The 142554-nt window shown below is 52.9% G+C and overlaps 1 protein-coding gene across 1 annotated transcript; it reads right to left on the minus strand.

The window, feature by feature from the left end:
- Positions 1–5004: 5004 nt before the first annotated feature.
- On the minus strand, positions 5005–119896 carry ARHGEF25 (Rho guanine nucleotide exchange factor 25). Its single transcript, XM_048487628.1, has 14 exons — positions 119747–119896; positions 112047–112212; positions 52974–53284; positions 43825–43902; positions 41058–41185; positions 39956–40022; positions 29647–29750; positions 29203–29272; positions 27079–27168; positions 24781–24924; positions 11602–11941; positions 8645–8865; positions 6774–6878; positions 5005–5494 (listed from the first exon to the last, which is right to left on the minus strand). Exons 1-14 carry the CDS (start codon positions 119840–119842, stop codon positions 5384–5386), a joined length of 2031 nt encoding a protein of 676 aa, XP_048343585.1. The 5' UTR covers positions 119843–119896; the 3' UTR covers positions 5005–5383.
- Positions 119897–142554: the final 22658 nt, after the last annotated feature.

Below are 142554 nucleotides of genomic sequence, written 5' to 3' on the forward strand. Positions count from 1 at the left end.
GCCGCTTTCTTTGCAGATTGTTTATTCACGGAGTCCTGCCGCCGCTGTTAGAGTGTTCGGTTCCTCGCCATCGCTGCCCTCCCACCCCTGGAGGTCGGAGGACAGTGTGGGCGGGGCTAACGTTTCCCAGCAGGCTTGCACGCACGCAGGGACACCGTGAGGCGGAGACGGGAGACAGCGTTTTCCCAGTGGCGCTGTTCCGCACCGGCTGCCGCTGGAAGACGCTTCCCAACAACAAACCCTTTAAAGGGTTGTTGTTTAGAGCCAGGGCGCTCCGAGGCCGCCTCTGGGAGGGAGGGAAGCGATCCAGGTTCCGCCGCTGCGTGCTTAATGCATGCCAGCGGCGCCTGTGCTAACGGGCGGGGCCTGGGCTGCAATGCTACCGCCATCCCCCCAGGCCATCAGCACTGGCCGTGCGGAAACAGCCAGAGGTTAGGGAACAAGCCCTTTTCTCCCTTTTCTCTGAAGCACCTGAAAGGAACCAGAGATTTATTATACAGCACTGCCTTCGGGCGCCATCCCTCTCAGCCTTTGTTAGAGAGAGACACAGACATTGCTGAAGCAGCTGAAGCTGGAATCAGTAGAGGCACTAACATGACTATCAGTATTAGCCATATTCAAAGTAGGAATGGCATGGTTTTTGAAAACTTCCATGGTCGGAGGGGAAAATGCACAATTTTGAAGAAAACAATAACTCACAGAGATGTGAGGTGATGAAAATCAGCAGAGTTGAAGCAAGAATTTATTGAAAAGGCAAAGCCCTTCTCAACTGTTGGGGTAGAAGAGAAAAAAATTCACAATTTTGTAAAAAAAAATACCTCACAAGGCCTGAGGCTTGGTGTGAGGTAAAGAATCAGCAGAGCTGAAGCAAGAATTTGTTGAAAAGGGCCAAGCCCTTCTCTTTATGGTCAAAGAGGAAAAAAATCACAATTTTGGCAAAAAAAAATACCCCAAAGGTAAAGAATCAGCAAAGCTGAAGAAGCAAGGGCAGAGCCCTTCTTGAAAAGGGCAGAGTCCTTCTTGCCTTCCTTGTTCAAAGAGGGAAAAAAATACAATTTTGACAAAAAAACTTGAAGAATGAACGTGTATTCTGTGTATTCCCAGATTTTTGGTTTCTCTCTTGAATGTTTCTGTCCTGTCCTAAGCTATGCTGAGGAGTAGATCTGCAGACAGGAGATGGTATTGGGAAAGAAATACAAAGTTCATCTTCATGGGTATTCTGTGCAGCCCCACATTGGGATTGAGGTTGCACAGGACTGCCACAGAAAGATTTACAAGCTTTCTGTCTGCTCTAAGAACATAAGAACATGCCAGCTGGATCAGACCAAAGTCCATCTAGTCCAGCTCTCTGCTACTCGCAGTGGCCCACCAGGTGCCTTGGGGAGCTCACATGTAGGATGTGAACGCAATGGCCTTCTGCGGCTGTTGCTCCCGATCACCTGGTCTGTTGAGGCATTTGCAATCTCAGATCAAGGAGGATCAAGATTGGTAGCCATAAATTGACTTCTCCTCCATAAATCTGTCCAAGCCCCTTTTAAAGCTATCCAGGCCATCACCACCTCCTGTGGCAGCATATTCCAAACACCAATCACACGTTGCATGAAGAAGTGTTTCCTTTTATTAGTTCTAACTCTGCAGCACTGAAAAGCATTTACTCCCCCTCCACGCCCCTTGGGACAGAGAATTCAGAAGACTAGGTATTACCCAGCTTGCCTTCCACTGATTCTTTACTTTGCATAACACCTTCATTTACCCCCTGGGGGGTGGTCGAATGGGCTGTCAAGTCATAGCTGACTTATGAACCTGTAGGGTTTTCAAGGCAAGAGATTCTTGGAGGTGGTTTGCTATTGACTGCCTCCATGTGCTCTGGGAGAGTTCTTGGAGGACTGTGACCAGCCCAAGGACACGCGGCAGGCTTCATGTGGAGGAGTGGGGAACTGAACCGGGTTCTCCAGATTAAAGTCCACTGCTCTTAAGTGCTACACCACACCACGCTGGCTTTCTAAACATTACTCCTGGCTGTAGCTACCGTGTTTCCCCGAATATAAGACAGTGTCTTATATTAATTTTTGCTCCCCAAGATGCTCTATGTCTAATTTTCAGGGGATGTCTTATTTTTCCTGTGTTCTGTTTGTCGGGCATGCTTCCAAACAAAAACTTTGCTATGTCTTACTTTCGGGGGATGCCTTATATTTCGCACTTCAGCAAAACCTCTACTATGTCTTATTTTTCGGGGATGTCTTATATTAGGGGAAACAGGGTATATAAGGAACACTGTGTTTTTCTTTTGCTTTCCTCCAGTGTCATCTGTTTAAGTGCCAGAGAGGCATTTAATGAAGTCTGTCTTTCATATTCACAGGAAGAAAACCCCTTTTCCCCCCTCTGCTTTGTCTCAGCTGCTTGAAATCATGCGCAACCTAAACAAATCCACCATTTTCCATTTTAAGACCGCAACTACAAACTATGGTGTTTGCCAACATGTCTTGACAACAACTTATGTTTTCTCTCTCCCGCAAAAAAAAAAAACCCTGAACATCCAACCTGAAAAAAGAGTTCTAGACAATTACAGCACTTGGGTGCCGTTTTCTGATAGGTCAGTTGCTCCCAATGAAAGGCATTGTGTTGCTTTGCTTTTGGGGATTATTGTCTCTGAATCAATGCCGCTACTTGCAGTCAACCTAGGTTTGAAAGAACAATTCCAGACTTCAGAGCTGATCATTCAGAACATCCTTTGTTTCTCACAGGAGACTTCAGGCTTTGTAAAGCACAAGGGATCAACATTTAAGGACATCCAGAAGAATCTCTGTTAAAACCAGCCGGTGGCTTTGATGTGCAAAAGAGGCGGGCTTCACTTATTTGCATTTCCTTCCACCTGTTCAGCATTGTTAACAAAAAGAGAGAGGAGCGAAACCCATCAAAGACCAGTCAAGGCTAGTCAAGACCAAATCCTTTAAAGGAAGGGTTGCTCTCTGCCCCAATGTTAACTGGTAGATCCTAGGAATCTCCAAAGAAGTCCTTCATCTGGCAAATAACGCTGTACTAGTGGGGGCAGAACTGGACAAGAACAGCCATCGGGCTTTAGGGATGAAGAGAGGAATAAGAGTGTGGACATAAGGCATGCAGGCCTCTGTTTCCTTTGCATGTTTGCCTACAGCACACGCAAGCGTGTGAGCTGATCTGTCCGACAGTCTACAATCCAGTGTACATTTTTTTTAAAGCTACAGCATAAAACCTGAAAGCTGTAAGGCAGTTCCTGAAGTGAGCAAGGGGAACCTTTTGGGCCAACCCAAACTTCCACCATCCACCTTTCCAAGACTTTTGGCCAACCATGGTGGGAAAAGTCTGCTCTGGCTATGGTCTGCTCTGGCTATGGTCTGCTCTGCTCTGGTAATTTGGGACCATGACATACTGGCTATGGTCCCAAATTACTTCGAAACTGTGTTGTTCGTGTATGCAGAGGGAAATATTTCCTTACTTAACCTGTTCGTGCTATGCAGTACAATTTACAATAAGCTGGGTCTCCCAGACACAACTCACTTTTCTGGCAACATGCATAGCAGCTGCTGGCAGCTCCATTCTGAAAGCCCAGAGGGGCCCGATTTTGTTCAGTACGATAAATGCCTGTGCTATTTTCTTAACCAAAATGGCTCCAATATGAGTGACTTGCCCCATGCAGCATCCAGCATGTATGTGAAGTGGGCTGAAATCTTTGTTATTATTCAACTTGGGGATGGTAGAAGAAAAGGCATCAGAGATAAGTGGGGAGGAAGAAGAAGAAGATGATGATGATTTTGGATTTATACCCCACTTTTCTCTCCTGTAAGGAGACTCAAGGCGGCTTACAAGCTCCTTTCCCTTCCTCTCCCTACAACAGACACCTTGTGAGGTAGGTGGGGAGTTCCCAAGAACTGTGATTAGTCCAAGGTCACCCAGCAGGAATAAAGGAGTGCAGAAATACATCTGGTTCACCAGATAAGCCTCTGCCACTCAGGCGGAGGAGTGGGGAATCAAACCTGGTTCTGCAGATTAGAATCCACCTGCTCTTAACCACTATACCATGCTGGGTAGAGGAGACATATGCACCAACTGATCAAAAATAAATGCGTTGAATCCAGCCAGCTTTTTCTCTCAACCTTGCTCAGCTTTGTTTCTTACTGCAACCCTCATCTCAAACAGCATATGTACATGCAGGTCCAATAAGTCCCAGCATAACCTATTGGGCTTTTCAAAGGGGACTCTTCTTTTCACTTTCATCAGCAGAAAAGCTGCTTGGAGTCCACCCAATACTTTAAAAAAGAGCTTGAATAACCAAGGAAGATGGTGGGAGTTGTGCAAAGAAGAGGAGAGGAAATGCATCCATAGTCCCAAAGGGTCATCCCAATAGAAAGTACCATCAGGTCACAGTTGACATATGGCAACCCCATAGAGTTTTCAAGACAGAGACCTTCTCAGGTTATTTGCCATTGCTTGTCCCCATGTGGCCTGAGAGAGTTCTGAGAACACTGTGACTAATCCGAAGTTACCCAATGGGGGAGTGGGGAACAGAACCCAGTTCTACAGATGGAACTGCTCTTAACCACAATTACCACACTGGTTCTCATCTGGCTCTCATCTGGAGAGCTGGGTTCCATTCCCCACTCCTCAACATGAAGCCTGCTGGGGGATTTGGGGCCAAAGTTCTCTCAACTCTCTCAACCCACATGGAGACAGCCAATGGCAAACCACCTTCGAAAGTCTCTTGTCTTAAAAATCTTATGGGGTTGCTGAGACTTGACTGCACTTTCCGCAACCCTCACTGCCATGAGGGAAACATATAACAAATAATATGTGTATTATGAGCTAGAAACTGATGTGCTAACCCAGATAGTTAAAGGGGATGTAGTATGTAGCACCAAAACCAAGAGTTGGAATAATTGATCCAGCAATATAAAATAGAGTCTCCTGCGCAATTCCCAGCTGCATCAGCGTCCCTGAATGGTGTCGATCCCTGGAGTGACAGTCTCATTTGTTTTAACTAAAATCTTTATTATTACAACCAACAAAATAAAATTCTCATTTCATATGATCCAACCCCATCCTCCAAGAGCCCTGACTCGCAGCCCCAAGAACCCAGCATGCATATACAGGGGTCTGAAGGCCAGAGAAGAGCCCCCTGCTGCATTCTCTAGTCCCAGTGTGGGGGCCCTGCACTTCATATAGGGAGGGAATGTCTAGGCCAACAGAGCAAGGCTGGAAGGCAGCAAAAGATCCTTTTCTGGGGGCTGCTGCTGCTGCTGTGTCTCTTTCTACCTCCCAGAGGGAGGAAGGGAGACCGAGGAAAGCAGAGCCGGTTCAGTCCTCACAATCCCCCAAACCCAGCAGGGGTTGAGCCATAGTCCCAAAGTCACAGCTCGTCTTCATCGAGCTTGGCAAGCCGGGCACTGCCTTGAGGGAAACGAATGTCCAAGAAATCAGGGTCGGGAAGCAGGAGTCTCGCATCGTCATCACTTGGGGCCTGAGAGAGACAGAGAAACAAAATCAGCTTTGGCAAGCTCTCCTCACAACCCTGCCAACAACTCCCTGTAATTGTACCTGTGAAAGGTAACGTTTGCCATCGAGTTGCCATTGCCGTGGCGACTCCACAAAGTTCCGCCGTATGGGGTTTTCAAGACAGGAAATGAGCCCAGGTCGTTTGCTGTCGCCGCCCTCTGCCTTTGACTTGGGTTCAGTTCCCCGCTCCTCCACATGGAGCCTGCTAGGTGATCTTGGGCCAGTCACAGTTCACTCAGAACTCTCTCAGTCCATGCAGAGGCAGGCAATGGCAAACCATCTCTGAACATCTCTTGCTTTGAAAACCCTCTGGGGTCACCATTGACAGCACTTTCTTCCCCCACCAGTAACCCTAAGAACCACTGGCTTCCTTGGGGGTCTCCCCCATCCAGCTGCTAGCCATGTTCAACCCTGCTTATCTTCCAAGCTCTGACAAGATCAGGCTAGTCTGGGCGACTAGCTAACAAAATTCATTGTGTTACAGTCTATATCACAAAGTATCATGAAAGCAAGCCTGGGAGAGCCACGCTTGTTTCAGTAAAACGTGGGTTCTTTTCTCCAATAACTCCAACCAGCTGAGGTCTCAACGATTTTTATTGAAAAACAGAAATCAAAGAAATAAAACATGATTGCAGTTAAGGGATTGCTTAGGTGGTTATGTCCCTTTTGGTTCTTTGTCCCCGTTCCGGGAACCCATGGCCCAGAGATGCTTCCCTGACCACGTCTCAAGATGGAATTCAAAAACCTTTGTTTTCCCCTTCTCAGGAAAACTCTGTTCAGGCCATGAGGTAACTTAGGCCTTTGAAGTTTCATCCTAGCACCTCTGCATAGTTTCCTGTCCTCCCTCCAGGAGATCAAAAGGCAAAGATGCTTTTCACAGTCATATGTGACTTCCCTTTACTGTAGCGATAGCATCTTCCATGACACAAAGTGATCAAAGTTCTGCATCAAAAGCAGTGCATTCTGCAACCTGCATCGGTTATGCCAATGAATCCTGTAAGAACTGCCTTGCAAGGTCAGAGCAAAGTATATCATGCCCAGCCTTCCATTTCCAACAAAGACCAGCTTAGAAGGGCCTGTGCTTATTTGATACTGGAGATGGTCTTGGTGGAAGATGTTGGTGGAAGAGGGAGGTCAGGCTAGCATAGCACTGAGTCACTAAACAGAATGTCCAAAGTACAAGGATAAATCCCAGCCTTCCCTCTGGTTCATGGGACCATTGCACCAGGCCTAACTAAACTTACCATGTGCAGTAACTCTTGCTGGGGGTCACTGGGGGGCAGTGATTCAGCGCCATCCGAAGGTATGTGAACTCGGGCAGATCCTGGAGAGCTTTGGCTGTCAGCTGGCTGCAGGGAGAAAGGCAAAGAGAGAATAATTTGGGAAGAGGGATGCCCATAATGGGGGGAAAAAGTGCAAATGGTGTTTGAAAGGCATGCTCAAGTTGCCACTGCAAGGTATGGGAAAACACTCCTTCCAAAGGTAAATACATTTTCCTCAAGATACACTGCTGTGCAGAAAGCGAGTCACACAAATCTCCTGCTCAGATGTCACAGGCATTCCAATTCTCCAGTTGACAATTTGATCTGGCAGAAGACACGTTTTATGGGTTCATCGTATGATTGTGTCTGATGCCCCACAAAAGCAACATGGTTTGCCACACCCCCCAGCACCTGTAGAGATCAGCATGGCCAAATGACCCTTTATACATCGTTTCAGAATAGAAGCTCTGGCAGGGGCGTAACGAGGCAGCCCTGGGCAAACTGTAGCCCTGGGCAAAACCTGAGTTGGATGCCCCCCCACCCCCCCATGGGCAGCCACTCCACTACAACCAAATTTATTTTGCACCAGGACATTGGTGCCTGCAGGGGGCACAGTTTTTAGACTAGCAGCACCAAATTTTTAGTGTATCATCAGGAGACTGTCCTTATGCTACCCCCAAAGTTTGGTGAGGTTTGGTTCAGGGAGTCCAAAGTTATGGACTCCCAAAGGGGGTGCCCCAATCCCCCATTGTTTCCAATGGGAGCTAATAGGAGATGGGGGCTACAGTTTTGAGGGTCCATAACTTTGGTGCCGCTAGCCTAAAAACTGCGCCCCCTGCAGGCCAAAAATGGAAAACCACTAAAAATACCCAAAAACGAACCCAGCATTTTGATGCCCCCCACAAGGTGATGCCCTGGGCAGCTGCCCACCTTGCCCAATGGGCATTATGCCAGTGAGCTCTGGCTTCCAGTGCCAACAGAACTGGCACAAAACACACACACACCCTCTGCTAGCACCTGTATTGTTGGTAGAACGGGTGGGCAAACCCGCAAAGACCCTCACCTGTGGCTCTCAGACCACACCCAACCCTCCAAATTTGGAAAGGACAGCCAGGACAGAGGAACATGAGAAAGATCTGCCATCTTGGAGCCAAAGGATCTCTGGCTCCAGCATAAATTATTTTTATTCAGCCCTTAAGAACATAAGAAGAGCTTGCTGAATCAGACCAGTGGGCCACCAGAGACAGCTTCCTGTCTCACACAGCGGCCAACCAGGTCCAGTGAAGGTCCAAGAACAGGGCATAAAAGCCAAGACTTTCCCCTAATGTTGCTTCCAGGCACTAGGATTCAGAGGTTGACTGCCTCTGAAAGGGGAGGTTCCCTTTTGTCACCATCGCTAGTAGCCATGGCATAGATAGACCTACCTTTACAAATCTGCCTGGTTCCCTTTAAAGCTGTGTGTGTCTGTGGCAGTCACTGCATCCTCTGGCAATGAATTCTATGTTATTGTCGAAGGCTTTCGTGGCCAGAATCACTAGGGCGATATGGGTTTTCCGGGTTGTATGGCCGTGTTCCAGTAGCATTTTCTCCTGATGTTTCCTCCTGACATTTCTCCTCTGAAGATGCCAGCCACAGATGCAGGCGAAAGGTCAGGAGAAAAGGCTACTGGAACACGGCCATACAACCCGGAAAACCCACAACACCCTAATTCTATGTTAGCTAAACGTTTGAGTTCAGCTAGCAGAAGTACCAACATGAATTCCCACCTAATACATACAAAAGTGGCATTTCAGCCTAGCCTCACAAATGCCCAAATGCAACTGAAAACATGCATTATGATTTTTAGAACTTACCCTGACGTAGGGAGGATGCTCAGCTTCGGGCGCACCAGGCAGGTAAAGGGAAAGGAGGGAGGCATCGTAGGTTTGAAGGCTGGGTCCCTTATTCTGGTCCAAGGAGGCTGAGGAGTGGGGCCGGGCAGATCCACCAGGCAAGGATGGGAGTGGACTTCCTGTCCTTCCTAAGCTGTGAGTTTTACTCTCTCGGCGCTGGTACTCTATGGGTGACTGCAGTGCTGGGGGTGGATGACAGTAAAAGCCAATAAAATGCAGGACCAAAGGAGAGTAACACGCAATAGTGTGAGTTGCAAGATAGAAGTTGTGTTGGGGGGTCACTTAGATTGACAGCGAGCTCCCCGTGAATGTGGGGCTGATGATTTGAACAAAGAAAGGCAGAAGGGAGCTTTGAGCATTTCTTCCTGCACCATTCTCCTCTTCTGAATCTCCCTTGCCCTTTCTGTAAAGTTAGTTAGTTAGCTTGTTTGTTTGTTTATTTATTTATTATCGGTTTTATATACTGCCCCTTCCTCGAAGGGCTCTGGGCGGTGTACAACATAAATTAAAACAACACTGATGGAGCATAAAAACGAATGCAATCACATATAATGGAAGCTCCAGTAAACATAACATCAAAACCCCAGAATAATAACAGCGTGCCATGCAAAAATGTTAGCGTCCAGCTTTAAAACCAACAAAAGGAGCAGCAGTGGCGTAGGAGGTTAAGAGCTCGTGTATCTAATCTGGAGGAACCGGGTTTGATTCCCAGCTCTGCCGCCTGAGCTGTGGAGGCTTATCTGGGGAAATTCAGATTAGCCTGTACACTCCCACACACGCCAGCTGGGTGACCTTGGGCTAGTCACAGCTTCTCGGAGCTCTCTCAGCCCCACCTACCTCACAGGGTGTTTGTTGTGAGGGGGGAAGGGCAAGGAGATTGTAAACCCCTTTGAGTCTCCTGCAGGAGAGAAAGGGGGGATATAAATCCAAACTCTCTCTCTCTCTAAAATCTTCATTAAAACCCTCCCAGAAAAGGAAGGGGAGCGAGGGGCCCCATAGATGTAAAGGGGCCCAGGAGGTAAAGGAGAACAAGGGCGCACATCAGCGGGGTCAGCCTTCAAAAAAAAAAAAAAAAAAACCTGGTGGAACAACTCGGTCTTACAGGCCCTGCGAAACTTACCAAGATCCCACAGGGCCTGGACAGTTGGCAGTAGAGTGTTCCACCAAGTGGAGGCCAGCTGCATCATCGAGGGGCCGGGGACGACCAACAAATGGGCCTCTGCCAAACGCAGAGGCTGTGCAGGGACATATGGGGTTGCTATATAAGGCACATGGGGAAGGGGGGGACATATATTTCTGTCCCTCTCCTGTGGAACTAATAGAAATTGGGATGGTTCCCAGTTTACAGTGCAATCCTAAACAGAATCATGTCCTTCTAAGCCAGGGGTCTGCAATCTGCGGCTCTCCAGATGTTCATGGACTACAATTCCCATCAGCCCCTGCCAGCATGGCTGATGGGATTTGTAGTCCATGAACATCTGGAGAGCCACAGCCTGCAGACCCCTGTTCTAAGCCCATTGACTTCACTAGATTTAGAAAGGTGTAAATCTGCTTAAGATGGCCCAGTTAGAAAAGGGAAATGGGTCATGAGGGAAGGGTTAAATATCCCCCTCACCCAGGGAACAGCAGTGGCGTAGTGGTTAAGAGCAGGTGCATTCTAATCTGGAGGAACCGGGTTTGATTCCCAGCTCTGCCGCCTGAGCTGTGGAGGCTTATCTGGGGAATTCAGATTAGCCTGTGCACTCCCACACACGCCAACTGGGTGACCTTGGGCTAGTCACAGCTTCTCGGAGCTCTCTCAGCCTCACCTACCTCACAGGGTGTTTGTTGTGAGGGGGGAAGGGCAAGGAGATTGTAAACCCCTTTGAGTCTCCTGCAGGAGGGAAAGGGGGGATAGAAATCCAAACTCCTCTTCTTCTTCCCTAGAGAGTACCAGTTCCATGAAGCAGCTTTGGGGTTAAAATGGAAAGTGGGGCATCCAAGATCAAGTTTTGTGTCACGTCGAGTTAAAACTTTCACGTGCAGTAAGAAAAAGACTCCAATGACCAAGGACTCATTCACACATGCGCACAGTCAACATAAATGTAGAAGAAGAAAAGTTGGTTTTAGACCATGCTTTTTTCTACTGTAAGAAGTCTCAAAGCGGCTTACAATCACAATCCCCGCCTCTCCCCACAATAGGCCCAATTGTGAGGTCAGTGGAGTCGAGAGAATTCTAAGAGAATCAAATTGCTGGGAATGAATTGGGGTGCCTATTAAAAGAGAGGAAGGGGAGGAAATGTGGCCATTCTCTCTCCCCCCCCCCCCCCCCTCTTCTTTTCCCAGCACTTGAAGAAGGAAGAATACTGCTTCTTCTCCCAGTTCAGGAGTTTGATACGCTCCTGATCCCCTTTCAGGGCACAGCGCAGAGTTTGCAGAGCCCTGCTCTAATACAAATCACTTCCTCCAAATATTCTATTCAGCTGTCTTCCTCAATGAGACAGCTACGGGTTTCCAAGCTCTCACAAAGCATTGCAGGAATATCCCAGCATCCTTTGTCACTGGACCAAAACAGGAACTAGGAAAACGAAGGAAGAGATATTGAGATATTTCTTCCCCCATGAAGCCAAGCCTGGCCTGACCTGGAAAGCCCAAGCTAGCCCAATCTAATCAGATCTCAGAAGTTAAGCAGAGTCGGCCCCAATTAGAATTTGGACCGGCGACCACAAAGGAAGTCCTGGGTTCCTATGCAAAGGCTGGAGATGTCAAACCACCTCTGTTCCTCTCTTGCCTAGAAAACCTTGCAGGGTCACCATAGGTCAGCTGCGACTTGATGGCGCTCGCCACTACCATGAGGTCTGGGTGTAATGTGACGGTTGACAGAGACAGCGAGTAGCGTGAAGTAGCCCTGGTCGGCCAAAGCTGGTAAGCCACCTTACCGTTGAGGAAGTCACGTTGGGTCTCCAAGATGAGGTTGACGTCAGCCACCCAAGCCTGGGCAATCTCTGGTGTTGCTGCCTGCAGTACATAACGGATGGTGCCCCGTTCTGCACCACGAGAAATCAGTGCAAATTTGCAAGGATCGCTGTCCACACTAGGCTCCAAGCCCAAACAGCTTACCTGGAGCAGAGATGAATAGCATGTAGGGGTAAATGCACCAGTGAAAGAAAATATACATTTAGCCTCGTGTGGCCCCTCATCAGGAAAAGGGGCCAGAGAAACACCACCTTTTAAAGCAAGAAAAATATGATTACTACCGTTGCGAAATGGTGATATTAATAAAGGTGTCGTGCGGTTGAACAGTTAAGCACAAGGATGAACTTGCAAATCATCCACCCCCATGCCCAAAATGGGGCTGAATGCTTCCACATACTCCTTTCCTTGAAGTTCTAGAACAGGGGTAGGGAACCTGCGGCTCTCCAGATGTTCAGGAACTACAATTCCCATCAGCCTCTGTCAGCATGGCCAATTGGCCATGCTGGTAGGGGCTGATGGGAATTGTAGTTCCTGTGGGGGGGGGTGGGGGGGGGGGGGGGTGGGGGGGGGGGGGGGTGGGGGGGGGGGGGGGTGGGGGGGGGGGGGGGTGGGGGGGGGGGGGGGTGGGGGGGGGGGGGGGTGGGGGGGGGGGGGGGTGGGGGGGGGGGGGGGTGGGGGGGGGGGGGGGTGGGGGGGGGGGGGGGTGGGGGGGGGGGGGGGTGGGGGGGGGGGGGGGTGGGGGGGGGGGGGGGTGGGGGGGGGGGGGGGTGGGGGGGGGGGGGGGTGGGGGGGGGGGGGGGTGGGGGGGGGGGGGGGTGGGGGGGGGGGGGGGTGGGGGGGGGGGGGGGTGGGGGGGGGGGGGGGTGGGGGGGGGGGGGGGTGGGGGGGGGGGGGGGTGGGGGGGGGGGGGGGTGGGGGGGGGGGGGGGTGGGGGGGGGGGGGGGTGGGGGGGGGGGGGGGTGGGGGGGGGGGGGGGTGGGGGGGGGGGGGGGTGGGGGGGGGGGGGGGTGGGGGGGGGGGGGGGTGGGGGGGGGGGGGGGTGGGGGGGGGGGGGGGTGGGGGGGGGGGGGGGTGGGGGGGGGGGGGGGTGGGGGGGGGGGGGGGTGGGGGGGGGGGGGGGTGGGGGGGGGGGGGGGTGGGGGGGGGGGGGGGTGGGGGGGGGGGGGGGTGGGGGGGGGGGGGGGTGGGGGGGGGGGGGGGTGGGGGGGGGGGGGGGTGGGGGGGGGGGGGGGTGGGGGGGGGGGGGGGTGGGGGGGGGGGGGGGTGGGGGGGGGGGGGGGTGGGGGGGGGGGGGGGTGGGGGGGGGGGGGGGTGGGGGGGGGGGGGGGTGGGGGGGGGGGGGGGTGGGGGGGGGGGGGGGTGGGGGGGGGGGGGGGTGGGGGGGGGGGGGGGTGGGGGGGGGGGGGGGTGGGGGGGGGGGGGGGTGGGGGGGGGGGGGGGTGGGGGGGGGGGGGGGTGGGGGGGGGGGGGGGTGGGGGGGGGGGGGGGTGGGGGGGGGGGGGGGTGGGGGGGGGGGGGGGTGGGGGGGGGGGGGGGTGGGGGGGGGGGGGGGTGGGGGGGGGGGGGGGTGGGGGGGGGGGGGGGTGGGGGGGGGGGGGGGTGGGGGGGGGGGGGGGTGGGGGGGGGGGGGGGTGGGGGGGGGGGGGGGTGGGGGGGGGGGGGGGTGGGGGGGGGGGGGGGTGGGGGGGGGGGGGGGTGGGGGGGGGGGGGGGTGGGGGGGGGGGGGGGTGGGGGGGGGGGGGGGTGGGGGGGGGGGGGGGTGGGGGGGGGGGGGGGTGGGGGGGGGGGGGGGTGGGGGGGGGGGGGGGTGGGGGGGGGGGGGGGTGGGGGGGGGGGGGGGTGGGGGGGGGGGGGGGTGGGGGGGGGGGGGGGTGGGGGGGGGGGGGGGTGGGGGGGGGGGGGGGTGGGGGGGGGGGGGGGTGGGGGGGGGGGGGGGTGGGGGGGGGGGGGGGTGGGGGGGGGGGGGGGTGGGGGGGGGGGGGGGTGGGGGGGGGGGGGGGTGGGGGGGGGGGGGGGTGGGGGGGGGGGGGGGTGGGGGGGGGGGGGGGTGGGGGGGGGGGGGGGTGGGGGGGGGGGGGGGTGGGGGGGGGGGGGGGTGGGGGGGGGGGGGGGTGGGGGGGGGGGGGGGTGGGGGGGGGGGGGGGTGGGGGGGGGGGGGGGTGGGGGGGGGGGGGGGTGGGGGGGGGGGGGGGTGGGGGGGGGGGGGGGTGGGGGGGGGGGGGGGTGGGGGGGGGGGGGGGTGGGGGGGGGGGGGGGTGGGGGGGGGGGGGGGTGGGGGGGGGGGGGGGTGGGGGGGGGGGGGGGTGGGGGGGGGGGGGGGTGGGGGGGGGGGGGGGTGGGGGGGGGGGGGGGTGGGGGGGGGGGGGGGTGGGGGGGGGGGGGGGTGGGGGGGGGGGGGGGTGGGGGGGGGGGGGGGTGGGGGGGGGGGGGGGTGGGGGGGGGGGGGGGTGGGGGGGGGGGGGGGTGGGGGGGGGGGGGGGTGGGGGGGGGGGGGGGTGGGGGGGGGGGGGGGTGGGGGGGGGGGGGGGTGGGGGGGGGGGGGGGTGGGGGGGGGGGGGGGTGGGGGGGGGGGGGGGTGGGGGGGGGGGGGGGTGGGGGGGGGGGGGGGTGGGGGGGGGGGGGGGTGGGGGGGGGGGGGGGTGGGGGGGGGGGGGGGTGGGGGGGGGGGGGGGTGGGGGGGGGGGGGGGTGGGGGGGGGGGGGGGTGGGGGGGGGGGGGGGTGGGGGGGGGGGGGGGTGGGGGGGGGGGGGGGTGGGGGGGGGGGGGGGTGGGGGGGGGGGGGGGTGGGGGGGGGGGGGGGTGGGGGGGGGGGGGGGTGGGGGGGGGGGGGGGTGGGGGGGGGGGGGGGTGGGGGGGGGGGGGGGTGGGGGGGGGGGGGGGTGGGGGGGGGGGGGGGTGGGGGGGGGGGGGGGTGGGGGGGGGGGGGGGTGGGGGGGGGGGGGGGTGGGGGGGGGGGGGGGTGGGGGGGGGGGGGGGTGGGGGGGGGGGGGGGTGGGGGGGGGGGGGGGTGGGGGGGGGGGGGGGTGGGGGGGGGGGGGGGTGGGGGGGGGGGGGGGTGGGGGGGGGGGGGGGTGGGGGGGGGGGGGGGTGGGGGGGGGGGGGGGTGGGGGGGGGGGGGGGTGGGGGGGGGGGGGGGTGGGGGGGGGGGGGGGTGGGGGGGGGGGGGGGTGGGGGGGGGGGGGGGTGGGGGGGGGGGGGGGTGGGGGGGGGGGGGGGTGGGGGGGGGGGGGGGTGGGGGGGGGGGGGGGTGGGGGGGGGGGGGGGTGGGGGGGGGGGGGGGTGGGGGGGGGGGGGGGTGGGGGGGGGGGGGGGTGGGGGGGGGGGGGGGTGGGGGGGGGGGGGGGTGGGGGGGGGGGGGGGTGGGGGGGGGGGGGGGTGGGGGGGGGGGGGGGTGGGGGGGGGGGGGGGTGGGGGGGGGGGGGGGTGGGGGGGGGGGGGGGTGGGGGGGGGGGGGGGTGGGGGGGGGGGGGGGTGGGGGGGGGGGGGGGTGGGGGGGGGGGGGGGTGGGGGGGGGGGGGGGTGGGGGGGGGGGGGGGTGGGGGGGGGGGGGGGTGGGGGGGGGGGGGGGTGGGGGGGGGGGGGGGTGGGGGGGGGGGGGGGTGGGGGGGGGGGGGGGTGGGGGGGGGGGGGGGTGGGGGGGGGGGGGGGTGGGGGGGGGGGGGGGTGGGGGGGGGGGGGGGTGGGGGGGGGGGGGGGTGGGGGGGGGGGGGGGTGGGGGGGGGGGGGGGTGGGGGGGGGGGGGGGTGGGGGGGGGGGGGGGTGGGGGGGGGGGGGGGTGGGGGGGGGGGGGGGTGGGGGGGGGGGGGGGTGGGGGGGGGGGGGGGTGGGGGGGGGGGGGGGTGGGGGGGGGGGGGGGTGGGGGGGGGGGGGGGTGGGGGGGGGGGGGGGTGGGGGGGGGGGGGGGTGGGGGGGGGGGGGGGTGGGGGGGGGGGGGGGTGGGGGGGGGGGGGGGTGGGGGGGGGGGGGGGTGGGGGGGGGGGGGGGTGGGGGGGGGGGGGGGTGGGGGGGGGGGGGGGTGGGGGGGGGGGGGGGTGGGGGGGGGGGGGGGTGGGGGGGGGGGGGGGTGGGGGGGGGGGGGGGTGGGGGGGGGGGGGGGTGGGGGGGGGGGGGGGTGGGGGGGGGGGGGGGTGGGGGGGGGGGGGGGTGGGGGGGGGGGGGGGTGGGGGGGGGGGGGGGTGGGGGGGGGGGGGGGTGGGGGGGGGGGGGGGTGGGGGGGGGGGGGGGTGGGGGGGGGGGGGGGTGGGGGGGGGGGGGGGTGGGGGGGGGGGGGGGTGGGGGGGGGGGGGGGTGGGGGGGGGGGGGGGTGGGGGGGGGGGGGGGTGGGGGGGGGGGGGGGTGGGGGGGGGGGGGGGTGGGGGGGGGGGGGGGTGGGGGGGGGGGGGGGTGGGGGGGGGGGGGGGTGGGGGGGGGGGGGGGTGGGGGGGGGGGGGGGTGGGGGGGGGGGGGGGTGGGGGGGGGGGGGGGTGGGGGGGGGGGGGGGTGGGGGGGGGGGGGGGTGGGGGGGGGGGGGGGTGGGGGGGGGGGGGGGTGGGGGGGGGGGGGGGTGGGGGGGGGGGGGGGTGGGGGGGGGGGGGGGTGGGGGGGGGGGGGGGTGGGGGGGGGGGGGGGTGGGGGGGGGGGGGGGTGGGGGGGGGGGGGGGTGGGGGGGGGGGGGGGTGGGGGGGGGGGGGGGTGGGGGGGGGGGGGGGTGGGGGGGGGGGGGGGTGGGGGGGGGGGGGGGTGGGGGGGGGGGGGGGTGGGGGGGGGGGGGGGTGGGGGGGGGGGGGGGTGGGGGGGGGGGGGGGTGGGGGGGGGGGGGGGTGGGGGGGGGGGGGGGTGGGGGGGGGGGGGGGTGGGGGGGGGGGGGGGTGGGGGGGGGGGGGGGTGGGGGGGGGGGGGGGTGGGGGGGGGGGGGGGTGGGGGGGGGGGGGGGTGGGGGGGGGGGGGGGTGGGGGGGGGGGGGGGTGGGGGGGGGGGGGGGTGGGGGGGGGGGGGGGTGGGGGGGGGGGGGGGTGGGGGGGGGGGGGGGTGGGGGGGGGGGGGGGTGGGGGGGGGGGGGGGTGGGGGGGGGGGGGGGTGGGGGGGGGGGGGGGTGGGGGGGGGGGGGGGTGGGGGGGGGGGGGGGTGGGGGGGGGGGGGGGTGGGGGGGGGGGGGGGTGGGGGGGGGGGGGGGTGGGGGGGGGGGGGGGTGGGGGGGGGGGGGGGTGGGGGGGGGGGGGGGTGGGGGGGGGGGGGGGTGGGGGGGGGGGGGGGTGGGGGGGGGGGGGGGTGGGGGGGGGGGGGGGTGGGGGGGGGGGGGGGTGGGGGGGGGGGGGGGTGGGGGGGGGGGGGGGTGGGGGGGGGGGGGGGTGGGGGGGGGGGGGGGTGGGGGGGGGGGGGGGTGGGGGGGGGGGGGGGTGGGGGGGGGGGGGGGTGGGGGGGGGGGGGGGTGGGGGGGGGGGGGGGTGGGGGGGGGGGGGGGTGGGGGGGGGGGGGGGTGGGGGGGGGGGGGGGTGGGGGGGGGGGGGGGTGGGGGGGGGGGGGGGTGGGGGGGGGGGGGGGTGGGGGGGGGGGGGGGTGGGGGGGGGGGGGGGTGGGGGGGGGGGGGGGTGGGGGGGGGGGGGGGTGGGGGGGGGGGGGGGTGGGGGGGGGGGGGGGTGGGGGGGGGGGGGGGTGGGGGGGGGGGGGGGTGGGGGGGGGGGGGGGTGGGGGGGGGGGGGGGTGGGGGGGGGGGGGGGTGGGGGGGGGGGGGGGTGGGGGGGGGGGGGGGTGGGGGGGGGGGGGGGTGGGGGGGGGGGGGGGTGGGGGGGGGGGGGGGTGGGGGGGGGGGGGGGTGGGGGGGGGGGGGGGTGGGGGGGGGGGGGGGTGGGGGGGGGGGGGGGTGGGGGGGGGGGGGGGTGGGGGGGGGGGGGGGTGGGGGGGGGGGGGGGTGGGGGGGGGGGGGGGTGGGGGGGGGGGGGGGTGGGGGGGGGGGGGGGTGGGGGGGGGGGGGGGTGGGGGGGGGGGGGGGTGGGGGGGGGGGGGGGTGGGGGGGGGGGGGGGTGGGGGGGGGGGGGGGTGGGGGGGGGGGGGGGTGGGGGGGGGGGGGGGTGGGGGGGGGGGGGGGTGGGGGGGGGGGGGGGTGGGGGGGGGGGGGGGTGGGGGGGGGGGGGGGTGGGGGGGGGGGGGGGTGGGGGGGGGGGGGGGTGGGGGGGGGGGGGGGTGGGGGGGGGGGGGGGTGGGGGGGGGGGGGGGTGGGGGGGGGGGGGGGTGGGGGGGGGGGGGGGTGGGGGGGGGGGGGGGTGGGGGGGGGGGGGGGTGGGGGGGGGGGGGGGTGGGGGGGGGGGGGGGTGGGGGGGGGGGGGGGTGGGGGGGGGGGGGGGTGGGGGGGGGGGGGGGTGGGGGGGGGGGGGGGTGGGGGGGGGGGGGGGTGGGGGGGGGGGGGGGTGGGGGGGGGGGGGGGTGGGGGGGGGGGGGGGTGGGGGGGGGGGGGGGTGGGGGGGGGGGGGGGTGGGGGGGGGGGGGGGTGGGGGGGGGGGGGGGTGGGGGGGGGGGGGGGTGGGGGGGGGGGGGGGTGGGGGGGGGGGGGGGTGGGGGGGGGGGGGGGTGGGGGGGGGGGGGGGTGGGGGGGGGGGGGGGTGGGGGGGGGGGGGGGTGGGGGGGGGGGGGGGTGGGGGGGGGGGGGGGTGGGGGGGGGGGGGGGTGGGGGGGGGGGGGGGTGGGGGGGGGGGGGGGTGGGGGGGGGGGGGGGTGGGGGGGGGGGGGGGTGGGGGGGGGGGGGGGTGGGGGGGGGGGGGGGTGGGGGGGGGGGGGGGTGGGGGGGGGGGGGGGTGGGGGGGGGGGGGGGTGGGGGGGGGGGGGGGTGGGGGGGGGGGGGGGTGGGGGGGGGGGGGGGTGGGGGGGGGGGGGGGTGGGGGGGGGGGGGGGTGGGGGGGGGGGGGGGTGGGGGGGGGGGGGGGTGGGGGGGGGGGGGGGTGGGGGGGGGGGGGGGTGGGGGGGGGGGGGGGTGGGGGGGGGGGGGGGTGGGGGGGGGGGGGGGTGGGGGGGGGGGGGGGTGGGGGGGGGGGGGGGTGGGGGGGGGGGGGGGTGGGGGGGGGGGGGGGTGGGGGGGGGGGGGGGTGGGGGGGGGGGGGGGTGGGGGGGGGGGGGGGTGGGGGGGGGGGGGGGTGGGGGGGGGGGGGGGTGGGGGGGGGGGGGGGTGGGGGGGGGGGGGGGTGGGGGGGGGGGGGGGTGGGGGGGGGGGGGGGTGGGGGGGGGGGGGGGTGGGGGGGGGGGGGGGTGGGGGGGGGGGGGGGTGGGGGGGGGGGGGGGTGGGGGGGGGGGGGGGTGGGGGGGGGGGGGGGTGGGGGGGGGGGGGGGTGGGGGGGGGGGGGGGTGGGGGGGGGGGGGGGTGGGGGGGGGGGGGGGTGGGGGGGGGGGGGGGTGGGGGGGGGGGGGGGTGGGGGGGGGGGGGGGTGGGGGGGGGGGGGGGTGGGGGGGGGGGGGGGTGGGGGGGGGGGGGGGTGGGGGGGGGGGGGGGTGGGGGGGGGGGGGGGTGGGGGGGGGGGGGGGTGGGGGGGGGGGGGGGTGGGGGGGGGGGGGGGTGGGGGGGGGGGGGGGTGGGGGGGGGGGGGGGTGGGGGGGGGGGGGGGTGGGGGGGGGGGGGGGTGGGGGGGGGGGGGGGTGGGGGGGGGGGGGGGTGGGGGGGGGGGGGGGTGGGGGGGGGGGGGGGTGGGGGGGGGGGGGGGTGGGGGGGGGGGGGGGTGGGGGGGGGGGGGGGTGGGGGGGGGGGGGGGTGGGGGGGGGGGGGGGTGGGGGGGGGGGGGGGTGGGGGGGGGGGGGGGTGGGGGGGGGGGGGGGTGGGGGGGGGGGGGGGTGGGGGGGGGGGGGGGTGGGGGGGGGGGGGGGTGGGGGGGGGGGGGGGTGGGGGGGGGGGGGGGTGGGGGGGGGGGGGGGTGGGGGGGGGGGGGGGTGGGGGGGGGGGGGGGTGGGGGGGGGGGGGGGTGGGGGGGGGGGGGGGTGGGGGGGGGGGGGGGTGGGGGGGGGGGGGGGTGGGGGGGGGGGGGGGTGGGGGGGGGGGGGGGTGGGGGGGGGGGGGGGTGGGGGGGGGGGGGGGTGGGGGGGGGGGGGGGTGGGGGGGGGGGGGGGTGGGGGGGGGGGGGGGTGGGGGGGGGGGGGGGTGGGGGGGGGGGGGGGTGGGGGGGGGGGGGGGTGGGGGGGGGGGGGGGTGGGGGGGGGGGGGGGTGGGGGGGGGGGGGGGTGGGGGGGGGGGGGGGTGGGGGGGGGGGGGGGTGGGGGGGGGGGGGGGTGGGGGGGGGGGGGGGTGGGGGGGGGGGGGGGTGGGGGGGGGGGGGGGTGGGGGGGGGGGGGGGTGGGGGGGGGGGGGGGTGGGGGGGGGGGGGGGTGGGGGGGGGGGGGGGTGGGGGGGGGGGGGGGTGGGGGGGGGGGGGGGTGGGGGGGGGGGGGGGTGGGGGGGGGGGGGGGTGGGGGGGGGGGGGGGTGGGGGGGGGGGGGGGTGGGGGGGGGGGGGGGTGGGGGGGGGGGGGGGTGGGGGGGGGGGGGGGTGGGGGGGGGGGGGGGTGGGGGGGGGGGGGGGTGGGGGGGGGGGGGGGTGGGGGGGGGGGGGGGTGGGGGGGGGGGGGGGTGGGGGGGGGGGGGGGTGGGGGGGGGGGGGGGTGGGGGGGGGGGGGGGTGGGGGGGGGGGGGGGTGGGGGGGGGGGGGGGTGGGGGGGGGGGGGGGTGGGGGGGGGGGGGGGTGGGGGGGGGGGGGGGTGGGGGGGGGGGGGGGTGGGGGGGGGGGGGGGTGGGGGGGGGGGGGGGTGGGGGGGGGGGGGGGTGGGGGGGGGGGGGGGTGGGGGGGGGGGGGGGTGGGGGGGGGGGGGGGTGGGGGGGGGGGGGGGTGGGGGGGGGGGGGGGTGGGGGGGGGGGGGGGTGGGGGGGGGGGGGGGTGGGGGGGGGGGGGGGTGGGGGGGGGGGGGGGTGGGGGGGGGGGGGGGTGGGGGGGGGGGGGGGTGGGGGGGGGGGGGGGTGGGGGGGGGGGGGGGTGGGGGGGGGGGGGGGTGGGGGGGGGGGGGGGTGGGGGGGGGGGGGGGTGGGGGGGGGGGGGGGTGGGGGGGGGGGGGGGTGGGGGGGGGGGGGGGTGGGGGGGGGGGGGGGTGGGGGGGGGGGGGGGTGGGGGGGGGGGGGGGTGGGGGGGGGGGGGGGTGGGGGGGGGGGGGGGTGGGGGGGGGGGGGGGTGGGGGGGGGGGGGGGTGGGGGGGGGGGGGGGTGGGGGGGGGGGGGGGTGGGGGGGGGGGGGGGTGGGGGGGGGGGGGGGTGGGGGGGGGGGGGGGTGGGGGGGGGGGGGGGTGGGGGGGGGGGGGGGTGGGGGGGGGGGGGGGTGGGGGGGGGGGGGGGTGGGGGGGGGGGGGGGTGGGGGGGGGGGGGGGTGGGGGGGGGGGGGGGTGGGGGGGGGGGGGGGTGGGGGGGGGGGGGGGTGGGGGGGGGGGGGGGTGGGGGGGGGGGGGGGTGGGGGGGGGGGGGGGTGGGGGGGGGGGGGGGTGGGGGGGGGGGGGGGTGGGGGGGGGGGGGGGTGGGGGGGGGGGGGGGTGGGGGGGGGGGGGGGTGGGGGGGGGGGGGGGTGGGGGGGGGGGGGGGTGGGGGGGGGGGGGGGTGGGGGGGGGGGGGGGTGGGGGGGGGGGGGGGTGGGGGGGGGGGGGGGTGGGGGGGGGGGGGGGTGGGGGGGGGGGGGGGTGGGGGGGGGGGGGGGTGGGGGGGGGGGGGGGTGGGGGGGGGGGGGGGTGGGGGGGGGGGGGGGTGGGGGGGGGGGGGGGTGGGGGGGGGGGGGGGTGGGGGGGGGGGGGGGTGGGGGGGGGGGGGGGTGGGGGGGGGGGGGGGTGGGGGGGGGGGGGGGTGGGGGGGGGGGGGGGTGGGGGGGGGGGGGGGTGGGGGGGGGGGGGGGTGGGGGGGGGGGGGGGTGGGGGGGGGGGGGGGTGGGGGGGGGGGGGGGTGGGGGGGGGGGGGGGTGGGGGGGGGGGGGGGTGGGGGGGGGGGGGGGTGGGGGGGGGGGGGGGTGGGGGGGGGGGGGGGTGGGGGGGGGGGGGGGTGGGGGGGGGGGGGGGTGGGGGGGGGGGGGGGTGGGGGGGGGGGGGGGTGGGGGGGGGGGGGGGTGGGGGGGGGGGGGGGTGGGGGGGGGGGGGGGTGGGGGGGGGGGGGGGTGGGGGGGGGGGGGGGTGGGGGGGGGGGGGGGTGGGGGGGGGGGGGGGTGGGGGGGGGGGGGGGTGGGGGGGGGGGGGGGTGGGGGGGGGGGGGGGTGGGGGGGGGGGGGGGTGGGGGGGGGGGGGGGTGGGGGGGGGGGGGGGTGGGGGGGGGGGGGGGTGGGGGGGGGGGGGGGTGGGGGGGTGGGGGGGGGGGGGGGGGGGGGGGTGGGGGGGGGGGGGGGTGGGGGGGGGGGGGGGGGGGGGGGGGGGGGGCGGGGAGGGGGGGGGGGGGGTGGGGGGGGGGGGGGGGGGGGGTGGGGGGGGGTGGGGGGGGGGGGGGGGGGGGGGGGGGGGGGGTGGGGGGGGGGAGGGGGGGGGGGGGGGGGTGGGGGGGGGGGGGGGGGGGGGGGGGGGGGGGGTGGGGGAGGGGGGGGTGGGGGAGCCAGCATGGCCAATTGGCCATGCTGGCAGGGGCTGATGGGAATTGTAGTCCATAACATCTGGAGTGCCAAAGGTTCGCCACCACTGGCCTATACTATAGCCCCGTGATGGCGAACCTATGGCACGGGTGCCAGAGATGGCACTTGGAGCCCTCTCTGTGGGCACACACACACAGAGTTCGTCATGAAGGGGGCGGAAAATCACCCCCCCACACACACACACATATCTAGGCTGGCCTGGGCCACTGAGCATGACATGTGCGCATCGTGGTGAGCAGGGAAGACTGGCAGGCCTGGTGCCTGTGCTCCGGGTGGCTTCTGCCCGAGGGTGTGTGTGTGCAGAGGAGGCAGAGATGCTAGAGAGGCACAGAGCGGTGCATGCAGGACTTGCTGGAAGCTAGAGCAGGCTGGCCCCTGTTCGAGCGGGTGGGGCAGAGGAAGAGGGAGCCAACCGGTTTTTTCTAAACTAAAACCTCAGCATTCAGGTTAAATTGCCGGGTTGGCACTTTGCGATAAATAACTGGGGTTTGGGTTGCAATTTGGGCACTCGGTCTCAAAAAGGTTCGCCATCACTGCTATAGCCTCAGGATTCTTCCAGCTCATTGTTTTGCAAGTGTAGATAAGGCCTTATTTTGGTTCAACAGCACAAGGGAGCCAGGACTAGCTTCAGCTCCCTGTTGCCGGTGTGTGTCTGTGTATACACATTCACACACACTTAAATATGAATACTTCATGCATTTTATTTTTTAAAAAGTTTTATTGCAGTACAATAATTTTAAAAAGAGGGACCAGCAGAGGCAATACCTAGGGAAAATGTAACCTGATTAAAATCGAAGTTCCCCCACCACCGCCACATGGGCGGTCGCCCTTCCCCACCATGACCAGACAACTTTTTCCGGACCAGGTCATGAAGTCAGTGTATGGACCTGGGGGGAAGGAGGAAGGCGGGCGATTTTTCTGCCCCCACGTGACTAAATGGCCACACCAGAGATATGTTTTAAAAATATAATGGCATTTCAACAGTGCAATCCTAAACATATTTATATACCCTTTCTTAGAAGCCAGCTGAACTCGATAGGTTTAGAAGGGCTTAACTTCTAAGAATTGTGTAGTATACTGGCTGGGTTGACTATGGTTGCCAACCTACATGTAGGGTGTGGAGTTGTCCCAGAATCACAGCTGATCTCCAGACTACAGAGATCAGCTCCCTTAGAGAAAATGGCGGCTTGGTAGGGTGGGCTCTGGAGCATCACGTGCCTGCTGAGGACTCACTCTCACACTCTCACACTCTCTCTCTCTCCCCTCTCTCCCTCTCTCTCTCCCTCTCTCTCCCCCTCTCTCCCCCCTCTCTTCTTCTCTCTCTTCTTCTCTCTCTCCCTCTCTCTCTCTCTCCCCCTCTCTCCCCCTCTCTCTCCCTCTCTCTCTCTCCCCCTCTCTCCCTCTCTCTCTCCCTCTCTCTCTCCCTCTCTCTCTCCCCCTCTCTCCCCCCTCTCTCCCCCTCTCTCCCCCTCTCTCTTCCTCTCTCTCTTCCTTCTCTCTCCCTCTCTCTCCCCCTCTCTCCCCCTCTCTCCCCACCTCTCTCTCCCTCTCTCTCTCCCTCTCTCTCTTCCTCTCTCTCTCCCTCCCCCTCTCCCCCCCTCTCCCCCCCTCTTTCCCTCTCCCCTCCCCCCCCAGGCTTTGCCCAAAGTCACAGGAATTTCCCAACCTAGCACTAGCAACCCTAGGATACAATTCTGATCACGATGATATTCAATGGTTGTCCTGTCCAAACAGGAGCCATCTCACAAAAGGTGCCCAGGTCTTCTGCTTTCACATGCCACAAGTGGGGAAAGACGGGTCAAAAGAAGGGAACAAAGAGTGGTGTGCCTGGTGGCGCGCGCCTGTAATCCCAGTTGCTGGGGAAAATGCGGCCGGCGGATGGTGTGAGCTTAGGAGTTCTGGGTGCAGCAGGCTATGCCGATTGGGTGTCTGCACTAAGTTTGGCATCAACATGCTGAGCCGCAGGGAGCTGCAGCCTGCCAGGTTGCCCAGGGAAGGGTGAACAGGCCCAGGTTGGAGGCTCCCGTGCTGATCAGTAGTGGGATCACGCCTGTGAATGGCCACTGCTGTGTGACCTGGGCATGACAGCGAGACACAGGCTCTATCTCAAAAAAAGAAGGGAACAAAGAAGAGAAAAGAAAGAGGGTAGATGGATGGGGAAGAGCAGTCGTTCTAGTCAAGGACCTGAAGGACAAATGCCTTGTGGGTGAACAAGCAAGTCACAGCTTAAATGTGTCGGGCATCACAGCTGCCATGGTTAAACGTGTACTTCTATTGGCAAGCACACATTTGATGCTTTCTAATGGGTGCGACAGGAGCCCTTCAAATTTGCTACACCTTCAGGTAACTACCATCCCTATCCATTAGGTGGCGACAGAGGGCCGCCAGTGGGCACAGCCATTCCTTTTGTGCGATTTCGGTGGTTTGGCCACCCTTTTTAGACAATATAGAAATAGATGAAGAACATAGACGCTGCCCTCTCTACCCCCACAAAACACCTCCCCAACTCCTGCTTGAACTTCTCTTTTGCAGCTGTGCCACGAAATGATTGCTATATGTCTCTACGTACCTTAACCTTGGAAAGCGCTGCTCCCACCCCTCCCTTGTCCCTGTTTAGCACCTTGAGAAGCAGCTGGTATTTCATGATCCGCTGTACCGGCTTGATGAGCAGGTCATTGAGTTGCAGACGGTGTCCCAGTTCTTGCTTCAGTTCCTGGAAAAGAGAGAACAAATGATACAGCACAAATGGTGCTGGTGATAAAACCATCTGACCTTTAAAGCTCTCGCCCATTCTGCAGGGAATTTCTAACTTGCCTCCTACAGCAGAGCCAGAATCCTTTCCTGTGATTTCCAGGATCTTTGTAAGACTCTAAGAAAAGCTAGCTTACAGCTCATGGGCTCATGCCACACAGGGCCAAGGCCACACAGGAGTTCTGATGAACAAGTGTCTTGCAGTGTCAAAGGCTAACTAATTTTTATGCCACCACAAGCTTCTGTGGAATCCGTGGACTGAAGACTGACGTTTGAGCCGCGAAGTCCCTGGTTCAAATTTTACCACTATCTGTGACAAACTATCTGACATGGTAAACTGTCTGACAAAAGGAGCTTTGACTCTCAAAAGCTTATACCCCCAAAATCTTGCTGGTCTCTAAAGTGCTACTGGACTCAGATCTACTACTGCAGACTCTTGAAACCACTCCCTCCTATTACCACCATTACCTTATCTACAGAAGGAATTACCATAGCAAGATTTTACAATTAAACAGCTGAGCTACATTAAAATTCGGAGAAAGATCAATAACAGCCAATGGAAGAGAGACTAGGAGGGAAGGCAGTATGGTATAGGCTGCTTTGTCGGATCTCAGAAGATAAGCAGGAAGGAAGACCACCAAATAATACTCTACAGAAGAAGGCAATGGCAAACCACCTCTGCTTCTCACTTGCCATGAAAGCCCCTTGCCAGCTGCGACCTGACGGCACTTCACACACACGCATAAGAAAGACTATTTGTGTACCTGAAACTAGCCATCTTCAATTACTGCTAACTAGATGCTGCTTAGCCAACCCACATATTACAAAGTTCCTGGAGCCCAAACCCTGGTTGATGCCAGGCCCTTTATTATTACAAAGTGGCACCCATGAGGCCCAACAATGAGTAGCTGACCCCAAACACTGGAGCACTACAGCAAAGAGAAGTTTTACTGCACTGGCATAAATTTGCACATGGCTGACATTTAGGGCCTTTCCCCACTTACCTTAAGCCCCGCGCTACTCGAGGAGAGTAGCGCGGGGTCCCTCGGCACTCCCCACTGAGAGGGGCGTGACAAGCATAGCCCTTGGCAGCTGCTGCTGTCATTGCCCCTCAGCCCGAGGGAGCATTCCCACAGCTCTTTCAAAGGGCGCATGCTGGTGACCCCATGCAGTAGCGCGGGGTCGTAAGGAGACTCTCAGTGCGCGCCAGGGGATGCCAGCAGCTGGGAATTCAATGCGCGCAGCAACCCTTGGAAAAGTGTAAGTGGGGAAAGGGCCATAGATTAATGGCAACTATTCACTTCAATCATTTCCCTTTTCTGGAAAGCATCTCTAAGAAGCAAAAAACCTTTACCTGCTATTCGCTTTGAAGACTGTTGCAACATTTCAACTATCCTTCCAACAGATCTTAACTCAAAGTTATGTTTTAAAGAGCAGTATTAGGTTCTGTATTGATCCACATTTAGCTCTAGAACATAGGTGTGAAACTCGCGGCCCTCCAGATGTTATGGACTACAGTTCCCATCATTCCCTGCCAGCATCATGCTAGCAGGGGCTGCTGGGAACTGTAGTCCACAACATCTGGAGGGCCACGAGTTTGACACCTGTGCTCTAGAACCATAGATTGCAGATCCCTGATGAGGACCAGGGGCGTACCACCCAGGGGGACATATGGGGTCAAATCTCCCCAGGCTGTGGCCATTTAGCCACATGGGAGGAGTGGAAAATTGCCCCCCCCCACATCCCTCCTCCTTCCCCCCAGGGTCCATATACTGACCTCAAGGCTTGGTGCAAACAAAGTTGTTTGGTCATGGTGGGGGAGGGTGGCCGCCCATATGGGGGTGGGGGTGGAAAACTCAGATTTTGCACCAGTCTACATTTTTCCTTTGATGTCAGGCCAGACTGACCCTTCTGCCCTGTTCTCCACACAGTGGGAGCTGCAGGGTGAGTGAACATAAGGCATCCTGGGGATTAGGCACCCTAGGAGTTCAGCCACACCAACTCAGAAAGGGCTGTAGGAGATAGAGGCGGAGAAGTGTCAGAGGAGGAAAGAGATGTTGCGAAAGTTCTGCAGGAAGGAAAGAACAAAGCTCAGCAGAGCTGCGCAGCCTCTTACCTCAAAGTAGGTATCGATGAACTCGGAGACAATATGCTCAGATTTGGGTTTGTTCTGACAGTAAACAACATACATGTGCAAACGGCGCTCCTGCAACATGACAGGAATACAGTTCAGAGGAATGCTCATAGACAATGCACTCAGGGGTTAAACATAAGAACATAAGAAAGAGCCTGCTGGATCAGACCAGCTACTTGCAGTGGCCCACCAGGTGCCTTTGGGAGCTCACATGCGGGAGGTGAAAGCAATGGCCTTCTGCTGCTGCTGCTGCTGCTCCTGAGCACCTGGTCTGCTGAGGCATTTGCAATCTCAGATCAAGGAGGATCAAGATTGGTACCCATACATCGACTTCTCCATAAATCTGTCCAAGCCCCTTTTAAAGCTTTCCAGGTCAGTGGCCATCATCACCTCCTGTGGCAGCAGATTCCAAACACCAATCACGTCTTGTGTGAAGAAGTGTTTCCTTTTATTAGTCCTAATTCTCCCCGCCCCAGCACTTTCAATGTATGCCCCCTGGTTCTAGTATTGTGAGAGTTCTAGTATTGTGAGACAGGGGGGCTTTCCCCACTACAGAAGGGAGCTAAGGTCGACTCGGTTCCCTTCAGTGGAGAGCGATTCCAGGCTGTCCCCACAGCAACTGAGTTGGCTCCCTGGAACTGAGCTAAGTGGGCAGGATCATCTTGGTGCCTGTTTCGCTCCTCGATTGTGATTGGCGCTTGTGTTACGGCGGGAAATGGAAGCGTTCTTTTTTTTTACAGTTTTTACAGTTGACAGTTTACAGTTACATGCACTTTCTGCCCGCCACAACTCTCCCGTTCTGCGCATGCCACAAAAGCAGCTCGTGATTGGTTGAACGGATGAGGTGTCGTTTCGATGCTTCCCCACTTCGAAGCTTCGAAGTGGTATCGACCTTGTTCCGGCAGAAAAGTGTAGTTCATAACTGCGACAAGGATGTCGCAGTTCTGGGGGCGGGGGGGGGACTGAGACAAAACAATGTTGAGCTCGGTGGCAGTGGGGATTCACTGAGGGAGAAGTTCCAAGTCCTGGTTTAGCGCTGAACTATCTTAAACAAGATGTTAACTCTGAAGATCACCTCTTCACATGGACTGGGCAAGTTTGTACCAAGGGACAGAAATTGCAGGAAAAAAATGCCACAGCAACTGCAAACGCTGAGTGAGTTTTTTAACTCACAATTTTTCTGGGTACATTTTTTTAATGAGGGTGAAACTTATGTCTGATAAGTGGGCCAGATGTGAAAGGCAACAGATCTGCCTTACAATTTGTTCCCAGCATCTAGTAGTATTCAAGGGCAAGATGTCTTGGAACATGGAGGTTCCTTTAGAACAGGGGTAGGGAACCTGCGGCTCTCCAGATGTTCAGGAACTACAATTCCCATCAGCCCCTACCAGCATGGCCAATTGGCCATGCTGACAGAGGCTGATGGGAATTGTAGTTCCTGAACATCTGGAGAGCCGCAGGTTCCCTACCCCTGCTTTAGAAGAAGAAGAGTTTGGATTTACCCTGTTTCCCTGAAAATAAGACCTACCACCAAAATAAGCCCTAGCATGATTGTTCGGGATTTTTGGAGGATGCTTGAAATTTATGCCCCACTCCAAAAATAAGCCCTAGTTACAGATTCCCCAACGCAGCTGATCTGGTCACGTGGGGGGCACCAAATCATGGAAAAACATAAGCCATCCCCTGAAAATAAGCCCTAACGCATCTTTTGGAGCAAAAATTAATATAAGACCCTGTCTTATTTTTGGGGAAACAGGGTATACCCCCCTTTCTCTCCTGTAAGGAGACTCAAGGGGGCTTCCAAAGTTCTTTCCCATCTCCCCCCTCCCCACAACAAACACCTTGTAAGGTGGGTGTGGCTGAGAGAGCTCCAAAGAACTGTAACTAGCCCAAGGTCACCCAGCTGACATGTGTTGGAGTACACAAGCTAATCTGGTTCATCAGATAAGCCTCCACAGCTCAAGTGGCAGAGCAGGGAATCAAACCCGGCTCTCCAGATTAGAATGCAACTGCTCTTCACCATTACACCACACTGGCTCTCTTTAGCCATCCTGGGCCAGCTTGGCAGCTTCCCCACCCTCTATTGAGCTGTGACAAAGGACTCACGTGCTTTATGAAAAGCTCAGCCAGTAGATCAGGGTCCTCCAGGCACTTCTCTAGCTGTTTGAGGAAGTAACTGGAAGGCAAGGACAGAAGGGAACAGAAGTAGTGTGAGATCCACAGGACAAGTTCTCTTGCTCTCCTGCCTGTACTTTATCCCAGGGTGGCCCAACTCCAAATGCTTCCCAGAGACGGCTTAAACATACTCTCATTTCTCCCAGGACTGGACAACAGTGAGGCAGAAGGGGAACACTGATTCTCCACTGATTTCCTGGATGGAGCCCCTCAGCTGGTCACTTTCACCCTGCTCATTTCACAGGGTCAGCTAATCCAAAAAGGTTTATCATCAAACCGCCCCCACCGAAAGAAGCCTTCCCCATAAGGACCCCATCCCAGGTCCTCAGAAACACGACAAGCCCTGCACCCAGGCGTGGGTGCTCACCCACTCACTCTTTGTGCCAGTCGTAGATCTGGTGGATATTCCCAAAGATTATCTTGTCCTTGCCCTTCATGCCCTCGGGGATGCCACGGGCCTTCATGGTCGCCATGTAGCCCTGTAGAAGTCAAAAGAGTTGACTATGGAAGCCGGGGTGCTTCCTCTTTCTGCCCTCAGACGCACCAAGAGGGAATGAGTTGGGGAGTGAATTAAGAGAACTGCTGGCAATTCCAGATTCTGGACAGGGTCGCTGAGCAGAGGGAGAAGTATGACAGAGGGACGGGAGCTCAGTAGGATGTAGTTCAGAGGGTGTCCAACTCTGGTGCTTCAGATGTTAATGAACTACACTAAAAAAATAAAAAAAAATTTTTTTTTAAACCTTTTTTTAAAAAGAGTTAAACGGGCTCTAATTACCCTAATAAAAGGAGGCTGGTTTCAAGCCCAGCAATAAAATTGTTAAAAGTTAAAAAAATACTAAAGCTAAACTAAATTAAAAGCCAACAATGGCTGAAATAATAGGTTTAAAAGTTTAGAAGCAAACTCAAATAACGCGAGGAGCCAGTAAATGGCGCCTTTGGCATGTTGCCATTAAGCATGAATGATAAAACAATTTTAGATTAAAAGAAGAGCTAGTAGATAAAAAGTGAGTGAGGTAAAATAACTTTGGAAAGCATGTAAAAGAAATGCGGAGAACTCGTCAGGGAAGCGACCCGCCGCGGAGCTTTGGCAGACGGAACCTAATGAACTACAATTCCCATCAGCCACTGCTGGCATGATGGGACTGATGGGAATTATAGTCCATTAACATCTGAAGCGCCATTGGCCATGCCAGCAGGGGCTGATGGGAATTGTAATCCATTAACATCTGAAGCGCCATTGGCCATGCCAGCAGGGGCTGATGGGAATTGTAATCCATTAACATCTGAAGCGCCAGAGTTGGACACCCCTGATGTAGTTGGAGTGAAACAGTATACTCATTCATCACGACTTTACCCATGGCTTTCAAACTGTATTTGGCTGTTCAGAAGCCAATGAGGGTTCCTTGGTGTGATACTTCCCTCACTGGGTCCCTCACTGAAGTGTCATCTGTTTCCCTGCCTCTCTTCATTAGCACTAACTGCGCTGCCATTAGCATCCCACTGAATCCGCATTTAGTTAAACCTAAGGCCGATTAGTATGAGCACTACCCCTGACACCTTTCACCTTTGGTTTCAGAAGAATTTTTCAGGGAGGCTGCGGAGGGCTCAGAGTGTGTAACATAGAATGAATAAGAACAAACTTCAGTTCAATACACAGAAAATCCTAACCTTTCCTAACCACTTTACAAAAAACCCAACTAAGGAAGCCAGCCTCCAGGTGGGGCTTGGGGATTACAGCTCGTCTCCAAACCACAAAGATCAGTTTACCTGGAGAAAATGGATGCTTCGGAGGATGGGCTCTGTGGCATTGTATCCCACTGAGGTTTCTTGTCCTCCCCAGGCTCCACCCCCAAAATTCCAGGAGTTTCCCAACCTGGATCAGGGAACCCTTTCCCCCATCCCCTACCTGTGGCCAGGAGGGGAACTGGCAGCCCGAAGCCTAGCTCTACCTGTCATTTTTTCTTATCCTCTCTCCTCTCTCCATTCATCCATCTCTCCCCAATCAGAACACTTTGCTCTCTCTCTCTCTCTCTCTCTCTCTCTCTCTCTCTCTCTCTCACTCACTCACTTTTGTTCTTTCTCCCATCCCCTTTCATTCTGTCACTTATAGAGCAAAATGCAGAGTTATTTGATGGGCAGAGGCCCTTTCCCCACTTTCCTTAAGCCCCGCGCTACTCTCCTCAAGTAGCGCGGGGTCCAGCTCCCTTCCCCACTTCAGGGGCGGCGAGTACGCAGCCGCCCCGACGCTGCCTCTCTCCCACCCCCTCGACGCACGGAATTCCTGGCGCCTTTTGAAATGGCGCCTTTTGATGACCCCGCACAGAGCGCGGGGTCATGGGGAAGCCAGGGCGCACGCCAGGAATTGCGCGCACCGGGAATTGCCCGCAGCAAACCTCGGGCAAAGGTGAGTGGGGAAAGGGCCTTAGACTGGAGCACAGGTGTCAAACTCACGGCCCTCCAGATGTTATGGACTACAGTTCCCATCATCCCCTGCCAGCATGATGCTGGCAGGGGATGACGGAAACTGTAGTCCATAACATCTGGAGGGCCACGAATTTGACACCTATGGACTGGAGTAACCGCATAGGATTGATCTGTAATTAGCTACTTCAATCTTCTTCACAGACACATACTTTCCACGCCTCCCAGCCAACACACTTACCTATCTACCTATCAAGAGCCACATACCGCAACGACAACCTTATGAAATGATCTACCAACCTTATATACACTGCATCACACCCAGCTAGTACAGCCAAGCTTTCTGCCCTTCGTTCGCTATCTCTCTCTCAAATGCACAGCTGCGTGGGACCTTCTGGGCATGCCATGCATTCACAGCCCATTCAGGAGGATGAGGAAGTGCACCCCAGGTGAACTGAGATGTAGAGCACCCTCTGCATGATGCATGAGGTTAATTGACAGATGCGGAAAAGTTTCCCTGAAGATAGAAAACTGCTGAGCTGTAGAGCCAAAAACTGCTGAGCTGTAGAGCCAAAAAAGAGGTGCTTGCATGACAAGCCATATAAATCCAAAATACGGCACTAAAGAAATCCAGATCTTACATCCAGAATGTGTTCCAGTGGTGGCACTTCCAGTGGTTCCATCTATGGCACTCCAGACGTTCATGGACTACAATTCCTATCAACCCCTGCCAGCATGGCCAATTGGGAATTGTAGTCCATGAACATCTGGAGTGCCATAGATTTGCCACCACGGTGTTATGCAAAGCCAATTTAAAATGAGCTTCACTTGCATGCTTCATATTGATACCCCCCCCCCAAGTATTGCAGGGCTGTAGCTAAATATGGGGGGGGGGGCAGGAAGAGAGAAAAAACTGGGTCCCCTGGGGATATTCTAAGCCCCTTTGTTGAATTTTCAGAAGCATTAAAAAAAGACAAAAGAAAAAAACTCAAGTCCCTGATCGTTTTACTTCCTATTGATCCGGTTTTATGTAATATTAGGAGAGGCATGCTGGCAGGTATTTTCACCATTTCTTTAAGAAGACGTATACCTGCTCCCACCTCACAGTAATGACCCGTTATATTTCCTTCCATCGCTCTTGTATCGATCCATGAAGCAGGCAGCATTTCATTGCTAAAAAAAACAACCCCATTGTGGCTGCCTTTATTTCACAAACTAGGAGAGTGAGCATTGATGTTTGTTGACTCTGTAACAAACCGGTGAGGGAATGCAATTTTCTAGCTCGAAAATGTAGCGGTGGGCGCTCTGCAATCATTTTGGCCATTTCACTAAAATAAAATTGCATTAAGTAACTTGTGGGGTGTGCAGGGGCTCACGGGGACATGTGGGGTCATGTGTCCCCAGGCTCATGCCAGCTGGACAGGTGGGGGCAGAGAATCATCTCGCAGCCCCGGCCTGCCTCCCCTCAGCCCCGGCCTGCCACTCCCTCAGCCAGCGGAGCCTCCAGCTGAAGGAGCAGCCTGGCAGAGCCAGGCCAAGGGGCAGCCCATAACAGGCAAGTAAAGTAAGTGGGGCGGGGGTGAGGGGCGCCCAGAGCAGGTGTTGCCCCAGGCACCATTTTCCCTCCCCCCCCACGCCTCTGGGAGTGGTGGCGAACCTTTGGCACTCCAGATGTTATGGACTACAATTCCCACCAGCTCCTACAATTGGCCATGCTGGCAGGGGCTGATGGGAATTGTAGTCCATAACATCTGGAGTGCCAAAGGTTCCCTACCACGGCCTAGGCTATATATTTATTTACGCTTACGATACCCCGGCCTGCAGTGTCCATCTTTCAATATCAACATCACAGCATTTCCGGCTATGGGCCTGCGGCATTGGGGATCCTCCTCATTTTGTAATGGCTTGGCAGCATGTATTGCGACAATCAGAAAAAGCCGAAAGCTGTCCCAAAGCCTTGATTTTGGATCAAAAAGTACACTTGAAATGTGAAAATACAGTAAGGGGCGCTTAAGGGACCGTTTGAAACATATAAATACGCAATTGCAGATGCTCCAAGTATAACACAGATTAGAAGAGGTACAAACATGCTCAGCGGTCAGCCAATGGAGTTAAACAACAGAGGCGAGAAAGCTATAAAAGGCAAGATGACTTTCATTATTATTATTTTTTTAAAAGGCAGAAGCCTTGCCCAAGTGAAAAAAGTACAAATTCTGGCAAACCAAATATAGACCGACAATATGGCAAGGCATTGAGGAATCTGAAGTGCAGACTGCTCCAGATCTGTTTTGCTTTTCTTTTTTAAAGTAACAACCCTTCTTAAAAGTTACTTTTCCAATTAAAAGTGGGGCCGTTACACGAGAAAGGCAGACAGAAGAGCTGTTAAGGGAGACAGGGAAACTGAACTGGTAGGGTAAGCTGACCATCCGTCCCGCTTTTGGCGGGACATTCACGCCTTGAAAGAACTTGTCCCGCGTCCCGCAAGTTTTCCCCAATGTCCCGGGTTTTGGAAGGCTGCCGCACTGCCTTCTGGGGCGCAAGGCAGTGCGGCAGCCTCCTGCGCGGCCACAGGAGCGCACTGCCTTCTGGGGCGCTGCTGTTTCCCGCCCTGTCACAGAGGCATGGCCTTCTGGGGCGCTGCCGTTTCCAGCCCTGTGACAGGGTGGGAAACGGCAGCGCCCCAGAAGGCAGTGCGCCCCGTGTGTGCGTGCGAGTGTGTGTGGCTGCACGAGTGTGTGTGCGCGAGTGTGTGTGGCTCCGTGTGTGTGTGCGAGTGTGTGTGGCTGCGCGAGTGTGTGCGCGCGAGTGTGTGGGGCTCCGTGTGTGCGCGCGAGTGTGCGCTCTGTGTGTCTGTGCGAGTGTGTGTGGCTGCGCGAGTGCGTGTGTGTGTGCGCGCGAGCACGGGGGGCTGCCCGCCCGTCCCGGTTCTTGAAGGTGACCATCTGGTCACCTTATGGTAGGGGCTGTTTGAAGGTGCAGGAGACGTCGGTACCTATGCCTAAATCAGCGTGATTTAATAACAGAAAAGGAGTGCAGGCCTCCAAGCCTGGCGGCATTCACCCAGAAGTTTTGAAAGGACAGGCGAGGGCTGCAGAGCTGAAATATATAAGGTCCCTGCAGTTCGCTTCTTTTCCAGACAGCTTGGCAAGAGGCCGGCATCACACTCATGTTTTTTAAAAAGGCGTGGAGGCAGAGGTGGGATCCAGCAGGTTCTCACCAGTTCCCGAGAGTGGGTTACTAATTATTTGTGTGAGCTGAAAGGGGGTTACTAATTGGGTCCGCTTTCCCGTCTCCACGCCCTCGCCTCCCCGAGAGGCATCCTGCCTTTGAACATGAAGGTTCCATATAGCACTTGCGACTAATAATGTAACTCCCTGAACTGGGTTAATCCCTTTCAGGTACTGCAATTCATGGATTCTCAGCCTTTCGTACCTTTTATCTCACCAGTCTCTATCAAAGAACCTGTGTGTTTCACCATTGCTGTGTTCAGATTTGTGAGTTGGGGCATTTTCTATAATGTGATGATGATTTAGAAATGACCTGGTGCAAAAAATTGGGGGGGGGGTCGTGGTGGGGTGGCTGCCCATGGGGGGGCACCAACTCAGGTTTTGCCCAGGGCTCAGGTTTGCCTAGGTACGCCTCTGCCCCCTTTGCTGAGGGGGGCTGGCGAGGGAACCTGTTACTAAAATTTTGGGATCCCACCACTGCGTGGAGGGTAGGGGGAGATCCAGGAAATTACAAGCCCTGTTTCCAGGTGGCTGGAAAGCAATATTAAGGCTACAATGGTGAAATATGTAGAATGACAATCCTTGCTGAGGAGGAATTTGCCAAGGGAAGTTTTATCTCACCAACCTTTTAGAGTTCTGTGAGGTATAGATGCCTCAGTGGACACTGTATACTCGGCTTTTTAAAAAGCATGTAGCAAAGTCCCTCACCAAAAAGTAATTTAACAATCACTGGATGAGAGAGAAGAGGTTTTTTTGGATATATATCCCCCCTTTCTCTCCTGCAGGAGACTCAAAGGGGCTGACAATCTCCTTGCCCTTCCCTCTCCCCCACAACAAACACCCTGTGAGGTGGGTGGGGCTGAGAGAGCTCCGAAAAGCTGTGACTAGCCCAAGGTCACCCAGCTGGCATGTGTGGGAGTGCACAGGCTAATCTGAATTCCCCAGATAAGCCTCCACAACTCAAACGGCAGAGCTGGGAATCAAACCCGGTTCCTCCAGATTCAGAGTGCACCTGCTCTTAGCCACTACGCCACTGCTGCTCCAAGAGAATACATTCACTAAGGGATTGGTTAGGAGACAGGGAGTAGAGGGAACGGGTATCCAAACAGTTTTCACAGTGGAAGGAAATAAACCACAGAGCTTCCCAGAGATGGAACTCTGTGCCCTTCGACTTGTTCATAAATGACATGGCATCACAGGTGAATGCCGAAGTGGCAGAGATAGCAGATAACATTAAATTATTCAGGACAGGGAAAATCTCAAGCAGACTGTGGAAAATGCCACAGCATGTGTAACCCCCATGCCCAGAATGGGTTGAACCAGTAAGGGGGTGGAGACTCAGAGCAGCAGAAAGGCTGCAGAGCTCTTTGGAGAAGACAAGGCTACCAGACTCGGACCTTGGTTGTATAAGCCCTTGACACCTTGTTAAGGTAAACTGCAATATTGTTGGGAACTACTGGGAAGGTAGTTTATTTTTGCTATGTTGTAAATGTTGGAGTTTATTGTTTCAGGGTTTCTTTTTGTGGTTGTAATGGGTGAGAGTTCTCCTGGAAACCTTCATCATGTTGCATCCTGTTCATCAAGCCCTTGGAGTCTTCAGGAGCCAACCCACTTGCAAAGAAGAATTGGACTTGGCAGTATCAGTAGACTGTAACTAGAAGGACTTGAAATGCAACCTGAACAGGACCTTGAATTGTAATGTTAAATGTTGATGTTTAATGTTATTTGTAAGAGAAGTAAACTGTTTTGTTTAAATTTGGTTCTTTGCAACTCCTTCCAAGTACTGCCCCACAGAACCCACAAGCTGAGGTTACACATGCATCTCAGCAACAAAATGACAGATGCAGTTCATTAAGGCTAATTGTAAAAGTGACACACGTCGGGACAGGAAACTTAAACTCACATATACATAGATGAGGTCTAAACTGACTGAAATAATTCAGGACAGTGGCCTTGGAGTCATAAAACAGTCCGGTTATCCTCAACCACAGGCAGGGCTTTTTTTTGCCCCTGGCCCCAGCCTGGTGGAATCAGTGGCATAGCTAGCACGGGGCAGGGGGTTGCGCGTTGCACCGGGCCCACTCCTGGGGGGCAGCAAAAATGTATTTTTGATATTTTTAGTGTTTTTACTTTGTCGGCCAGCAGGGAGTGCAGTTTTTAGGATAGCAGCACCACAATTTCAGGATTTCGTCTGGCAACACTCCTGATGATACCAACCAAGTTTGGTGAAGTTTGGTTCAGGGGGTCCAAAGTTATGGACCCCCAAAGAAGGTGCCCCATCCCCCATTGTTTCCAATGGGAGCTAATAGTAGATGGGGCTACCTTTTGATGGTCCATAACTTTGGACCCCCTGAACCAAACTTCACAAAACCTGGAAAGTATCATCAGGAGAGTCTCCTAAAGATACCCTGAAATTTTGATACTGCTAGCCTAAAAACTGCGCCCCCTGAAGGCCGAAAACTGAAAAAGCACTAAAAAATACAAAAAACACAAACGAACATGGGGGGCAGCAAACTCCGATTTTGCAACGGGCTCCATTTCCCCTAGCTACGCCTCTGGGTGGAATTCTCTGTCGAACGAGACCAGCGCCATGCAGGATCTAGCTCAGTTCCACAGGGCCTGCGATATGGAGCTGTTCCACCAAGCCTATGTTTGAAGGCCGCAACGGTCTTTCCATCTTAAGCTGGTCTCTTCTTTTTCAGCCTGTTTCCATTTTTTTCAGTCTCGTTTGTTTGCGTCGCTTCTCGTCTGCTGTTTTTTGTTCTGCTCTGGTTTCGATGGCGGTTGATTAGTGGTGATTTTGGAAGCAATGCTGTCATCCCAACCCTTGTCAAAATGTATTTAGAAGACTGGCATTTTATCAGTTCTTTAAGACATTGTTTTAATTGTTTATTTATGGTTGTTCATTCGTGGAGACAGCGGTGTACAAGCCAAATAAATAATAATAATAATAATTAAAATAAATGAACAGGGCTAATTCAGTATTTAGAAATTATTAGGAAAAGGACTAACCCTATAGATGTCCATTGAGGTCCGGCCAACATTTATTTATAATACGTTATACTTCTGGAAACAGCTGCCGGATCTCAGCGAGGAATATCAGAGGCCCTGAGACAGAAAGGGGCATGTGTGGGATTTGAAGCACCATCCTTACAGGGAAGGACACACAGTTTAAACCTCATCTATGTGTACGTGTACCCTATCGTTCCTTGGGAGATTTTTCTTTAGGAAAAAAAAGATCACTTAAAAGACAACAAGCCTGAGGTTTATAAAACTATGGTTCGGAAAGAATGAAATGGGGGGAAATCATTCTCAAGACACCAGAACTTGAGGTCATCCAATAAAATTGATTGACAGCAAGTCTGCTATAAAAAAGGGGGGGAAATGTTTCTTAGTGCATAATTAGCTTGTGGAACTCATTGCCATGGGATGGGGTGGCGGCTGCTAGCTTTTAAAAACCCTCGGGACATATGTGCCTATTGTACATGTAAACAAGATGGTTACGGGAAAACACTGGATGGACATTAGTGCAGCCTTTTGACTTGAGGAGGTTTATGATGGTGTCTGATAGCCACTGGAAGAAACGACAATGCAGGGCTAGCTAGGCCCTTCATCTGATCCAGCCAAGCAAATCTGTAAGGTTTTTATATTCTTTTGAGGGTCACTCCCCACTCACCATAAGCCGCGGGGTCACCTCTGTAAAAGACGCGGGGATCCCGGACGTTCCCCACATCACCGGCGCTCACTGCGCAGCTGCCTGGAATTTGCCGCTCTCCCACCGCCTTGCCGCACGGCAAATTAGGTCCTCTACGAAGAGGAACATTTTCAAAAACCCCGCGGCAAGGAGGTGGAAGAGCAGCAAAGACTCCTCCAGTGAACTGACAGAAAAGAAATCCCTCTTTGCCTCCATCTTGTCTCAGGCTGGTGCAGGAGCGCTCGGAGGGGCTGAACGGCAGCTCGGCGGGGGGCCGCCTCTCACAGCTCTCGTCGCTGAACCAGGCGGCTGCCTACTCGTCGGCGCCACCACTGTGCCACACGTGGCGGCGGCGGCGGCGGCAGCAGCTCGGGGGCCCTCCTCCTGCACACAGCCAGGCAGGCCGTGCCTTCCTTCCGTCCCTCCTCTTCCTTCCCCAGCCTGCCCCAGTGCACATTTTTCACTGGCAACGAGGAAGGTGGAAGGAGGTCTGGGGAGCGCTTCTCCCTCGGCGCCAGTTCCTCTTGCCTAAGCCAGGGAGCGAGTGGGAAACAAATGTCTCCGTGGTCAAAAGCCACGGAGGCTTTTCCAGGCGGGGGCGCTGCGGGGTTGCACAGTAAGAGGTGAGTGGGGAGTGGCCCTGAGTGGCATCAAGGACAAATAGGAATATAATGTCATGGAAAATGTGGGGAAGGGGAATGTACCCACATAAAGCAAAGATATTCTTTTGTTTGGAAACTGGAACCTTCTGCACGCATTGCGACAAGCATGTTTTTAATAGGTGCAAGGACTAGAAATATGGTTTTAATTTTTTAAAAAAAAAACACCCTGAAACATATTAGAGGACTCCCAATTGCATTCTTAACCAAGCTTCCATACAGAATTTCACAAATATGGGAACCAAACCAACTATGCTGCCCTGCTGAGAACTGTGCTTTAGGATGGCAGCGTATGTAAAGGAGCAAAGACGGGAACTTTGGGGCCCAGAAGAGGCAAGGCAGGAAGCACAACCAATTCTCACACCACTCTTGCTTCTCCCAAAAAACGCACAGTATCATGGAAATAGCTGCCAAAGAAAAAGACAGGTAGACGCGGCCAATGCCAGTCAAGGTCATTCAGTTACCTGTGGTGCATGGACACTTGAAGGGCCAGCTGAATGGACGGCTAACCCTTCCCCTCTCCTTGTGTTCAGCACTATGCACGTTCGGAAGCATGGGGATGCATGAGTAAGCAATGCGCCCTCGCTGGAAGAAATGGCAAATTTCTCACACTCACAATAATTTACAGCCAGCCCTGACAGGGTAAGGGGAATCAATGTCTAAAATGAAGAGGGTGTTGGCACCTCCACAATCTGACCCAGGTCCTCCACGTACATCTTCTCAGTCTCAATCAACTCCCTGAGAACAAACCTGCAGACAAGAGGAAGTAGCAGTGTCTGAGGGGAAGGTACTGGCCTTGAATATCCCTGCTCCTCCTCCTGTTTTCTTCCCATCAACCTGTTCAACACACTCCATGCCCAACTACAGATACATTCTTCTCAAAGGAAACCTTTTGTATGGTCCCATGCCTGGAGGATTCGTATATTTCAGATGGATGAGGTACCCCCATGGGTGGCTATTAGGTTGCCAGCCTCAAGTTGGGCCTGAAGACCTTCTGGAGTCACACATTATCTCCAGACAACAAAGATCAATTCCCCTGCTTTCAATGGCGGACAATATGCGGACAATATGCCCTCCTCTCCCCTCCCGCTCCCCAAGATCTAACCCCAAATCTCCAGGAATTTCCTGACCCAAAGATGGCAACCCCAGTAGCTATAGTACAACCCCATCACACTCAAGACACATACATGCATTTTTTAAAAAATGCATGAACATGTAGTAGAGAGAAAGGGCCAATCTTGGTTTCCCACAGTATGTACACAGAACAAAAAAAGTGTCCCAATGTTACAGGGCACATATACAGGGTATATATGTCTGTGCACAGGACCTGCTTAGTTGTACGAATGCCAACCTCCAGGTGGGGGATGGAGATCTCCCAGAATTACAAATGATCTCCAGACTACACAAACCATTGATTGACTGATAGATTGATTGAAAACTATTTATGTTTTTCTCCTGGAGAAAATGGCTGCTTTGGAAGGTGGGTTGCATACAATTATACCCTGCCAAGGTTCTTCCTCTCTCTAGTCCCCTCCCACTCAGGCTCCGCCCGTGAGATCTCTAGGAATTTCCAAACCTGGCGGTAGCAGCCTTACTGAGTTGTAATGTGTGAAGCCCCCCAGATCAGACTGGACCTTTGCCAGTTCAGAGCAAAACTGAGCAAAAACCCAGCACCACTGAGCAAAAGGTTCTGAGGCAGAAGGGGCTGTATTTCTCCCTACTATCCCAACCCTCCCGCCCTCTCCTGTCAAGCCCGCAAGCCAGGCACCAAGGGAAATCACTTACATACTCTTTTCTAAGGCACTTCGCCTCTCCTCCTCTTCCTGTTCCTCAGAGGCGAGGGGCTGCAGAGGGGTTTCTGAGGGGGGTTCCAGGCTTTGGCAGTCGCTGGGGAGGGGAGAGGGGTCAGGGACCTGCAGTGAGGGAAAGGAAAAAAACCCTTGCATCAGGCTTGGAACAATCAACAGCAGGTGGTAAAGAAGGGTGACGAAAGGGAAGCAGGGCCCTTGTGCTTGGCTGAAGGAGGGCTGAATAGGACCTCATGCTTTCCCCCAGATTCTCAAAGACCAGGAGAGGGAAAAGAACAGATTTCAGATCCAGTCACTCCAGTAGACATCTTGCTCTTGAAATTGTCTCCCAAAGAACAGACTGAAACAGACTGTGTCGAATGCTGTGGTGAGCTCTAAAAGCACCGAGCAGTGCCGACCTGCCTCAGTCTAGCTGTCGACATAGTGTGTTTCGTTAACTACTGTGAAACCTGCCCTGACCTGGATAGCTGAGGCTAGCCTGATCTTGACAGAACTCAAAAGATAAGCAGAGTTGGCCCTGGTTAGTACTTGGATGAAAAACCACTAAGGAATACCAGGGTTGCTATGCAGAGGAAAGCAATGGCAAACCACCTCTGATGCAGAGGAAAGCAATGGCAAACCACCTCTAATACTCTCTTGCCTTGAAAACCCTTGAAAAACCCATAAATTGAATGCAACTTGACGGCACTTTACACACACATTGTTAAAACTAATTTCCTGTAGACTGCCTTTAAAAAAAGTTGTTTATTTAGAGTATTTTTATGCCACTGTTCTATTGTAAATAATAGGGCAACTATGCATGTCATAGCCACGTTGGGAAAAATACTCAAATTAACTACAGCTAATTTATCTACAGAAATTTTTCTCTCTTTCTCACAATACCAGAACCAGGGGGCATACATTGAAAATGCTGGGGGGAAGAATTAGGACTAATAAAAGGAAACACTTCTTCACGCAACGTGTGATTGGTGTTTGGAATATGCTGCCACAGGAGGTGGTGATGGCCACTAACCTGGATAGCTTTAAAAAGGGCTTGGACAGATTTATGGAGGAGAAGTCAATTTATGGCTACCAATCTTGATCCTCTTTGATCTGAGATTGCAAATGCCTTAGCAGTCCAGGTGCTCTCGGAAGCAACAGCCGCAGAAGGCCATTGCTTTCACATCCTGCATGTGAGCTCCCAAAGGCACCTGGTGGGCCACTGCGAGTAGCAGAGAGCTGGACTAAATGGACTCTGGTCAGATCCAGCTGGCTTGTTCTTATGTTCTTATGGAGGTATAAAAAAAATCATGAGATATCTCTTGGTAACCCTTACATTAATTTCAAAATTGTAAAAACAACCTCCATAGTGTTCATCTCTATTAGAAATCTTCTGTTTCTGAATCATAACAAATTAGTCAATTTTATTAACTTTGCCATGTTAAAAAAAAATCAGGTTCTTTTAGAGCATCTGGTATTTTCCATTTTATCGCTAGCTATATTTTTCGCTGGCATTTAGATGCATAGCACCAGTTTAACATCTCCCTTGAACTGTTGTTTTTAAAACCTAATTTCGAGAGACCCTTTTTTTCAGTTTCAAACATATTTACATGCTAAGTCTTGCTAATAAAATTTAGAGACATTAAATATTGATGAGGTTAAGTGCCTCCAGCTCATCACAATCAAAGTGTTTAATATTCGAGGCTGGACTGCAAGTATTTAATTTTCAAAGCTCATAATTTACAGCCTATTTTTCTGAGTACAACTAAAACCAACAGCATTTGTAAATGGGTATGTTGTCAAAAAGAAGTGTAAAGGATTTGCTTAAATTAATTTCAACTCATCTTTGGAGATGGGATGAGGTCTATTATTACGTTAGAGCTAGAATGGCCGAATGAATTAGAATCTGGGATATCTACATCCGGATCCTCACTTTGCCATAGAGCACAGGTGTCAAACTCGCAGCCCTCCAGATGTTATGGACTGCGGTCCCCATCATCCCCTGCCATCATGATGCTGGCAGGGGATGATGGGTACTGTAGTCCATAAATGGGTGACCAGGCATGCCAACCTCCCAGTGGGACTGGGGATCCCTGGAAGCCATAGCTCATTTCCAGACTCCAGATCAGCTCCCCTGGAGAAAATGGATGCTTTGGAGGAGACTCTGTGCCATTGTGCTCCACTGAGCCCCCTGTCCTCCCCAGGCCACACCCCCACATCTCCAAGCCATCCCCATCCCACATCTAGCGACCCTACCTCCCACCTCTTGCTGACAGAAGAGACCTGGCAACCTATGAGAACAGTCATACACTTTTAGTTTAACATACTTCATAGGATCCTTGTAAAGATAAAATAGAGAAGCAGGGAATGTTGTAAGCCACTTTGGGTCCTCGTTAGGGGGTAAAGTGGCATATAAATGAAATAAATCAATACCGGTGAATAGATATAATTTGAAAAAGTATCCCACTGCTGCCACCATGCGGAGAGAAGCAAAGAAAGACCAAGAGCCTTTCTGGAGTAAAGTGTGATATGTCCAGATTCAAAGAAAGTCCCTCTTTGCTATCTGCTCCCCCTTCCTCCAGGAATCAGAAACCTCAATTGAGCTACTCTGCAAAAAAACTGCCCACCATGCTAGTTCTACCCTGCAAAAAAGCATGCTAATACCTGTTCTAGGTCTTCCTGAGGTATCAGAGGGCCATTTTGCCCCAGGGAGGAGAGAGGTAAGAGGCACATTCCACACACAAGGCATACACACAACAGCTCACCTGGGTGTGTTTCTCTGCACCATCCCCTTCCAGTAAGCTGGAGAGAAGCGAAAGATCCGGGAGGTGAGAGTTGCCATCCTGGAACACAAGATAAAAGTGTTACGGCAACAGCAGATTCACCTCCTGGACTACAGGAAGCCCTCAGACCATTCTCTAAGTATTTCCAAACTTCCCTGAGGGCAGCATCTTGCCGCCACCACCAGCTGCTGCGATGCCATCTGTGTCCTCTTTTGTATAGGCAGTGCCTTCTCTGGTTAGCTTTCACACCCTGCAAAGTTACGCTATTTCAACAAGCATTTGGGTTCATTTCTGATGACGCTACTGTTTTCGTCCAGAGTTCAATCAGCTTTTGTTGAGCTTGTTTATTATGGGGAACAGCTGCAGCATTTTACTACCCTCTTTCAGAGTTGCTTTTTCTGTCGTATTTTTTATGTGCTTTGATTGCAAGCTGCTTCCAGCAAACAGCTAACCATCTCTGGAAAGCAAAGCAATGACAAAATGAAATAAATTTCAGCTACCCGGGGTAATCATTTGGTATTTCACTTGTCCATACTATACCTGGTACAAATTCCATACTATACCTGGTTCAAACTCCATTAGTTCCTGCCCGGCTGCTTCATCTCAAGGTCTATCTAACTGCCCTTTTTAAAAATGCCCACGCTACTTCCACAAAGGGTGATTCTGAAGCAAACCAGAGGCACGGGGAAATGAAAGCGAGCCATTTGTCTGCTCATAATCTCACCTCTTTTCCCCCACAGGGGTTCAAGTGTGTCTGCAAGGCTAGATACATATATTTAGAACACTGGAGGTGGGGAATAGAAGGACTTGGTGAAAGTGATTTGAAGAAATGGAAGAGGAATAGGCGTAGCATCAATGACACACAGCAGTGTCTTTACTGTGCCATGTTTACAGGGGTGCAAAACTCGTTACGGATGACCTCACCCACCACATTGTGCCACTGTATTTATTTTTTGCTGTTGGGATCAGGGCTGGCTTTGTTGAGCAAGCAGGTCAGGCATAGGGGGATGAATTTGCTAAATTAAATTGGAGGCCAGGGGCATGTGTTATTCTAGTTTTATGCTCCTTTCCACACCCTGCATTAAAACCCTGCCTGAATATAAAGTCATTACCTTGCACATAAAATCATTACTCATGAATGGTAGCCCAGTCAGTAGACATAGTAGGCTGGGAGACCAGCAGGATGGAGACTTACCAAATAAGCATCCTGTAATGCCACTTCCGGCTGTACAACCAGAAGGGATGTTGCTGCATCATGGGATACTCTAGGATTTCTCCAAAACTCCATGGTTAAAGCCATAGACCAGGGGTAGGGAACCTGCGGCTCTCCAGATGTTCAGGAACTACAATTCCCATCAGCCCCTGTCAGCATGGCCAATTGTAGCCATGAACATCTGACGAAACTGATAATAATTCCTAATGAGCTCTAAGGTCTACATCACTTTGGGTGAGTCCTAGAGCATGCTGCAATGTGGTGACATCACCTCCGGTTCTGCAGGCAGAAGTGATGTCATGGAGTCTATAAAAATGGCCACTGGAATTTTGTTGCGCACATTTACGTACAATGTTTATTAGATGGTAAAGGTGGAACAAGGTCAGGCTGACCAGACGTCCCGCTTTTGGCGGGACAGTCCCGTCTTCAAACAATTTGTCCCACGTCCCGCAGGTTATTTCAATTGTCCCGATTGTCCTGGGGAGGCATGAGCGGTGCGGCAGCCTCAGCCAGCGTGTGCGGCGCTTGATACCGCGAGCTACTGGGGCTTGCCATTTTCCGCCTGAAGCGGCAAGCCCCAGAACCCGTCTTGTCAATGTATCCCTACCCCCGTCTCGGTTCACAAAGGTGACCATCTGGTCACCTTAAACAAGGTGTTTGAGGAAAGCACAAGGTTTCAACCCTGTGTTTCCTATGTAAAGCTAATGCATGGCACTTGCAAAGGAGAAGTCGTTCATGTGAGGACATCTAACATCCCCTCAATCTATTAGCTCTTGAAAACACACCAGTCACTCATGAATTTTTTTTTCTCTGTAGCCATGTTTCAAAACAGGAAATGAGTTCAACGGAGGGAAGGACAACACGGGGGAGTATCACATGGTAGGTGCCTATCATTCCTTTAGGCACCAACTCAAAACATTTCTGTGCCCCTAGACTTTTAACTTGGGGATTTTCTTATTTGCCAGCTGTTTCACTGTTTGCTTTCTAGCCTGTGAGCTTTTTTATCATTGGCCCTTTCCCCACTTACCGTTTGCTGCGCGCTACTGCCCCCAAATAGCGCGTGGTCCAGCGGTGCTCACCACGAGTCGGCCGAGCAGGCGCATGACGCGGCAGCCCGACTCTAGCGGCTCCAACGTCCTTCAGCGTGGCGTCATTTTCTGACAGCTGGAAAGAACGGCACCTTCTGACTGCCTCAGCTGCAGAAGCGGCAGTTAATTTCACGACCCGCACCGAGTAATGGCTCGTGCTAAGGGGTAAGCGCGCTGCGCTTCAGAAAATACGTGAAGTGGGGAAAGGCCCAGTATCATTTTAACTTGCTCGAGGTGTGTTTTATACTGTTTTTGACAGGTTATGTTTAACAGCTTTGACTGGTTATGAATGACTGTTTTATCATTTTGGTTGTAACCTGTCTTGAGCAGGTCTCTATAGGTGGTAGATAAATCCTCTAAAATCACTTAGGTTCCTGGAAGCCTCTCCCTGCATCTTCACTGCTGTGATTTCAGCAAACATCAGCTTGAAGCATGTCAGTTCTAGCCTGCTCCTATCCAGCTTTAAGGATAACTATATTTAGTCTGCCTATTCCAGCTTTCTGTAAAAACCCACATTTGAGAAACGCAAATCCTATCATCAGAGCAGTGTGATGTAAAATATGACTTTGTTGCTAACCAGGAGGTATATTTCCCTCCCATTCTGCTCAATCTCCTGAACAGGCTTTAAAGAGTCAGTGCAATGCAGTGGTTTGACTGTCAGACGAAATTTTGCAAGCCCCAGGTTTAAATCCACAATATGCCACAGGAGCTTGCTGAGTAACCTTGGGCCAGTCACATAATCTGAGCCTAACCCAACACACAAGGTTGCAAGAGGAGAACAATGTGAGCTGCTTTGAATCCCCTTTGGAGAGCAGGGCGGAGTGTAAATGAATTAAATAAATAAAAATAATTGCCTTGATTAAATACAATTGCGTAATTAGGTTGGGTCTATCCAGCGTGGTGTAGTGGTTAAGAGCTGGTGCACTCTAATCTGGAGAACCAGGTTTGATTCCCCGCTCTGCCACTTGAGCTGTGGAGGCTTATCTGGTGAACTAGACTAGCTTGTGGACTTCCAGCACATGCCAGGTGGGTGACCTTGGGCTAGTCCCAGTTCTTTGGAACAGGGTGTTTGTTGTGAAAGGAGTTTGTAAGCCCCTTTGAGTCCCCTTACAGGAGAGAAAGGGGGGGGGATATAAATCTAATTCTTCTTCATCATCATCCTGGTGCAAATTTTTAAGCATCCTGACTACTTTTTGAAAGCAAAAGTCAGTGCCAAACTGAGGTCACACTGGCCAGATTCAATCTAATGCCTTCTATGCTGCTCTATGGCAGATATCAACAAATTGATAAACAGAGGAGGCTATGTCCATGCAATATGGGTCAGGTGGAGACACTCGATCATACCCTCTTTCATTGTGTAAGGTTTGCAAAAATCAGAATGTCACAATCTGCACTTATCCCATTTCTGTATAACAATCTAACTGATGCTCTTAAGATACCTATGCTTTTGAACAACATGGATCCCACAGTGTGTGAGAATGTAGCAAAATTTCTGCTAACAATAATAGACGTAGAGATCTAGATGAATACCAACCAATGTCTATGTATTATGACCACATATAGCCAGCAGTAATTTTTCTAGCTTCTGTCAGTATCCGATGACGTTTAAGTGAGTTAACTTAGCTGAAGGAATGTCCTATAGTTACAGAAGGACCATGTATATATTTTAGTATTTAGTATTTTAGTACCAGTGTCTACAATTGTGAGCAATAATGGGCAAATTTTGTATGCTGATTTTGTATGTTTATTTTATGCCAATAAAGGCTTGTGACCTGGCCAAACTGAGGTATGTGTATACATCTGCTGGTGCATTTACACATGAGTGAGTGAACCAGGAACTGGATAGCCACAGGGTACAGCTAGACTTCCTTTTCACTTTTCTTTTTGTTTTGCAAAAGTCAAAATTGACAGGAGCAAATTGGTTTGGCATTTAAAAACCATACAGGCACAGTGGACATTTGAGACAGGGAACATGCATTCCCTCTGGAACCTTCTGCCGCAAACAAATGCTTCACAGTAAAAGCACGCCCTGGATAAACAGCTGCTTCCCCTTCTAGAGACTATCAGAGAAAACCCACATTGTTTATTGCAGCATGGGGCAGAACCCCAGGCAACATGGAGAGGGAACAAAAACATAGTTTTGATTGTCTTCGATGCAGATCAGAGAATGGACTCGCTTCATGCCAGGCCTCCCTTCCTCCTCCTCCCCCCCCCTCCCCGGGCATTAATCCCAGTGCCCAGCTTCATGGCTCCCAGCCTCACATATAAGCCCCACTAATTCCTCTAAAATGATGAGGCACCACTTTCATGCCAACAAAATACCGGACGCTGTAGTGAACACACAGCTGTCCCTGTTCAGAGCACTTGTGATCTGCTTGAGATGTCTGAGGGACAAGAAATGGGTGGGAACAAATATTTCTGGAGAGCCAGATTTGTCATTTTTTTATTCTACAGCAGCAGTGTGTAGCCAAATGTGGCTCAGTGCAGAACCAAATACCAGAGGCACATCTACCCTGTTTCCCCGAATATAAGACATCCCCCCAAAATAAGACGTAGTCGAGGTTTTGCTGAAGTGCGAAATATAAGGCATCCCCCGAAAGTAAGACGTAGCAAAGTTTTTGTTTGGAAGCATGCCCGACGAACAGAACACAGAAAAATAAGACATCCCCTGAAAATAAGACATAGCGCATCTTTGGGAGCAAAAATTAATATAAGACACTGTCTTATTTTCGGGGAAACACGGTAGGGAAAATGTTGCCCGGTGCAAAACCTGAGTCCTCCCACCTTCCCATCTGGGCAGCCACCTTCCCCCACCATGACCAAACAATGTTTTTTTGCACTAGGTCTTGAAGTCAGTGTATGGGCCCAGGGGGAAGGAGGAGAGGCAGGGGCAGAGCAAGGGGGAACTGCGTCCTGCGCCCCTGCCACGCGTCCCCGAAACACCCCAGAACGCCCCCACCACATCCCCGGAGGGTCGCATGCCCAGTGCATTGCGCCCTCCCTCGCCCCCTTGATGCTACGCTACTGAGGACGGGTGTGGGGGCAATTTTCTGCCCCCACGTGACTAAATGGCCACAGTCCCTGCCAAATACAGATCTTCAAAAAAGAAAATCCAGTATTTCACGTAAGATATATTGGAGGCGCAGGTACAAAGTGAGAATAACCAATATGGGAGCCAGGTGGCAGGCAAAGGTTTTTATGGGACTAGCGGGCTTCTTACAGATGCTTTACAGCAGGGACCCCCAAAGCTGTACTTGTGGGCATCACGGTGCCTGCAGACACCTTTTCTGGAGCCCACCAAGTGTTTTTAAGAAGTGGGCGGGGCTTTTACCCAGCAAGGCTTCTTCTGGAGATATGATTGGCTGTGCAGATTTTTTTTTCAAATGTTGCTTTGGCAGCAATTGCCACCCTAGCATAAAGATCTACACTGTGTCATTTTATGGCTGGCTCTGCCTCCTGCAGCAGCCATCGTTGTGGCAGACATTTTGTAGTGCGCCCACCATGTCAAATGTGCCCTCAGGCTCAAAAGAGTTGGGGACCCCTGCTTTAAAGGTACTGAACCATGGGGTGACATTACCCCACAATGTTTACTGGGCAGACTGTTTACGGAGTGGTTTGCCATTTCCTTCCCCAATCATCTACACCAGTGATGGCGAACCTTTTCGAGACCGAGTGCCCAAATTGCAACCCAAAACCCACTTATTTATCGCAAAATGCCAACCCGGCAATTTAACCTGAATGCTGAGGCTTTAGTTTAGAAAAAACTGGTTGGCTCCCTCTTCCTCAGCCCCACCCGCTCAAGCAGGGGCCAGCCTGCTCAAGCCTCCAGCAAGTCCTGTGCACACCGCTCTGTGCCTCTCTAGCATCTCTGCCTCCTCTGCGCCCCCCCCCCCCCGGCAGCAGCCACCCGAGCACAGGCACCGGGCCCGCCAGCCAAGTCCTCCCTGCTCACTGCGGTGCGCGCACATTGTGCTCAGTAGCCCAGGCCAGCCTAGATGTGTATGTGTGTGTGTGTGGGGGGGGTGATTTTCTGCCCCCCACATGACGAACTCTGTGTGTGAGTGCCCACAGAGAGGGCTCCGAGTGCCACCTCTGTCACCCGTGCCATAGGTTCGCCATCACTGGCCTACACTTTACCCCCACCATGCTGGGTACTCATTTTACCGACTTCAGGAGGATGGAAGGCTAAGTCAACCTTTAGCTGGCTACCAGAAACCGAAATCCCATGCTTTACGGAAAGGAAAATGATAAAGATGAAATGTTGCCAGTGATCCAAATGTGAATCATGTGCATGTTTATGCCACAGCACTACAACAATTATGCAGGGTGCTCCTGTGTCTGTTTAGTATTCACTGTGAGACTTCGTGGGTGTTACTTCCTAATGAAGGACTTGCAAGAACTAATGTTTGAGCAGTTAAACCTTTATGAATTATCAACCTGTCGCTTGCCAGCGATGTTAATCTGCATGGGTTTAGTTAAACAAATGGGTTTTCATAAACCAGATTTTTGTTGATCTCTCGGTCTGAATTTTGACGTCATTTGGATCTTTAATTATAAAAATGCTACTCATCCCAAGCTAGATTTTATCCGGTTTCTAGGATGCCATTATGAATCTACTGGATTCTTGGGCAAGTTGGTTTGAATCCAAACTTACTGAAATTCAGGGGGCTTCCAACAGTTGTGAAGGCTTCAATGAGACTTCCTGCCACACATGGGAAGAGCCCTACACATGGGTAATGTTTATGGGTGGCCCTTTCATGTTTCAGACCATGTATGATCAAGCCTGCTCCTAGAGCATCTGTGGCCTTCTTTTTGCTATCAAGTTACAGCTGACATGCTGATCTCATAGGTTTTTCAAGGTAAGAGATGTCTGGAGGTGATTTTCCACTGCCTGCCTCCACGTTACAACTCTGGTGGTTGTCCATCCAACTCCTAACCAGAGCAACCCTGCCTAGCTTTTGAGATCTGATGAGTTCAGGCTAGCTTGGGGCTATCCAGGTCCAGGCAAAGCTTTGTGGCAGAGGTGGGGTTCAGCCCTGTGCTCCTGGAGAGACTGGAGATTTAATCTAGGACCTCAACCTTCTAGACCATCCTACCATATTTACCTATGGCCTACAAATGGTTAAATCCTAGGCAGGGTTACTGCAGTTTAAGTGCACTAAAATTGGGGACATACTGCAACGATGAAGGATTCCAAACGTGTTCTGGAAACCTCTCTTGACCTTGTAGGTCTTGGAGCACTGTTTTTGGTCTCGGTGGAGTAACTGCGTAGGAGTACAGTGTCAAACAAGCTTTCCAGAATGTGCTAAAATCACACAGGATTCCTGCATGTTCTCAATCTAGAATTCTAGATCCATATAATAAAATTCAGCAGCCTTTCTGCAGAAGAATGATAATGAAGGACAAGGATCAACATAGGTCAGGAACTGCAGGACAGAATCATTAGCTTAGTGCGGTTAAGGAAATCTAAGATAGCTCTGATAGGGCATTTGTGACCTATTGGAGTGAAGGAACAATACAGGCAGCATCTTTGCAACAACCATGATATTGCAGAGGGGAGCTTTTCCCCTTCAACAGGGGACTTTGATCAGTCACTGTTTCTTAACCTAACCTACTTTGCACGGTTGTTGTGAGGACAGATGAAGGGTGGGGGAGAAAACAACCATGTATGCCACCCTGAGCAACTTGAAAGAATCACAGGGTAAAACAGGATGGATGGATGGATGGATGGATGGATGGATGGATGGATGGATGGATGGATGGATGGATGGATGGATGGATGGATGGATGGATGGATGGATGGATGGATGGATGGATGGATGGATGGGTGGGTGGGTGGGTGGGTGGGTGTGTGGGTGGGTGGACAAACAAATAGAATTTGGAAAGGATGCTAGAACAGTGGTGGCGAGCCTTTGGCACTCCAGATGTTATGGACTACAATTCCCATCAGCCCCTGCCAATTGGGAATTGTAGTCCATAACATCTGGAGTGCCAATGGTTTGCCGCCACGGTGCTAGATGGTGCAGTGATTCATCCCATGATATTTCCTTTGGGAAGATGTGATGGAGGAGTTTCACTCACATTCAGAATTTCCATATCTGCTAGGTTTATGTCTTAGAAATAAATTTGGTCAGTCTGAGGGTCAGTGGGTCTTTTCCTGCAACATGAGGTTTGGCTCACTCGCCTGAATTATTTGTAGCCATTTGATCTGTAAACATCTGTCAATCATGTGCCAGCTTTCTGCTTGTGGCAAAGTGCAACAGGTCAGTAGTTGGCTAGCTCTGTTTTGTGGCTGGAGGTGTGGAAAAGCCTGTTCTTTTAGTCCCCTGCAATTCTGCCTCATCAGCTCTGGAAAGCTAAGTAGGTTGGCCCTGGTGGACACTCAGATAGGAAATCACCAAGGAAGTTAAAGGGCCTTTCCCCACTTACCGTAAGCCCCGCGCTACTTGAGGAGAGTAGCACGGGGTTCCTCCTCCCTCCCCACGGCAGGGGCGGCCACAGCGCAGCCGCCCCGACGCTGACGCTGTCGCGCCCCCTTAGCCTTGCTTGACATCCCAGGCAGCTCTTCGAGCAGCCTTTGGCGACCAGCACAGGCCTTGAGGGGTCGTGGGGACGCCTGGGCGCACGCCTGGGATGCCGCGCGCTGCATAGGGGGGATGGAAGGGAGTGGGGAAAGGCCCAGAGTTGCTATGTGGAGGCAGGCAAGTTAGGGTTGCTGTGCAGAGGCCACCTCTGTCCAACCCTTGCATTGAAAACACTGTTGGGTCACCATTAGTCAGTTGCGACTTAACAGCATTTTCCACCATCAAGTGTGCCACTTTTTCTCTCACCGTGCCAATTGGCTCCCGTGGGACAGCAAAGGGCCCCTCCACTTGGCCCAGCAAGCCCAAGTCGATGCTCTTGCGATCCTCCTGACGCCCATGCCGCCGCATCCGGCCTTCTGCTTTCCTGAGTGGGCGGTCGCCCCGAGGTAGCCCACCGGCACTTAGCTTGCGCACGGGGTTGGTCAGCCATTTCTTGAGAGTGCTGACTGAATGGCGAGAGCCGGGGGAACTGGGAGCGGAACTACTGGATGCTTGAGGCTGGATCGAGGCCACTGAGGCAGAGATGCTGCCATCGCTGCCTGCGATGGAGTAAGGATCTGGAAGGAGAAGACAGGCACGGCAGTGAGCACGTGGGCAGATATTGGAATGACATTCAAGATAAGCATGGCTACAGAAGCAGTAGGTCAAAGTTTAATTTCTAGCAAGGGAAGAAGAACCTGTTCTCCAGCTCACAGAAAATTGCTCCTTTTGATTGGAAATCCATTCCTCTTATTTCAGTCTGTGAACGTAAGTAAGAGCCACTCAAGGGTGAGGAAGAAGGCATTCTGAACATGTTCAAGGGTGTTAGGAACCCAGGCCATAGCACAGAGCACATTCTTTGTTCAAATTAAATCCTCAGCATCTCCCTGTAAGTGAATCTCAAGCTGCCCAAGGTAGTGAAAGATTTACACCTCAGACTTTGAACCGTCTGTGAAGGTAAATGCCCATGGTGGTGAAAGATTTACACCTCAGACTTTGAAGGTAAATAGGACTGTGCTCAAAGCAAGTATGATTCAGAATTTTGTTGTCTTGCCTTCCCAGTTATTTTCTCCACTCCACAATATAGAAATATACCTATTGAGAAGGTCATTTTGATTAAAATTGTCGACTCGGCAGAAGTTCTCTCAGTTCACCACTGCACCCAGGCAGTATCCCTTATGGCTCTCATCCTAGGCTGTCATACAGTCCCCCTCTCCTTGTTTTACAAGATTAGATCTCACTTTCATCAATGAAACAGTGTCACCCTGCCTTCAAACCATTCTCTGTCTGGTCTTGTGAACCAGTCCCAAGTACATACACATGCGAGAATCAAATAGATGCAGTAGGTACAGATGTAGATGTAGATATGCAAGTGGGCACACAGAAGTAGGTCTGTGCAAATCCCAGGTTGGTTCAGTACAGGTTGCAAGCGGAGGAGAGGAAAGAGCAGCCACGGTCCCAGATATGAGCACTACAACAATAGCCTAGTGAGTGCCTAGCAGGAGGAAATAATGTGATGCAGTGGCATGGCACCTGCTCCTGAAATAACTGTGCCTGCGTCAGGAGCCTGGGATGTATCAAGCCAACGCCAAAGGCACCTGACCCCACCTTGGAAAATGACAAGACAATGTGAAGGATGTTGCTATGGATCATTTTCAAGGTGTTGGTGTTGACCTTTAAGGTCTTACGCGGCCTGGGACCATCGTATCATCGAGACCGCATCACCCCATATGTCCCTGTACGGCCTCTCCGTTCGGCTGAGGCCAATCTACTGGTGGTTCCTGGCCCCTCAATGATGCGGCTGGCCTCCACGCGGGCCAGGGCCTTTACGGCTCTGGCCCCGGCCTGGTGGAACACTCTCCCTCCGGCTGTCCAGGCCCTGCGGGACCTTGGTGAGTTCCGCAGGGCCTGTAAGACGGAGCTGTTCCGCCGGGCCTTTGGAGGTACCGGCCGCTGATGTGGTGCCCCCCCTGTCTGGCTCCTTGTTTGGTCCTCGTCTGACCCTGACATCTGGGTCACTGGTCATCTACCGAGGCCCCCATGCCTCCCTCTGGGGGGGGGAGGGAATTTTGAAATTAGGATGTTGGACCCACTCTTATTTCATTTTCCTGATAATTATTAATTACTGCTGCTTTTAATGTTTTAACTATTCTGTACTGTTGCTTTTGTTTGTTGTGCACCGGCCAGAGCCCTTCGGGGATGGGGCGGTATAAAAGCCTCAGAAATAAATAAATAAATAAATGGCAACTGGCCAGCACAACAGCATCTCGGGCCTAGTTAGGGGGAAAAGCCATTTGAACCCACAAAGCATGTACCTTTCCCACCAGCTCTGATCCTCTACAGTCCTGGAAAACTAGAAGATCAGGAAGAAGGCTAAAACCTCTCCCATCACATCTAGTGTTTTATACAGAGGGAATTCTTTTTGTACAGAAGAACATTTGATCTTGTGAGTTCCCACAAGCTCTCAGAAGTGGTAGAGCACGAGGTAGATGTGCCGTCTCATTGAGAGTTTTCTACGGGGACAGAATGTATTTGTACAGAGGAACATTTGATCTCGTGAGTTCCCACCTGCTAAGTGAAGTACTAGAGGCCAAAGATAGTTGTACTACCTCAGTGAGAAGAAGTAAGCCCCAGTTTCTTATATTGGTAATATACAACAACCTCCAATTTGGGGGGCGTTAAAGAAAAGTCCAAAAAGGGCAACCTAGTCTAAGACTGTCAGGCAGGAGATATGTGGACTGACATGTGCGGCCCAGCAAACCAAAAGCACATTTAAGTTCCTCTTCCCCCAAGTCACTGCTAAACACAATAAGCATCCCATTTTGGTGTTCACTTGAGGCATCTGGGAGAGACAGCAATTAAATCCACAGTCCCACATTGGCTCATACAAGTCTGGTGACATCAGACAACCGCAACATCTGAAGTCGATCAGTTTGTGTGAACAAGCCATCGGAAAAATCTAACACAGAGAGAATCCTCACGGCCTCAAGTCACCATGCTTTCCCATGAAATATGTTCAGACATTCAGTGGCCAGTCATCCAGTTCAGAAAACCCAAGTGATTTAGGCCCTTTCCCCACTCACCTTTGCCCGAGGGTTGCTGCGGGCAATTCCCGGTGCACGCAATTCCTGGCGCGCGCCCTGGCTTCCCCACGACCCCGCACTCTGCGCGGGGTCGTCAAAAGGCGCCATTTCAAAAGGCGCCAGGAATTCCGCGCGTCGAGGGGGCGGGAGAGAGGCAGCGTCGGGACGGCTACGTTCTCTCCGCCCCTGAAGTGGGGAAGGCAGCTGGACCCCGTGCTACTTGAGGAGAGTAGTGTGGGGCTTAAGGAAAGTGGGGAAAGGGCCCCTGATGCATGTTTAAATGTTACAAGTTTATTTATGCCCGAGTCTTTGCCTTCAAATGCAATGAGGGTGGCCGGAGGGTGGCTGTCTACAAAGGGCCAAAAAGAGGGGGAACAAATTGCACGTGCTAATTTACATTCATTTGTGCAGATGCATACATAATTCATAGATTCAAATTGAAATGCAACTCACCATAGTCCTAATTTTATCTGCTTGTTGCTTTCTCTTATGACTCCTCCTGAGTCTCCCCAACCACCTTGGTTGGCCAGAGCAATCCTTATTCCATATGCATTTAGTTCTGGCTACCTGTGGCTGCTCAGGAATCAAGCCTTCTCAACCACTTTGACCAATTTCATGGGAGAAAAGCAGAACATGGGCATTTCTGAGAACATCTGGCCATCCAGATGAAGATTATGTTTTCACAGTAAACATCCTGAAACAATTACCGTATATACTCATGTATATGTCAAATTTTTCAGCACATTTTTAATGCTGAAAAAGCTCCCCTCGACTTATATGCGGGTCATTAAAATTTTGTGTGTGTTTTTACTTTGCTGGCCAGCAGGGGGCGCAATTTTATGCTAGAGGCACCACAATTTCAGGGTACTCTCAGAAGACTCTCCTGATGATACCAGCCAAGTTTGGTAACTTTTGATTCAGGGGGTCCAAAGTTATGGACCCCCAAAGGAGGTGCCCCCATTCCCCATTGTTTTCAATGGGAGCTATTAGTAGATGGGGCTACCCTTTTGAGGGTCCATAACTTTGGACCCTCTGAACCAAACTTCACCACACCTGGCTGGTCTCATCAGGAGGGAGTCTCTTACTCGATACCAACCAGGTTTGGTGAAGTTTGGGCCAGGGGATCCAAAGTTATTGACCCCCAAAGGGGATGCCCCATCCCCCATTGTTTACAATGGAATCTAATAGTGGAATTTTTTCATTTCTGATGTATCCCTCTTAAAATCTAGGATTGGGTTACATTTGGTACACAGATGATGATGAGGAATCCAGTTTTGAAGGATTTTAACTCTTGTGTTTTAGCTTGGTTGCTGGTTGAGCTAAGGTTTTTGTACTTTTAAAGTTATTGTTGATACCATATTGTTCTTGTTGACCCTCTTTTCCACTTACAGAGCCAGTTTACTGTTTTTCTTTGAAATAAATATTCAAAAACATTTAACCTACTGATGCCTCAATTGATGCTGCATTTCCCACCCTCGACTTATACGCGAGTCAATAAGTTTTCCCAGTTTTTTGTGGTAAAATTAGGTGCCTCGACTTATATGCGGGTCAACTTATACACAAGTATATATGGTACCTTTGTTCCTCAATACTACACAGGAGCTATGCTATATAGTTCAGTCCTATTATTTATTAACAGTTTCACAGCTGAAAGGCCATCTGAGTTCAATTCACCCTAATCCTAGTGTCAAAGAGGGAGCCATGCTGGTCTGCAGTAGGTTAGCAAGATTCGAGTCCAATAGCACTTTAAAGGGCAACCAAATGTCCAGGGTATAAGCTTTTGAGTATAAAAGCTCTGGTGAAGGGAACTTTGGGCGTTTTCCCACTTACCTTTGCTGCCCTTTGCTGCGCCGTTTCGAGGAGTGCAAGTGATGCCGTGCGCTGAGGGGGCGCGACATTGGCAGCGTCGGGGTGGCTGCGCTGTCGCCGCCCCTGTAGTGGGGAGTGCCGGGGGACCCCACGCTACTTGAGGAGAGTAGCGCGGGGCTTAAGGTAAGTGGGGAAAGGGCCTTTGACTCTCAAAAGCTTGTACCCTGGAAATCTCCTTTGTCTTTAAGAAGCTATTGGACTAGAATCTTGCTCTAGTCCTAGTATGACATTTTATACTATACAGCACTAGTGAATTTTGCCGCCTGCCTACATCTGCCAAAATGAAAGGGGGGGGGGTCACCAAGGCTACAGTGTGTGGCTAGTAAGTACAGCTTGCTGTAGTTGCCTTGCCCTCTCCAATATCTTTGTGCGGTGGTGGTGGAAAGTGTCATCGAGTCACAACTGACTTATGGCAACCCCATAGGACTTTCAAAATAAAAGACATTTGAAGGCGGTTTGCCATTGCCTCCCTCTGCGTGGGCTGAGAGAGTTCTGAAAGAGCTGTGACTGGACCACGGTCACCTGACAGGTTTTATATGGAGGAGTGGGGAATCGAACCTGGCTCTCCAGATTAGATACACTACGCTGGCTCTCCAATACATTTGTACTCACTTCTAATGAACAGCCTGAGAACTGGATACTTGGGAGCAACCCAAAAGACCCACACAAGTTATTCCAGTTGTACCAAGACCCTGTGCCACAAAAACAGGCCCTTCCTGTGCTTAGCACAAACCACGTTAATCTCCCCTGCTCCCTCCCTCCCTCTTCGATGGGTGACGGGGCAACAGCCTAAGATTGGCGGAGGCAGAATGTGCACGGCACGTTCCTTGGCAGAGCCTGTGTAGCTCTGTGACTGCGCCTTCCACCATCTGTTTTCCAGGAGTCCAATGTGCTGGTGGGTGGAGCCATGTGGGGAAAGCTGAAACTCAGATCTCGGGAAGCAGAGAGGACCTTACACATTTTTTCCTTATTTATCCTTTTCTTGGACTTTTCTAGAACAGTAGTTCTCAGAATAGTAATATACCAACCAGCAAGCAAAAACTTCAGCACTCTTGGTTTCAGAATATTGAGAACTATGTTCTTTCAAGGGCTTCATTGGAACCCGGAACTCACCCTGGCAGGGCTCCAGAGCCAGTTTGTTGATGCCAAGATTCATCTGAGCACATGGAAGGGACCTGTCACTGCTCCTCTCTCCCCAAAAAATAATAGATAGTCCTTGCACAACTTTGACTGGACACCAGTTCCAAAGCCAAGCAGAACTGAGCAGCTGGCTGCTCTGTTTTTAGAGCGTGTGCAATAATACCTTTTATTCAGATGCACCAAAATAACACCACATATTCTGCAAACTTCTGAGAACTCTTCGCCAGGCTGGATGTTAAAAGCCAAACACAGGGGACAGGGGAGAGACAAACACATAGTTCACGCCACGGCATTCAACTAGAAGAAGAAGAAGAAGAAGAGTTTGGATTTATATCCCCCCTTTCTCTCCTGCAGGAGACTCAAAGGGGCTGACAATCTCCTTGCCCTTCCCCCCTCACAACAAACACCCTGTGAGGTAGGTGGGGCTGAGAGAGCTCCAAGAAGCTGTGACTAGCCCAAGGTCACCCAGCTGGCGTGTGTGGGAGTGCACAGGCTAATCTGAATTCCCCAGATAAGCCTCCACAGCTCAGGTGGCAGAGCTGGGAATCAAACCCGGTTCCTCCAGATTAGATACACAAGCTCTTAACCTCCTACGCCACTGCTGCTCCTCGATCTCAGTTGACTTAAATGGGCAAAAGGTGTCCTTAGCTGGAATCAAACTGCACTCTAGCACGTTGGGAAGAAACACAAAATGGAAGCTGTCCAGTTGAAAATATAGAAACCAGCAGTTGATCAAATGCTTCTCGGATGTCAAACGGGTTCCTGAGAACTCAACAGCTCGCACAATGTGTTGTGTTGTTTGGGTTGGTCTCAGAGCCAAACTTCAAGGTGACATTTTCTCACAAGTCATGTCAGGGCTTCCCGGACCAGACTCTCATTCCCTGCAGTTAGACTGTAGCCGTGGGGAACTAGTTTCACAAGTACCACAAAGCCAGATTTAGATGAGGACCATGGTGCTGGGAGCCTCCCCCCTCACATTTTCCTGACCCAAACAGGTAGGGGGGGGGTGTTACTTGCCCTGTTGGTAGGATGCAGTTAACAAGGTCCATTAAAAAAAAGTCACATCCATTTTGAGCCTTAACAAGAGATATTACATGAATATTGTTTTTGCATTTTGCTTCAAACCAATATAGCTAGCAACTTTTTTGCACATGGTATAGTGGTTAGAGCATAGGTGTCAAACTCGCGGCCCTCCAGTTGTTATGGACTACAGTTCCCATCATCCCCTGCCAGCATGATGTTGGCAGGGGATGATGGGAAGTGTAGTCCATAACATCTGGAGGGCCGCAAGTTTGACACCTGTGGGTTAGAGTATCGAAAGCACCAAGGGAACCAGGGCTCCAATCCCCACTCAAGCCATTGAGCTCACTGACTTGGGCCAGTCACACACAAACTATTTCAGCCTAAACTACCTCACAGGGTCGTTAGGATACAATGATGACAATCACGTGCCTCCATCACCTACAGAGAAGAATAGCAAGGTAACAATGTAGCACAGAGATAGGGAAAAAAATAACTCCCAGGCCTAATTGTGTGTGACAAAAGACCACTAGATGAAAATATCTAACAAAATTTATAAACACTACAGAGCAGGGCTCCCCAGCGGGGTGTCCACGAGTGCCCCACTGACACTTTTTCTAGTGTCTGTCAAGTGTTTTTAGGAAGTGGATGGGGCCAGGTAGGGCTTTTGCCCATGAAAGCTTCTGATTGACTACTGGAGATGAGATTGGCTGTGTAGATATTTGAAAATGTTGCTTCGGCAACAGCTGCCACCACAGCACACGGATCTGCACTGTGTTACTGAGGTCTAGCTGTGGCAATCAATTTGTGGTTGGCTCCACCTTCTGTGGCAGCCATTTTGTTGCTGTGCCCACCATGCCTTGTTAGAATTCAAGCTATCCCATAGCTCAGAAAGGTTCTCCTACTATGGACAGCAGCCTATTTGAAGTTTGACGTGCCTCACAGTTCTGCAACCTGCCTTGCACTGCACAGTGAAGGAGGAGATTGTTAAGCAGCTAGAAGGGCTGAGTAGCAAATAGGGTTGCCAACCTCCAGATGGTGACTGGAGACCTCCTGGGATTACAATCAATCTCCAAGCAACAGAGATCATATCTCCTGGGGAAAATAGGAAGGTTGACTCTATGGTTTGGAAGGTGAACTCTATGGTTTTATCCCCCAATTAGGTCCATACCCACCCCAAACCCTGCCCTCCTCAAGCTCTACCCCCCTACTCCACCACCACCCCAAAATCTCCATGTATTTCCCAACCCAGAGCTGACAACCCTAGTAGGGGGAGAATAATAAAAAAAATATAGCATTAAAGCACTCATATTTTAAAAAGTATCCAGCATGTGGCCGGTGGATCACAAACTGTACAGGCCTGAATGAAGGCATCTGACATAAAATATAATCATGGAAATCTTAATGGTTAGGCGCTTGGCCCAGCTGCTTTCATTTTGATGACTGGGATGTGCTTTTCAGGCACTCCAGGTCCAGATTTGTGGGGCTATCCAGCCTGTGCAGGTGCCCATAGCTGATAGGGACAGATCCTAGCTGTGTAATTTACATCTGCTTCCAATTTTATCACACACCCCCCCCCCAAAAAAACCTGAGACACCTTCATGTTACGGTATTTATGGTCACCGCCTTTTTATGGACAAAGACCCCTCTACCTTTAACACCAGCCACAGCAATTCAAAGGCAAAGCTTTTCCTGTTTATATACTTCAGTTGTGGGGGGGAAAGGGGACATCTAAGGATCTTTGACTGACCGGTATCTGACAAAGGCACAAAAAACCCTCTGTCCACAAAATTCAACGTAACATTACAGTCTCCACTAGGAAGACCAGATTAGGGAAACATGCCACCTTTTTTCCTGATCAGTTTCTACACCCCCTCCCTCTGTAAAGGTACAGCAACAAGCCAAATGCAGATTTCTCCAGATCCCATACCAACAAAGAACGTGTCCCTGCTCACAAAAAGCCATTGAAACAATCGAGCACATCCTCCTAGATTGCGAACTATATACTTCATCCAGAAGACAATATATAGACCCACACACTGAGAACTATGCCTACTCACCAGACAAGGTCAAATCCTTCTTTCTGCTTTGTGATCAGTCTCCTCAGAGATCCCTAGACGTTGCCAAATTCCTGGCGCTGGCACAGCAGATTCGCCACAGACTTTAGTTTATTTATTTATGGTTTTAACTGCAGGAAATGTCTGAACCTACTTATTTTAACTTGATTTTCCTCAACCTCCCTGTTGTATTTTAAACTTATGCCAATAAAAAGGTTGATGATGATGATGATGATGAAGCCAAATGCACACAGTAGGAGAAGGGGTTGTGTCCCTAACCACCAACGTCTGGACAAAAGTTCTGGCCCATCCATTGTTGATGTGGGAATGCAATGTTCAGGAACGAGAGACAATCATTTCACAGAAAGGACATCTGGTAATGTGAGTGTGGGGGTGTCCAGCCAGCTCATCAGTCCCCGATCGCTGCAAACATGATGAGTAAGACCTCAACAATATGAGACTGTTATCTTCAATCTCTGGACTTCAAAGCCAAAATGGTCCACTTCTTTTTATGGTATTCGCCTTTGGGTATGTGAAGCATTAACAGCAGACACAGTTACTTTTTCAAAAGCACAAAAATCCTCCCTTCCCTATAAGCATAAAGCCCGACAATTTAGGGGCTTTATCCCGTTAGATGTTCTCCTACGCAAACCCCACTGAAATGAAGAACGGGGAGAATTTTCGGGCGATTGTGCTTCGCCAACTCTCTCTTAGCTATTTGCTCTGATTCATTATTTGTTCTGTTGCCCGATGTATAGATAGACACTGGAAACAGTTCCCTGCAGCGGAGAGGGTACAACCATGCTTCCTTTGTGTTCATGGCGTGGACTGTTTTACTGATCAATTACTTCCAGCCCCACCAAAGGGGGGAGGCAAATTCTCTTATGGGAGTGGCGCATGGCCGTTCTGGTATTTGTCTTTCCTGGGGCACTTACCCCAGCGGAGGGGCGAAACTGCCAACGTGTGGCGGCGGCTGCCCTCCCCAGCCATGGGACACGTCACAAGACGTTGCAACCAGAGATGGGATCCAGAAGGTTCTCACCAGTTCCCGAGAGTGGGTTACTAATTATTGGTGTGTGCCGAGAGGGGGTTACTCATTGGGTCCGCTTTTCCGTTAGAAATCCCATTAGGTCCAAAAATCATCAAGTCCTGTTGTTTCCTATGTGGCTGGTTAGCGAAGGTAGATAATTCTCCCTGTTGGGCAGTTTTAAAAACATGTTTTAGAAATATGGTAAAGTTCCTTGTTTAAGGAAAGTCTCCTCCTTTTGATTTCTAGAAACAAAATTAAGTATTTGAAAGTATGAAGTATTTGACAGGCAGTCAATTAGAGGAGAAGTAGTTCTTTCTGTTGGCAGTAGACGATAGGACTTGCTTAGATGAGTTTAAATTATGGACAGAAAGATACCAGCTGGAAATTAGGAACTTTTTTTTACAGTAAGAGTTTTTTTACAGTAACAGAGAAATGATTAATGCCCCGCCCCCAGAATGCCCAGCCACGCCCCCGTCATGCCCCGCCCAGCCCCATTGGCATTACGCCACTGTTTGAATCCCACCACCATGGGAACCTGTTACTAAAATTTTTGGATCCCACCACTGGCTGCAACAGTGTCCCTATGCCACCGCCAGCACAGCGGGGGCAGTCCAGGGGCATGGTTGGGGGAGGAGCTTTGTTGGCCATTCGCCACCTTATGTTGGCAGTGGTTTGTTTACGCTTAAGCTGCCAAAAAGGCAGTGTAAGTCTATACAGCTCCATAGTGATTTCTCAGTGGCAGGGAGGCTTTGTCTCTGTGGAAGCCTCCCCAAGCCACCGGGAAGCCCCTCTGGGAGCGGTGGAGCAGGGCAGCTGTGGATGGGGCTGTATTTAGGTCAGAGGTTCCCAAGCTTTTTGTGGGCATCTTTGGGATTTTGAAAGGGGATGGTGGGTGCCACCCCAAAATGGCTTCAAACGGTAACCTCACGAGGCAGAGCTAGGGATGCCAGGCTCCAGGTGGGACTCGGGGATCCTCCAGAATTAACAGCTCAACTCCAGACTACAGAGATCCGTTTCCCTGGAGAAAATGGATGCTTTGGAGGGTGGAATCCCATAGAGGTCCCTGTCCTCCGAGGCACCATCCCCAAATCTCTGTGAGTTTCTCAGCCTGGATCTGACAACATCCCCCACCAGTGGCCACGAGGAATTTAGCAACCCTTGGCAGAGCCTCATACTTTTGGAGAAGAACGAAATTCTGAAGGGGGAATGAAACCACACTCTGACTAAAGAAAGCACAGTTGCTTACCAATCCTCTGCATCCTCAAGTAAATGGGGGAAGACATTAACACGTTCTGCCTTACAATGGGCCCGCACCTTTTCTGAACAGCCTGGTGGGAAGCTAGAGAAGTAGTGGTAGCTGCCCACTGGCGTAATGCCCATTGGGCAAGGTGGGCAGCTGCCCAGGGCATCACCTTGTGGGGGGCATCAAAATGCTGGGTTTGTTTTGGGGTATTTTTGTGGTTTTCCATTTTTGGCCTGCAGGGGGCGCAGTTTTTAGGCTAGCGGCACCAAACTTTCAGCGTATCATCAGGAGACTGTCCTTATGCTACCCCCCAAGTTTGGTGAGGTTTGGTTCAGGGAGTCCAAAGTTATGGACTCCCAAAGGGGGTGCCCCTATCCCCCATTGTTTCCAATGGGAGCTAATAGGAGATGGGGGCTACAGTTTTGAGGGTCCATAACTTTGGCCCACCTGAACCAAACTGCACCAAACTTGGGGGGTATCATTAGGGCAGTCTCCCATTGAGACCCTGAAAGTTTGAGACTGTGCTCCTTCAAAATGTGCCCCCCACAGCCTGCAACCCCATTGGACAGCAATGCAGAAAACTCAATGCAGAACAAAGATTCTTAGGCAAATTTCTAGGATGTTCCTGCAGGGGTGCATTTTTGGATGTATCGGCAACAAAATTTCAGGGTATCATCTGGAGATGATGGCACCCCAAGCTCTCTGGTAGTTTGGTTCAGGGGGTCAAAGTTATGGACCCTCAAAACTGTAGCCCCATCTCCTATTAGCTCCATTGGAAACAATGGGGATGGGGCACCCCTTTGGGAGTCCATAATTTTGGATTCCTAAACCAAACCTCACCAAACTCGGGGAGTAGCATAAGGACAGTACTCTGATGATATGCTGAAACTTTGGTGCTGATATGTTCTAAAAATGCACCTCTTCTGTAGGCACCAATGTCCTGGTGCAAAAAAAATTTGGTCGCGTGATGGGAGGGTCAGCCCATGGGTGAGGGGCATCCAACTCAGGTTTTGCCCAGGGCTGCAGTTTGCCCAGGGCTGCCTCGTTACACCCCTGTAGCTGCCATGCCGTCCATGGGTACCACACTGGAGAACTCTGGTGTAGGTCTTAACAGACTATATTTTGTACCTCAAAGATATGATTTTTCCTATGACTTATCCAAACAAATACATTCCATCTGATCTGACGTAAATCATTTGATCAGGTTTCCTACGCCAGTCTCTCCCCTCATATTGTCGATCCTTCTCCTCCCCACATGCTCTCCGGGGGCACAGACTCAAGATCAGATACGGTGGGTAGGTACTTTCAAAAATATGTTAATCATCCCATCGAGATCAGTTCCAGCCATGAAAGAAGGAACAGGTTTTATCTTAAATGATGAAGTAGCTCTTTGCCCAGACATAATGGTACATAATGGATGAGAAGATGGTAAGTCTTGCTGCTGGGAGAGAGAGAGAAAAAAAACTGCTAGACTACAGGAGCAGTGTAAGAACTGCTTGCTTATTGCTCTCCCGCACACACCCTTACCTTTAATTATATAGGGGTAATAGGTACATGTACCCAATATTCAAAAGGAGATGGAAGGGTTCAAAAAATTGAAGAGGATTGATAAAGAAGGAAAGCCTTAGTAGTGTTCTCACCAAGTTTTTTAAAATTTCAAAATGGTTGGGTTGTGTTCTGTCCCCCAAGTGAAATCAATTCACAAAAAAAGGTGCCCTGTACTCAAACCAAGAGACAGAGTGGGAGACTCCGCTAAAGGTGTAACAGTTTCAAAAAAGAGGTTTTATTGCATAGACCCTAACTCCTCCCAGGGTCTGACTAAAACAAAGTGCATCACTTGGCTTGGACTGGAACAGCTTGAAGCTTGAGGACCTTTGATCCTTTCTTCGACTCTTCCAGGCTGAGAAAGTGCACTTTGTCTTGTGGCTTCCTCTGGTTCCTTCCAGTGTCTCCTATCTTGGACCTCGCTTTCTGTTAACACCTTAACTTAATGCTCTATATACTTTATACACCTTAGACTTGTACACCTTATACACCTTATACGTAAGAGATATTACAGCCTTCCGGTTCCACTGGCACCTTAGACTATAACTAACTGAACAGGAGCACTACTGGGTAATAAAAAAAAAAGACTTGCAAAGGTTGGTTAGTTAAAATTGAACTTGAATCCCACCCACTGCCTCCAGGGGCTTCTTAAAGGATAGGCTCCAATCCAAAGTTCCCTCCCACTTAAGAACACTCATACTAAGAAGAACTCAAACCCCGTGGTGGGATTCAAAATTACTTAGTAACAGAGTTCCCATGGGTGGTGGGATTCAAACTGTATGAGCCAGCGGGCTGGGCTCAGTGGGGCACCTATGGTGGAAATTGTTCAGGTGTCAGGGCATTCCGGGCGGCATTCCTGGGCTTTGGGCATGTGCAAGGATGCAGCCGCCATGCCTCGGTCCTTAAGGGAACGAATGCACACAGGCACAGGCTGCCACCACATGCCGGGTGCACCTCTGCTAGACCTGTTTTCAAGTTGCCTGGCGACTAATGCTGAGAGAGAGGAGGCGAACTAAGGCAAAAAATCACGCGCAAATCTTTCCATTCCTAATTAGCTAACCCTCGCACACACAAATAATTGCAGTAACCTACTCAGAACCTGCCTGCAGGGAACCACCGCTTTGGGATCCCAACTTTGACTAAACCCATACTAACTGAAGGGACAACTGAGACTTAATAAAGAAAATAGTAAGAGGGGCATGACAGGTTGAGCATTTACCACTGAATGCATACAGCAGAGGGCGATCAACCTTTTGCATCAATACAGTTAAATAAGAACAGACTAGGCAGAGGCACAGGAGGCCAGGCTGGTCCTAAGGTTAGACAGAATGAGGTGGGCTTTCTGAAGCTGAAGTTGATTGGATGGTAACATGAAAACAACAACGAATGATCAATTATTTAGAACTGGAGGAGAGTTCACCCACTATGGAGACACCATTTTTATCTCCCTAGCTCACATACCAAAATCTCCTGGGAGGTCTTTGAAAGTAGTAGATCAGTGATATCGAGGGCGCCAGTCAATTTTATTTGCATTCCAGACACTACCGCTATCTCGTCCAAGCTGCGGCTCCTCCATGAAAAAATCTCCACCAGAGGCACATGTCGGTAAAGATCGTAAAGGGATTAAGGAGGTACTTCTTCCTCCCCCACACGACAGGGCCAGAAAGGACACCCTGTTTACATCCCAGGAATGAAAAGCGAAGTTGGATCTCGGAGGCAGGAGGGATGCCAAACTCTGGATTAAGGAAATTCACTGGAGATTAGCAGGAGGTAGTTCCGGCAAAAGGCAAATACAGCCTCCTCTGCCTGGTCTGTTTTTTATTTTACTGAGGAGGAGAGGGAGCTCAACAGAGATGTGACGCCTTTGTGGAGGTCCGACATTCACTAAAGGTATCTTCTTTTTTTTCAGGGGAACTGATCTCTGGAGTCTAGAGATCAGCTGGAAAACGAGGAGAACTTCAGGCCCCTCTGGAATTGGCAACCTTATCTTGGGGCAAACAGGCTCTTCCACCTATTACTTCCTGTAATGCTAACCTACATGTTACATTTTAATGAGTTGAGTCGAGTCTGGCCTGGCTCTCTTTCCCCTTAGCCACAGAGCAGCTAAAGGACGGCAGTGCCTGATTCCACTTGGAGCAACAGCATGACAGAAGTGAAGATTCCTGCCTCTCCCTGCTCTGTACTGTTTTCCTGAGCTGAAATTAGACTTCCCAGTGTTCAAGTGGGGATTGGAGTTCTCCGGGAATTAACTGATCTCCATACACCAGAAATCGAAAGTCTCCCTTAGAGGGTAACTTTGGCCGATTTAGAGAGGCGCAGCTTTGTATGGTATCGTCAGTGGAGTTCCAGGATAGGCTTCGACCAGCCGCCCTGCGTTTCTGGCCGGGTCAACAAGTTTACGCCTTTGGGACACTTTGTCCCGTCCCACTTAGGTTCTCACAAATTGTCCTTGAGTTTTGGGAGGCTGCTGCACTGCCTTGGGGGCTCATGCAAAGGGCAGTTCCTCAGGGCTCCTGTGCCTAGGAGTCACATGGCTTTCTGGGGCTTACTGCCAGTTTGCTGCCCTGTGACAGGGCAGCAAACGGCCAATAGCCCTGTAGCTCCTGCGCGCCCGCGTCGCTATCGCCTCGCCCCGGGATCACAAAGGTGACCATGTGGTCACCTTAGTCTAGGAGAAAGGCGGCTGGGAATTACCCCGGGCCGCGGTTGCTACTCGGGATGGAGGGAGGCGAAATCAGCAGATGCCACCGAGTGAGGGCAGGAGCCATGGCTGGCAAGGGCTTGCGTCACCGGAGCAAAGGATGGGCCTTTGAAGGGGCTTTGAAGGGGCTCACCATCCTTTGTGTCAGCCATGTGCTCTCTGGCTGTCGATTTGCCTGCCCACTCTCCCTAATTTTCTCGTGTGTTAATGCATGCTTCTTTTGTCATAGCCTCAATACATGGCGGTTTGGCGCATGGGAGGGCAAGGGGAAGCGAGCTAGGGAGCTAGGCCTTCCCCTTGGGAATGGCGACAACGGCAAGAGGCGACCGCCCTGCTGAACAGGGCCAAAAGGGGAACACCTCTTGCCAAGAGCGGCCACCCAGCAGAGCCCTGCAGTAGAGCCTCAAGCTGCGAGGTAACAAGGGCATCCGGCCTCTGTAGAGTTTTCAACCCGCTCAAGAATGACCAGATCCAGACCTATACATGCTTAGACTCTAGCATGCTTCTGCTCCATTAAAAATAGCTATGTAATGCCAAATTTTATTACCTCAGCAATGCAGTGGTGTGTATTATTGGTAAAGGGTTTCGCGCAAAATAGGTCCACCCTCGGACAGCAAATAGAAGCCCTAGAGTGACATCATAGCTTTGCTGAGCTCCCTCTCCTCTTCAAACTCCACCCTTCACAGCGACTGCCCCCAAATCTGCAGAAATTTTCAAAACTGAAAACTCCCCTGCTGCCAAACTCCCCCCACCCCCTGCTATCATCAAACTCCCCCGTCTCCCTGCTGCTGAACTCCCCCTGCCCTTGGCACTGCTGCCGAACTCCCCATGTCCCCTGCTGCTGCAGAATTCCCCTCGCTCCTCTGCCGCCATTGAACACCCCCCTGCCGCCTCCACCAAACTCCCACAACTGCACTGCCCCTGCAACACCCCCCCCCCACCTTCTCCCTCTCCAAGAGGCACTGGCCAGCAACATGCTGGGGATGGGGTTAAAGCCAGGGAGGTTCCGTCACCACTGGGAAGAGGAAAAGATGGGGGGGGGGTTGTGGGGACTGCGGTACTGCAGCAGCAGGAGTTCAGCAATGGAGGGAGTTCGGCTAAGGTGACCCAGGCAAATGGAGGGAGTTTGGCTAAGGTGACCTCCAGGTGACCCAGGCAAATGCTCCCTTTGGCCCCTCTAGTTCCACCAGTGCAGGTAAAGGTGTACCGACGGTCTATAAGTCAGGCCCAACAACTGTCTATTTGTGTATATATCACTATTTATTGTGCCCGCTATTACGGCACTGGTACACGTTTATACCCCCCACCTTTTTCTGGAAGACTCAGCTATAAGTCAGACCCAACAATTAAATTCAGACACAGCACTCTTGTCCAAATTCAGTTCACTTTTGCGGGCCTATCTACAATACTAACACATCATTTATATAGAACTTCAACTGTCACAGCCTTTGTCTCCAGAGAATCCTGGGAATTGTAGTTTGGTAATATAATTGAGGATTAAAAGAGAGATTTGCAAGAATGCTTGGAACTATGCCTCCCAGCAGAAAGGGGATGATGATTAAGCCAGCTTAATCAAATTTGTGATGTTAAGTATACCTTTAGTTTACTGGAACCAGTTTTGGACATTTCCCATGTATCAAGGGCAGGTTCAGGTTTTCCTATTTTTCCCATTAATAAACATGGAATTTGTACAAACGCACCCGTGTTGCTCACAACAACTATTACTGTATTACTATTTAATTTTGTTCAGTATCACAGCTGCCAGTTCTTTAGCTGATTGTTGGCTTTTCATTACAATTCAAGCATCACCCAGAGGCCTAGGATGTTGTAATGTATCGATGAAGTATTCGTGCAAATCTCAGCAGGGCTTCCTTCTGAATCTGACAGATGCTGATTGGGTCGATTTTAGGATGTTTTAAGTGCCGCCCTAGTGTTTTCGAAATGGCACCCAGGGTGCCAATTACCACTAGAACAACCTCAGCTTGTTTGTACCATAGTCGTATCTCGATTTTCAAACTGTGATGTTTAGTGACCTTCTCATGGTTTTTTTCAACAACCCTGCTATCACCAGTTGTTGTTATTTCATTCAATTTTTATCCTGTCCCTTCCCAGTAATCAGGATTTGGGGCTGGTGTTAGTCAAACATAAATACAAAACATAAATAAAATTACAAATATTTTATAAAACAATTTAACGCACTGGCGCTCTGGCATGACAATCTGAGACGGTGACAGCAGGCCCAGTAAGACTGCCTAGAAGGACTCGAGGAATAATTCTGTTGTACAGACCCTGCAGAACCTAGACAGGTCCCACAGGGCACAAGTCTCTTCAAACAGAGAGTTCTACCAGGTTGGGGCCATGATAGAAAAAGCCCTTGCCCTGGTTGGAGTTAAATGAGCTCCCCAAGTGACAGGAACTACCAGAAATCCATGTGAAGTGGAATACAAGTACCGCGGGGGTTCGTAACAGGAGAGGATGACTGCCCCTTAAGGTATGACAGCCCCAGACCATTTAGGGGTTCAAAAGTTAGAACCTGCACGTTGAATGTGACTCAGAAACCAATGGGAAGCCAATGCAGAATAGGCAGAGGCGTAGCACCAACAGGGTGGGGTGGGGCGTGATGCCCCAGTGAGAAGGCGGTGGCATGGCCAGAGCCAAGCAGGAGGGGGGCTGAGAGCTGCTCCAGGGTGGAGGAGTGGGCGGGCTGTGGCAATGGCTTGAAGTATGGCACGATGCCTCCTCAGGAGGAGTTTCCCCTTGCTCTGCCTCTGAGAATAGGCTGAATATATCCAAACCAAAATGTATCAGTCAACAGCCTAGCAGCCATATTCTGGGTAACCTAATGTTTCCGAAGCATTAAGTGCTGCTCTGCGTAGTGTGAATTGCAAAGGAGCAGGTTGCCAACATGTAAAGGATTAGACGAAGGGGGGACCTTGATCATAAAGCAAGAAAATATTTACTGTAGACAGGCTCCATTTCTGCAAAAATAAATGAGAAGGCAATATTAACATTTCTAGGTGATTGTACAATCTCTCTTGCCAAAAAGAAAAGGGCTCCAATAATATCAGAGGAGGGGAAAAATGACCCCCCCAAAAAGGCATTGTGTGAGAACACTTTTTTTCAATCTTGCATCTCTTTAAAGAAGTTTTTAAGGGGAAAAAATTAAAGCGTACACATGCATTCAGTGACAGATCACAGGATGTGGTGTGCATTACACCTACTCCTTGTGTTTTTCTGTCACAGATTGTGCAAAAAAAAAATGCCAGCTATTCTGGACACAGGGGGTGTGAAATTGGAACTGTTCGAAGGACAAACAGCAATGAACATTCACAGAGGGGTAGGGCCATCTTGCAAGCAGCGACACCCAATTCAGCTCAGAAGTATCCATTCACTTCTAAGGCTGAACTGGGGGAGGGACGATGACTTTTGAAAGTAAACAGCAGAAGTGGGTTGAATGGCGTACAAACTGGCAGCGCTTGTGGTGTCGCAAATCTTCCCGCCCAAATCTGGAGCGTGGTTTTGCAAAACCTTTAAAAAAATCTTTAAGGTGAAAGATAAACAGATGAACGCTGGTACGCAGCTCTGTAAAAGCTACCCTGAAGCAGAGGGAAAGCGGCCAGCCGAATGACTGAATCGTCATTCAGTTTGCTGGTGTGCATATCTGTTCTTCAAATGGCACAGCCCAGAGGCATCTGGCTATCCCAGTTCAAGACGCAGCCCTCTTTCGCCTATCCTAGCAATCCTCACCCACTGCACTAAATTTCCGCATAACGTTCTCACCTATCCCTTCCTCGGAAGACTACATGCCATTGAACTAAACAGACGAGACAACACGCCCACAGCTTTAGGAAGTCATCACTTGCTAAGCCTTTGTAGCTCTGCCTCATTTCTAAGCAGTGTCAGTTTAAATTGGCATACATTTAAATTAATTAACATGAGTAAGTAAACCACAGCCTGTTCTTTTTTCTCCTCAGGAAGAAATACCAACTCCACAGAGACAACTCCAAGTCTGTAGGTTCCCACCAGACATGGGTCTTTGACTGACAATCTATGTAGGTTATTTCAGTCGTGCCACACAAATGGTCTTTTGGGATGGACGGAATAGTGAAGTGGACAAGAAGGAACAGAGTGACAGAGAAAGAGGGAAGAAAACAATAGGTTGGAAGAGAAAGGACATCTTTTGATAAAACAGGGTATTGTTAAAATAAGATTTTAAAGTAACATCGGGATATATTTTTTATTTTATTTATTTTTTATTTATTAATTAGACTTGGTATACCGCCCTATCCCCGAAGGGCTCAGGGCGGTGCACAACACAAAATCATACATAAAATATAAAATTCTTAAAACAAGTATATTCTAAAATAGGGGCCCACAAGACCCATATACCACCCTCTTCCAGAAAAAATGAGGATGGGTCCCAGTGATGTTAGGGGACCCTGCCAGCAGGGGGGGGGAGGGCGGGGGGCATTATCGGAGGCTGGACTCTCCAAAGGCCCGGTGGAACAATTCGGTCTTACACAGGCCCTGCGGAACTCTCCAAGGTCCCGCAGGGCCCGGACAGCTGGTGGTAATGTGTTCCACCAGGCCAGTGCCAGAGCCGTAAAGGCCCTGGCCCGTGTGGAGGCCTGGTGAAAGGTGGGTCCTGGGTCAGGAACACTGAAGACCAGTGCTCCAGGATACATGTAATCAATAGACCTGGCTCTTGTCAAAGAAGGAATGCCTGGTCCAGGCCTCTGTACCTCCACTGGCCCAATTGAGCAAAAATGTGCTCTCTCTCAATCTCAGTTTTCTTGTCTGAGAATAATTATGCTTCACCTCAGAAGTGTGATTTTTTTTAAGGGACAAACCAGATCAAGACTGTAAAATAACTTGCACATTAGAAGTACCATGAAACCAGTTAATAATAATAAAAGAATGTATACACTGAATTTAAGCACAATTCAAGCTTTTTACAGTCCTGGCTGTGGAACAAAGAACCCTATAATTCTAAGGTAGAAGCGTCCTCACATTATTATTACTATCAGCACACAATCCTCCACCTTAATCATACTGTCTTCCATGTCTCCACACAACACCACAGAAAACAAGCAAGCATCCTAAAGCTTTTAAGACAAGCTCTACAGAAGAGACAATCCAAGTATCCTCTCCTGATTGTTTCATCGAGGCCTCACAGCAATCTTCGTACTGTCTCAGAAACCTAACGCTCCATAGTTCCACAGGATCCTGCAAAACAGATGTCTGCCACATTCTAATGGACAGTTTCAAAATAATAAAATCCAGACTTGGCAGCCCTAGGTAATAATCAAGGTTAGAGCCAGTGTGGTGTAGCGGTTAAGAGCTGTGGAGTTTAATCTGGAGAATCATGTGTGATTCCTCCACATGAGCAGCAGACTCTAATCTGGCGAACTGGGTTTGTTTTCCCCGCTCCTACACGTGAAGCCTGGTGGATAACCTTTGGCAAGTCACCGTTCTCTCAGAACTCTCTCAGCCCCACCTACTTCACAAAGTGTTGGTTGTGGGGAGGGGAAAGGAAGCCATTTGAAGACTCCTTAAAGGTAGAGAAAAGCAGGATATCAAAACTAATTCTTCTTCTAGAGAGGTAGGAACAATTTTGCCGCAGAGACCACCAAGCCAAAATAAGAATCTCTACTCATGACTTCAAGGCATTAACCAATCCACTTTTAACAACCTTTAGGCACTTAACCATTCCCTCAAATGGCAAACTGTAGGTTTCCCAATACCATTCTTCCTGTGTATGGGTACAAGCACAATTTGAGAAGCTGTTTAGTCATCTGGGTCAGAAGCCCACAAAATAAGGTTGCCAGCTCCAGGTTAGGAAATACCTAGAGATTTTGAGGGTGGAGCCTGAGGAGGGTGGGGTTTGGGAAGGGGAGGGGAGGGGAGGGGCTTTATTGGAGTGTAATGTCATCTACCTTCCAAACTACCTTCCCCCCTCCCCCCTTGTTTTTTGCACCTACCATCTGATGCACTTTACTACCTTATTATCCTCCTAGAGAGGAGCCTGGCCCCTCCCTCTTATTTTTGTTGGGGTGATTTTAATGAACTGGATTATAGGGCACCTGTCATGGTGATATTAACCGCTGTTTTAAGTAGATTTTAATGGATTTTAGTACTATATAGTTTATTATTGATTTAATTAATTGTATATGTGAATGTGGTGCACCGCCCAGAGCCCCTAGGGGATGGGGCAGTTTATAAATCGAAACAATAAATAAACAAACAAACAAACAAACAAACAAACAAACTGGCCATTTTCTTCAGGGAAGCTGATTTCTGTCACCTGGAGATCAGGATATCTCCAACCACCACCTAGAGCAGTGGTGGCGAACCTTTGGCACTCCAGATGTTATGGACTACAATTCCCATCAGCCCCTGCCAGCATGGCCAATTGGCAATGCTGGTGAGGGCTGATGGGAATTGTAGTCCATAACATCTGGAGTGCCAAAGGTTCGCCCCCACGGACCTAGAGGCTGGCAACCCTACTACAAAATGTAAGAAAACAGGAAAAGTATTTGCGATCAGGCTTTTCCGTGGCTCCTGTATGTTTTCTCACGTTACGAAAATAGCAGATTTGAAGGGGATGATAAAGATGAGAACACCTACCTGGGGAAGGTGGCGAGAAGTATTAAATCCTTCTTCCATAGACACCACAGTCATTTTGTGCCTTGAAAAACTATTATGAGGAATCTTTTGATGTCACATTTAGTTAACCCCAGAGACATTCATGGGATGTACTCAGTCCATTGGCTATTATACCTGCCCGTATCATACAACTATCAACACTTGGGGCGGGGGGGGGGGGGGGGGGGGATGTTTCTATAGCCAAGAAGGATAAGAGCCAAGGAACAGCTTGTGATTGTTCCCTGCATTTTTTTTAAACGCTTGCCAAATGTAAAAGGGTATCTGAGTTGTTTGTCGTGAGTAGAAGCTGCAGTTGTATGCCATTACCCAAACCTGCCTTTTTCAGGGTTGGGAGGCTACGTCTCCAACAACAATGCTTGGCTTGTGACTAAGTACAGACCACACGCACCACTAGATCCAGCCAGGAAAAGAAAAGAATAGCTGTGCAGATCTTCCTTTCAAAGATGACTTCCCTGTGGAGAAAAGAATGAAACCCACATGTAAATTGTGAGTGGCGATCTAATGTGTGGGTACTTTTTAATGCACGCCGGATGGCATGCATTTCAAATGATGCCACACTGGGAAGATCAGGCCCCACTGTTTTCTAATGCTCAGCCCAATTCCCTTAGAGCAGTGATGGCGAACTTATGGCACGCATGACAGAGGTAGCACTCAGAGCCCTCTTTGTGGGCACGTGCGCAGTCGTCCCAGTTTGGGCACTTGGCAGTGGCATAGCACCAAGGGGACGAGGGATGTGCAACACACTGGGCGCACGCCCCTGCGGTGGCATGGTGAGAGCGTTCTGGGGGCATTCTGGGGGTGTTCCAGGTCAGGGCAGGGGCGGATGAGGGCGCAGCAGGGGCACAGGGCACACACGTGCCCCAGAAGCAGTTTCCCCTTGCTCCGCCTCTGGCACTTGGTCTCTAAAAGGTTCGCCCTCACTGCCTTAGAGACAGAAATTATACCACTTCCTTTCTACTCCCCACCAAACCAAAAGAGGGTAGCAAGAACACCAGTCCCAACCTGCTGGTTGAGTTGGTTCTCACTCTGCTTGATGGTCAGCCCTAGCCCCATAGAGAAGGCTTAATATACCTTTGAGCCCAGGGCTGGATATAGGGCAGTGGTGGCGAACCTTTGGCACTCCAGATGTTATGGACTACAATTCCCATCAACCCCCCGCCAGCATGGCCAATTGGCCATGCTGGCAGGGGCTGATGGGAGTTGTAGTCCCTAACATCTGGAGTGCCAAAGGTTCGCCACCACGGATATAGGGGAGCCAGGGGGAGGACAGGTGCCCCAGGTGGCAAGCAGAGAGGAGGGTGACAGCAAGAGGTGGGGGAGGCTCCGTTGCCCAAAAGAGATGGATTGTTCTGCAGAGGACACTTCATTTCCCCAGTTGGGCTGCTGACAGTAGGAGGGGGAGACTCAATTGCACAGGAGAGGGCTCGTTCTGCAGCGCTCCCTGTTCCTCTGACTGGGTTGCTCCTAGGAGGTAGGGGAGGCTCAATGGGTCAGAAGAGATGGCTTATTCTGCAATGCGCATGCCCTAATTCAGTGGTGGCGAACCTATGGCACAGGTGCCAAAGGTGGCACTCAGAGCCCTCTCTGTGGGCACGCGCAAACAGAGTGTCCCCCCCCCCCCCACATCTAGGCTGGCCTGGGCCACTGGGCTCGATTATTAGCATTAAACCTAAGACCTAGTTTTGGGGAAGCAGTGTAGGTAACCCTGTTAAGCGCTGTTAAACCCCACTGGTTTTCATGCGAAGAACTAAAGCACGATCCTTTACCTGGGAGTAAGCTCGGTTGCTGGCAATGGGGCTTGCTTCCGAGTAAACCCTCCTGGGGTAAAGTGGATTCACCTGCTGGAAGAACTGCACGGTTCTGCTTCAAAGTAAAGCCACCGACTCACCACCAAGCTTACTCCCGGGAAGTAATATGCATCACTTTGGTTTCACAACCGTTTTTTCTAAACTAAAACCTCAGTATTCAGGTTAAATGGCCGTGTTGGCACTTTGCTACAAATAAGTGTGTTTTGGGTAGCAGTTTGGACACTCAGCCTCAAAAAGGTTTGCCATCACTGCCCTAATTGCTCTCTTCTCCCAATTAGGCTGCTGCTAGATTCAGGTGGAAGATGTTCAGCTGCCCAGCAAAGAAGGCTTATTCTACAGCACAAGCACCCATTCCCCTGATTAGGCTTCTGCTAGGACAGGGGTAGGGAACCTGCGGCTCTCCAGATGTTCAGGAACTACAATTCCCAGCAGCCCCTACCAGCATGGCCAATTGGCCATGCTGACAGAGGCTGATGGGAATTGTAGTTCCTGAACATCTGGAGAGCCGCAGGTTCCCTACCCCTGTGCTAGGAGGTGTGGGGGAGAGGGGAACCATGGGCCTCAGAGGGAAGTTGAAGCCTTTGGTAAGGTAGACGCTGCAGCTATAGCCCTGTGAGGCTATAGCAAAGAGGAGAGGGAGCTAAAGGTTGAGGAGGAGGAGGAGGAGGAGGAGGAAGAGAATACAGACCCCACACACACATGATCAGCCGGGAAGCAAGATATGTCTTCCCAAGTGACGCAAACATAGTGCACACGATCTGTCTCTGTGTGTAAAGTGCCATCTAGTCCCAACCAACCTATGGCCTGCTCTGCTCGGCTTCCGAGATCTGACAAAACAGGGCTAGTTGGGCCATCCTAGGGAGAAGCCAATCAGGACACGGTCTGAGCTGCATCCCCAGAATTTGCTGATGCATTCTTAAGTCCCTTCTCCTTCCAGTCAGATTTGTTTTGCAGCCAGACTCTTGCCTTCTTCCCTTCCTTTCCCAAGCTCTCAAGCTGCTCAGATCAGCATGTACTGCATCTGCATCCATTTAGAAGAATGGTGAGCTAAGGGAAACATGACTCCCCACCCCCTGGCCATACCCGCACACTGTGCAAGGTATAGCCTAATTCTTACTCCCCATGTCAGGGATGCAGCTACACCCTGGGAACTGGTGCGGGGGGGAATAAGAAGGATAAATCACTACGTAAGGCTTCGTCATAAAGCGTGGCAGGCTTACCACCATTTTTAAAATCATCCCTGCTTCTATGCTCTCAACGCACCAGCCTGACAAACTAAAAAAAAAAATAGCAGGTGAAGCTGTTCATGCTCAGCAAAGCCTCACATGCCTCATTTCTGTCTGTCAGGTTGAAGTTAAAGGCACCGACGCAGATCCAGAAACAAATAAAAGTACTCACTTCCATCACACTGTCCAGGTCTAAAATAAGATCCAAAGATCTTAACTCTTGTCATGTTGTTAGAAAACAGATGACCCGCCTTAGTAGGTCACGTGGTGTAGGGTTGGGCGCCTGCTTTCTCCCTCTTCTGTTGGGCTTTTATCTCTCCAGGTATGTTATCTAGGAAGGAGCAGCTTTGGGAACAATTTGTTTAAAATGGCTGTAAGAATTTGCTTTCCTAAGGGAAACAAAAAGGCAGCATGGTGTAGTGGTTTGTTTATTTATTTATTAATTATTCCATTTATACCCCACCTGACACCGAAGTCCCAGGGAGGCTTATATATGGTATCAGACTAGGACCTGGGCTCAGTTCCCCACTCAAGTCATAGCAGTTTGATGGGTGACTTTGGGCCAGTAACACACTCTCAGCCTGACCTTGGCTAGAATTTGGACAGGAGGTCAGGGTTGTAACATAGAGGCAGGCAATAAAGAAGAAGAAGAAGAAGAGTCTGGATTTATATCCCCCCTTTCTCTCCTGTCAAGAGACTCAAAGGGACTTACAATCTAATTTCCCTTCCCCACCCTCCACAACAAACACCCTGTGAGATGGGTGGGGCTGAGAGAGCTCTGAAGAACTGTGACCAGCCCAAGGTCACCCAGCTGGCATGAGTTAGAGTGCACAAGCTAATCTGGTTCACCAGGTAAGCCTCCACAGCTCAAGTGGCAGAACGGGGAATCAAACTCGGTTCTCCAGATCAGAGTGCACCTGCTCCTAACCACTACACCACGCTGGCTCTTATAAACCATGCAGGACTGCCCTAAATCAGAGGTGACTTGACGGTAAAACAGGATGGAGAACCGCTTTCTCTATCACCTCATCAAACATGTACTAGGCCTGCACGTCATACTGTTACTACCTACAAGTTGTATATAAGGAAATCACAGAGAATCCATTCAAGCCTTGACAACATGCAATAGTCAAGAGGTCTCTGTAGCACAGATGTGGAGACGGAACACTACATTAGATGGATGTTTTGGTCTCATCTGGTAGAGCTGGTCTTACATGTCATAAAGCTCTAGACAGATGGTGGGCAAGCATCTGAGACACACACTGGATTACTAACAAGTTGAAAATCACACAGATTTTTGTCTTGTTTCAAGAAGGAATAAAAAGAAGCTGCCTCTCCAGTTACCCTTTCATTCTGGCTGACCAAGGGCACAGCAGCCTATATCTGACCTATACTTTGATCTACAAGATTTGAAGCCCTCCCCTCGAGCAGTGGTTTCTATGGCATACCCCTATAGCAGTGATGGCAAACCTATGGCATGGGTGGCACTCAGAGCCCTCTCTGTGGGCATGAGCAAACAGAGTGCCTCCCCCCATCTAGGCTGGCCTGGGCCACTGGGCTCGATTATTAGCATTAAACCTGAGACCTAGTTTTGGGGAAGCAGTGTAGGTAACCCTGTTAAGCGCTGTTAAACCCCACTGGTTTTCATGCGAAGAACTAAAGCGCAATCCTTTACCTGGGAGTAAGCTCGGTTGCTGGCAATGGGGCTTGCTTCTGAGTAAACCCTCCTAGGGTCGTGATTCACCCGTTGGAAGAGCTGCACAGTTGCTTCAAAGCAAAGCCATCGACCACCACCAAGTTTACTCCTGAGTAACGCACGTCTCGGAGCCAACCGTTCTTTCTAAACGAAAACCTCAGTATTCAGGTTAAATTACTGTGTTGGCATTTTGCGAAAAATAAGTGGGTTTTGGGTTGCAATTTGGGCACTCGGCCTCGAAAAGGTTCGCCATCGCTGCCCTATAGGTACACACCAGAGCATTGGGGGGTATGTGAAAAAATAAGCAATGGGCTTGCAAATATGGGGGTACAATTTTAGGGAAATGGGTTGCCAAGGAGTAGGTAAGTGAAAAAAGGTTGGGAACAACCCAGAGAAGGAAGGGATCTTATGCTGGATGAAGACTTTACACTTTGCTGAATGGCACGGAAGCAGAACACTATAACTCAACAGACCTGGTTGCAAGAAGAGATACGCACTGCTTTCCCTATTCCTAACTCAGCTGAAGTGCTTTCCCTCAGCCTCAGAGAAAGAGCGGAGTGGGGTTGGATACCCCCCTAATCCACAGCCTCTTCTCTAGCTCTACTACTTTCTGAACTGGGAGCCAGAGTCCTCCTTGGCCTTCTCATTCAAACCGAAGTCAAGCCTGGTCAGTGGCCCCTTTCTACCCCTTTCTGGGGATCGTGGCCAAACCTGTGAATGACCAAGAGAAGTTTCCTGAGCCCTTTTGTCCTTCTTATTCCTCATCCTCACCCACAGAGCAGAGCTTACCAACAGCTGACTGTCAGGCAACTAGCTGTCAAAAGGCCAACTGTCAGTAGGTGCCTGACTCATAAAGGCCCAGCTGCCATTGGTTAGTTGGCTCGTATGAAGCTCTTTAGAAGGTGTATCACTCTCCCTTCTTGGCCAGGTGGCTGCTGGGCATGACCTTTGGGGGGGGGGGGCTGAGATGGAGGAGGGATGGTATAGTCTCCATTTCACCCTCTATGCTTAGGACCACTCATGAATTTGTGGGTGTTACTTCCTTTCTCCGCAGTGCATAGTGATTTCATATCCACGGGAGCATTCCTTGCTCACAATGAAGTACTCAGATAATCCCTTCTCCCTGAGCAAGATGAGCTGACCTAACCGTGAAGCAAAAGTGATGGTTGCTTGCTGTAGAGTCACACACATCCAAGACTGCTTAACGTGGATTAGTTACCACCTGATATCAGGTAGCCATGCTGAGGTATTCACAATCCAGCTGATTAACAATAGGCAGAGGGTTTGGGTATCTTCCCACCTGTTTAGCAAACATGCTTATGGGTGAGATTGTAATTCTGATTCATGCCCATAAGTCTGTGACCAGGAGGTGGTTGTTAATTCCTGGTTAGTTATTTCTAGGTGCCATTTTGTGAGCCGGGTGCTCCTTGAAGTGCTAGCCAGCTACCCTTACCCGCTACAGGCACCTCCATTCCAGCAGGCACATTCTTGCTCTGAGGGGCATCTGCTCCACTGTTCTCCTGCTCATGAGCAAACTTTCTACTCAGGTTTTTAGGCTAATACAGTGGTTCTCAACCTAGGGGTCGGGACCCCTTTGCGGGTCAAACGACCCTTTCACAGGGGTCGCCTAAGACTCTCTGCATCAGTGTTCTCCATCTATAAAATGGATAAATGTTAGGGCTGGGGGTCACCACAACATGAGGAACTGTATTAAAGGGTCGTGGCATCAGGAAGGTTGAGAACCACTGGGCTAATACTATAACAACTCAATTCTCCCTCTTCATCAAAAGCAGAAATGGACACAAGAGAGTTTAATGCATTAAACTCTCAGAGCTAGGGAGAAACAATTCCTCTGTCTACCCCATTCCCCACTGCATAATCTACCAGACTGTTTCCATTCCTTCTCTGTTGAGAGCTGAAACAGAATTATCAGGGATGGACACACACAACACACACATTCCAAGCCTGCATGGAAGACACACACCCTCTGACCTCTGACTGTTTCCCCTCCAGAATGTGCTGCCTGCTGTTTCCACAAAGATGAGGAAAAACACTCTGCACATGTTCTTCTTACCATTACTTCTTATGGGTCAGGACTGGGAGGAAAGGCGGCAGGGCATAGCCTGATCTTGTCCGATCTTGGAACCTAAGCTGGGTTGGTACTTGGAAGGGAGACTACCAAGGAAGACTCTGGATAGGAAGGCAATGGCAAATCATCTCACTTGCCCTTACACTCTCTCTCTCTCTCTCTCTCTCTCTCACACACACACACACACACACACACACACACACACACATATACACACACACCCCTATTAAGGCCAGGGGCAAGGGAAATTAGAGGAAAGGGGCAGAGTGTATGGCAATCCTGCCCCCCTTTACATATGCACACTCAGTCTGGGAGCAGCTCCAGTTGTATCTGAATGGGGTTGGCTGTGGGCAACTAGAGCCACCAGCTGCAACACAGCTGGTGAGACACAGAAGCCTGGTCCACAGCCAGCATTTATTCCCAGGTCAGATTCCCAAGGAACATCCTGTGGAGCAAAGCAGGGAAGAGGATTTCGCTCTTCCCCTGGACCCTTCTCTGGGGCTTAACTTCTAGAATGAGAAGTACCAACTCTCTAGCTTGGCTAAAGGTTTCCCAGAAACCTTTGGGAAAAGGTTTTTCCCCATATTCCACATGTACTATGAGAGCTGGTTGCAAACAGCCTACGCTGCCAGCTCAGCTAGCTGCCTGAGCCCGCCCAGATAGGGCAGCTGCAAGCAGCAGAAGGAACCTACTCTTCTTCCTCCCCCTCCTTCAAAGGGCAGGGGCAGGGCCATGCATAGTTGGAGTCCAGGGCAGCTGCTCCGTTGCCCATTGCCTAACACTGCCCCTCACTTGTTACAACAGGGGTGTCCAACTTTGTCATTTTGCGTGATCATGGTCTACAATTCCAACCAGCCCCTGCTGGCATGGCCAATTGGATTGATGGGAATTGTAGTCCAAAAACATCTGACACGACGGAGTTGGACACCTCTGTGTTACAGTTACCTGGTAAAAAAGAACTCCAGACACCTTGCAAGGTACTCTTGCCTGGAACCTCAGCCCAGGACAAGCCTTGCTCTGCCTTCATAGCGATCCCCTTCAAAATAGAGACCATGACAGTAAAATGAGTCCTCCTGAGGCAAGAAGGCCATAGATCACCATAGTGCCTACTGATACCTTTTCTAGTGGCTGCCAAGTGTTTTTAGAAAGCGGGCAGGGTTAGGTAGGGCATTTGTCCAGCAGGTCTTCTGATTGACTATTGATTGGCTGTGCAGATGTTTTTAATGTTGCTTTGGCAGCAACTGCCATCACAGCACACGGATCTGAGGTTATGCTTTGGCAACTGTTTCATGGCTGGCTCCACCTCCTGCAGTAAGCATTTTGTGGCAGTCAGTTCGGTTCTGTGCCTGCCATGCCATGTGAGAATCCCCAAGCTTCAAAAGACTGGGGACCCCCCCCCCCCCGACTGACCTTGTTATCCCACCGGTTCCCACAGCGAGAGGCTTGCAATATGGAACCATTGGACACTTCAGCACTTCCAATAAACTGTGGGACAGGGGCAGAGGTGGGATCCAGCAGGTTCTCACCAGTTCCTGAGAGTGGGTTACTAATTATTTGTGTGTGCCGAGAGGGGGTTACTAATTGGGTCTGCTTTTCCGTTAGAAATTCCATTAGGTCCAAAAATCATAAAGTCCTGTTGTTTCCTATGAGGCTGATTAGCGAACGTAGAAAACGGAATAATTCTCCCTGTTTTAAAAACATGTTTTAGAAATATGGTAAAGTTCCTTGTTTAAGGAAAGTATCCTTCTTTTGATTTCTAGAAACAAAATTATGTATTTGAAAGTATTACGTATTTGACAGGCAGTAAATTATTTATTTATTTATTATATTTATATACCGCCCTCCCCGAAGGAGGAGGAGAAGCAGTTGTTTCTGTTGGCAGTAGATGATAAGACTTGCTATAATGAGTTTAAATTATGGACAGAAAGATACCAGCTGGAAATTGGGAACTTTTTTTTTACAGTAACAGAAATTATTAATGCCCCGCCCCCGGAATGCCCGGCCACGCCCCCGTCGTGCCCCGCCCAGCCCCATTGGCGCTACGCCACTGTTTGAATCCCACCACCATGGGAACCTGTTACTAAAATTTTTGGATCCCACCACTGGACAGGGGTACTGGATATCACCCTAGGTCCTGCCTGGGACAGAGCCTCTCTGCTGGCTTGCCTGCCAGCTAGCCAAGCAGAAGTCGATCAGGTGAGCTGCTGCCTGCTGCCCATGGAAAGGCGTGAGAGTCCTTCCCCACCCCCATTGGAAACTCCTGCAGGTGGTGGGATTTGGCACCTACAACAGGAGTTCCACCAGAAGCCCAAGGCAGCCGTCTTGAGTGGCAGCACAAGGCCGCCGTCCGATGTGGCCCTGTTTGGGGTCTGTTTGGGGAGGCTTATGCTGTGGTGGAGCAGACTCTATGTTAGTTCTGTGTATTTTAGTTTTTGTAGTTGTGGGATCTGTGATTCGGAAGTTAGCCAGTATATTTAATTAACTGTTTCATGTTTTATTGTTGGCTGCATTCATTGTTTTGGTTGTACACCGCCCAGAGCCCCGTGGGGAATTGGGCAGGATAAAAATGCAAAAATAAATACAATATAACATATAGCAGTGGTGGCGAACCTATGGCACGGGTGCCAGAGGTGGCACGCAGAGCCCTTTCTGTGGGCACGCGTGCACAGAGTCCGTCATGTGGAGGGCCGGAAAATCACACACACCCCCACCCCCCACACACACATATATCTTGGCTGGCCTGGGCGCAATTGTTTACCTGGGAGTAAGTTCGGTTGCTGGCAATGAGACTTGCTTCTGAGTAAACCCTCCTAGGGTCGTGATTCACCCATTCGAAGCGTTGCACGGTTGCTTCACCAAGCTTACTCCCGAGTAACGCGTTTCTAAACTAAAACCTCAATATTCAGATTAAATTGCCGTGTTGGCACCTTGCGATAAATAAGTGGGTTTTGGGTTGCAATTTGGGCACTCTGTCTCGAAAAGGTTCGCCATCACTGAAATATCGCATTGCCAACTTCTAGGTAGGGCCTGGAGTTCTCCCAGAATGACGACTGATGGCCAAGCCAAGGAGATTAATTCTCCTGGAGAAAATGGCAGCTTCTGAAGGTGACGTCTATAGTACTGGATCCCTGCTGACCTCCCTCCTCACATTTTGCTCTTCCCAGGCACCATTCCCAAATCTCCAGCAGTTTCTCTACCCAGACGTGGCAGCCCTAAATTCATACCATTCTCTGTTCACTAATTATTGAGATACCAGTAAAAGCTGTGACTGCACTCCCAAACACGGGGACAGAAGGCGGGCATTTTTGCTTCCCACACCTTCTGTTCAAAACTCATGAGGGACCAACTGCCACGATCACAGCGGTTTCTAACACCCAAGAGCCCTCATTCCCACCTCATCCCTCAAGCGTCCCTGATCAAAAACGCAAACCAGAATGGTGTGGAGAAAAGAGAATTAAACAACCAGTCTTGAGGGTCCAGTGAAAATCCTAGCACTTCAGGAGTGGCACGAAATCTACAATGCGCCTGGACATGAAGAATGCATATACACATCTGCACCCATTCTTAGTCACTTGGAATGAAAGAACTGGACAGAACGGAGGGGGCATCCCGATAAAAGTGCGAGAAAATAGGACCGAGACCAACAAAAGGAAATACTTCTTTATTCAACGATAACTCAGCTGTGGAATTCATTGCTGAGGAGGTAGTGATCGTCATGAGCATACATAATTATAAGAAGGTTTGAGAGATTCATAAAAGACAGATCCACCAATAGCTACTAGCCATGGTGACTGAAGGGAGCCTCCGTAAACAGGGGGAGCAAATTGCTGAATACCAGTGCTAGGAGAAAGTACAAGGGAGGCCTTAGACTCTGTACCCTGTTTTTTCAGCACTTTATGGAACAGGATGCCAAACTACATGGACATTTGATCAAGCAGATTGGTGTGGTGCAGGGGTTAGAAGAAGAAGAAGAGTTTGGATTTATACCCCCTCTTTTTCTCCTGTAAGGAGACTCAAAGGGGTTCACAATCTCCTTTCCCTTCCCCCCCCCCACAACAAACACCCTGTGAGGTGGGTGGGGCTGAGAGAGCTCCGAAGAACTGTGACTAGCCCAAGGTCACCCAGCTGGCGTGTGTTGGAGTGCACAGGCTAATCTAGTTCCCCAGATAAGCCTCCACAGCTCAAGTGGCATGGCGGGGAACCAAATCTGGTTCTCCAGATTAGAGTGCACCTGCTCTTAACTACTACGCCACTGCTGCTCCAGAGGGTTGGACTAGGTACAGTGATGGCGAACCTTTGGCACTCCGGATGTTATGGACTACAATTCCCATCAGCCCCTACAATTGGCCATGCTGGCAGGGGCTGATGGGAATTGTAGTCCATAACATCTGGAGTGCCAAAGGTTCGCCACCACAGGACTAGGATTTGACAGTACTGAACCATTAGGATTGCCAACCTCCAGGTGGTGGCTAGAGATATCCTGCTATTACAATTGATTCAGGTGACAGAGATCAGTTCACTTGGAGAAAATTATCACTTTGGGAGGTGGACTCTATGTCGTTATATTCCATTGAAGCCTACCTTCAAACCCAATGCTCCTCAGGCTCCGCCCCCAAAGTCTCCAGGTATTTTCCAACCCAGAGGTGGCAACCATTCAACCATGGAAACCCACCATATGACTTTGGGCTCATCACAATCTCTCAGCCTAAGCAGGGGTGTCCAACTCTGGCCCTTTAGATGTACGTGGACTACAACTTCCACCAGCCCCTGTTGGCCATGTCAGCAGGGGCTGATGGGAATTGTAGTCAATGAAATCTGAAGCGTCAGAGTTGGACATCTCTGGCCTAAGCTATCCTCACACAATCATTGTGAGGATTTAGTGGAGGAAGGGGAAATGATGTGAAAGGCCACTGAGTCCACGATCAGGAAGAAAAGCTGAATAAATAAGTGTTGTCGAGTTATGACAGAGCCCCGTGTGGCTTACAGGTGTTGTGGTGACAATTATATCAGCATGCCTAAAAATTATCTGCCTGGAAGTATACAATAATAAAGTCTACATTACAAATTTAAACTAATTTCAAACCAGCTTAAGTATCTGGGATTTCAACCAGTGAATTCTGGGAACTGTAGTTCTTTGAAGAGCTACGGCTTCTCAGAGGAAAAAAAATAGAGTTTCCATTGTCCTTTGAAGGCTATATGCCGCTATAGATCCTTCAAAAGATTTCTTAACCATATCGATCAACTGTTTTGGGGGAAAGGCCTTAATTTTGGAGTGGTAATATAACAACTGCTTTAAGAAGGGCAATCCCTTTCCCTCTCAAAAAGAAGTTCGTACCCTGTTTCCCCTAATATAAGACATCCCTGAAAAATAAGACGTAGTAGAGGTTTTGCTGAAGTGCGAAATATAAGGCATCCCCTGAAAGTGAGACGTAGCAAAGTTTTTGTTTGGAAGCATGCCCGACGAACAGAACACAGAAAAATAAGACATCGCCTGAAAATAAGACATAGCGCATCTTTGGGAGCAAAAATTAATATAAGACACTGTCTTATATTCGGGGAAACACGGTACTAGGATCAGTCTAATTTTCCTCACACTTCATCCCTTAGGGTGGGCCGTCCCACCTTCAGACCTGCTTAAACATTATTCCCTGCAACCTTAGAGGATAGTGCTATCTATCTGACACTAACAACCCCACAGTCTCTTTTTCCTTCTAGCTCAGGGGTCTGCAACCTATGGCTCTGGAGCTGCATGCGGCTCTTTCAGCCTTATACAGCGGCTCCGCATGGCCTGGAGGTCGGAGGGTAGCGTTGGCATGTCCCTCCAGCCCTCCAGAGCAGCGCTGGAAGGAAAGGTGAGTGGAGGGGCCACCTCTCCAGCTCGGTAGATCTTCAGGGCCTTGGAAAATGGGTCCAAATGGCTCTTTGAGTGGTAAAGGTTGCCGACCCCTGTTCTAGCTTATCTCTTTCAAGTTATAGGACTGGGAAGCGGAGGCTGGAGAGTATTCAGTGGCAGGCAACAGGACACAGTATTTTCCTGCCCCAAAAGAGAGGAACGTTGCCAATACCGACTAGATTAATTAGACACATACAGCACGTGCAATATAGGCCATCAAGACAGACAGGAGCCAAGAAGAGAACTAGGCTGAATTGAAAGTCAAGTCCATATCCATTTAATAGCCTTCACATTCATACGTAAGGGCAAAGCATCTTTTCTGGAGGGCAGCTTTCCCCATCGCTTCTCTAACATCCCCCACCACATGAATCCACTGGGGAGTTTGGGTTAAGATTTCTTAACAGTGTCAACCTGTCATCCTAGCAATCGAGCCCACTTTTGAGGAGGCGCCCGTGAGGCCCAACAGGCCTGGCCTCTGCCCTGCATGCCTAAAACATGTCCCAGAATCCTCCTCAGCATGTTAGGGTTCCATGGCCTCTGCACAGATGTGCCTCAGCTGCAGATAATAGGGACGCCAGCCTCCAGGTGGGAACTAGGGATCTCTTGGAATTACAGCTCATCTCCAGACTACAGAGATCAGTTTCCCCTGGAGAAAGTCGATGTTTTGGAGGGTGGACTCTATGGCATTGCGCCCCACTGAGGTTCCTATCCTCCCTAGGTTCAGTCCCCAAATCTCTAGAAGTCTCCCAACCTGGATCTGGCAACCCTACCCCCCCCCACCACCACCCCCTGCCCACCGGGGGCAACCTGGCAACCCTAGCTTAGGAGTCAATGTGAGTGAAGAGTGCCTGAAAAATGGGAAGCTTGAAAACTATTGACATAGCCAGGGTGGTGTAATGGTAAAGAGCAGGTGCACTCTAATCTGGAGAACCAGGTTTTCCCCACTCTGCCACATGAGCTGTGAAGGCTTATTTGGTGAACCAGGTTAGCTTGTGCACTCCTACACATGATAGCTGGGCAGGGGCAGAGCGAGGGGAATGTGCCCTGCGCCCCGGCCACACCTCCCCCCCATCCTGTGGGCACCACGCCACTGCAGCTGGGTGTCCTTGGGCTAGTCACAGTTCTTCGGAGCTCTCTAAGCCCCACCCACCTTACAGGGTGTTTGTTGTGGGGAGGGAGGAAGGGAAAGGAGATTGTACACCTCTTTGAGTCTCCTACAGGACAGAAAGGGGGGATATAAATCCAAACATTTCTTCTCTTCTTCAGGTCATTACATGGAGTTGTTTATTATTATTATTGTAGATTTCACAGCTGCCAGATCTTTAGCTGGTTGTTGGCTTTCATTACAATTCGAGCCTCACCCAGAGGCCTAGGAAGTTGTAATGTATCGGCGTAGTATTTGTGCAGATCCCAGCAGGGCTGCCTTCTGAATTTGACAGATGTTAATTTTGTCAATTCAAAGATGTTTCAAGTGCTGCCCTAGTGTTTTTGGGATGGCGCCCAGCATGCCGATTACCACTGGGACAACCTATTATTATTATTACTATTACTATTACTATTATTTATTTATTTATTTATTTATTTATTTATTTATTTTATTGGGTTTATAGACCGCCCTCCCCCGGAGGGCTCAGGGCGGTGAACACATATAGATAGAGCACAATAACAATTTAAAACCACAATTTCAATAAATACAGGCTCTAATAATTAAAATATAAACCCTATCTCGTCTTGAAGCAGCATTAAAATTAGCATTAAAACAAGAATGGCATCTGCTATCAGTTCCCTCTAACCCCAAAAGGAAAAGAGACGGTAGGATCCACTTGATGTTGTATATGGAGGGGGCCTCTATCACTATTATTATTATTATTATTATTATTATTATTATTATTATTATTATTATTATTATTATTATTATTATTATTATTATTATTATTATTATTATTATTATACTACATAGGAAGTACCTTTTCATCCCACCCATCCTCTGAGGAGCTCGGGATGACGTACATTGGCTTTCCCCTCCTCCAGTTTATCTTCCCAACAATCCTATGAGGTTGGTCAGACTGGGAAAGAGTGACAGGTCCGTGGTCACCTAAGCTTCATGGCAAGTCAGGATTTGAACCACATTTCATCACTATGCTACACTGGCTCTCCATCAGTATATTTGGTGATATCTTGCATGACCATAACAAACTAAGGCCCCTGCCCAGAGGAGCATCCAATCTTCATTTCAAAGGACGGGGTGGGGGAAGTGAGCAGTTACGTGTGTTGTGTTGTAGTTGGGGGTTTAAGAACATCAAAGAAAAGGTGGGCTTGAGAGATCTGGGAAAACAGAAGCAGAAGTGGCTGCTAGGAAACAGTTTTGCGAGGGATTTGCTAAATATTAAAGGTCAGCAAAAGACAAAAAATGGGGCTTGTCCACCAGGGGCTGACCGTCGGGCAACAGGAATGGGCTCTGATCCTGTCTCCAAACACAGCTCGACGGCACAGTCCAATCATTTTGCTTTCGCACCTTCGTTCTTAATAGCCTTCAGCCCTGAGATTTTTTATATGTCCACAAATAGTTTCATGTTAACTTGCAACCAATATTGGGGGAAAAAAACATAATAAACATGACATGATAATTAAAAAATACCCAGAATGCCTCAACCACCAGGACCTACGCAATCAGGGCAATTCAGAACTGGGGGGGGGGGGGAGGCAAACGCCAGGGACATAAAAGCAGTGAGCCACCTTGAACACTGGCCACCCCTGATGTTACCACTGTTGTACCCAGGGAAGCTCAGCATCCCCTGAGAGGCTGACATTTGGAGCAAAGCCCTGCCGTTGCATCCCCTAGACATATCGAGTGCTTTAGAATCATTGTTCAAGTGCTTGAGAATCATTGTTCCTGTTGTGAAGCATGCTTGTGCACAGTGTATGATACACCCTCAAGTCTGCGCCTAGAGCATAGCAGCCACATAGCACCGTACAATGTTGCCGCCCGCTCGACATGCAAGCACACGGCCAAAACACAGTCGTATATACATACACTGAGATGCAACCACAGAGACACCCACGATCAAAGCTACCCCCGCTCGGTGTTCTCTACATGCATGCAAAACACCTCCTACACTTACAGACGTCCCTTTTCTCGCATACAGACGTGCACGTATGGAGTCAGCCTTCTTGCAGGCACAGCCTCTCACAAACCGTGCTCCCTACCCATGCCTAAACATCTCCTGAATGTAGAACAGATCCAGGCTCATGCTGATCTCAGACAGATCTAAATACACAAGCCCCATCATAAGCCTACAGACAGTATTCTGAGATGTGCCACATGGATACACAGGCAATGACATGGAAGTCTCTCCCCCCTGGTCCCCAATAAAGGACCAGGGATGCATTCTTATGCAGGTTTGTTCCAAAAATACATCCTCGCGTAAAAGAAAAAATTAAGCCCCTGCATCGGACGCCCCAAATATCCCCTTTCTCTGCCCACACAGCCTCCAAGATGCCCGGGCGCGTCTCGGATTCTTGCTGCAAACTTTTCTTAGCCCATGCCCGGCTCCACTCCGGCCCCCTGTCAGGGCCCATCTGTTGCCACCACAAGGGAGTGGCACACCTAAGATGAGCTCAGCATGCCCCATCCTGTAGTACCCTTCCTTCACCATGGGAAGAATGACAGCCAGCAGCAGCCCTTTTCAAAGGAAAGGCAGTACCAGCTAATAGTTATGCTGGGCCAGAACAAGGGAAGAAATAGCATCAGTGCCATCAGATCCCATTCCAAACGCAAGCGCCAGAAGAGTCAAGTCATGCCCGTCCGAAGGACCCCTGCTGCATGCCAAGTACGATGAGCGCCAAGCATGGGCAGCGGTTCCCTTCAGTGGAAGAAGGCAAGAGACCCCCCCCCCCACTGCAACCGCAAAGGATGATGTTCAAGGAAGGGCTCTGAGTGCCCAAGCAGCCGTGGCTTTGCCCAGAAAAGGTACCTTCAAGGCAGGGGATGCCACGGAACCAGGGAACGCAACCCCCGTGCCCACGCTGCAAGAGGATGATGATGCCCGCTTCAAGAAAGGGACGTTCAGCAGACGAAGGGACAGGATTGTAAAAAAAAAAAAAAAAGGCCGTGCCCACTCAAGGAGTGGGTGCAGGAAAGGAGGCGAGGGGGGGGGGATGCTGCCCGTGCCCAGCACCACTCACCTCGTGCCCGGGAGGGGCAACAGCTGCACTTGGCCAGGACTTTGCGGAACAAGTGGTGGCAGGCGCAGCCCTGCTGGCTTGCGCCCCTCATGGTGCCGCCCGGCCGCCCTGGGCTGTGCCACCCGCTGTGCCAGCCATCGAGCGGCCCGGGCGGGGAAAGGGGCCCGCGGGAGGGAGGGGGGGCTCCCGCCACCGCAGCCGCCTGCTCAGTGACAGATCAGGGCTGGGGCTGACGGAGCTGCCCGCGGGGAGGAGGAGCTTCTGCAACGACCCCCCCCCTCTCCCCAGTCTCTCCCTCTCTCTCCCCCTCCCTCCCTCCCTCCCTCCCTCCCTCTTTCTGCTCTGGCTCTTCTCCCTCCATCCATCTCCAGCGCTTCCCGGAGCCAGATCTCCCCCCCCCCGCCCCCCCGCCGAGCCATTGCAGCCAGCTCTGCAGTACTGCAGCGGGCACAGGCGAGGAGGAGGACAGCTCTGTGTGCCAGTGCGCCCCCCCCCCCCCAAGATCGGAGTGGGGGCGGCCAGTGCCGAGATGGAGACGAAAACTCAATGGATCGGGAAGCGCCAAGATGAGGCTGCAAGAAGCAGGAAGGGAGGAAGAGGAAGGGGGCAGTGGAGTTCGGGGAGGGGGAGAAGATGCAAGACGTGGAGAAGATGCAAGAGAAACAAAGTTGGAGGGGGGGTTCATATTGCCCGATGGGGTGCCCGGATACTTTTCATAACTGGGAATAAGTGGGCAATCCCTGCCCTGTTGGGGTTCAATTTAGCATCCTCCCCTTTACTGCCGAGACTAGAGCATTCTGTGCTCCAGAAATAGGGAGGGGAACACAAACGGGGCAAATGGTTTTCCTGTGGCCAAAATAAGGGACTTGCAAGATCCCATCCCATCTTGAGTTGGTCTTCCTCACTTTCTGGGGGGAGGGGTGTGTGATATTGTTGGGGAAGAGGGGAACGGGCGGCCTGAAAGCATCTGCATTCCACATTTCCCGCTTTGCACCCCCCAAAGTATTTTCATGGAGGAAAAACTGAAGAAAGCCCGCACGGAGATTGTCACATGTGGAGAAAAAGCAAACATGCCTCCATATTTTTTTTTTTGCATGATCTCCCAGTGTTTGTGTGGGTGCGCGTGACTTAAGAATGTTAGAATAGCCCTGTTCAGCGAATCTATCGAGTCCAGTATCCAGTTCCCCACAATAGCTGGCCAGATGCCCTGAAAGGGCTGGGGTTGCCAGTTCTGGGTTAGGGAAACATCTGGAAATTTGGCAGGTGGAACCTGGGTAGGGAAAGATTGTGGGGGGAGGGTACAGTGCCATAGTGGCTACCGTCCAAACAGCCTTTTCGGGTGAAGGGGAACTGATCTCGGTCCTCTGGAGTTAAATTCTAATAGGAGATCTCAGTTGGCAACCACATGAAAGGCCCAATGTGGCCATAGCAGTGGCGTACCTAGGCAAACTGGAGCCCTGGGCAAAACCTGAGTTTGATGCCCCCCCCCCCAACAACAACCTTTATTAGGCATTGAAAGAATAAAAGAAAGAAAGAAAACAAGCATTGGCAGGAAGGGGGTGGATTTAAAAGGAGAATCTGGGGAAATTTTTAGGGTGTGCCTGCTGTCAGGGGTGCAATTATTAAGATAGCAGCACCAAAATTTCAGAGTATCTTCATGAGCCCCTACTGATGATACCACCCAGGTTTGGTGAAGTTTGGTTCAGGGGGTCCAAAGTTATGGACCCTCAAAGAGTAGCCCCCATCTCCTATTAGCTCCCATTGGAAACAATGGGGGATGGGGACACTCCCTATGGGAGTCCATAACTTTGGACTCCCTAAACCAAACCTCACCAAACCTGGGTGATATTATTAGGATAGTCTCCTGAAAAATCCCTAAAATTTTGGTGCTGTGAGCCTAAAAATTGCGCCCCCTGCAGGCCAAATACAGAAAAAACACTGAAAATTCAAAAAAAATCCCACCTGCATTTTTGGCACCCCCCACAAGGTGGCACCCTGGGCAATTGCCCACTTTGCCCAATGGGAGGAACGCCTCTGGGCCATAGCAATCCTCCAGCTGCCCCCTCCCCTCCCTCGGAGAAAAAGAGAGTCCCTTTTAAATAGTCCTACATCTATTGATGGACCTATCTAAGCTTCATGAAGTTGGCTAGTCCCCTTTTAAAGCCATTTAAGAAGAAGAGTTTGGATTTATACCCTACCTTTCTCTCTTATAAGGAGACTCAAGGTGGCTTAGAAGATCCTTTCCCTTCCTCTCCTCACAACAAACACCTTGTGAGGTAGGTCGGGCTGCGACCGCACTTGGAGTACTGTGTTCAGTTCTGGTCGCCACATCTCAAAAAGGATATTGAAGAGATAGAAAAAGTGCAGAGAAGGGCAACAAGGATGATTGAGGGACTGGAGCACCTTCCCTATGAGGAGAGGCTGCAGCGTTTGGGACTCTTTAGTTTGGAGAGGAGGCGGCTGAGGGGGGATATGATTGAAGTCTATAAAATTATGCATGGAGTAGAAAATGTTGACAGAGAGAAATTTTTCTCTCTTTCTCACAATACTAGAACCAGGGGGCATCCATTGAAAATGCTGGGGGGAAGAATTAGGACTAATAAAAGGAAACACTTCTTCACGCAGCGTGTGATTGGTGTTTGGAATATGCTGCCACAGGAGGTGGTGATGGCCACTAACCTGGATAGCTTTAAAAGGGGCTTGGACAGATTTATGGAGGAGAAGTCGATTTATGGCTACCAATCTTGATCCTCTTTGATCTGAGATTGCAAATGCCTTAACAGTCCAGGTGCTCGGGAGCAACAGCCGCAGAAGGCCATTGCTTTCACCTCCTGCATGTGAGCTCCCAAAGGCACCTGGTAGGCCACTGCAAGTAGCAGAGAGCTGGACTTGATGGACTCTGGTCTGATCCAGCTGGCTTGTTCTTATGTTCTTATGTTCTTAGAGTTCCAAAGAATTGTGACTAGCCCAAGGTCACCCAGCAGGAGTGCGGAAACACATCCAGTTCGCCACATAAGCCTCTGCCACTCAGGTGGAGGATGGAGAATCAAACCCGGTTCTCCCGATTAGAATCCATCTAATTTTAACCACTACACCATGCCCACCATTTGACTCCACTTGCAGTGAGCTCCAGAAGCAAATTATGCATTGCGCAAATAAGTCCTTTAATCGATCCTGAACCCATCAACTTAGCCAGGTATCCCCAAATCTTTGTATTTTGAAAGAAGACAGGATAAGTCCTCTGTATCCGCTTTCTCTCCAAACCATGCATCGTTTTAGAAATCTCTCTGTGATGCTTTCACACTCATCTGTTCTCTAATGTGATTTTTTCCTCACAGGGAATGCGCTCCTGTCGCATGGTTATTAGGGTCACCATTTTCTGCACCTTTTCCAGTGGTATCTTTTCAGCTGCCAGAACAGTACACGATATTCTTGAAAGAGCGGCCCCTGCAGTTACATACAAGGGGATTACAATTCTGTCCCATTCAATTTTCACTTCCTTTTGTCACAGACACGTCTGAGGACCATAGATATAAAGCACAAGTGTGCTTTTTTGAGTGTGTGAGAGATAGTCACCTTTGAAGGAGTCCATCCTCCAATGTAGTATTACTGCTGTACATTAACATTTTCTCCCCATTGTCCTCAGAGGAATTTCATCCATCACAAGCAGGTGCTTTGAAATGGTGCGGAATAGACTCACTGCCAAACTGGAGCCAGCCAGACCTCTGCCAACATGTATGTGGAATTGAAATTCCAGCACTATCAGACTGTACTGCCAGCGTGGTCAGGGCGTGGTCAGGTCCAGCCTTGCAGGGCCAAACAGGCGGCAGGCAACAGTGTCGTGAGAAGACAGTTCAATGGGCCAAGGCAGGCGGCAGACGAAAGAGTAGTCAGAAGGCAGTCCAATGGGCCAAGGCAGATGGCAGGTAAAAACGTAGTCAAGAGTCAGCGCGCAGGTCGTGGTACAGGAGAACCGATAAGCAGGCTGGGAATCAGTGATAAACCAGGCACGTGGAGGCAACAGGTAACACACTTGTTGCACCCAGGCAGACCCAAGCTCAAGGCAAGGCTTATATACAGAGCCTTGTCCATGGGGCTGGGATTCTGCAAGGAGTTAATCCTCATCAGATACAGACACTTCTATTTTCCCATATCTTGCTGCAATACAAGCACTTCTCCTTTGCTCCTGCAGAGGTTGCCTCTGCTTCTGCCTCCTGTGCCTCATTACTGGGCACCCTAGGGGGATCTGCAGGCTCTTCCACCTGCACAGCATCAGGCAAGGAAGGGCTGGGAATTGGCTCTGCTGCCTGGTCTTCCTCAGGAGCAGCCAGCTCTGGCTGCACAATGTTGTCAGTTTCTGCATCAGAGTCCTCTGTGTCCTGGTTAGTACCCAGGGGCTGACACTGACCCTCCCACTGAAGCACTCCACCCTATATGGGTTGCACAGCAGGGCCCACAGGACCTGGACCCTCCAGGGGGTGGTGGAGTTCCTATAAAGCAGCTATTTTTATACTGAATAATTTTGGAGGGGGCGGGGAACTGCCACATAGAGACTAAGGGTGCCATGCTGTCTGATTTTCACTTCAAAATGAAAGCTGGGAGTTCAGAGAATCTGATAGGCAGACTGGGGTAACATTATCATGCTACAACAATACTCTGCCTTGACCTGGATGGCCCATCTCATTAGATCTCTGAAGCTGTGTTTGGATGGGAGGCCGTGAAGGAAGTCCAGGGTGGAAACGCAGAGCCAGACAATGGGGAACCACCTCTGAATGTCTCTTGCCTTGAAAACCCCACAAAGTCTCCACTTTTTGACTTGATGGCAACAACCACAAAAAGAAACTCAAATGAGTGAGTGGGCTCTGGAGCAGCAGTGGCGCAGGAGGTTAAGAGCTCGTGTATCTAATCTGGAGGAACCGGGTTTGATTCCCAGCTCTGCCGTCTGAGCTGTGGTTTGATTCCCTGCTCTGCCGCCTGAGCTGTGGAGGCTTATCTGGGGAATTCAGATTAGCCTGTACACTCCCACACACGCCAGCTGGGTGACCTTGGGCTAGTCACAGCTTCTTGGAGCTCTCTCAGCCCCACCCACCTCACAGGGTGTTTGTTGTGAGGGGGGAAGGGCAAGGAGATTGTCAGCCCCTTTGAGTCTCCTGCAGGAGAGAAAGGGGGGATATAAATCCAAACTCTTCTCCTCCTCCTCCTCCTCCTCCTCCTCTTCCTCTTCCTCTTTCTCTTTCTCTTTCTCTTTCTCTTCCTCTTTCTCTTCCTCTTCCTCTTCCTCCTCCTCCTCCTCCTCCTCCTGGTTGTGGTTTTGAGGCTTTCTGTGTTGTGATTTTCATTGCTGGCTTCATGTTATTTACAGAAAAAGCTCCCCTGGCGGGGGGCAGGAAGACCTTGTTGGGAAACTGGACAGGGAAAATTCCAAAGAACCTGACATGTGGAAGTCCGGTTGCTGCTGTGCTGTATAGGTAGCTGCAGCAGCAATGGGGAGACCACATAAACCCATCCATCTTCTTCTTCTTCTTCTTCATCATCATCATCATCATCATCATCGAATCCATCATGCAAAGTAACATATTGGGCAACAAGTGCTCTCCAGCATTTCCAGGCTTGGGCAAGCGTTTCAGCCTCTTCCCATGTCATATTCACTGCCTTCAGGTCTTGCTTGAATGTTCTCCTCCAGGAGTTTTGGGGGGCGTCCTCACTGTCGTTTGGCATCCTGAGATCTGGAGCACCTTCCCTATGAGGAGAGGCTGCAGCGTTTGGGACTCTTTAGTTTGGAGAGGAGGCGGCTGAGGGGGGATATGTTTGAAGTCTATAAAATTATGCATGGGGTAGAAAATGTTGACAGAGAGAAATTTTTCTCTCTTTCTCACAATACTAGAACCAGGGGGCATTCATTGAAAATGCTGGGGGGAAGAATTAGGACTAATAAAAGGAAACACTTCTTCACGCAACGTGTGATTGGCTTTTGGAATATGCTGCCACAGGAGGTGCTGATGGCCACTAACCTGGATAGCTTTAAAAAGGGCTTGGACAGATTTATGGAGGAGAAGTCGCTCTATGGCTACCAATCTTGATCCTCCTTGATCTGAGATTGCAAATGCCTTAGCAGACCAGGTGATCGGGAGCAACAGCCGCAGAAGGCCATTGCTTTCACATCCTGCACGTGAGCTCCCAAAGGCACCTGGTGGGCCACTGCGAGTAGCAGAGTGCTGGACTAGATGGACTCTGGTCTGATCCAGCAGGCTAGTTCTTATGTTCTTATTAGGAGTTATCCACCTCATTGCCGTCTTTGGGATCCGACCATTCTCCACGCGAAGAACGTGGCCAACCAGTCGAGGTCTTCTGTGTGTAACGATGGTATGGAGTTTGCACCTGCTGCTCAGTGAAGATTCTTCTATCAATCTGACCCTTGAACTCTTCCTCACTGGAGGACACCTCCTGGTACCCGGCTTGTGTTTCCTATCCCCAGCTTTTTTTTTGACTTGCTGCCCACAATCTCGGCCTTGACACTGGTGAAGTGATATCTCTGCCTCCTTCTCTTCCTGTCACATGACCCTCATATTGTAGAACTTCCTGTCACATGCCTATAGCTCAGAGCATGATCAGTGGGAACCCAGTCTGGAGAGGTTTAAGGCCACCGTTGTTGAGTTACACATATAGGGTGGCCAGGTCCCTTCTGACCACTGGCTGGGGATGGGGGTAGTGTTGCCAGTTCATGTTGAGAAACTTCTAGAGATTTGGGGATTGAGCCTGGAGAGGATAGGGACCTCTGTGGGGTGCAGTGCCATAGAATCAACCCATCAAAGCATCCATTTTCTCCAGGACAATTGAGCTCAGTCGTCTGAAAAGGAGCAGTAATCCCAGAGATCCTCAGGTCCCACCTGGAGGTTGGTATCCCTATACCCAGAGAGTCATAACTTTATACTTCTTTCTGTAATGTCTTTGCTACTGAAAACAGCCATGTAAAAATGGCGCCTTGCTCAGATATGCTGGCTGTTAGAGTCTATGCAGATCAGGGGCAGCGTGCTGGTATGAAACTGGATACTGTTGGAGGGGGTTCAACAGAATCTGGGAAAACTTTTACTGTCCAGGCCACAGAAGCAGTGAAGATTGTTTCTGGACAGGAAGCAGATCTGGTGGCTACCAGTCAAGTCCCTGAATGAAAAAAGCACTTCCTTTAACAGGGGTGGCCAACCTATGGCGTTCCAGATGTTCATGGACTACAATTGGCCATGCTGGCAGGGGCTGATGAGAATTGTAGCCCATGAACATCTGGAATGCCATAGGTTGGCCACCCCCTGCAAGTTTAGGACCTTGATTCTACAGGCCCTGAAGGGATTGGGAGTCTACTCCATTCCGGGTCGGCTGGCTCCCATGTTGGCCCCATGCAAGAGTGAACTTTCTCTCTCTGAACTGAAAGAGAGACTCTAAGCAGCAATAACTGGAGAACTAAATAAGGTGGGACAGTCTGGTCTTATTCCTCTTTGGCTGTCAAGTCCATGGAGTTTGGCAGTGTGTCTGCTTCTGCTTCCAGCCAACAGAGTTGGAGTATTACTGCATTGCTTTCTGTTACATTTTGTTATTCTGGGATATTTTTCCTATGAATTATTAGCTGTCCTATGAATCAGTAGACGCTCTTTCTTAACCTTATCCTCATTTCTCCTGCCGACTATCACAATGCTCCCAGGTTCCATCTTCCTGTCTGTTCCTGCAAACTTTCCACCTCTGTTTTCAGTTCTTCTGCTCGCTTGATCTATTCTACTTGTCATGATGATGATGTTGCTCCTCATTCTGTGTTTCTGATTCTGGCTCCCACTTTCTTCTGTTGTCTTCTGCAAATGCAAAATTACGTCCTCCATCCCCTGACTGCGTCCTTTCTCTTTTGCCACTCCTTGCCACTGTAATGCTTCTTCTCTTGATATCTGCCAGGCTGTTTTCCGTTTGTGTATTTGTGACTTATCTACACGGTGAGGATTTTCCATGTTGTATTCGTTGGTACGACAAATGTAGAGGCATTCACACCTCCACACCTCCTGTGGGGAACATCCACTTACATGCCACCCCTCACCCCCTCCTCTCTCTCCCTTGCATGCCACCCCTCCCTCCTCTAGGGTGGGTGGGCCATGTCCAGATGCCGGGCCCCCTCCCTCCATTCCCTTGCATGCCACCCCTCACCCCCTCCTCTCCCTTGCATGCCACCCCTCCCCCTCCCCTCCCTCCTCTAGGGTGGGTGGGCCATGTCCAAATGCTGGGCACCCTCCCCTTCCCTCCCTTGCATGCCACCCCTCCCTCCCCCTTTTCTCCCTCCCCCTTTTCTCCCTCCCTCCCCTCCCTTGCATGTCACCCCCTCCCCCTCCCCTCCCTCCTCTAGGGTGGGTGGGCCATGTCCAGATGCCGGGCCCCCTCCCTCCATTCCCTTGCATGCCACCCCTCACCCCTCCTCTCCCTCCCTCCCCTCCCTTGCATGCCACCCCCCCTCCCTCCTCTAGGGTGGGTGGGCCATGTCCAAATGCTGGGCACCCTCCCCTCTCCTCCCTTGCATGCCACCCCTCCCCCTCCCCTCCCTCCTCTAGGGTGGGTGGGCCATGTCCAGATGCTGGGCACCTTCCCTCCCCTCCCTTGCATGCCACCCCTCCCCCTCCCCTCCCTCCTCTAGGGTGGGTGGGCCATGTCCAGATGCTGGGCACCCTTCCCTCCCCTCCCTTGCATGCCACCCCTCACTCCCTCCCCTTCCCTTGCATGCCACCCCTCCCTCCCCCTCCCTCCTAATACACTAAGGTGTAAAACTTCAGGCTTTTTTTACACACTTTCCTATTCAAACCACCATTGACCCTGCATTTTTCCTTTCTGAGGGATTTTCTTTAAAAAATGGGTAATTGCTATATTGCTGTAGCTTTAAAAAGAAAAGCTACCCCTAGCAGTACAGCAGGGAAAATTGTGATCCTGAAGAGTTGACAAGAGAAAAAATGACAGTCCTGTGGGTGGGACCTTTGAAAATGCACAGCTTCCCATCCAGATGGCCTGCTTATGTGTCTGGCCTGTGTTCTTTCAGAAGAAGACTGTAGTAAACAAGGTTGAAGAAAAGGTGCGCAGAGGACAAAGAAAATCTGAACAGTGGACGATCAGAGGAGAATGACTTGTTGATGCTCCCCAAGCATAGGCAGAGAAAGACAACTGTGTGGAAGGCAGAAAAAACACATCTCTGTGTAAATTCAGCCCCCTTAAGCAGCAGGAAGGCAGCACAGTACAGCCCAATCTTGTCAGATCTCGGAAACTAAGCAGGGTCAGTACTTGGAATGGAGACCACCAAGGAAGGCTCTGCAGAGGAAGACAATGGTGAACCACTTCTGCTTTTTCACTTTCTTAGGCTCATTTCCGCACATGCAGAATAATGCACTTTCAAACTGTTTCCAGTGCTCTTTGAAGCTGTGCGGAATAGCAAAATCCACTTGCAAACAATTGTTAAAGTGGTTTGAAAACGCATTATTTTGTGTGTGCGGAAGGGGCTTTAGAAATTCTCTTGCTGGGGTTTCAAGGACATACACAAGCAGCAGAAAGAATAGCATAGCGCAGGGGTCTGCAACCTGCGGCTCTCCAGATGTTCGTGGACTACAAATCCCATCAGCCCCTGCCAGCACGGCCAATTGGCCATGCTGGCAGGGGCTGATGGGAATTGTAGTCCATGAACATCTGGAGAGCCGCAGGTTGCAGACCCCTGGCATAGCCCAATCTCATCAGAACTTGGCTAAGCTAAGTAAGGTTGATATTTGGATGGGAGACAACAACAGAAAACCGTGGAAGAAAACAATGGCAAACCACCTCTGCTTCTTGCTTTCTTTGAATGCCTCTTGCTAGGTCACTGTAAGTCAATCGTGGCTTACATATGTACATAAGGAGCAGGTCTCTATTTCTACAAGGTTTTTTATCATCCCAGATAGCTACGCTTTCTTCCTACTGACAGTCGTGTTAATGAATTAATAAAAACAGTCTTCGGTGCATTCTAAAATGATGGCTCTTGGCAACCCCCCCCCCCTTTTCACTTGATCTTTCTCTAATCTTGCATCTTTAAGCTCCTCCTCTTGTGTATCTCCTCTTACGTAAAATGTTAAGGGCTTGGGTCTTTCGTGCTGCGTTATGCATAGTACAGAGTTTATGTAAGTGCTCTAAAAATGATAATGCTCTTCAACAATATTTACTTATTACCATAAGAGATTTACAGTGCAGTTCTAAACGGAGTCACGCTCTTCTAAGTCCACTGGATTTCAAAGGGCTTAGAAGGGTACAACTCTTCTTAGGACAGCGTGGTAAATCTATTAGCATGCTGATCCCCTTTTTACCCTCAACCATCCTGTCAGATGGTTCGCTGGTTCTCCTGTTCCCCAGGAAACAAAGACCAGGGGGAGGGGCGGGTTTGCCTATGGGCACCTCATTTATCCACGGCTCACAGTTATTAGGAGTTCTCAAGCTCTGATTTCACTTGACATGTACCTTAAAGCCTTCATCTTTATCAGCTAATGAACAGGCCAGCAAAACAATCGAGTGCTGAAACCTAAGGGTCTCTCTTTGCTACTCTCTAAATAGTCAACTGCTCCTTGGGAGGTACTTCTTCATTACATAGTGCAGAACAAAATATTTATATCATGCCTGTCTGTGTGGCAGGTCATGAAGCATAATTTAAAAACTGTATATAATTTAAAACTGCCAAAATAAAAGCCTCAGATAACCTCCCCCCCAAAAAAAGATATTTGCAGTTTACACTCCATTAAAAGCCCAGATAAATGCAACGTCTCCTTAGATTTGCTGTATTTCTCAGCCAGGTGACTCAGGACCACGCAACGGTTGTAAATCGAGTGACCTTTGACAAAGCCAATTTGTTCAGAGCCTAATATAGGCTCAGCCCATTCAAGAAGTTTCTCGAGAAGATGGCTCGCATATAATTTCCCGGGGACAGAAAGCAAACTTATAGGCCTGTAGTTGGATGGAATATCTGAGTCCCCTTTCTTGAAAATAGGAATAATCGTGGCCGTAGTCCAGGCTCTGGGGAATTGATCAATACTATCAGTCAGAGTAAATAGCGTGGCTAAGGTAGGGGCCCAGTAGTCAATATGTAGTCATCCCCGCAGGGTCGTCGCTAAGGAAGAGGCGAGACGCGGTGGGGGGTGGGGGGGGGGGGGGGTGGGGGGGGGGGGGGGTTGGGGGGGGGGGGGGTGGGGGGGGGGGGGTGGGGGGGGGGGGGGGGGTGGGGGGGCGGTGTGGGGGGGGGGGGGGGGGGTGAGGGGGGGGGGGGGGGGGGGGGGGGGGGGAAGAGAGGGGGGGAGGGGGGGGTGGGGGGGGGGGGGGGGGGGGGGGGGGGGGGGTGGGGGGGGGGGGGGGGGGGGGGGGGGGGGGGGTTGGGGGGGGGGGGGGTTGGTGGGGGGGGGGGTGGTGGGGGGGGAGGGGTTGGGGGGGGGGGGGGGTGGGGGGGGGGGGGGGTGGGGGGGGGGGGGGGTGGGGGGGGGGGGGGGTGGGGGGGGGGGGGGGTGGGGGGGGGGGGGGGTGGGGGGGGGGGGGGGTGGGGGGGGGGGGGGGTGGGGGGGGGGGGGGGTGGGGGGGGGGGGGGGTGGGGGGGGGGGGGGGTGGGGGGGGGGGGGGGTGGGGGGGGGGGGGGGTGGGGGGGGGGGGGGGTGGGGGGGGGGGGGGGTGGGGGGGGGGGGGGGTGGGGGGGGGGGGGGGTGGGGGGGGGGGGGGGTGGGGGGGGGGGGGGGTGGGGGGGGGGGGGGGTGGGGGGGGGGGGGGGTGGGGGGGGGGGGGGGTGGGGGGGGGGGGGGGTGGGGGGGGGGGGGGGTGGGGGGGGGGGGGGGTGGGGGGGGGGGGGGGTGGGGGGGGGGGGGGGTGGGGGGGGGGGGGGGTGGGGGGGGGGGGGGGTGGGGGGGGGGGGGGGTGGGGGGGGGGGGGGGTGGGGGGGGGGGGGGGTGGGGGGGGGGGGGGGTGGGGGGGGGGGGGGGTGGGGGGGGGGGGGGGTGGGGGGGGGGGGGGGTGGGGGGGGGGGGGGGTGGGGGGGGGGGGGGGTGGGGGGGGGGGGGGGTGGGGGGGGGGGGGGGTGGGGGGGGGGGGGGGTGGGGGGGGGGGGGGGTGGGGGGGGGGGGGGGTGGGGGGGGGGGGGGGTGGGGGGGGGGGGGGGTGGGGGGGGGGGGGGGTGGGGGGGGGGGGGGGTGGGGGGGGGGGGGGGTGGGGGGGGGGGGGGGTGGGGGGGGGGGGGGGTGGGGGGGGGGGGGGGTGGGGGGGGGGGGGGGTGGGGGGGGGGGGGGGTGGGGGGGGGGGGGGGTGGGGGGGGGGGGGGGTGGGGGGGGGGGGGGGTGGGGGGGGGGGGGGGTGGGGGGGGGGGGGGGTGGGGGGGGGGGGGGGTGGGGGGGGGGGGGGGTGGGGGGGGGGGGGGGTGGGGGGGGGGGGGGGTGGGGGGGGGGGGGGGTGGGGGGGGGGGGGGGTGGGGGGGGGGGGGGGTGGGGGGGGGGGGGGGTGGGGGGGGGGGGGGGTGGGGGGGGGGGGGGGTGGGGGGGGGGGGGGGTGGGGGGGGGGGGGGGTGGGGGGGGGGGGGGGTGGGGGGGGGGGGGGGTGGGGGGGGGGGGGGGTGGGGGGGGGGGGGGGTGGGGGGGGGGGGGGGTGGGGGGGGGGGGGGGTGGGGGGGGGGGGGGGTGGGGGGGGGGGGGGGTGGGGGGGGGGGGGGGTGGGGGGGGGGGGGGGTGGGGGGGGGGGGGGGTGGGGGGGGGGGGGGGTGGGGGGGGGGGGGGGTGGGGGGGGGGGGGGGTGGGGGGGGGGGGGGGTGGGGGGGGGGGGGGGTGGGGGGGGGGGGGGGTGGGGGGGGGGGGGGGTGGGGGGGGGGGGGGGTGGGGGGGGGGGGGGGTGGGGGGGGGGGGGGGTGGGGGGGGGGGGGGGTGGGGGGGGGGGGGGGTGGGGGGGGGGGGGGGTGGGGGGGGGGGGGGGTGGGGGGGGGGGGGGGTGGGGGGGGGGGGGGGTGGGGGGGGGGGGGGGTGGGGGGGGGGGGGGGTGGGGGGGGGGGGGGGTGGGGGGGGGGGGGGGTGGGGGGGGGGGGGGGTGGGGGGGGGGGGGGGTGGGGGGGGGGGGGGGTGGGGGGGGGGGGGGGTGGGGGGGGGGGGGGGTGGGGGGGGGGGGGGGTGGGGGGGGGGGGGGGTGGGGGGGGGGGGGGGTGGGGGGGGGGGGGGGTGGGGGGGGGGGGGGGTGGGGGGGGGGGGGGGTGGGGGGGGGGGGGGGTGGGGGGGGGGGGGGGTGGGGGGGGGGGGGGGTGGGGGGGGGGGGGGGTGGGGGGGGGGGGGGGTGGGGGGGGGGGGGGGTGGGGGGGGGGGGGGGTGGGGGGGGGGGGGGGTGGGGGGGGGGGGGGGTGGGGGGGGGGGGGGGTGGGGGGGGGGGGGGGTGGGGGGGGGGGGGGGTGGGGGGGGGGGGGGGTGGGGGGGGGGGGGGGTGGGGGGGGGGGGGGGTGGGGGGGGGGGGGGGTGGGGGGGGGGGGGGGTGGGGGGGGGGGGGGGTGGGGGGGGGGGGGGGTGGGGGGGGGGGGGGGTGGGGGGGGGGGGGGGTGGGGGGGGGGGGGGGTGGGGGGGGGGGGGGGTGGGGGGGGGGGGGGGTGGGGGGGGGGGGGGGTGGGGGGGGGGGGGGGTGGGGGGGGGGGGGGGTGGGGGGGGGGGGGGGTGGGGGGGGGGGGGGGTGGGGGGGGGGGGGGGTGGGGGGGGGGGGGGGTGGGGGGGGGGGGGGGTGGGGGGGGGGGGGGGTGGGGGGGGGGGGGGGTGGGGGGGGGGGGGGGTGGGGGGGGGGGGGGGTGGGGGGGGGGGGGGGTGGGGGGGGGGGGGGGTGGGGGGGGGGGGGGGTGGGGGGGGGGGGGGGTGGGGGGGGGGGGGGGTGGGGGGGGGGGGGGGTGGGGGGGGGGGGGGGTGGGGGGGGGGGGGGGTGGGGGGGGGGGGGGGTGGGGGGGGGGGGGGGTGGGGGGGGGGGGGGGTGGGGGGGGGGGGGGGTGGGGGGGGGGGGGGGTGGGGGGGGGGGGGGGTGGGGGGGGGGGGGGGTGGGGGGGGGGGGGGGTGGGGGGGGGGGGGGGTGGGGGGGGGGGGGGGTGGGGGGGGGGGGGGGTGGGGGGGGGGGGGGGTGGGGGGGGGGGGGGGTGGGGGGGGGGGGGGGTGGGGGGGGGGGGGGGTGGGGGGGGGGGGGGGTGGGGGGGGGGGGGGGTGGGGGGGGGGGGGGGTGGGGGGGGGGGGGGGTGGGGGGGGGGGGGGGTGGGGGGGGGGGGGGGTGGGGGGGGGGGGGGGTGGGGGGGGGGGGGGGTGGGGGGGGGGGGGGGTGGGGGGGGGGGGGGGTGGGGGGGGGGGGGGGTGGGGGGGGGGGGGGGTGGGGGGGGGGGGGGGTGGGGGGGGGGGGGGGTGGGGGGGGGGGGGGGTGGGGGGGGGGGGGGGTGGGGGGGGGGGGGGGTGGGGGGGGGGGGGGGTGGGGGGGGGGGGGGGTGGGGGGGGGGGGGGGTGGGGGGGGGGGGGGGTGGGGGGGGGGGGGGGTGGGGGGGGGGGGGGGTGGGGGGGGGGGGGGGTGGGGGGGGGGGGGGGTGGGGGGGGGGGGGGGTGGGGGGGGGGGGGGGTGGGGGGGGGGGGGGGTGGGGGGGGGGGGGGGTGGGGGGGGGGGGGGGTGGGGGGGGGGGGGGGTGGGGGGGGGGGGGGGTGGGGGGGGGGGGGGGTGGGGGGGGGGGGGGGTGGGGGGGGGGGGGGGTGGGGGGGGGGGGGGGTGGGGGGGGGGGGGGGTGGGGGGGGGGGGGGGTGGGGGGGGGGGGGGGTGGGGGGGGGGGGGGGTGGGGGGGGGGGGGGGTGGGGGGGGGGGGGGGTGGGGGGGGGGGGGGGTGGGGGGGGGGGGGGGTGGGGGGGGGGGGGGGTGGGGGGGGGGGGGGGTGGGGGGGGGGGGGGGTGGGGGGGGGGGGGGGTGGGGGGGGGGGGGGGTGGGGGGGGGGGGGGGTGGGGGGGGGGGGGGGTGGGGGGGGGGGGGGGTGGGGGGGGGGGGGGGTGGGGGGGGGGGGGGGTGGGGGGGGGGGGGGGTGGGGGGGGGGGGGGGTGGGGGGGGGGGGGGGTGGGGGGGGGGGGGGGTGGGGGGGGGGGGGGGTGGGGGGGGGGGGGGGTGGGGGGGGGGGGGGGTGGGGGGGGGGGGGGGTGGGGGGGGGGGGGGGTGGGGGGGGGGGGGGGTGGGGGGGGGGGGGGGTGGGGGGGGGGGGGGGTGGGGGGGGGGGGGGGTGGGGGGGGGGGGGGGTGGGGGGGGGGGGGGGTGGGGGGGGGGGGGGGTGGGGGGGGGGGGGGGTGGGGGGGGGGGGGGGTGGGGGGGGGGGGGGGTGGGGGGGGGGGGGGGTGGGGGGGGGGGGGGGTGGGGGGGGGGGGGGGTGGGGGGGGGGGGGGGTGGGGGGGGGGGGGGGTGGGGGGGGGGGGGGGTGGGGGGGGGGGGGGGTGGGGGGGGGGGGGGGTGGGGGGGGGGGGGGGTGGGGGGGGGGGGGGGTGGGGGGGGGGGGGGGTGGGGGGGGGGGGGGGTGGGGGGGGGGGGGGGTGGGGGGGGGGGGGGGTGGGGGGGGGGGGGGGTGGGGGGGGGGGGGGGTGGGGGGGGGGGGGGGTGGGGGGGGGGGGGGGTGGGGGGGGGGGGGGGTGGGGGGGGGGGGGGGTGGGGGGGGGGGGGGGTGGGGGGGGGGGGGGGTGGGGGGGGGGGGGGGTGGGGGGGGGGGGGGGTGGGGGGGGGGGGGGGTGGGGGGGGGGGGGGGTGGGGGGGGGGGGGGGTGGGGGGGGGGGGGGGTGGGGGGGGGGGGGGGTGGGGGGGGGGGGGGGTGGGGGGGGGGGGGGGTGGGGGGGGGGGGGGGTGGGGGGGGGGGGGGGTGGGGGGGGGGGGGGGTGGGGGGGGGGGGGGGTGGGGGGGGGGGGGGGTGGGGGGGGGGGGGGGTGGGGGGGGGGGGGGGTGGGGGGGGGGGGGGGTGGGGGGGGGGGGGGGTGGGGGGGGGGGGGGGTGGGGGGGGGGGGGGGTGGGGGGGGGGGGGGGTGGGGGGGGGGGGGGGTGGGGGGGGGGGGGGGTGGGGGGGGGGGGGGGTGGGGGGGGGGGGGGGTGGGGGGGGGGGGGGGTGGGGGGGGGGGGGGGTGGGGGGGGGGGGGGGTGGGGGGGGGGGGGGGTGCCCATCAGCCCTTGCCAGCATGGCCAATTGGCCATGCTGGCAAGGGCTGATGGGAATTGTAGTCCATAACATCTGGAGTGCCAAAGGTTCGCCACCACGGCCCTAACCCATTAAATCCTTACAGTGCCCCCAAGTTAGCACTGTTGATTCCCAACCCACCCACTTCTCCATTCCTTAGTTAAGAACCCAGCTTGACCTTCCTTTCATTTCAGGGTGACATACAATTTGTAACACAGATACATATGCATTTTTCATCCAGTCCTGACTTCAATAAGCAAAAGAGTTGCAAATAGAAAAGAGTTGCATCTGAGCTGCATAATAAGTTTTGTGCTGGCACTAACAGTCGTGCCGGCACTTTGCAACATGACGGCAGAAGCATCTCTGCCAATGGATGGTAGGGAGGCTAAGGTGGGTTTCTTGAATTGCTATGACAACCAGTGGTCCTCCTTGAGTCAGAATGTGCCCAGAGGCAGCCAGGAGCTGACTTCTATTATATGTGCTTCTTTGTTATGGGTGCTCGAGTGGCACAAAGTGGCAGCGTCATCTATGGAGCAGCATTATGCACCACCAGGAAAAACTCATCATCTATATATGTCATGTAAGTCATGTAAGCTGTTTTGGGTCCTCATTGGGGGAAAAGATGATGAATCAATAAAATAAGTAAATAACTTGGGGAAACTCAAAAGTGTGTACATGGTTTCAGTGGTGGGATCCAAAAATTTTAGTAACAGGTTCCCATGGTGGTGGGATTCAAAGCTGTAGCGTAAGCCAGTAGGACTGAAGTGAGGGCACGATGAGGGCATGGCCAGACATTCTAGGTAGGGCATTCCTAGGCAGGAGCTGTAGCAAGGGATGCAGCCGCTGCGCTTGATCATAGGTAGGAAATGAATGCACACAGGCATGAACTGCCCATGCACACCCAGTGCACCTCCCTGCTAGACTGCTTCAGGTTTTGCAGCGCTACTGCTGGGAGGAGGAAGTAACTAAGACTAAAGAAATCCATTAGCCGAAAATCACCAATTAGTAACCCCCTCTCGGCACACATAAATAATTAGTAACCTACTCTCAGGAACCTGTGAGAACCTGCTGGATCCCACCTGTGCATGGTTTCTCCAATGGCAGAGCAGTACCTATCTGGGACCAATTTCAGGTCAGGAAGATAAAGTGGAAAAGAGGGAAGAAGGATTGCCTGGATCCCCTGGCTACCTGTGGGAGATTTTGGGGGAGGGTAGAATGGCCAGACCCAGGTTGGAAACTCTTGGAGATTTGGGGACGGGCCTTGGAGAGGACAGGGACCTCGCAGGGCACAGTGCCATAGAGCTCATCCTCCAAAGCACCCATTCTCTCCAGGAAAATGGATCTCTGTAGTCTGGAAATGACCTGTAATTCTGCAAGATCCCCAGCTCCCAGCTGGAGGCTGGCTTTCCTAACAGGAAGACCAAAGGCCCTTCTCCATGCATGGACACCTGCAGCCTGAATTGGTTACAACACTAGCAGGACCCTGAAGAGAAGTTGTCTTGCCTCTCGTTCCCATTCCTCGAGTTGCCATCTCTTGCTCTTGAAACAGCCCTAAAAAGAATCAGCTACAAAGACCAAATCAGAGCTCGGTGTGACAAAAGGCCAATCCAATTTGGTCAAAATTGGCCAGGTGTATTATTCCCGTTCTCTTTCACCTGTTGGGGGTGGGGGTGGGGTGTAGTCTGAGCAACTGCCTCAGTGAACCTAGAGGGGCTGTGGGGCTGTGGTTTCCTAGAGCCAGCGTGTGTAGTGGTTAAGAGCAGGTGCACTCTAATCTGGAGAACCAGGTTTGATTCCCCTCTCCACTTGAGCTGTGGAGGCTTATCTGGTGAACTAAATTAGCGTGTGCACTCTAACACATGCCAGCTGGGTGACCTTAGGCTAGTCACAGTTCTTCGGAGCTCTCTCAGCCCCACCCACCTCACAGGGTGTTTGTTGTGAGGGGGAGAAGGGAAAGGGGTTTGTAAGCCCCTTTGAATCTCCTTACAGGAGAGAAAGGGGGGAGGGTAAAATCCAAACTCTTCTTCTGTGTCTCCTAGATTCTCTAGAAGCAAGGGACGAGTCTTGACCAAGTGCCAGCTGGCCGTCCCCTCCTCTACTCCCCCAGCTTTTTTCCATACCAGGCCACAGTGGCAGCCAACAGACAGGAGTGGTTTTCACCCCATGTTCTAAATACTGTGGGAGTGGAGTATGAGCAAAGTGGGAGGGGAGGGAAATATGCAGCGGTTTGCCAAAACTGGGAACGTGCAGCGGTGGAGGAACAGCGGAGCGGGAATCAGTCGTGGAGGAACTTGGCCTCCTGCCCTAACATCAGCACTTGATTCAGCCTCCCACAAGCAAGGAGTGATGCTGCAGCGGCAGAGGAAACGGTCTGCATCTCAGCTCGTTCCCAGCTTGAACTCTGGGTTCAAGATTCTCATTCAGCAGAGAGCCAGGGGAGACCTCTGACTGACGCCTTAGAAAGTCGCGGCTGGTCAGAGTAGACGGGACAGGGTTAGACGGGCCAAGACTATGAGTCAACGTAAACCAAAAATCACAAATCTTCCGATGCCTTTTAAATTCTGAGGGGCAGGGTTTAGGCCTTTGGCTTCTGCATAGTTTCACTGATTGTAACTCTCCCTCTTCTTGCTTTTCAAAATGCAGGCACTCCAACTTTGGTTTGTGCTTAAAGACAGCCAGTGTGGGCTCTAGGGGTTAGAGCGTTGGACTAGGATCTGCGACACACTAATGTTCAAATCCTTACTTTGCCACGGAAGCTGCTGGGGGTCCTTTGGCAGTCACATGCTGTCAGTCTAATCTACCTCACAGGGTTGTTGTAGGGGAAAAAATGGAGGAGTGATGTAAGATGCTTTGGGTTCCCGTTGGGCAGAAAGTCTGGGTATATAAATGAAGTAATAAAATAAATCAAGGGCTAATAATAGCAGTGGGGTGGGTGGTTTCAGTGACTGAAACTATGCAAAAGTGGAAGGTCTGAACTGTCTTTTTCCAGTCAAGATTACCACAATTCAAAATCGGGCCACACAAAACTGAAATTGCTAAACGCTGAGGAGATTCGTGGCTAGTGATCTGTCAGTGATTCGCAGATGCAAAGTCAGTGATGTGCAGATGCAAAGACTATGGATATGTACCATGTTCTTCTCTCCACACCCATCAGTCACAGCTGAGTCCAGGTGAGTCCATCTGCCACAGGAGGTGGTGATGGCCACTAACCTGGATAGTTTTAAAAAGAGCTTGGACAGATTTATGGAGGAGAAATCAATCTATGGCTACCAATCTTGATCCTCCTTGATCTCAGATTGCAAATGCCTTAACAGGCCATTTGCTTTCACATCCTGCATGTGAGCTCCCAAAGGCACCTGGTGGGCCACTGCGAGTAGCAGAATGCTGGACTAGATGGACTCTGGTCTGATCCAGCAGGCTAGTTCTTATGTTCTTAAGGTTACTCTGGAATTTTGGAGGCCCATGTAGGCTAACAGCCATGGAGGTTAGGAGGGAGGAGCAGGAAGAGGAAAAATCAACTGAGCTATGCAGACAGAAGAGACGGAAAGGACAATTTCATCCCTTTCCCCACTGCAACCTGCAAACCTTCGTGGCTAACAAACCACACAGTCCTGTGATCCCAGGAATAAACCTTCATGGGGTCAGAAATGGCTGCTGGGATGGAGAAGGGAGGGTTTCAGGAAAGATCAGCAACTGTCATCATCTTCTGCTGATGGGTTGCTGGATCCAACGCAAAACCTCTCCCACGGTCTGGTCAATTCTGACTGCCTCCTATGCAATTACCAGCTAGCAGGGAAAAGTTCTCCCAGGCAATCAGCCCAGAAAATAAAAGCTCCACAGACACACAACAGTCCAAGACAAGTAACAGACCAGGTCCTGCAGACAGGGAATCGAAACAGTCACCTTCTTCCGTGGTGGTGGCAGTCTGGACTTCAACAGTTCCGGATCCCATGGCTTCCTCTGGAGGTGGCTCGTGAAGCTGGTCCTTTTTCTCCTCGGAAGCCTCGGCAGCACCTCTGGCCTGTGGTTGCATCTCGACTCCTTGTTCTTGCGAACACAGGTCTGGCACCTGCACAGAATTAAGCACAGAGACAAAGTTCAGGGCATGGGTTGGAAACCTGTTTAGTACTCAGGGTTGAGGTTGGAAATAGATCACCAGCTGGAAGGCAGCAGCTAATTGGCACATTTTAGAGGCATGCAATTAGCATAATTTGCAGATCTATTTCATGAACATCAAGGATGCTAGAACAACAGTTGGCAGGCATGCTGCATTTATCATACCATATTCTTATTCAGAAGTTGTCTTTCTCAAATGAGGAACATCTGAGTGCCCTTGTGTCTGTGTTGGGGGTGGGGAGAAATACTTGAGCCTGAAAAGCATTAGGGAATGGCAGTTGTTTGTCTTACTTGCCTCCTCAGAATCATAGAGTAAGAAGAGACCCCAAGGGCCATCAAGTCCCTGCAATGCAGGAACACATAATAAAAGCACTCCTGACAGATGGCTATCCAGCAGGGGCGTAACGAGGCAGCCCTGGGCAAACTGTAGCCCTGGGCAAAACCTGAGTTGGCACATTTTTGAAGGCACAGTCTCAAAACGTTCAGGGTCTCATCAGGAGACTGCCCTAATGATTCCCCCCAAGTTTGGTGCAGTTTGGTTCAGGGGGGGCCAAAGTTATGGACCCTCAAAACTGTAGCCCCCATCTCCTATTAGCTCCCATTGGAAACTATGGGGGATAGGGGCACCCCCTTTGGGAGTCCATAACTTTGGACTCCCTGAACCAAACCTCACCAAACTTGGGGGTTTGCATAAGGACAGCCTCCTGATGTTACACTGAAATTTTGGTGCCGCTAGCCTAAAAATGCGCCCCCTGCAGGCCAGAAATGGAAAACCACTAAAAATACCCAAAAACGAACCCAGCATTTTGATGCCCCCCACAAGGTGATGCCCTGGGCAGCTGCCCACCTTGCCCAATGGGCATTACGCCAGTGCTATCCAGCCTCTCTTTAAAAACCTCTAAAGAAGGAGACTCCACCATACTCCGAGGTAGTGCCTTCCACTATCGAACAGCCCTTACTGTCAGGAAGTTTTTTCTGTTGTTTAGGTGGAATCTCTTTTCCTTCACCTTGAACCCATTACACCTGGTCCTAGTCTCTGGAGCAGCAGAAAACAAGCTTGCTCCCTTACCAACATTGTTATCGCACTGCCTGGTAACTTTTATTAGCTCCAGAACACCCAGCTCTCGGCAGCGCAGGGGAACACAAACGGGACCTGACACAGCGAGTATAATGAATAAAGAAGGTTTTATTGAGATGCTGACCTAAGTGTCAGCACCTCCACTCCACGGCAACGGCCACTGCCTAGCAGCCTTACAACGTCTTAAATACATTTTCTCCCGTCGGGAGTCCGGGAGAATACAAGACAGCCCACCACCATTCATTAGCAGAATACACAGTAACCAATCATGCGTTTGCAACACATGGGAACCAATCAGAGTTCGAGGGGCATCCCCTTCTTGGATCTCGCGGCTGGAGTAGGGCGAGGTGATGACGTATACACTGGCGGGAAGAACACAAAGGGTCCCTTGGGTGTTCGGGATCGGGGAAACGAAACTTGATGACGATGGCCCCCTTATCTGCCTGCTGGTGAGATTAGGCAGGGTGAGGTGCTTCCTCCGGGATCCCCTTTTGTCCGCGTCCATCAAGGAGCTTTACACGTGAAAGGGACATGTCCAGGTGGAGCGGGGGTGGACTCCTGCCTTGAGCCAAGGAGGTTCCGTGCGGACACGAATACAAAAGAGAACTATAAATCCTATTTCTATCTAATACAGATGGCTCCTACTTATCTAACACAAAAATAAAACATTGGTTAATCTTTATTCAGAACAAAAATCCAGAAGTGGAATAAAATCACTTCTGGCTCCGCTATCAACATGACATCCGCTCAAATATCTAAACATGGCTATCATGTCACGTCTTAACCTTCTCTTCACCAAACTAAGCATACCCAGCTCCCTAAGTCTCTCCTTGTAGGGCACGGACTCCAGACCTTTTACCATTTTGTGAAGCTTCAGAATTGGTACCAGTTCAAATTCAAGAATTTTTACCATGAGGACTAGTTTTCAAAGACTCCAAATGGATAGGGAAACTAGGGCCAATTATACGTAGGCCATAGATGCCTGCGAGGAGTGGGAGGTGAGACCTTCCCCCTCTGCTCGTCACAGGGATTGATGGCTTGCATTTCCCCAAAAAATACAAAAACAAATAAAGCCGCCTGCACAGTATTGATATAAGACTACAAAAAATATCGGTTTTACATTGAAAGGGCAAAAACCAAAAAAAAAAAGGCAACCTTTGCTTTTGGCTTTTGACAGAGGAACAACCAGGAAGTGAGGGCAGGCAAGCGCACACACCACACAGCAGCCAAGGGGATACCTCCTCGGCCTTAAACAAGGAAACACAAGGAGGCCCCACTGCAAAGGCACTGTAAAGCTAGGAGCATTGCAGAAAGAGCTTCATGTATAATGGGCCCGGAGTTCTCACGGCTGCATAGAAGTAAAAAAGGAGCATTCATCCTATATGTTAGGCAACTGAAGGACCATAAATGGGCACAGGAAATGGCAATGTATGAAAAAGGAGTGGGAGTGGGATAAATACATTCCCCGGAGAGAATGGGAGGGGGACTTCCATTCCCCTGAAATAGGAGAGGACTAGTGATGGCGATAAACCTTGACAGCTAAATTGAACCTCCATGTTCAGAAATAGTACACCTCTGCAAACTAAAAACAGGGGGCAAACAAGAATATCCATGGCTTTCATGTCCGGCTCATGGGCTTTCTGGCCTTGGTTGGGAACAGAATGCTGGACTAGACAGCTCTTTAATCTGATCCGGCAAGGCTGTTCCGAAATGCAATTTCCATGCTTTGCGGTATTTTTCAGAATGAAAGAAGAGAGGAAGACAGCAGAGGAAGAAGAACTGAACACAGTTTTGGATAGGCAAATAGAGAAAGATGTGTAGCTACCAGTCTTACCACAAGACATATTGGAGCAGATACAGAATACAGGAGGTAACAACTGCTGTAATATACATACAAGCAGAAAAAGACAGAATACATGGATAAGCAATTTCTATGATGAGAAGATACATCAGTAGAACATATCAGGGCAACTCTGTCGTTTCTATCTCGGCTTTCCCCATAATGGTACCCGCATACTACTTGATTTCATAGGATCCTCTTCAACTGTTGCGACCCCTTCCTTAGAGGGAATTCCAGCTGATGCAAGTTCACTTTCACTGCTCCTTCTGTGATACCAGAAGCAATGCCTGCCTTCTTCTGCTTGGCCTTTAAAATCACAGGAAGCTTTCCTTTCTATAAATGTGATCATCCTGTTCCAAATAACAAGGAACCCAAGGCCAATCTGGTTAAATTCAGGAGTTGGACACAGGCCCTACTAAATAATCTGTTCTAAGGAAAACAAACAAGCTGCCGAGTTGGAGCCTATAATAATAAATCATGCCCTTCCCCACACTGCAAGCTCCATCTCAAAGGGTCACTGTCCCACATAGAAACATATCAGCTGCTGGAAAGAGAAGATGCAGCAAGAAAGCATCAGCCTACGTCAGGCCTAAAAACAGCCGCTCGCCTAGTCACCTGTGATGAGTCAAAGTTGCCTCCCGGAGACCACTGGTTGGAGAAGTATTTTTTTAAAAAACTGCAAGAAAATTGGCCTTCTCTTTCCAGCGAATAGAATACTACTCACTTTGGCTATGTATGGACAGATGGGCTAGTAAAACATGTCTGTGGGTCAGTAGCAATTCATGGACTTACATTTACCTATTTAGAATTGTTTTTATAGCCCGCCTTTCTCTCTGAGACACAAGGCGGGGTTGCATAATTTAAGTCCCACACTATCCGCAGAATGGGACGTCCAGTAGCAACGGTTTATCTTGCTGAAATCTGCAAAGAAGAAGTGCAAGGCTGCCCTGTATAATCTTCTACAAGCCCCTTCAATAACGCAGCAGAATCCAAATTCATTCACGACTCTTAGGACCAAATTACACAAGACGGTTGGTAGATCTGTAACTGGATATTTATTTATTTTTAATTGGTATATAGCAGTGACATTGGTATATAGCAGGGGGCTCTAGGCCATAGGTGTCAAACTCGCGGCCCTCCAGATGTTATGGACTACAGTTCCCATCATCCCCTGCCAGCTGGCAGGGGATGATGGGAACTGCAGTCCATAACATCTGGAGGGCTGCGAGTTTGGCACCTGTGCTCTAGGCTAATTGGAGCTCAGGAGAGTGGGAATGGGGAGATTTTCCCCCACAGCTTCCTTCGGGCTGCCATCTGCCTGTATGTCACCTAAATGCTGCATGTGTTCTTCCCCCAGATAAGACACATCACTGCTCTGGCCGGCTGACTGATGTTGGGAAAACAGCATGGGAGGGAAAGGGTTAAGCCCTCCCTCTCCCGTACGGCAGCCCCATCTGAATTCAGGCCCCTGCCAACCCTGCTATTTTTCAATAAAAAGGCTCAGGAGATCCGATCATGATTCTCCCAATGTTTCAGTGGAGAGCTTTGAGTGGGGACAAGGACATTCATTTTGGTTTTGCATACTAGCTAGTCACAATCTGTGGTCGCTGCCTGCCTTTAGCTGTGGCGGGTGCCCGCAAAGGCAAGGTTTTCTTTCGTTTGCCCTGCAGTGTGGGAAAGGTAAGAACCAAACGAACAGCTATTGTTTTAGGTCTTAGGAGAAGCCAGACCTGTTTGGTTTTTTGTTTTTTTTTACCTTCTCCAAAGTGCAGAATAAATGACAGTCGGGGAAGATGGGAGAATCTAAGAACATAAGAACAAGCCAGCTGGATCAGACCAAAGTCCATCTAGTCCAGCTCTCTGCTACTCGCAGTGGCCCACCAGGTGCCTTTGGGAGCTCACATGTAGGATGTGAACGCAATGGCCTTCTGCGGCTGTTGCTCCCGATCACGTGGTCCTGATCTGTGTGCTGCTGGGTCCGGCCCTACAAATGCTCACCGCTCCGGAGATTTACCATCGCTTAAAGTCTAGATTATTTGATCAAGAATATCAATTTCTCCTGAGCAAAGCGCAAAGCTCTTGCTCTCCAATATTCTTTGGGATTATCCCTCAGCAATCTAAGCCCTGCACTACTTATACCTGGAACATCTTGTTAATTACTATAATTGCAAGATGGAGTCATGACTAGAGCAAAGGTGTGTAACTCTTTTCCGTCAAGTTACATTCTCCAAGGTCAGCTTCTCTAATATCCCACAGGTGAAATGAGCTAAGGTTTCCATTCTGTCCTGATACAACTGATCTTCAAAGCTTTCTCATATTCTAGCTTCACTGTCTTCAAAAAATATAACAAGCTTATCAGGAACTGGTTTTGAGAACTGTACCTTCGTGATGGAATAGTTACTGTAAAGACTAGCAAAAATCACTCATGACTGTGAAAAGCATCTTTGCCTTTTGATCTCCTGGAGGAGGAGGGACTGGAAAGCTATGAAGAGGTGCTAGGATGCTGGAAACTTCAAAAGGGCCCTTAAGTTTACCTCATGCCTGAACAGAGTTTTCCTGGAGAAGGGGAAAACAAAGGGTTTTAGAGGATTCCATCATGAGGCACGTGTGGTCAGAAGAAGCATCTCTGGGCCATGGGCTCCGGGAACAGGGGACAAAAGAACCAAAAGGGACGTAACCAGCTAAGCAATCCCTTAACCATATAATCCCATGTTTTTTATTTCTTTTATTTCCTGTTTTTCAATAAAAATCGTTGAGACCTCAGCTGGTTGGAGTTATTGGAGAAAAGAACCCAGGCTTTAATGAAACAAGCGTGGCTCTCCCAGGCTTGCTTTCATGATATGTACTACCAACAGGATTTATGCTTCTTTCTGATAAGGTAAAAATGGCTAAGCTTCTAAGTAACTCTAATGCTGAAATCTCTGAAGCTGTTGCTACATTTTTACTCTGTGTACTGCAAGTTGTGTAATAATGATCTTTTTACTGTATTTGGAATTCATGACACACACCGGTTTTATGCCTAATAAAGGTTTTGGATTTGGTGCTGCTGGGCATTTTGGTCCCTAGAGGGCCTGAGGGACTCGCCCTTGGCGAGCGGATCTCTGGGCGTCAGCTTCTCTCCGGCCATTTGTGCACATTGCAAATGCTTACTCAGAGAGCAAAATCCAATTTTTAAACTGTGCATATATTTTAGCCAACATCAGGGCTGCTTTTGCATTTCCTGGCTTGGAGACATCAGAAAGCCTCACTTAACAAAAACCGAAACACGATGCGTCAGGGGTCCTATTGGAAAAGAAGAAGGCCCAATTCCAACAGAAACACAGTACCTTCCTAAGCAAAGATACATCAAGTCTATGGGCTTAGAAAGGTATAATTCTGCTTAAGAGAGTGCCGTCCCACAAAGATACTGAGAGGTCTTAGCCTGTACAACTCCAGAACACCCCTATAACAAGCCAGCGTCTGAAATACCTCACAACCAGCCACGATAACGTAGAAAGTCACAGAGATCCGCTGCGAAACCCTTCAGTAACTTACCAAGATCCTGCAATGCAACACATTTGACTCCGCAAAGATAAGTTCGTTCCAAAGAGCACAAAGACCCCAACCTTTACTTTTCCACGAGAAAGCTGCGCCCGCCCCAAACAACCCACCCACCCACCCACCCACCCACTCTAGTTCTCTATTTTTCTTCCTGGGCTGGAGCTATCAGCATTAGGGGTGGGAAGGAGGCCCAGCCCCTGAACGGCAGAGACAGAGCTGAGTCGCAGAGGAATGGAAATCTCTCGCAAGACCATGTCGATATCCTTGCTCCACGAAGCAGTGAAAATAACACACATGAAGAGATCCTGGGAAAAATTCACCCTGCCTAAACATCGCTGCTTACTCTGAAGCAGAGAAAACACTGCAAGAGGAAAGAAGTAAGAGGATCCCCCCGTCTCCGCTTGCAACTTCAGTGCCAGAGGGGTCTGGAGGGCTGGGAGGACCCTAGCCAGGCATGATACACTTTGGATTTGAGGCCAACACAGACCTTCGAAACAAGCAAACAAACTGAGCGATCCATTTTGGCACAGGGCCTCCCCAAAGCTCCAGCCGTGAATCAGCACTGAATGCTTATTTTGCACCCACAGCGTGCTAGGTGCTGTACACAAGGGGGAAACTCGCCTCAGAGAACCATTGTCATTCTTATTAAAAGTTACAGCCGCCCAACCACAAGCCTACAAATAACCACTAAGGGCACTACCAGGATGCATCGCAGTTCCTGAAAGAGCCATACCTTGTTTCTCTTTCTCAGATCAACAGCTCATAATGCAGGAATCACACAACCCACAATGCAAAAATCACACAAACCACTGCTCTTTTCCCAGGATCACAACTGCCTTCCCCTCTCCACCCTGCCGCGCCAATGAACTGCCCTCCCCAGTCCTAAGGCAAGCCAGAGTCAACAATTAAACTGACCCTTGCGAAGCTGCAATCACCCCCCAGTCCGCCTAGACACCCTAATTTCTCCTGCCTTTTCCTCGGGAAGCATTCTGCACCCCCCTGCATTGGTGAATCTTCCCTTCCCCTTACCCAGTGTTGGCTGGGTAGGGCCAGAGAGGTCAGGATATCCCCCATGGCCCCCAGCATCTGGTCCGTTCGCCCCCCAGCCCGCTGTGGGGCTTTCATGCCGTTGTGGGTCCCGCTCACCTTCTCCCACTGCCTTCGGCTTCAGAGCCAGAGGCGTCAGAGGGGCTGGGAGGAGAATGGGCACCCTGCCCACGTACTGGGTGCTGGGACAGCCAAAGGAAGGCTGATTCCCAGCCAGCAAGCTCCAACTACCATAAATTCCCTGATAGGAGCCCCTGCCTTCCAGCCGCACCCCACCAGGCCTGGATTCAGAGCCCTTTATCTCTAGAACGTCATCCTTATTTACACCAGAGGATCCAGCCTCCCCGGAGATAGTGATGGATTAGGGACAGGGAGAGACAAGCAGGCCTCCAGAGAAAAAGCTAACTCCATATCCTCAGCTGGAAGCACACAATATATATATGGGAGGAAACAGACAGTACAGGTGTAGAGAGAGCCAGTGTGATGTAGTGGTTAAAAGTGGCAGACACTAGTCTGGAGAACCAGGTTCGATTCCCCACTCCTCCACACGGAGTCTGCTGGGTAACCTTGGGTCAGGCACAGCTCTCTGAACTCTCTCAGTCCACATGGAGGCAGGTCATGGCAAACCACCTCTAAACATGTAATCCCTTGAAAACCCTATGGGGCAGGGGTGGCCAACCTATGGCACTCCAGAGGTTCATGGACTGCAATTCCCATCAGCCCCTGCCAGCATGGCCAATTGGCCATGCTGGCAGGGGCTGATGGGAATTGTAGCCCATGAACATCTGGAGTGCCATAGGTTGGCCACCCCTGCCCTATAGGGTCACCATAAGTTAGCTGTAACTTGATGACACACACACAGTTGAGATGGGGCTGAGGCAACCCGGACCGTAAAGGGAGCAGCAGGCCTCATAGGTGCTGAGACTAGACTCAGCTAAGACAGGGCAGAAGGGATTTATTTGATTGTGAATCCAGGTGCTCTGTGATAGGGTACAGAACTAAATGCATCTCTACCATTGAGGAGACGGGGCATGTGTCCAGGACAATAGCTCTCTAGAGGGCACTGTTCAGGCAAGTACCACGTGCAGTTGACTGTTCCCTAGGTTATCAACTCTAAGTGGGGGATGCCTGAAGATTTGGGGGCAGAGCCTAGGGAGGGAGCTCAGCAGGGATGCAATGCCCTAGAATCCACCCTCGAAAGCTGCCAATTTCTCCATGAGAAACTGATCCCTGCAGTCTGGAAATCAGAAAAAAACCCAGGTCATACTTGGAGGTCAATAACTCGGGCCTAATCTATGAAGCAGGGATATTCCTCTTTTTCTTCCATACACATATCTGCATATTTGTACAGGTGTTAATGAAGAAGAAGAAGAAGAAGAAGAAGAAGAAGAAGAAGAAGAAGAAGAAGAAGAAGAAGAAGAAGAAGAAGAAGAAGAAGAAGAAGAAGAAGAAGAAGAAGAAGAAGAAGAAGAAGAAGAAGAACTGAATTTATATCATCCCCTTCTCTCCTGTAGGAGACTCAAAGGAGCTTACAAACTCCTTTCCCTTCCCCCCTCACAACGAGCACCCTGTGTGAGGTAGGTGGGGTTGAGAGAGCTCTGGAGAGGAACCGTGACTAGCCCAAGGTCACCTCCCAGCTGACATGCCAACCTGGAGTGTACAGGCTAATCTGAATTCCCCAGATAAGCCTCCACAGCTCAAGCAGCACAGGGAATCAACCCCAGTTCCTCCAGATTATACACCGGCTCTTAACCACTATGCCACTGCTGCTCCTGTGTGCACACAGGGCACTGTACTTTTAGCCTCCCCCCCCACCCATAACCATTTTACTTTTAAATTTGCAAATAGCCTTACAGAGTACCCAATCTGTGTGTACTCCATGACTATGCTGAATGGCTTTGTTTTTTCCAGCCAAGAGCCATTTGAAGGAATTACTTTGTAAGTCACCTAATGAAGAAATGGTCTCCATAAAACACAAGCTCTCGCTTTGGGAGTACATACTTAGCCTGCATGGAAGCCACCAACAAACTTCACATCCACGTTCACTGTGAAGCAAGACCAGGTGAGAGAGCTACAGGATGGGACCCATCAAAGAATGGGAAGGAGCAGTAAAGGTGGGAGTACGTAGGATACAAAGAAATTTACAGGAGTCACCCGTGGGATCGGAGCAACGGGAAGGACCTCAAGTATCCCTTTAATTTATTGCACAAGCCAGCTGAACCTGCTTTTGGCCAGAGCCCCATCTCCTATCATTCAAGAACAATCACCAAGCTCTTCACTCTCTTTGTCTACTGCTGCTTTCGCGAACTCCATAATTTCAAAAAAGTATCTCTTGCTTCATCGCTGATAGCACAATCCTCTTTTATGTTTTACTTGGACATAAGTCCCCTGTAAGCGATATCAACAAGATGTACTCCTAGCAACTGTGTAGGATTTCAGCTCTATGTTTTAGACCCGGGAGGAGGAAAGTTAACCATATCTGCCATCCCTGCTCTGATGGTATGGGGATCACAATGCATGGGTTCCACGAACTGCAGTTTTACAGGATTGCTTTGTTTTGGGTCCTTCACTCCCACATGCTGAGCTCCAGGGGGATCTGGAGGTCCTCATAGAATTACAGCCGATCACCACACTAAGGCCACAGGGCTCGCTCCCCAAAGAAAATGACAGCTTGGTATGGCATTATATCCTGTTAGGGATCCCTCCCTTCAACCCCACCCTCTCTAGGCCTCCCCCCACAAAAAAAAAAAAAATCTCCAGGAATTCCCTCAGCAAAGTTGGCAATCCTATGTATTGTCAAAGGCTTTCACAGTTGATTCAATTCAGTTGTTGTGGAGTTTTTTCGACAGTTATAGGAAATTATGGTGTCTGGTAGATCTTGTTCGCCTAACGTTTACAGGTTGGCATCTCCAGAGGCTGCATCTCAAATCACAGTGATATTGCTACACCTCTGAGGAAGATGCCGGCCACAGATGCAGGCTAAAACGTTAGGAACAAGATCTGCACCAGACCACGCCACCACAGCTCGAGGAAAACCCACCTCACAACCAGTTGGCAGTCCTACTTCCACACCTTCTAATCACTGTGCCCAAAAATCCCACACCCCTACAGCATATCTCCCACAGGACTCACTATTGAGGTGAGTAGGAAGGTACAAAGTAACCCTATCCAACTTCCCTACTGCTCTCTGCATGAGCAGTTCCGGTCGGGTAGCCCCTCTGCTGTGTCTGTTGCTGCCCGCTTCTAGTTTTGCAACATGGCACGGTCAGTGGGCTCCCCCAGGATATTCATTTCCTGTGTAGTTTTTTCATTCCCACTTTCCAAAGAGACAAAACACATACTTCTGGAAAGCCACAGTGTTGAGAGCCGTGGCCATGAGAGAGAGAGAGAGAGAGAGAGAGAGGGGGCCCGAGGCATCAGGAGCAGCTCTCCGCTTTTGCCACGCATGCCCGGTCCTCGCTCCCCAGTCAAGGTTCCCCACAGGCCCCTCGTAGCCCTGCTCACAGTTTTGCCTCCCTTCCCAATTCCTTCTTTCCTTTCCTCCCCACCAGCTGCCTCTGGTGTCTGTTCTGCCCTTCCTCCTGCTTCCTCTGGAACTGCAGAAGGTTCTCTATATTTTGTTCCTAGCTCTTTCTGGCTGTCAACAGCATATTCCTGGGTTCCACAGGATATTCATTGGCTTAGCAGCGCCCACTCGGAAAAAAAAAACGCCTTTACCCACGGGCTGCCTCCTTGCCCTGTGGCCCGCGTATAGTGCTGTGTCAACGGAGCCAAGGAAAGAAAGCTCATGCCTGTTCTGTGGTTCCTGCATTCTGGCCAACTGCTAGGAAAGAAAAGTCCCTTCCTCTTCAGGCAGCAATTTTTGGTTTTCCCAGCCTTCAGCCTTTGGGCAGGATTTCCTCCTCAAGAAACCACACCGTGTGGTTCCTGGTTTCAGCCTTTGGTTTCAAAGGGTTCTGCCCCCAGCCCATGCTGGGACTTTTTTTTTTCCCAGTGCTGGAGCTGGAAACCCAGGGTAATGTGCGAGAGAATTTTTTTGTTGCAAGCACTCAGGCTTATATATAAGGGGGTGGTTGGTGACAGCATGCAAAAGGTATCACTTAACCCTATTGCTCACCTTTGCAAAGCTACCACAGGCCCACAGGGTAATTCTTTTTCTATAATTTAGGAGTGAAAGTGCAACTAAACGCCAGGGCAAATTTAAAGGTGGAGAGTGTCCAAATCATCTTTGATCCTCCTTTTTTTTTTTCAGGTATGCTCACCCCCCAAAAGACCTCCTTCTGATAAAAATAACATAACCCTGCACGCTGGGGAGTAATAATCCAGCCAGGTTTAACTCATGGATTGTCCCAGTTTTGTCGTACATGTTGCCAGGAAAGCCTCAGGTCTGCTTCCACAATGTCCATCTTTTGCACCCCTCTTTTCAAAGGGGTTTCCACTTTGCTCTGCTGGACTTTCCTATCCCACACAGCTTTTCATTCTGGAATCGCATTGAAGAATCCTGGGAGCACCGCCAGAAGACAACAGCAGCTCTCCTATTGGGTGTATTCTCCATAAACTTTTCTCCAGTCGCTTAGAAGTTGTTTGCTCTGAAATGAACATCAGCAATAAGTATTTCACTTCTGTTGCCATCTCGTGTGTGACCTGTTCAGCCCGGATCTGAAATGTCCCTGTTCCTATGTGTGCCTCCTATGCCAGGCTTAAGAAAGGCAATGGCTATCCCATAATCCAGTGATGGCGAACCTGTGGCACAAGTGCCAGAGGAATTTGGCACTCACAGAGCCCCTCTCTGTGGGCACCACGCGACACAGAGTTGGTCATGTGGGGAGATCACTTCCCCCACATTGGCTGCCAATATTCACATCCAGGCTGGCCTGGGTCAGCTGGGCACGACAGTGTGCAACACCACGTGAACAGGGAGGTCTCAGCTGGCGGAGACGATAGGGCAGAGCAGCCGGTTGCACACAGGACCTGTTGGAGGCTGGAGCAGGCTACGGCTGCTGCCTCGGGATTGAACAAACAAAACGCGTGGTAAAGGCATGGATCCAAAATGGATCTGTCCCATGTACACCGGGAAATGCTGAGACTCCAAGTTTTTTGCCAGTCGCCTGGGCAGATCCAAACCCTAGTGAGGAGGAACCAAGATGCATTTAGGGATTTTTTTAAAAAAAAAGCACCACCAAGGTCTTTTCCTAGAATTGCTTTTATTTTTTCTGTTCCCTGTTGCATTTTTTGTAGGAAGTCAAGGGGATGTGAAGGAAAGAGATGACATGTGAAGGAAAAACCGTGATAGATCAGATGACTGCTCCACCAATTTAAGCTTTTCCTGAAGTTATTATCCCACCTCTTCACACACATCATTCTTGCTTCAGATTGCCTTCGACTGCTCTTTTTTCCTCTTCTATTATTTTGTGTTGTGGGAGGCTTATTATTGGGTTTCAGAAAGCGAAAGCCTTCATCTCCCTCTCCCCCCCACAAGCCTCCCCCTTTCCCCCACCAGGCCCCCAGTGTGAGAATAGTGTACTCATTTCAGTGAGATGATGACCATGACACCTAAGATCTAGTTTTTTGGGAAGCAGTGTTAAAGGGTATTTAAACACCAGATTTCTATTTTCAAGTGGCGTTGCGGGCCAAAGAACCTTATTTTCTTCAGTGTTGATCCTGCAGATCTCTTACCTGGGGGGTAAGCTTGGTTGCTGGCAATGGGGCTTGCTTGAGGTAAAACCCTCCCTAGGGTCATGATTCACCTGTTCCAAAGGCGCTGCATGGGTTTGCTTCCACCAAGCTTACCTCCTGAAAGTAATGTCGCGTTGCCCCAGAGCCAACCGTTTTTTCTAAACTTAAAAGTTCCCCAGTATTCAGGTTAAATGGCCGTGGCTGGGTGACCTCTTTAAGCGATAAATAGAGTGGGGTTTTGGGTTGCAATTTGGGCACTTTCGGGTCTCAGTAAAAGGTTCACCATCACTGCCATAATCCCATGTGGTGAACCTTAGGGGAAAAGTCCCTACCTTTTAGAAAAGCACACTCAACTTTCAACATATTCTTCTGCCCGCAAGAGAATGCAGTCACTCCAGTAAAGGGGCAGCGCCTACGAGGCGTGAAATCTAGGGGAAAAGAAATGCAGCCCGGTTGCAAAATCTGAAGCTCTCGGCCTTTTCCCCACTCCCTTCCATCCTCTATGTCGCTACAGGGCTGCTCTCAGCGTCGCATGCGGGTATCTCCAGCAGCGCTACAAATTTCAGGCGCCGCCCCCCTACCTAATTCCCTGCTCTGTAAAGTGGGTCATCAAAGTGCTACTGCTCAGAAGAGCTTGGGATGCCGCTGGGCTTTTCGAGGGGGGGGCGCAACAGCAGCAGCTGCCGGGCTGCTGCGGCCAGGCTTGTAGCCTCGCCGTGGGAGGAGAGGAGACCCCACCATTCTCTCCTCCAAGTAGCTGAGACTTCACGGTAAGTGGAGTGGGGAAAGCCCCCTCTCTCTCTCTCTCTCACTCTCTCTCTCTCACTCACTCTCTCTCTCTCACTCTCTCTCTCTCTCTCACTCTCTCTCTCACACACACACACACACACCCCATCGGTGGCCATCTCCCCCAACCATGACCAAACAACTTTTTTTTGCACTGAAGTCAGTGTAATGGACCCAGTGGCGGAAGGGAGGAGACAGGGATGTGGGGGGCTTTTCTGCCCCCCACGCGTGACTAAAGTCGGCCAGCAGCGCCCAGATGGATGGATTTGACCCACTGGTCCCTCTGGGTGAATACATGCCTCTCGGCAGCACTCAGCCCGGTCGAAGTCAGCCCACGTCCAGACACTGGGTGATATGGAAGAGTCACTCTGCCTGAGACCCCTGGATAGCCACTCCCAAAACCCAGTCTTTGATGGCTTGATTCTCGTATAAGACAGTTTTACATAGGTTCATGTGTCCCTTCCAAGCATCCTCCTGAAAGAAAGACAGTTAAACCAATGCTCAGTTTTCATCAAGCAGTAACTTAACACCCAGAGATTGCCTGCCAAGAACATACCCTTTTCAGTAGTAGATGTACCTCTCAGATTTGGAGGATGTACATCCAATGTTTGTGTTTGTAGCTTTGTGGGAGTGCAGAATCACGCTCCTCCTCTGCCACTGATTGATTCACCTTGGTTTGGATCATCAGTCTGATCGTTTCAACTTAGTAGGAGAGAGAGGGAAGTTGCCAGTCCTGGCTGGGGTTTAAACCCTCACATGGGCCAGTCTGAAAAGAAGTCCTACACAGAAATAAAGAGCTCAGGGGACAGGAGGGATGAAGGGAGGGATGCAAAGAATGATAGGTGGGTTGATGGAAAAAGACAGAAGTAAGAATGTCTTCGACTGATCAAGAACTGGGGGCACGGGAATCTACGGGTGCTTAAGATCAAGAGAGGCATGGTTTGTTTCCGGAGATGAAGGCAGGGTGGGGGGTGGGACTTCACGGAAGGCTGGCCAACAGACAGTGCAGTTAAAGAAAAACAGTTTTAGATTTGTCAGCTTCTGCCAGTTGTGGTTTATCCGGCACACTGTGCTGAAGCCACTGTGCCCTGTTAACTCAAGAGCAACAAATTGAGGGCTGGAGGGAGTAGGGGTAGGGAGGTGAAATTTCACTCACTGTATTGTAACACACTTGTCAGTTAGCTCTGCAGGCTTCCAATTCAAGCAGGTGGGATTTAATCAAAGCGCTGGCTCACCAGAGCCTCTTCTCACTGCACCCCCCCAACTTTTTCCAGGTGCCCAATTATGAGAGCCAGCATGAGTGTAGTGGTGTTAAGAGCAGGTGGATTCTAACCCCTGGAGAACCCAGGTTTGATTCCCCTACTACTCCTCTCACCTGAGGCAGAGGCTTATCTGGTAAACGGCATGTGTTTCCGCGACTTGCATTCCTGCTGGGTGACTTTTGGCTCCATGTGAGGTTAGGGTCATCAGCACCTTTGGAACTCTTCACTCCCCACCCACCTCCCCACCCACTCTCTACATTCCTACAAGGTGACCTTGGGCTGAGGGCTCACAGTTCCTTTAGGAACCTACCTCACAAGGTGTCAGTTCGTTGTGAGAGGGAAGGAAAAGGGTGCTGATTTTGTCCAGCCACCTTGGATCTCCTTATAGGCAGAGAAAGCGTGAGGATATAACTAAAACTCTTCTTGTTCTCTTCTTATAGAAGAGAAGACAGGAGTGCCTCTGAACATGCATTAAATACCCTCATTGCTTACATAGCATAACCACCAAAGGAGCCCAAGTACAGAAGAAGGCAGGTATGGCTTCCAAGCAGACTCGAACCGCATTGATTTCTGAGCTGCCAACCTTCAGAGTCGGGTCCAGTCATCTTGTAAGAAAGAGAAAGGGGGGGATGTTAACGGATACACCAAGGGAGAATAGTGTGGCGGTCCGAGTATAAATTAGTATCCAATGGCAACCATTCTATAATAACTGCGAATAATTTTATTCATTACTGTAATAAAACACAATTTCATAAACAATGATGAGATGGTGGTCTTAATTCTTCTACAACTTGTAAATGTATGCAGAGTTGTGAAAATTACACCCGTGAGTAAATTATTGCTTATGAAATTGTGTGCATGTTACACTGTGGATAAAATTACCCACGCTGCTCGTAGATTACTCAAGACACTGGGTACAGAGCCTGAATTTATATTGAGCTTGTTTGCCTGGAAGGTTCTAGCAGGGAGCCGCAGAGCTATCGTGATACCACTTGACCGTAAGAACGGTACACTCCTTCTATCTGGGATGGTCGGTCCTCTCTCCCACTGAGCTGCAGGCCAAGAGCTTCGGAGGTGGGGACACTTTCCGCCCAGCTCCAGCCAGATCAGTCCGAATCAACCCTTGGCTTATCCAATGGGGTGACAGATGTTCCAGCTTAAGATCGCGCCTCACACATCCATCCAGTTTTATATTGTGGCCAAACCTTCAGGTGGGGCCTAGAGTTTTCCTGGAATGTTACAATTCCAAACTAGGGATCAGCTGTACCTGGAGAGAAACGGCGTGACTCCCAGAGGAAGTGCGGGCTGTATGGGAATCACTTCCTTTGGGCTTTCCCCATCTTACTCTTGCCGCTGCCGCTACTCCCGGGGAAAGTAAAGAAGCGTGGGTCCAGCTGCGCTCCTCACTCTGCAGTAAGGGCGGCAACCACACAGCCGCCTAAGCAGCTGAACCGCTCTAGCACCACGCCAAGCTGGCCATTCCTGGCTAGCTTGAAGAACGGGCATTCTTTTGATGACCTCTAATGCAGAAGCTGGCTGGGTCGCGGGGAACTCCTTCCGAAAGTGCGAAAGCCAGGGAATGACGCTGAAGCTGAGGCCGGCGAGCGGCGACAGCAGAAGGTGGTGAGTGGGGAAGCCCCATTGATGAGCTCCCTCCCCTCCACAAACTCTGGCTCCTCCCCAGGTTCCCTCACCCCCCTAAGGATCTTTGCTAGGAATTTCCCCGCATCTCGAAGTTGGAGTTGCAAGGAGTTCCAGCCGTGACATCTTCCCTTTAGAACTGCAACACTGCTGTAAAATTGAATCGGCCTATTTTTATCACAGTTATACTCTTAACTTCCTCTCCAACATGAGAGACTCTCAAAGCATTGTAATTCCTTCCCTTTCCATTTTATCCTCACAACTCTGTGGTGGGGATTCTCGCTTTAGAGACCCATGGTCACTCCAGTAAGCCTCCTCACGCAAGTGGAATTTCAAACTCCGAAGTCCTCCCTTGATCCAGGGCTCTTTTTCCCTCTTACCTTTTGGCAAGCCCTCGCGCTCTCCTCAAGTAGCATTGCAGGGGTCCCTCTGCACTCCCCACGACAGGGGCGTGTTGGTATTGTGCCGCTAAGCTGCGCAAAGTTCTGACGCTGCCACTGTCGTGGTTCCCCTCAGCTATCTGTGGCTGACAACTCGGGCGCTTGAGAAACGGGCTTTGATGCCCGGTCTGCCCTAAGCTTGCTGGGTCGTGGACGACATCCAGGGCGGCTATGTATAGGGATGCCAGCAGCTACCAGAGCATTGCTGGCATTAAGGGGGGGGGGAATCCTTCAGAGTGGGGGAAATGCCCCCTAGTTCAGCTCTCTTTACTACACACAATACTAGTTGTCCCTGAGTAAAACCGGCCGGTGGAAAAAAAAAAAAAAAAACATGGGTGTTATCAGGGCTAGATTAATTCACTACAAATGTGTACACCCTCTCATGGAGGAGGCCATTCCCAAGCTAAGTGCAGATGGTGATGGCAGGAGATTTCTGGGCAAGCAGTATCCCTACTACCCGCTTCCCTATGAAAGAAAGGGGACTCCTTTGCCATTCTCCAAAACAGAGAGCCTTCTGTGGAGAATAAGGACGGCCAGCTCTGCCATGCGTGAGAGTTTACTTGAAAATGAATACTGTGTGGTGTGCTGGCCTTGTGAAAGGAACAAGAGTGACCGCTGTCCTTTTACAGCATCGGGGTTGGAAGTTCAGAGAGAAAAATTATTGCCTCTGTATACCAAATGAGGTGAACTGAGGGCTGAAGAATCCGGAATGTTACCTCAGGAGGCTTGGGGATCAAGGAGGACATTCCAACATGGGGAGGGGCTGCACTTTTCCATCTGTCCCCGCCTACCTTGCTTGAAATATATTTTTTTCTTTCCCTTCCTGGCAGGAATGCTTCCAAGCAGAATGCATTCATTTTACCTTATTTTCTTCTTACTGCTGTCTCAATTTCTTCCAAGGAACTCAGGCTGGCAATCATTGGTCTGTACTGTCACAACTTCCTTGTGAGAGGGTAGGTTAAGGCTTTAACTCAAGTAAAGTCCATCCAGCAAGCTTTCATGGCTTGGAGCAAGGGATTCAAATACCTGGTATCCCAGTTTCTAAGACTGAACAATTTACATGATGCTGGGGCTCTCCCATACATAGAAGAAGAAGAGAGAAGAAGAAGAAGAAGAAGAAGAAGAAGAAAGAAGAAGAAGAAGAAGAAGAAAGAGAGAAAGAAGAAGAACAAGAGAAGGAGGAGGAGGAGTTTGGATTTATATCCCCCTTTCTCTCCTGCAGGAGACTCAAAGGGGCTTACAATCTCCTTGCCTTTCCCCCCCTCACAACAAACACCTTGTGAGGTGGGTGGAGCTGAGAGAGCTCTGAGAAGCTGTGACTAGCCCAAGGTCACCCAGCTGGCTTGTGTGGGAGTGCACAGGCTAATCTGAATTCCCCAGATAAAAAGGACTCACTTAGCTCAAGCAGTGCTCACTTTGAGTTATTTCTTGGAATGTCAGACTCTGGACTAGCAGCGGTTAATTATTTTTACAATAGCCAAAGTTCAAGAGTCAGTTCAAAGCCCAGCCTCTATCTTCAGATATGCAAGAACCGGCTACAACAGAAAAACACTCTGCAAATGCTCTGGTGTGCTCTGTTTTTTATCAGTTCATACATTTTTGAGCTGAAATGAGGATTTTCGAGTCAGGTTTCAAGGAGGAGCTTTAACTCAAACTGAGTACTGGCCGCCTGCTTGAGCTAAGTGATTGAACTAAACCCAAAGAGATCTAGATTCAAATCCTCCCTCAACCACGACCGTTTCCCATTCAGGGGATCGGAAGCCAATCACCCCTTACTCTCTGCGATCCTAACCTAGTTGACAGGAGTGTTGTCAAGATAAACTGCAAGAAGAGGAGCTCTTAGTTACTATGGGAAACATCAAGATTTTCAAAAGGGTAACAAAGAAAGAAGCCACAACACTTTCGAGGCCTCGCCCGGGTCAGTTTACAATTCAGCCAGGAGACAGCCACCGAGGGGGTGAGGATGGGGAGTTTACATTACATTGGGGGCTGAGGCTGGCCCCACTCAGTGCACAGGTCTGGTTTGGCTGGATCCCTGCTTGTGTGAATGCGCTCTGTTTAAGGAGTTGGCCCCCTTGCAGCCTCAGTCCCGGGAAGCCACATGGCCCCAGGCGCCTAAGTGGCTGCAAGGGGAGCCAACCCGATTGCTAGCATATTGGTTCTTCTGCGGAAGTGGCTGCAATCGTGCCGGTCGCTGGGTGTCTCCTTTTTTGTGAAGTGGCTTGATACGCTGATGTCAGCGTTGCCGCCTCCCAAAGAGCAATAGAGGAGAAAGGAAATGCCTAAAGAAACCTATCACTGCGGGAAGCAGTTAGCAGGCTTGCTCCGCCGCCGAGCCAGGATGCATCCGGAGGCGGGACAGGCAGAGGCAATTGCAGTGCTGCACTGAGAAGACCACATGGATCGGTATTCAGTTTGCATTGGGGCGAAGGGGAGGATTTACAGAGCAGGCGGTCCTATACCCTGCAAGTTGTTCTCTCTGGGTCAGGCGGTATGACGACGTAGAACTGTAGCTATGGAGCACACAGATGCTTCTTTGGCTGGGTAACCCACTTTACCCAGCACAGCCAGGGCCTCCCAGGCCAGTCAAGCTGGATTAAGATGCTTATTCCATATTTTTCCACAATCAAGCAAGGACCCTTGTCCTGCTTTGTTCTCACACCAACCCTGTGAGGAAGGCTAAGGAGCACTGATTGGTTCAAGGTCATCCAGTGAACTTCATAAAGCATTGAACCTGGCTGTCCACAGCGCCTGGTTGGACACACTTCACCATAACAGTGAGAACCTAGAGATGATCTGGAATTAACTCACAGGATACAGAGATCAACTCAGCTTAAAAACCTCCAGAATACAGGGATTAGTTCAGCTAGAGAAAATGGCTGCTTGGGAAGGTGGACTCTATGGTATTAGGCTGTACTTCGGTTTCCCTCTGGTTCCACTTTGCAACCTGAAGTTGGCAACTCTATGCATTCCTTGACTCAGTCCTGTCCAGGAGTGTGAACCTTTGAGACTCCAGAGGGTTAGCAGTGGGACTATGGTCACATCAATTCCTAGCCAGCATGGCCAATTGGCCATGTTGGCAGGGGCTGATGGGAATTGTAGTCCATAACATCTGGAGTGCCAAAGGTGGTCCTTTGGGGTTATTTTGAAAGATCAAAATAGCAGTCCCACAGGGGGAGAAGATAAATAGGTGCCTCCCTTGCCTTTTCCCAGACACAGCATCTCCAAAACGTCGTTTGTTTCAGACATTCCCCCCAGCAGTCTTAATGCCCTAGTAATATTCTCCCAGCAACCATTTGGTAGTAAGACTCCAACTTTCAAACAACTGCTATCTGAGACAGGGGAATGAGTCAGGTCAAGGAAATCCTGATCCAAATTGTTAAAAAAAAGTTACATCTAATTTTGGCACAAAGGTAGCTGACTGGCAAAATGCATACAAAATATATACCTAAGTACAAACCCACAGTTTGGAGGCCTTTTCTTTTCCCTCTTCAAGCCAATGCAAATGATGGGAAAGAATCTCATGATTAAGGGGGAAAGCAGTGGATCCTTTTAGTCACTAGCAATCACAGGAGGGATCACAGGGGCGGGAGGCTTAATTCCCTTTTCGTTCTCCCTGGTTGGTACAAGAGCCATTATTTACTCTGTGAAAACATACAAAATCCCTCTACAGTGCCTCTATGTTTTCTCCAATGACTAGCTCTATGTTACAAAGTCCTTGTGTTCCTTACCGATGACTAGACATGCTGTTTGAGGAACTTCCAGATTATCTCTGGTCAACAGGACCGGGGAAGACACACGGGGGACTTTGTAACGTATAGTTAGCCTTTGTGGTAAATTGTTCTGGTCAAGAGGGCATTTCAAGTTAAGAAATCGTTGTTTATGCTAGTTAATACCCTCTCTTTTGTGAGGGCTTACTATTTATGAAGGAAGTGTAGGCCGGGGATCTGATTGGATCTTTCAGAGTCCTGGGTGATTTGGCTGTAAATGTTGAGATTTGGGGAAAGACGCCATTCAGTGAAAAATCTGGTTTGATTCCTCTTTGATTCCTCTTTATATAGTTCATGATTGAGCCCAAGGGGATGCTCCAGACAGCTGGTGAGACAACAAGCCAGACAGTAGCAAGAAGAGGTGCTTCCTCAGACAGCTGTCTGGACATGCCTCAAAGGGACAAGGCTTCGGTCCCTGGCTCGCAGAGCAAAGTGTGAGGGGTGGACCACCGTCCAACTTTCTGGAGAGGATGAGGACTCAACTCTGCAGCGCCTTTCCCAAGAAACAAACAGATGGGTGCGTTTAAACATGCTTCTCTTTCTAAGGTCAGGGTTCCCCCAATACACTATTCTAGATAAATGTGGCTGGAACTAATTTCAGTGGAAACTGGACTGTAAGTTCATCATTCTGTATGTGGAGTGGTGGTTGAATGGGCTGCCAAGTCACAGTGACTTATGGTAATGCCATAAGGTAGTTTGCCATTTGTTTGTTTGTTTGTTCGTTCATTTATTTCATGGGATTTCATAGACTGCCTCATCCCTGGAGGGCTCTAGGCGGTTCACAACACAGACAATATAACAACCAATAAATTACTTAAAATACCTCTAAAAACATTAAGATCAATATGCAGCATAACAACCCATCTTAGCGGCACCCAGTCTTAAGGCTGGGGGGGGGGGGGACTGGCAGCGCCCCAGATGGAACTAATATAGGGCACTGCCAGAGATGACACTATGGAGGGCCTCACAAGGGGGCAGCCGATCCGCGGCCGGCCTCACCAAAAGCCTGGTGGAACAGCTCGGTCTTACAGGCCCTGCAGAACTCACCAAAGATCCCGCAGGGCCCGGACTGCTGGAGGAAGAGCGTTCCACCAAGCAGGGGCCAGGGCTGTAAAGCGTAGATAACTCTCTGATCAGCGCTGCTTATGCACATAATGTTCCCAGCAGCTGTAACTCCAGCTATCTTGCTACATCCGTTGAGAAAGTCAGGTCTGGTTTAAACACAACCCTGAAATCTGAATACACCAGAGGTTCAGAACCTTATTGAGCCTGCAGACTCCTTTGGAATTTTGACACAGGGCGGTGACCACAATTTTTTATTTTATTTATTTATTTATTATTTGGGTTTATAAACCGCCCTCCCCCAAAGGGCTCAGGGCGGTGTACAACATGGATAGAGCACAATAACATTTTAAATACGATAAATATAAGTTAAAACAGCTCTAATAAGAATAAAAATAAACCCTTCCCCATTTAAAATGCAGCATTAATTAACTCAGGATGGCGGCCTCTACTAATTCCCACGCATAACCCCAAACAAAAGGGTGGTTGGGATCTCCATGATGTCGTGAATGGAGAAAAAAAGAGGAGGAAGGAAGAGAGGAGGAAGGGGGCAATTCTATCAACAGCTGGTCTCCCAAAGGCCCGGTGGAACAGCTCAGTCTTGCCAGGCCCCGGCAGACTCAGCAAGATCCTGCAGGGTCTGACAGCTGATGGAAGAGCGTCTCCATCAGGCAGGGCCAGGAGCAGCTGCTCTGCCCGGTGGGAGGCCAGCCGTGACATCGAGGGCTGGGAATCAATAGGCTGGCTTCTGCTGAACGCAGAGGCCTATTCGACATATGGGGTAAGACGTTAGAGCACAATAACATTTTAAATACGACAACATAAGTTAAAACAGCTCTAATAAGAAGGCAAAATAAAACCCTTCCCATTTAAAAAATGCAGCACACTAACCCAGGATGGCGGCTCTGACTAATTCCCATAACCCCAAACAAAGGGTGGCAGGATCTCCATGATGTCGCAATGGAGAAAAAAGGAGGAAGGAAGAAGGAGGGAAGGGGCCCCTATCAACAGCTGGTCTCCCCAGCGTCCGTGGAACAGTCAGCCTACAGGCCCCGCGGAACTCAGCAAGATCCTCAAGAGGGCCCGACAGCTGATGGAAGAGCTGCCTGACCAGGCAGGCCAGAGCTGTAAAGGCTCCTAGCCCGGTGGAGGCCAGCCAGATCATCGAGGGGCTGGGAATCACTAGGCAGTTGGCCTCTGCTGAACATGCAGAGGCCATGTCAATACAGCGGGGTAAGACGGCGTACTTGCAGTGCAGACGGAGAGCCGCTAAACAAAATGGCCACTCCATTGAACCAACGAAAAAAATGTCAGGGACTGAGGTTATATGTAACTCTAACAATAACTTTTCAGCAGGCAGAAGCTCGGATGCCTTTTAATCTGGATGCCTTTTAATCTAACTAGATGCCTTTTAATCTAAATTAATCTTTTAACTGGATGCCTTTTAATCTAAACAGCCAATCAGAAGTCCTGCTGATCAAAACCCTCACCAAGCCCCACACACTTTCTAAAAGCATTTGGGTGCCACAAAAGGTGTAAGGGGCATCGTGGCGCTCCCAGGCACCGTGTTGGGGACCCCTGGAATGCACCAAACCTCTTTTACTAGTCCCCCCTCTCCCTTTTACTGGGTTTGAAACTAAATTGGTTATTGATGATACAAAATTGCAGGCTTAACAAGAGTGAATCCCCTCCCCTATCCTGACTGTAATTCTCAGCCTGATGTAGAATCCTGGGATAGGGTGGGGAGTTAAGTTGCACGCTGGCATTCATATAGTCCTGGCTTCCCTGACGCATATTTTTTTACGATGCCCCACTCACAAAGAAATGAGGGCAAAACTGTTTGACTCTCTTCCAACATCAATTTTTCTTGGCCCTGAGGATTGTACCATGGAAAGACTATTAGAAGATGCCAATCCGAATATAACCAGAGAGGTGGCAAAATTCAGCGCTTATGTGGTTAAAAGGCGTGGACAAGTAGGGCAATAAAAATAGGAACGTTGGATTAATGATTTTATCTTTTATTCAAATTTTATTTCCAGTTTTTTTAACTTGGAACTTATATTATGGTTTGGACAAACAGTCTTTGGAAACTGGTTACCTCAATTTTATCTTGTATCTGGTCTGGACCCGCTCAACTTTTAGATGACATGGCCGGAAGTCCAGCCTTTTAGTCAGTCCTTATAGGCGTCCTTTTTAGTAATATTGTATGAGCCTTTTATACTTAATTTTTTATCTCTGCTCCAATCATTATATTTTTACTTACTGTATCGCAATTTAGGTGTAACGGGACTCCAAATATAAGTCACTGAAATTTTTTAAAATATATATATTACTTAATTCTCGCGAACATCCTCTCTGTCAGCAATACAGAATATGTATTATCTCTGACCTGTGTTTTATTGTTGCTGAATTGTGTATTTTTATTTTGTTGTTCTAGTCGTTGACCGTAAATAAATGATTTGGATTTGGATTTGGATATAGTCCTGGCTAACTGGATTCAGTTTTAAAACACTGTTTTGTTCCATGAAAGGAGGGAGGAGTGAAGCAAGCCTGCAGGGTCATCATGCCTACTCATGACTAAAATTGGCTTGCTGTGATGTCTGAATGCATATGAAGCTGCCTTGGAGCAAGTCAAAATGCTGGTCTATCAAGGTCGGTATTGCCCTTGCTGCCTGGCAGCAACTTTCCAGGGTCTCATGCAGAGGTTTTACGTTTCCTGTTACCTAATACCTTTAACTGGAGATGCCAGGGACTGAACTGGGAGCTCCAGAACACCACGCATGTGCTCTACTACTGAGCCTTGTGTACTACAGCCCCCTTGTGTACAACTATAGGCAAGAAGAAGGAGGAGGAGGAGGAGTTTGGATTTATATCCCCCTTTCTCTCCTGTAGGAGACTCAAAGGGGCTGACAAACTCCTTACCCTTCCCCCCCTCACAACAAACACCCTGTGAGGTGGGTGGGGCTGAGAGAGCTCCGAAAAGCTGTGACTAGCCCAAGGTCACCCAGCTGGCGTGTGTAAGAGTGCACAGGCTAATCTGAATTCCCCAGATAAGCCTCCACAGCTCAAGTGGCAGAGCGGGGAATCAAACCCAGATAGGACTGAGGCTGAGTAGGTGTTTTTTTTAGACATACTCCAATTAAACTAAAATTGTGCAGACACCTGGGGCGGTTGCTGCAATCCTGTTTGCTTCCTGATCTTCCTGTCAGTGTCTTGCAGAATATGATTAAAGATCCCGGCTTTGAAACAAACGCCATTTCCCTCTGACATATGAATGCAGGCACCCAGGTGGTGCCTGCTTACTCCTCTCAACCTGGGATCCTAAACCACAGTGTAGCCAAGACTGGTATACGAAACAATGTTGTGGTCTGAAATCGCAGCTTGTAGGGAGTAAAGGAACTCTGATTATCCAGAGGAATTAGTTTTTGCTTCAGAACAATTAGTTTTGGCTTCAGAACAGGAATCCTTAAGCATGTTCCGTGCTTAAGCATGTTCAGAGAAACCAAAGATTCACCACCATCCTCTAACACCTGGTTTCTTCTCAGATACTAGGCCTGTTTATTTCAGAGTATATAGGAGAAGAAGAATTGAATTTATATTCCCCCTTTCTCTCCTATAGGAGACTCAAAGGGGCTTACAAACTTCTTACCCTTCCCACCCTCACAACAAACACCCTGTGAGGTGGGTGGGGCTGAGAGAGCTCTGGAGAACTGTGACTAGCCCAAGGTCACCCAGCTGGCGTGTGTAAGAGTGCACAGGCTAATCTGAATTCCCCAGATAAGCTTCCTCAGCTCAAGTGGTAGAGCGGGGAATCAAACCTGGCTCCTCCAGATTAGAGTGCACCTGCTCTTAACCACTATGCCACTGCTGCTCCAGGTCAACTATCCAGGTCTGATTCTAAGAGATTTGCTGGGACCCTAGACAGCCAGCATGGTGTAGTACTTAACGTGTTGACTAGGATCTGGGAAACTCAAGCTCAAATTCTTGCGTTGCCATGGAAACTTGCTGGGTGACCTTGGGCCAGTCTCACACACTCAACCTTGACTCTAGAACAGTGGTGGCGAACCTATGGCACGGGTGCCGGAGGTGGCACTCAGAGCCCTCTCTGTGGGCACTCGCGCACAGAGTTCATCATGTGGGAGGGGGGTGGAAAATCACCCCCTCCCCCCACACACACATCTAGGCTGGCCTGGGCATGATCCTTTACCTGGGAGTAAGCTCGGTTGCTGGCAATGGGGCTTGCTTCTGAGTAAACCCTCCTAGGATCGTGATTCACCCATGTGAAGCGTTGCACGGTTGCTTCACTAAGCTTACTCCTGAGTAACGCACGCCTCGGAGCCAACCGTCTTTTCTAAACTAAAACCTCAGTATTCAGGTTCAATTGCCGTGTTGGCACTTTGCGATAAATAAGTGGGTTTTGGGTTGCAGTTTGGGCTCTCGGTCTCGAAAAGGTTCGCCATCACTGCCCTAGAAAGTATTTAGATGGGAGAGCTCAAAGGAATACCAGGGGTATGACACGGAGGCAGGCAATGGCAAACCACCTCTGGGCTCACCATAAGTCAGCTATAACTTAATGGCAAAAAAGGGGGTTTCCTTCTCAAATACACTCTATGAAGATGGATAGGACATGCAAATGTTGTGGGGGGGAGGGAGGAGCAGAAAAGAGATGCAAGTATGGCGTCAGAGTGAAGGTGCTTCTAAACCTCCTGATCTCTTTTCTGTGAGGAGGCACGGAAGGACGAATAGAATTCCAGGTTTTCCAGATAAATGAGAATGATAATTCCCCATCAGTTTTCTGTCAGCATGGCCAATTGGCTGCTGTAGGGCTGATGGGAATTGTAGTCTTGAACATCTGAGGAGTCAGCAGGTTCCCTACTCCCTGATCTTGAACAGAAGGGTAGAGACCTACAGGCTCTCCAGATGTTCGAGACTACAATTCCCATCCAGCCTCTGTCAGCATGGCCAATTGGCCATGCTGGTGAAACTGATAAGAATGTAGTCCCAGGCTATCTGAACATGATTCAATCTTCAGGCTACTAATCTGTGCCAGAGGTCGGATTAGAGGACACACAACTTAGCAGCCTTGGAAAGATAAACAGGTCTGATCCGTGACTGGTAGGGAGACATTTTGGAAGTCTCCTCAATTTGCCTCTATTTTTAAAAAAATTATACCCTTTGTTATGAGGGGGAAAAAAGCGGGACACCAGAATGATAAATAAAATCCAGTAATCATTCCATCAATATAGGCCCACGTTTCAAGGAACTTTATGTAGATTCGCATCTAACTACGTGTTGCGTTTTTCATAGGAATGTCACAGGGTCAGGTGGAGGGGTGTGTTTTGAAGTCCTGTACCACCACTACCCATGCATGTGGGCCCAGATTGGATCATAGCTGCAGCCTGCAGAGGGGAAGGAAGAGATTTAAGCCCCACCCCCCATTTTCCTGACAAGAAACAGCCCTGTGTAGCGTTGCACATATAGTGATAGGCTACATATTCCATTTCCTCAGTGGGGATATATTATTATGACCTAGCTAAGAGTTGTCAGGCATCTAGGAATCTGTGTAACACTTTCAGCTCCACCAGTCAGCCACATGGATACTTTGGGCCAAACTGCACCATGCATTTCATGAGCAACTGCAGGGAACATAGTCTGGGAGGACCCGATTCGTTTTTGGGACAGCAGTGTTTTCCCCGGCTGAAACAGATGCAGCCCCGAGTCAAATTGGGCACCCTGAGGACTTTTAAAGATGATATTCCTAGCCGCTGCTATTTGGCTGTGAAGAAAACAAGTCATTAAAAAGGTATCCCATTAGCCCTTTGTAAGCTTCCATCGCAGGGTTCCTTAAATTGGGTTGCATTGAAATGAAAAACATTTATACTCTGTTTTATCTCCTCAGACTCAAAGCAGCTAAACAGCAAAAACTGAAAGGGTGCAACCATTATGAACTTCCACCCAAAGGAAAAACCAATACAGTTTAAAAATACAATTAAAAACCAATATGCACTGTTCAAGCAAAGCAGTTCACCCTCTGCTAAATGCCACCTGTCTTACAGACCTTCCAAAAACAAAACTGTCTTATATACCGTATATACTCGTGTATAAGTCGACCCGCATATAAGTCGAGGCACCTAATTTTACCACAAAAAACTGGGAAAACTTATTGACTCGCGTATAAGTCGAGGGTGGGAAATGCAGCATCAATTGAGGCATCAGTAGGTTAAATGTTTTTGAATATTTATTTCAAAGAAAAACAGTAAACTGGCTCTGTAAGTGGAAAAGAGGGTCAACAAGAACAATATGGTATCAACAATAACTTTAAAAGTACAAAAACCTTAGCTCAACCAGCAACCAAGCTAAAACACAAGAGTTAAAATCCTTCAAAACTGGATTACTCATCATCATCTGTATGTCCAAATGTAATCCAACTTAGATTTTAAGAGGGATATTATCAGAAATGAAAAACCTACTATTAGCTTCCATTGTAAACAATGGGGGATGGGGAACATCCCCTTTGGGGGTCAATAACTTAGGATCCCCTCGACCCAAACTGTCACCAAACTCTGGCTGAGGTATCATAAAGGAGACTGTCCTGATGAGACCAGCCAGGTTTGGTGAAGTTTGGTTCAGAGGGTCCAAAGTTATGGACCCTCAAAAGGGTAGCCTCATCTACTAATAGCACCCATTGAAAACAATGGGGAATGGGGGCACCTCTTTGGGGGTCCATAACTTTTTTTAAAAAAAATTTAATAAACGTTTATTCAACTCAACAACATTACAGATTAGACATACAATGTCTCACAATTAAAAGTTTACATAAAGTTTACTTAAAAAAGGGTAAGATGAATTCCCTTCCCAATACATACCTCCCTATTGGGATTGTCATATCCATAATGGTTAACTTACACAATTAAACGTAGGTTTGACTTCACCAATCGTAATAGTAATCTTTAGAAGAATTATTGGTTAGTTTTTACTTTTGACCCCCTGAACCAAACTTTACCAAACTTGGCTGGTATCATCAGGAGAGTCTTCTGAGGGTACCCTGAAATTTTGTTGCCGCTAGCATAAAAACTGTGCCCCCTTCTGGCCGGCAAATTAAAAACACACACAAAATTTTTTAATGACCCGCATATAAGTCGAGGGGAGCATTTTCAGCATTAAAAATGTGCTGAAAAAATCGACTTATACATGAGTATATACGGTACCTTCCTGAACACAGCCAGTGAAGGTACCCACTGTACTCACTCTCGTATGCTATTCCAGAGGGAAGAACCTACCACAGAAAACACCCCTTTTGGCCTGACTATTGCCAAGCAGTCAATTCTAGGCAGAGGTGTAGGGGGAGGGAAATGGGACCTGGGGCAACACCTGCTTCATACACCCCCCACCCCCCACATCCCCGTGCCCCACTTACCTTGCCAGCGGGAGCCTGCTGCGGGCCAAGGGGCAGCGCCGACCAAAGGAGCAACCGGGCAGGCTCCCACCGGCCAAGTAAGGGGGCGATTCTCCGCTCCCCCATGAGACTAGCTGGTGTGCGCCCAGGGACATGTGACCCCACATATCCACATGAGTTCTCCACCTCTGATTCTAGGTGAGACAAGGTAGGAGGAGTTGTGTGCAGTACATAATTGGCACCTGATAGTACACCAGGTCTGCGGTTCAAGACGTATGAGGGCCCCAGCAGGACTGAAGTTTTCAAAAGGCGATAACCAGCCCGACAAATTTGGGCCCACAAGCAGATAGGCAACCGGTATAGCTGACACAGCACTGGTGTTATGTTTCCCAGGCAGCTGATCACAGACCAGAATCCTTCCCTCACATTCTGTACCAAGTGAAGCTTCCAGGACATATTCGAAAGCATCCCTACATAATGCACGTCACATCAGTCTGTGAAAAAGGCAAACTCTATGCTGGGGATAATTTGCTGTGAAAAAGGCAAACTCTATGCTGGGGATAATTAGGAAAGGAATTGAGAATAAAACTGCAAAGATTGTCATCCCCTTATATAAAGCAGTGGTGCGACCGCACTTGGAGTACTGTGTTCAGTTCTGGTCGCCATATCTCAAAAAGGATATTGAAGAGATAGAAAAAGTGCAGAGAAGGGCAACAAGGATGATTGAGGGACTGGAGCACCTTCCTTATGAGGAGAG

The sequence above is a fragment of the Sphaerodactylus townsendi genome, linkage group LG03 (assembly GCF_021028975.2).
Source record: "Sphaerodactylus townsendi isolate TG3544 linkage group LG03, MPM_Stown_v2.3, whole genome shotgun sequence".
Lineage (NCBI taxonomy): Eukaryota > Metazoa > Chordata > Lepidosauria > Squamata > Sphaerodactylidae > Sphaerodactylus > Sphaerodactylus townsendi.

Excerpts from the sequence above, each read along its gene's own strand:
- ARHGEF25 (XM_048487628.1), bottom strand. The coding sequence starts at position 119,842 with ATGAAAGCCCCACAGCGGGCTGGGGGGCGAACGGACCAGATGCTGGGG. Across the intron at positions 40,023-41,057 it reads AGTGCCTTAGAAAAGAGTAT|GTTTGTTCTCAGGGAGTTGA; the intron begins GTAAGTGATTTC and ends TCTTGTCTGCAG. Across the intron at positions 27,169-29,202 it reads CTGAGCTTTTCATAAAGCAC|GAGCGCCGTTTGCACATGTA; the intron begins GTGAGTCCTTTG and ends GTCATGTTGCAG.